Source organism: Vigna unguiculata, chromosome 5 (genome assembly GCF_037176805.1).
Source record: "Vigna unguiculata cultivar grain cowpea cultivar isolate G323 ecotype 2 chromosome 5, ASM3717680v1, whole genome shotgun sequence".
Taxonomy (NCBI): Eukaryota; Viridiplantae; Streptophyta; class Magnoliopsida; order Fabales; family Fabaceae; genus Vigna; species Vigna unguiculata.
Genome location: NC_140796.1, coordinates 4,164,785 through 4,308,963, shown reverse-complemented (window position 1 = coordinate 4,308,963; position 144,179 = coordinate 4,164,785). Strand labels below are relative to the sequence as shown.

General features: G+C 30.8%; 9 protein-coding genes, 4 long non-coding RNA genes and 1 other non-coding gene across 16 annotated transcripts in view; 7 read left to right on the top strand and 7 right to left on the bottom strand.

Annotated features, from left to right (window-relative positions):
* LOC114185099 (subtilisin-like protease Glyma18g48580) overlaps positions 1 to 4,505 on the bottom strand; it is a 4,550-nt gene extending 45 nt beyond the window's left edge. Inside the window, exons 1-11 of the mRNA XM_028072609.2 lie at positions 4,366 to 4,505; positions 4,105 to 4,214; positions 2,966 to 3,063; positions 2,724 to 2,879; positions 2,523 to 2,646; positions 1,874 to 2,420; positions 1,700 to 1,794; positions 1,358 to 1,606; positions 1,121 to 1,250; positions 818 to 1,034; positions 1 to 726 (exon numbers count right to left, since the gene is read on the bottom strand). The exon at positions 1 to 726 is cut by the window's left edge and continues 45 nt beyond it. Of these exons, the coding sequence (XP_027928410.1) occupies positions 185 to 726; positions 818 to 1,034; positions 1,121 to 1,250; positions 1,358 to 1,606; positions 1,700 to 1,794; positions 1,874 to 2,420; positions 2,523 to 2,646; positions 2,724 to 2,879; positions 2,966 to 3,063; positions 4,105 to 4,214; positions 4,366 to 4,455 (2,358 nt within the window). The 5' untranslated portion in view covers positions 4,456 to 4,505 and the 3' untranslated portion in view covers positions 1 to 184. The remainder of the gene's footprint in view (positions 727 to 817; positions 1,035 to 1,120; positions 1,251 to 1,357; positions 1,607 to 1,699; positions 1,795 to 1,873; positions 2,421 to 2,522; positions 2,647 to 2,723; positions 2,880 to 2,965; positions 3,064 to 4,104; positions 4,215 to 4,365) is intronic.
* Positions 4,506 to 6,274: 1,769 nt separating this feature from the next.
* LOC114185098 (subtilisin-like protease Glyma18g48580) lies at positions 6,275 to 12,973 on the bottom strand. The gene is made up of 11 exons (XM_028072608.2): positions 12,820 to 12,973; positions 12,562 to 12,671; positions 11,625 to 11,722; positions 11,382 to 11,537; positions 11,180 to 11,303; positions 10,244 to 10,790; positions 7,987 to 8,081; positions 7,638 to 7,886; positions 7,423 to 7,552; positions 7,120 to 7,336; positions 6,275 to 7,029 (listed from the first exon to the last, which is right to left on the bottom strand). Exons 1-11 carry the CDS (start codon positions 12,958 to 12,960, stop codon positions 6,488 to 6,490), a joined length of 2,409 nt encoding a protein of 802 aa, XP_027928409.2. The 5' UTR covers positions 12,961 to 12,973; the 3' UTR covers positions 6,275 to 6,487.
* Positions 12,974 to 27,702: 14,729 nt separating this feature from the next.
* LOC114185103 (uncharacterized) lies at positions 27,703 to 28,531 on the bottom strand. The gene is made up of 3 exons (XR_003604748.2): positions 28,365 to 28,531; positions 28,198 to 28,273; positions 27,703 to 27,931 (listed from the first exon to the last, which is right to left on the bottom strand). It is a non-coding gene; the product is annotated as an uncharacterized LOC114185103 (long non-coding RNA).
* Positions 28,532 to 28,582: 51 nt separating this feature from the next.
* Positions 28,583 to 31,297, bottom strand: LOC146885997 (uncharacterized). Its single transcript, XR_014995180.1, has 3 exons — positions 30,603 to 31,297; positions 28,832 to 29,335; positions 28,583 to 28,721 (listed from the first exon to the last, which is right to left on the bottom strand). It is a non-coding gene; the product is annotated as an uncharacterized LOC146885997 (long non-coding RNA).
* Positions 31,298 to 37,551: 6,254 nt separating this feature from the next.
* On the top strand, positions 37,552 to 41,348 carry LOC114185094 (uncharacterized). Its single transcript, XM_028072603.2, has 2 exons — positions 37,552 to 40,575; positions 40,680 to 41,348. The coding sequence occupies exons 1-2, from the start codon at positions 37,650 to 37,652 to the stop codon at positions 41,045 to 41,047; spliced, it is 3,294 nt and encodes a 1,097-aa protein (XP_027928404.1). The 5' UTR covers positions 37,552 to 37,649; the 3' UTR covers positions 41,048 to 41,348.
* A 1,341-nt stretch (positions 41,349 to 42,689) lies between these two features.
* On the bottom strand, positions 42,690 to 47,904 carry LOC114185096 (subtilisin-like protease Glyma18g48580). The gene is made up of 11 exons (XM_028072607.2): positions 47,774 to 47,904; positions 47,525 to 47,634; positions 46,007 to 46,104; positions 45,764 to 45,919; positions 45,564 to 45,687; positions 44,700 to 45,246; positions 44,486 to 44,580; positions 44,120 to 44,395; positions 43,827 to 43,959; positions 43,512 to 43,728; positions 42,690 to 43,397 (listed from the first exon to the last, which is right to left on the bottom strand). The coding sequence occupies exons 1-11, from the start codon at positions 47,861 to 47,863 to the stop codon at positions 42,853 to 42,855; spliced, it is 2,391 nt and encodes a 796-aa protein (XP_027928408.2). The 5' UTR covers positions 47,864 to 47,904; the 3' UTR covers positions 42,690 to 42,852.
* An 8,906-nt stretch (positions 47,905 to 56,810) lies between these two features.
* Positions 56,811 to 60,637, top strand: LOC114185095 (uncharacterized). 2 transcript variants are annotated; one of them, XM_028072606.2, is made up of 3 exons: positions 56,817 to 57,267; positions 58,240 to 59,868; positions 60,015 to 60,634. In XM_028072606.2, exons 1-3 carry the CDS (start codon positions 56,991 to 56,993, stop codon positions 60,368 to 60,370), a joined length of 2,262 nt encoding a protein of 753 aa, XP_027928407.1. In that variant the 5' UTR covers positions 56,817 to 56,990; the 3' UTR covers positions 60,371 to 60,634. The 2 variants fall into 2 exon arrangements, with proteins under 2 accessions (XP_027928406.1, XP_027928407.1); XM_028072605.2 differs by having other exon boundaries at positions 56,811 to 59,868; positions 60,015 to 60,637.
* Positions 60,638 to 62,648: 2,011 nt separating this feature from the next.
* LOC114185102 (uncharacterized) lies at positions 62,649 to 65,035 on the bottom strand. Its single transcript, XR_003604747.2, has 2 exons — positions 64,972 to 65,035; positions 62,649 to 64,312 (listed from the first exon to the last, which is right to left on the bottom strand). It is a non-coding gene; the product is annotated as an uncharacterized LOC114185102 (long non-coding RNA).
* LOC146885996 (flavanone 3-dioxygenase 3-like) lies at positions 63,122 to 64,541 on the top strand. The gene is made up of 3 exons (XM_085673012.1): positions 63,122 to 63,361; positions 63,445 to 63,692; positions 63,797 to 64,541. The coding sequence occupies exons 1-3, from the start codon at positions 63,122 to 63,124 to the stop codon at positions 64,368 to 64,370; spliced, it is 1,062 nt and encodes a 353-aa protein (XP_085529138.1). The 3' UTR covers positions 64,371 to 64,541.
* Positions 65,036 to 71,634: 6,599 nt separating the features above from the next.
* LOC146885995 (uncharacterized) lies at positions 71,635 to 76,867 on the top strand. 2 transcript variants are annotated; one of them, XR_014995181.1, is made up of 2 exons: positions 71,635 to 72,211; positions 73,370 to 76,867. It is a non-coding gene; the product is annotated as an uncharacterized LOC146885995 (long non-coding RNA). The 2 variants fall into 2 exon arrangements; XR_014995182.1 differs by having other exon boundaries at positions 73,352 to 76,867.
* A 6,234-nt stretch (positions 76,868 to 83,101) lies between these two features.
* Positions 83,102 to 87,347, top strand: LOC114185101 (ras-related protein RABD2a). Its single transcript, XM_028072612.2, has 8 exons — positions 83,102 to 83,392; positions 84,205 to 84,277; positions 85,182 to 85,229; positions 85,330 to 85,377; positions 85,566 to 85,637; positions 85,732 to 85,887; positions 86,034 to 86,137; positions 87,051 to 87,347. Exons 1-8 carry the CDS (start codon positions 83,379 to 83,381, stop codon positions 87,142 to 87,144), a joined length of 609 nt encoding a protein of 202 aa, XP_027928413.1. The 5' UTR covers positions 83,102 to 83,378; the 3' UTR covers positions 87,145 to 87,347.
* Positions 87,348 to 89,918: 2,571 nt separating this feature from the next.
* On the bottom strand, positions 89,919 to 94,763 carry LOC114185100 (RGG repeats nuclear RNA binding protein A-like). Its single transcript, XM_028072610.2, has 7 exons — positions 94,322 to 94,763; positions 92,842 to 93,160; positions 92,702 to 92,767; positions 92,456 to 92,582; positions 91,696 to 91,851; positions 91,544 to 91,600; positions 89,919 to 90,410 (listed from the first exon to the last, which is right to left on the bottom strand). The coding sequence occupies exons 1-7, from the start codon at positions 94,506 to 94,508 to the stop codon at positions 90,231 to 90,233; spliced, it is 1,092 nt and encodes a 363-aa protein (XP_027928411.2). The 5' UTR covers positions 94,509 to 94,763; the 3' UTR covers positions 89,919 to 90,230.
* Positions 94,764 to 109,859: 15,096 nt separating this feature from the next.
* LOC114186286 (phospholipase A(1) DAD1, chloroplastic-like) lies at positions 109,860 to 111,715 on the top strand. The gene has a single exon (XM_028074344.2). The coding sequence runs from the start codon at positions 110,210 to 110,212 to the stop codon at positions 111,515 to 111,517; it is 1,308 nt and encodes a 435-aa protein (XP_027930145.2). The 5' UTR covers positions 109,860 to 110,209; the 3' UTR covers positions 111,518 to 111,715.
* A 12,331-nt stretch (positions 111,716 to 124,046) lies between these two features.
* On the top strand, positions 124,047 to 124,118 carry TRNAK-UUU (transfer RNA lysine (anticodon UUU)). The gene has a single exon. It is a non-coding gene; the product is annotated as a tRNA-Lys (tRNA).
* The last annotated feature ends 20,061 nt before the right edge of the window (positions 124,119 to 144,179 follow it).

Genomic DNA, 144,179 nt, shown 5'->3' with positions numbered 1-144,179 from the left:
CATCACACAGCGGATAGAGAAAAAACCAAAAACGTAGACAATATCCCAAAAAAAAAGGAAACACAATCATACCATAACATGAGATGAGATCCTAGCTGTAGTCAAACTTGCATATGCTTATGCACGCATGCAATTATTATGATGAGTAAGAATCCCAACACAACCAACTTCATTGAAGAGGCTTTCATCTGCGCTTTACAGTAATAGGACTTCTTACTATATGTTTTCCATCTGTCCATCGCAATTCTCCAAATTCATAAGTTCTCCGCTTAGTTGCACTACTTGCCTGCACAGTAACCTTGAATGTCTTCTTTTCACCAATTTTATTGAATGTCAAGGAATTTGGCACAACGGTAATGTTATATCCAGGTAATTGGGCACTTGCAGTGTATGTGCTTGGTGTTCCTACATTTGTTAGCGTGCGAGTAATGGTTACGGCTTTTAAGCCTAGATTTGGCAACGTGATCGAAGGGTAGTTCAAATCTGTTACACTGTGAGTGCCTGAACAAATGAAAGTTCTGTTGAAGTTGAGAGAAGAAACGAGTTGTTGGTCGTATCCAGAAGCGCATAAGAAGTTCAAGTAATCAGTGAGGCCTAGATCGTAAACGAGGCCGGGATCAATGGCAAGGTCAGGTTTAACATGTCCTGAACCATAAGCAAAAGGAGTTGCCAATGTTTTAGCAAATGCATCCTGTATTGGCCTGTTTGTGTTGTCAAGTGTGGTTGCTGCAAAGGTATATATACTCAATCATGTTACAATTTGTCCAACTTGGTAAAAAAACAAAACTAAAGAAATTATGAAATTAGAGATTCACACCTGTGGTCATGATTGCTGATTTTATAGCAGCAGGACTCCAACTAGGATAACGTGTTTTGAGAAGTCCAGCGATGCCAGCAACATGAGGGCAAGACATAGATGTTCCTTGCAATACGTTGAATTTAAACCCACGACGATTGTCTGTTGGCAAGGTTGATGCACTTGCAAATTCTGAGTAGGCAGCAAGTATGTTCACACCAGGTGCAGTCACATCAGGCTGAAACCAAAATGAAACAAGAGTTTAATGAAAAAACACAAACACACACAATTATATACTAATTAACTGATGTGGATGTATTGCACCTTGAGTATAGATGGCTGAATGTTATTGGGTCCTCTAGATGAGAATGAAGCCATAACTGGAGCTGGCTTTCTTCCAAATAACGTCCTTGCTGGGGTCATTCTTATGGTAGTAACTGATTTTATAGTGTCCCTGAAAAAATTGCATGCGTGCATGTATAAAAAATGGAGCAACTGTTTCGTAGCACGTCGTTGAAAAGTGTTAAATAATTTTGAAGTGCATGAAGGATATATAATTACGTTGCAGTTAAGTAAAAATCAGGTTGTCCCCCTGCATGGTCCCCATTTGTGCCTACAGTAGACAGAACATGAGGCTCGCCAAAAGTCGTTTTCCCATTTCGCTTTTGATTGCGCAAAATCATTCCCTGTGCGCCTGAAGAAAGAGCTTCATTACCCTCAGCAACTGATTTTATTTTTCCTCCTCGAACACAACGCACTATTTTGCCCTTTACTTTTTCAGGATCAAGTGTTCCACGCTTACAAAGTTCACTGCACCAATATATACATTCATGTCAACAATAAGAAGAATGTAAGAAACATTGATATTCTAAGCAAGTTAAGTCTCTGATGTGTTGTACTTACGCATCTCGAAATGTTGCATTAGGAAGTTTAGCATCGGTGGAGAGGATTAAAGAAAAGGCCTGATTCGGTGGCAAGTTTACAAAAAGACTCGATCCCTGCAAATATGTAATACAAACTTAACAATTATATACAACACTAAGCTATCGTAGAGATTTTAATTAGAGAGGATGGTACCTCGATTACTTCATTGTCGTTAATGATTAAATTACTGCTGAAATGTCTGTCTAAGGTGCTAGCAGCAATGGTGAAGACCCAAGGAGCCACATTCACCACAGAACCAGGAGTTGGTCCATCGTTCCCTGCAGAAGCAACTAAAAGTACGTTTCTTGAAATAGCATGAAAGGCGCCAATGGAGACTTCGTCGGTGAATATCCCTTCGGGGGTTGCCACGTAACTGCCACCAGCTGAAAGATTGATGACATCCACGCCGTCGTCGATGGCTTGGTCGATAGCAGCCAACACGTCGGCGCCGTAACAACCGGCTGGGTCCGTCAGAGACCAGCACACTTTGTACGCCGCAACTCGTGCTCTCGGGGACCCACCCTTTACGGTGCCATTACCCACCGCAAATACGCTTGCGCCTCCGACGAAATTGCCTCCAGCGGTTGATAGAGTGTGGGTTCCATGCCCCATGAAGTCACGCGCTGTTTGCATCGAGGGAACAAGTTCGCCATTGTAAACCTCGAAAGCTTTGTTGAAGAATCTTGCTCCTATCAGCTTTCTGTTCATGGTGCACAAATAAATAGGAACGAGTATATCGTAAACAATATCTAAAATAAAAACAGATAATAAATTGTTAATAAAAATATCTATGAAGAGGAACCTGTTGCATAGATTTTTCTTGGTGCTTGGAAGTTTGGTAATTTGACAGACATTACCCCCACGCCATTTGGAGGGAACGGGACCATATCCTTCATCACCGAAGCTCTCTGACTCTGGCCAAACACCTATCCGATGCAAATTCACGATTAAAGAAAGCACTTCATTATTCCCATGCACATAATTAATAAATAATTAAGCTTACCAGTGTCGATGTTTGCAATTATTGTATTTTCACCAAAGCTTCCCTCTTGCCATGCAGAGTTCTTACCACTTCTGTGTAGTCCAAGAAACTCCCATGAGCGGGTAGTGTGCAGTTTATGTTTTTTGCTCAAGAACACAGACACCACGTTAGGGTTCTCTGCCTCATTCCAAACACTGTGTCACAAACTATAATTTCATCAAAACAAAATGAAAAAGAATGAATGGAAGCTATTGCATGCTCACTGCCAATATCTGCTGCTTCTTCCTCTTCCAGCAGTGCTGCAAACCCATTTATGTGTTTGTTGTATGAGTAAATAATCGCTTCTTTCGCTTTCTCTTCACTGTCAAACCATCAAATTACCTATATTATATATTGTTCATTGCTGACAAAAAAAAAAAAAAATTATTACCTTTGATGTATTCATCCTACTTATTATCTGTTGATTTCTTTATATGGCAACCGTTATATGATTGTTTGTTTGTGTTCTATGCATTCTTTAGTCAATTCTAATAAATATGTTTGATTACATTTTGACACTTCAATTTTTCTCTTATACTCAATTTACAGTTACATAAATTATTATTTTCTATAGTATTTTATTAATATTTATTTAAACAGAATCAATTATTTAAAGTAGTCAATCTTCAAAAAGATTTGTTCCAATGACTTTTGCTGTGTAGTTATATTATACTGGTGAAATAACCATTGATTTTATAAATAATTAATATTCATATATAGCTATTTTAATATTTTTTCGATTAATGTACCTATATATATATATATATATATATATATATATATATATATATATATATTCCTTATTTTTATTTTTATGTTTTTTCTAACATCTCTTTTATTCCTAAACTTATACGATTAAGTAAAAGTTGTACCCCAAACATGTGGGTTATCGACGTAGGATATTAAATACATCTGAGTAATGGAAATAGACAGTTTCATTTGTTTATTAATGAGACAAGGGCAGTACAGTATTATGCTATCCAATCAAAATATATACATATCTACGGTCTTTTGTTACCCATTTTTATTTAAAATTTCTCTGTCAATATATAAATAAATTTATTAACAAGAAAAATATTAAAATTAAAAATATTATATTTTTATTTTATAAATTTATAGTTTCTATTTAGATTTATGAAATTCAAATTATTTTTAGAGACATTAATTTTATTCAAACTTATACTCTATGGATAGAAAGACACCCAACAGATAAAAAAGAAATTAATCAGAAGGAATAACTACTGAATAAACACAATATGAGACTTCAATTGTAACAATATATAATTGGATCTTTGAAAATAGAATGTATAATAGGACAAAAATTAATGAAAACAAAATTACACAACAAACACCAGTTTAATACCTTCCGAGGATTGAAGCTAGTAAACTGTAATGAGAATAAGTAGCAATTTGTAGGTCAACAGAAGTAGGGTTGGAAGCATGAGAGTGTGTTCCCAAGTATACGATGTAACACTGCAAACAAAATCAAACATTTGTGAAATATAACCAATGATCAATGATGGAAACTCAACAATATCATAACCAAATCATCATCATCATCATAATTTTGTGCTACAATTTTAGTGTCAGATGAATGAGCAATAAGCAAAAGCAGTTTACTTGCCTTTTTGCTGCCATAAACAGCTTCAAGCAAGAAAGTGAAAACAAGAAACGAAGAAACTATAAGACGGAGAAGAAAAATGGAGTAGCCCATTCTCAAGCGATCTTTGGGAAATGTTTGCGATGAATATCAGATAGGAAATGCATATTTATAACACATCTTTGTTCTAAGGAAAAGGTAAAAAGGAAAAGAAAAGAAAGAATGGAAAATGTGATTATCCAAGTAGAAGAAAAAAAAAATGAAAAGTTGATTGATAATATATTCTATATTTAAAAATAAACTTGTAAAATAAATATTGAAATTAATTCATTGTAAAAATAGTTTTAAAAATATAAATAAAAATAAATCTTGTTTCAAAATTTAACAAATAAAAATATATTTTATTTATTATTTTTAGCATTTCTATTTTAATTATTTATTTAAAAAATAAAAATTATTAAAATATATATACTATATAATGATTATATAGTTTATTCATAAAGAATCAATAATATACTTTCCTACAAATGTATACAAATGTTGGAGAGAAAGTTTATTCCATCTTGTTTTATGCCTTTCTTCTATAATATTTTAGGGTTGATATTCATTTCCTTCTGTATAAGCAAATGCAATCTAAACCGCCTTCCTTTTTTTGTCTTTGGGAATTGTGTTTGTCATAGCTTTTGCTTTTCACTAATCTTTGTACAACTTTTGTAGCTTATTTATTTTCTTATAGGTTGCCTTATAAGGACTAATTACTACGTTTCCAATTATAGTTATAAAATTTAAATCTTGTGAAATATTCTGTTAAAATATGTTAATATAGCATACATTGCGGTTAACTTTAACACCGTGTGTTTTGAATAAGATTTGAATTATACAAATAAATTTACTTTTCATCTTATAAAAGTGTAAAAGAAAAAATTGTCAAAGTGCAAGTCTTACAAAGATTTTATATTAAAAAATTATAAGAAAATCTAAAAAAATAATGACAATATAAAGTCTAAAAAAGTTTTAAAAAGAATAATATGGTATAACTTTTAAGGTAACTTTAATTCCAACATATCGATCTTTCATTTTTAACTATATAATCTCTTTTATAAGTAACCATTTGATGTAAATCCAATGGCTAAGATCACTATACTGAAGTGAATGTTGGAGTGATATATAGATTCTAAGTCATGTATTCTAAAAGACAAAAAATCATTGTAATAAATGATTGTTTTCATCTCTGAAACTGTTAGAGGTAGTGATTTTTAATAAATTTGTTGAATTGTAAAATTAGAATTTGGATTTTAGTTACTTACATGTACAATTTATTGTGATTATAGTTTTTAACTGCAGGGTTATTTCTGGAGTTTTATTCTTCCTTAAAAGAACTAGTCTTCATTACACAAAAAACACTTTAATAGCTGATGTGCCTAAAGTCCGTTATTAAATATTTGATTTTAACAATAAAAGTAATAAACCTTTTTAACTGAAAATATTCATTTAAATAATTTATACAATATTTTCAATTTAATATGTTAGAAGAAAAATACATTTATTTTTTACAAGAGATACATGTATTACAAGGCAAGTAAAATTGCTCTCTTATTTTAAAATATATAATTTAAACTATTTAACATAAAATGGTTAAAAAAATCATTAAGATGAAATATTTTGTCTTCAACGAAATGGAGGTGTTAGAGATCCTAATTAATTCGTTATATATATAGCTAAAAAAAAATATATAAGATTGATTTAAAATTGGATTACTCTTCATTATGATGAGATAAACCCAAATTCTGAGATTACTTCTTCAAGAGTGATCTAGAATACTGAATTAATGTCTAAATTCTTGACATTTCAGGGAGAAATTTCTAAATACACAATGTTAAGATTAGAAAGTTAATACAGGCTTTAGATTTCAAGCATCTCCATTTGACCCACATTTGAGAAAAAAGTTGGCATGTGTTGCGGACTTGCCAGCACCTCCATTATTAATGTTCTTATTATACATAAAACACACATACATCACACAATAGAGAAAAAACCAAAAACGTAGACATTATCCCAGAAAAACAAAACAACACAACCGTTCCCATAACATGAGATGAGAACCTAGCCGGAGTCAAACGTACATCTGATTATCCATTGGGAAATTTCATCTGCGTTTTACAGTGATAGGACTTCTTACTATATGTTTTCCATCTGTCCATCGCAATTCTCCAAATTCATAAGTTCTCCTCTTAGTTGCACTACTTGCCTTCACAGTCACCTTAAATGTCTTCTTTTCACCAACTTTACTGAAAGTCAAGGAATTTGGCACAACGGTAATGTTATATCCAGGTAATTGGGCACTTGCAGTGTATGTGCTTGGTGTTCCAACATTTGTTAGCGTGCGAGTAATGGTTACGGCTTTTAAGCCTAGATTTGGCAACGTGATCGAAGGGTAGTTCAAATCTGTTACACTGTGAGTGCCTGAACAAATGAAAGTTCTGTTGAAGTTGAGAGAAGAAACGAGTTGTTGGTCGTATCCAGAAGCGCATAAGAAGTTCAAGTAATCAGTGAGGCCTAGATCGTAAACGAGGCCAGGATCAATGGCAAGGTCAGGTTGAACATGTCCTGAGCCATAAGCAAAGGGAGTTGCCAGTGTTTTAGCAAACGCATCCTGTATTGGCCTGTTTGTGTTGTCAAGTGTGGTTGCTGCAAAGGTATATATACTCAATCATGTTACAATTTGTACAACTTGGTAAAAAACAAAACTAAAGAAATTATGAAATTAGAGATTCACACCTGTGGTCATGATTGCTGATTTTATAGCAGCAGGACTCCAACTAGGATAACGTGTTCTGAGAAGTCCAGCGATGCCAGCAACATGAGGGCAAGACATAGATGTTCCTTGCAATACGTTAAATTTAAACCCACGACGATTGTCTGTTAGCAAGGTTGATGCACTTGCGAATTCTGAGTAGGCAGCAAGTATGTTCACACCAGGTGCAGTCACATCAGGCTGTAAGAAAAAGTTATCAAAAAATCATTTTCTTTATAACAACTGAATCAAATATATACTAATTAACTAATGTGGATGGGCTGCACCTTGAGTATCGATGGTTGAATCTTATTGGGTCCTCTAGATGAGAATGAAGCCATAACTGGAGCTGGCTTTCTTCCAAACAACGTCCTTGCTGGGGACATTCTTATGGTAGCACCTGATTTTATAGGGTCCCTGCAAAAAATGGAGCTATTGTTTTGTAGCACGTCGTTTGAAAACTGCTAAAGAATTTTGAAGTGCATGAAGGATATGTAGTTACGTTGCAGTTAAGAAAAAATCAGACTGTCCCCCTGCATGGTCCTTGTTTGTGCCCACAGTGGACAGAACATGAGGCTCGCCAAAAGTTGTTTTACCATTTTGCTTTTGATTGCCCAAAATCATTCCCTGTGCGCCTGAAGAAAGAGCTTCATTACCCTCAGCAACTGATTTTATCTTTCCATCTCGAATACAACGCACTATTTTGCCCTTTACTTTTGCAGGATCAAGTGTTCCACGCCTACATAGTTCACTGCACCAATATATATACATACATGTCAACGAGAAACATTGATATTCTAATAAAAAAAGGTTGTTTGAAGCAAATTAAGCTTGTGAGATTTTGCACTTACGCGTCTCGAAATGTTGCATTCGCAAGTTTAGCATCGGTGGAAAGGATCAGAGAAAAGGCCTTGTTCGGTGGCAAGTTTACAAAAAGACTCGCTCCCTGCAAGTTTATAATACAAACTTTATAAATTATATACCACACTAAACCAACGTTATGATGTCAGAAATTAAAAATAAAAAGAAATAAAAGAAGCAAAATTAATGAAAACTGAAAACGAATGCAAAAAGTGAATTTTCAATTGGTTGTACTTTAAAATTTCAAAAAAGACAAATCAGATCCAAAAGTTCAACCGAGTTATTCTAAATTCATGATCCATCCAAGGGATTTGGATTCTTTGTCGAGTTTTTTTCTATTCCTCTATTGTCTCTTCACAATATATTGATTATCACTAATTATGACGTTTTAAAATATATTAAAAAAATATTTAAAATATTAATACAGTGTATTTTTAATGTTTAGCAAAAGACAATAAAATAAAAAAACAGTAGAAAATTTGGACTCCAATCCAAATTAATTTTGGTCAAGTTCAACTCAAGTTAGTCTAGGTCTACTCTGGTCAACTTTCTATCCAAGGTAACTAAGGTTAACCCTTAATCCAGATTGAAATTACATTTATGGGTTAATAAATTCAGTAATGAGACAAAATTCATTTTAACCCTGATCTATTTTATAAAAGATATTTGGAAACGAAACTATTTGAGACCCCTCATTTTTATTTTCAATATATCTCTGCTAGATTTCCAAATAGAACGACTCATGGTTCGGGTTATCTTGGACAACCCATGTGAAGTTCTTGTTGTACTGATGGTAACTTCAACCAATCATATTTCACCTCAAGGAAAATGAAAAGGTATATTTATAGTTTCACATTAAAACTATATATGCAATTTTTTCTACATTATTGATTCTATATTTTAGTTTTATCCATAGTTTCACACATGTTTTAATCGCATGTAGAATTCAAAAGAGATAATTGAGAATTAAATAATGAAAACATATTTAATTAGAACCAATCAACTGGATATAAATTGCACTCATTCAGCATTAAGTAAATTAAAAAATACTACTTCTAAAATAGTAAAATAAAATCACGACTTTTACAATTTTTTAAAATAATAAATCATATTTTTAAACACAATTCAGTATAAAAATTTAAAATTTATCCTTTCTTATAAATTTATATGTTTTCACTCTACAGCAACACCAATTGTACGTGTACATGCATCCATCACGGTCTTACATACACTCCAATCCTGTGTATACCAATCACATCAGGACTTCAATGTCAATTCGCCATTTGATTATATGGATATTAAAATAAGAAAAATGATATTTTTATCTTTTTTTCTTATTTTTAATTTATTATTTTAATTATTTTTTAATTATTTATTTTAATATTTTTAGTAATGTAATATGATAATTGAAAAGTGATTAGAATTATAGATTAAAAATGAATTAAAATATAATTATCTTTAAAATAAATTATGGAATAGAAAATGAAAAACCAAAAAATCGCATATTCATTAAATGTGTACGTTAAACTCTTTTCCTAAAAAATGTTCTATTTAATTGTCGTTTTGCCTTTGCCTTTCGAAATAATCATCATTTGGTTTGCTTTGTCAACCACTAACCAAGTTGTATTTTTAGTGTCTGAACAGTTTTTTAAAAGAACTTTAAAGATATTAAATAAATTAACTTATTCATCACTACTTACTTTATAAACAAGTATGTTGACGTATTTTTCAACACTATTCAGTTTAATTTAACAAAATTATGATATTAATATTCTAGTTTCCGTTTTGAAAATTGGTATAAGATCAGTAACAAAATTTATAGCGATGGATAAAATATTAAACGACAACAATTGTCGGTGACCATAGTTATGTAAATTTTGCCGTGCATATATTATTGAAAACTCTCGTGGATTCTTTAGACTTATGAAGTGGCCACGTGATGAAGAAAGTGTTTCCACATGTGGAGCCCATTAATTTTGTTCTTTCCTTTTCTTTTCCTACATCTCAAACAAAAGAAAATTACACTTTTACTTTAAAAATCTTACTTTCACAAAATTTGTGATGTTATTATATTTATCACTTTCTTGATACATTTTTTTTCATGTCTATTACATTCTTAAATCTATGTTAAAGTGTTGACCTTGACCATACAAAATTATGTTTTATATTATTTCTTATATGTATATATGCATGGGTAGGTTAGAATAAGAAAATAGACGTAGATGTTTTAACTAGAGACAATGGTACCTCGATTTGCTGATTGTTGTTAATGGTTAAATTGCTACTGAAATCTCTGTCTATGGTGCTAGCGGCGATGGTGAAGACCCAAGGAGCCACATTCACCGCAGAGCCAGGTGTTGGTCCATTATTTCCAGCAGAGGCAACTACCACTATGTTTCTAGAAATGGCATGGAAGGCCCCGATGGAAACTTCGTCGGTGAATATTCCTTCGGGGGTCACAACGTAACTGCCACCAACTGAAAGATTGATGACATCCACGCCGTCGTCGATGGCTTGGTCGATAGCAGCCAACACGTCGGCACCGTAACAACCGGCTGGGTCCGTCAGAGACCAACACACTTTGTACGCCGCCACTCGTGCTCTCGGGGACCCACCCTTTGCGGTGCCGTTACCCACCGCAAATACGCTTGCGCCTCCCACAAAATTGCCCCCAGCGGTTGATAGAGTGTGAGTGCCGTGTCCCATGAAGTCACGCGCTGTTTGCAGCGAGGGAACAAGTTCGCCATTGTAAGCCTCGAAAGCTTTGTTGAAGAATCTTGCTCCTATCAACTTTCTGTTCATACGCACGACTATATTATTAACAATATTTAAAAAAACAGATAATAAATGGTTTTGAATATGATATCTATGTATATAAATTGAATAATGTAAGAAACTCTGGACAAAGTAAAAAGGTAGATGAAAAAGAAAAGGAGAAAGAGAAAGGTGGTGGACTTGTAAAGTACTTTAGGGCATAGGAGAAGGGACACGAAATCGAACATTAAAAAATAAATCAATGATGGATTATGTCTTCCAAGGATATAAACAATTTGTAAAAGATCCCACGACATTAATTTCTTATTTCTTCTCCAATAATTGTCATTTCCTTTTGAAGTGAGTCCTTACTATTTCAGAATTTGTAAATTAAATATTGAAGAAAAAGAAAGGGTAAAAGAGAAGAACCTGTTGCATAGATTTGTCTGAGAGCGTGGAAGTTTGTTAATCTGACAAACATTACCCCCACGCCATTTGGAGGGAACAGGACCATATCCTTTATCACTGAAGCTCTCTGACTCTGGCCAAACACCTATCCAATGCTAAATTCACGATTAAAGAAAGCACTTCATTATTCCCATGCACATAATTAATAAATAATTAAGCTTACCAGTGTCGATGTTTGCGATTATTGTATTTTCACCAAAGCTTCCCTTTTGCCATGCAGAGTTCTTCCCATTTCTGTGTAGTCCAAGAAATTCCCATGAGCGGGTAGTATGCAGTTCATGTTTTTTGCTCAAGAACACAGACAACACGTTAGGGTTTTCTGCCTCATTCCAAAAACTGTGTCACAAACTATAATTTCAAACAAAACAAAATGAAAAAGAATGAATGGAAGCTATTGCATGCTCACTGCCAATATCTGCTGCTTCTTCCTCTTCCAGCAGTGCTGCAAACCCATTTATGTGTCTGTTGTATGAGTAAATAATCGCTTCTTTCGCTTTCTCCTCACTGTCAAACAATTAACTACACGTTAATTTCTTTATCTCACACTTAAGAACCTATTATGTTTGTTAGTTGTGTACTATGCATTCTAATCAAGTAAGTTTAATTTCAACACAGTATATATACCTACTTATTTTAGATGCTTGAACTGTAAAAGGCTATGTGAGAAGGACACACTAAGTGAAAATATAATCAATTATTTCAAGCGGTCAATCTCCAAAAAGATTCTTTCCAATGATTTTTGTCGCGTAGTTATATTACTAGGGTAAATATTCATTAACTTTATCAATCATTATTACTAATTTAATGGTTTTTCGATTATTCATATCATCATTGGTACCGATATATATTTAATGGGATTTTTTCTTTCTTTCTAACATTGTCTTTTTATTCTTAAAGATAATAATATCAGTAAATAATAAAAGTTTTACCCCCAAACATGTGGGTAGTGGATTTATACAGTTTAATTAGTTTATTAATGGGACAAGGAGTTACTCATTCTTATTTAAATTTTCTTTGTGAATAAATAAAGTTATTAACAAGAAAACATTAATAATTAAAATAATTATTATTTAGAGCTATGAAATTAAAATTATTTTTAGAGACATTAATTTTATTTAAACTTATATATATATATATATATATATATATATATATATATATATATATAGAGCGACACGTAACATGATAAAAAAGAAATTAGTCAGAACAAATAACTACTGAATAAACAGAATATGAGACTTTAATTATAACAATATATGATTGGGTCCTTGAAAAATGCATATATAATAGGACAATAATTGATGAAAACAAAATTACACGAGAAGCCATGATTTGATATATACCTTCGGAGGGTTGAAGCTAGTAAATGATAATGAGAATACGTAGCAGTTTGTAGGTCAAGAGAAGTAGGGTTGGAAGCATGAGAGTGTGTTCCCAAGTATACGATGTAACACTGCAAACAAAATCAAACATTTGTGAAATATAACACCAATGATGATGATGGGAAACTCAGCAACATCACAAACAAAATCATCATCATAATTTTGTGCTACTATTTTAGTATCAGATGAATGAGTAATAAGCAAAAGCAGTTTGCTTGCCTTTTTGGTGCCATGAACAGCTTCGAGGAAGAAAGTGAAAAGAAGAAAGAAGGAAAGTATAAGGCGGAGGAGAAAAATGGAGGTGCCCATGTTTTTGAAAGGATCTATTTGCTTGTGATGCCTACCAGCTATGAAGTGCATATTTATAGGACATCTTTGTTCTCTACCCTTAAATTTTCTTTTTGGTCTTTGGGAAATGTGCATGACATGGCTTTTGCTTTTAACACGTAATAAGGAGACAACTAAACTTTTTCTTTTCTTCATCCATCTCTGTAAAACCTTTTTTCTTTTTTTTTTCTCATCTATTTTATTTACAAGAATATATTAGATTATAAAAGTACGAATAAATTTCAGTTTTAGTTTATTAGGATAGAATTAAATGTAAATTTTTTATTTTAATATGATATAAGAATTATAAAATTAGAATTATTATTATTTATTGTTGATATTTATTATGAGCATGTGTTTATTTTTATGTTTTAGATGAGAACACGTTAAATACGTTCGCATTCATCGGAGATAAGATTAAATTACAATATATTAAAAAAATTAAATTTTATCTTAATAAATCAATATTTTAAAATGAAATTAAATTTAAATTCATAATTTTAATAAATATTAATTACTACATATTTTTCATTGTAATTGGATGTCAAATTTAAAAATTTATAAAATATCCAATTAAAAATCACATTAATATGCATAAAGTGCACTTAAATTTAATATCATTTGTAGGTGTACTGTACCTAGCCAAGCCCAATCAAGTAAATAAGTACACACGTTAAAACCACATACCATCCAGCATCCGGACACAACCAGCACTAGCCATCTAGACAGGTAGCCGGCCAAAACCGACTACTTGCCTAGAAGGCTAACCCATTTCAATACACCTCTGGAAACTGCTTTAGGACCAGGCCCACTCATGGCCCAAGCTGGGGCCCAAGCTAGAGCCCAAGTCAAGGCCCAGCCCATGAAATGGTCGAACGTCATTAATGTCTATAAATACACGTGGACCCCATCATTTAAAGGTACGCATTCATTAATTGCTGATTTGACTCTTGAGAGCTTTGACTTACTTGAGCTTCGGAGATTCTTCTGCAGGTAACCCCTCCTGGGTTCAAGCCGGCATGTATCGAATGGGAAGAGGCCAACTAAGGAGATAGCGGACTACATAGTAAGGTGACGCTCGTGCCTAACTTATCTTATTTGTCCCTCTGTAGGAACAATTGGCGCCCACCGTGGGACCGAGATGAACACCCTTAGTACCCGCTTTTCTCTGAAGATGGTTTCTACCCGCAACAAAGCTGGAGCTAGCAAGCAAGTTGACGCTGGTCCCTCTGGACCCTCTGGCATCACCCCTGATTTGGCCGCCATCCTAGACGGCCAGATGAAGATGCAAGAGGAACTTGCAAACCTCAAGAAACGCAACGCTGAAGAGATGGAAGCGCTCAGACAAGAGAACTCCCGCCTCAGGAGGAAGATCGAGGCAGATGCCGACCTGAAAGGAAAAGCCAAAGAGACCTCTGAAGCTGTAAAGTCTCCGGCTTTCCAACCTACAGAGGAAGAAAGTGAATACAACCCCACCCCCCACACCTTCACCTCCACCCAACAAACCCCTCTCACTACCACACACCCCCAACACTTCCCACCAGGTCACCCAGGACCCACCGTACCCTCAACAACCCACGTTCCCCACAACATACCCACTACGCTCCACACCGCGTATATCCCACCCTACAACCCCCCATATCTTCCCACAACCCACATCCCCCCTCATAACATCACCTCCACCTTCCCTACCATGATCAACCACCCACTCCCATCCCACATTCTCCCCTCCCACCAGCCCAGACGCCGCCACCCATTCACAAACTTTATCGCTAACACCCCTCTCCCAACCCAGTGGGAACCATTCAACCTCGATCGCTACACTGGCGAAACCGATCCCGATGAACACCTGAAAGTTTACATCACGCATGTTGCTCTGTATACGTCCCATGACGCAGTCTTTTGCAAAGCCTTCCCCACAACACTAAAAGGCCCCGCCCTAGAGTGGTTCACTACCCTCCCACCCTACTCCATTGATAATTTCGACACCCTTTCCCACATGTTTTCCACACATTTCGCCGGCAACCGCCCCCACCAAACCACCACCATGTCCTTACTGGGCATCAGACAGGAGCCTAATGAACCTCTCAGAACATTCATCGACCGCTTCAGTAAAGCAACCCTTCGCACACCACACCTCAACCAGGAAATGATACTCCAATGCATGACTCTCACCCTGCAACCCGGACCCTTCACTAACAACGTCTATCTTCACCCACCCACCTCCATGCACGAACTCAAGCTGCGTGTCGCTGACTACGTTCGCATGGAAGAAATGCAAACCCTTCACACTAAATTCTGCAACGACTATGCCGCCAACACCACCACCCCCAATCCCAACCCCGTACTCAATCCCACCCCACACCCTCACCCGCGCCCCGATACCCGTCCACGTGAACCCCGCCAACCACGTTTTACCAGATACGCCCCACTCACAGTAGCCCGCTCCCGCATCCTTGACGAAGCCCTCCAAGCTGACCTCCTCCCCCCCCCACGCAAAACGACCACCCCTCCTAACGCAGACATGACCAAGTACTGTCGATACCACCGCAATCACGGTCATACTACAGAAGAGTGCAAAGCGCTACAGGATAAGATCGAAGAACTGGTACGCGCCGGCCACTTTCGCCGCTTCATCCGCAGAGATGACCACACCTCCTCTCGAACCCACCACCCCCCACGACACGACCACAGACGACAACCAAGTGACGCTAACCACAATAACCAACCCGCCCAACCCAATGACCAACATTCACAACCCGCCCACACCAACATCACCCCTGCCAACCCCCCTTGCGAGGCACTATTAACACAATCTCTGGTGGCTTCGCAAGCGGAGGCTCCACCTCATCTGCCAGAAAGAAACACCTCCGCCACATACAATCTATCAACCACATCACCCAAACCCATCACATACGACGTATGCCCCCCCATCGTTTTCACTGATGATGACTTTCACGGCCTCGACCACCAACAAGACGACCCCATGGTCATCACAGTTGAAATCGAAAACTATGCCGTTAAAAAAGTACTGGTAGATCAAGGCAGCTCAGTTGACATCCTCTACTGGGCCACTTACCAAAAATTGCAAATCCCTGACACCGCTATGATCCCATATGACGAGCCCATATACGGCTTTTCTGGCGAACAAGTCTCTACCCGGGGCTATATAGACCTCCATACCGTCTTTCGAGAAGGAACCCAAACAAAAACAATCCCAATCCGCTTCCTAATAGTCGACGCACCCACATCCTATAACATACTCTTGGGCCGTCCTTCCCTCAACACCCTCGGAGCAGTCGTCTCCACCCCCCATTTGGCCATGAAGTTCCCGGCACCATCCGGTGATATCCTAACCATCCACTGCGACCAACGTTTAGCACGCGAATGCTACATGGCAAGCTTAAGGCCCCAACTCCCAATCCAACAAACAAACCACATCCAACGACCACCTAATTCACGCATAGCCTTATCCGGCGAAGACCTAGATCCCAAAATAGGCCGAGATGCCCGCCTCGAACCAGTCGAGGACACAACCCCCCTGGAACTCCCCAACGGCCATTCTATCAACTTGGGCACTGGTTTAAGTCTTGACGAGCGTGCCACAATTACACCCATCCTTATAAACAACACGGATCTCTTCGCTTGGTCAGCCGCCGACCTCCCAGGGGTAGACCCCAACGTTGCGTCTCACAAGCTCTCGGTATATAAAGAAGCCCGCTACGTATCTCAGAAAAAACGCAAACTTGGTGAAGAACGCAGACAGGCAGCCAAAGTAGAAGCCGAGAAGTTGCTGAGCGCAGGATTCATTGATGAAGCGCATTACACCACCTGGCTCTCTAATGTTGTCTTGGTGAAGAAGGCCAATGGTAAATGGCGGATGTGCGTGGACTACACAGATCTAAACAAGGCATGTCCTCGCGACGCTTACCCCCTACCCAACATTGACCGCCTTGTAGACGGCGCGGCAGGAAATAAAGTACTTAGCTTTCTGGACGCATACTCAGGATATAACCAAATACCCATGGCCACAGCAGACATGCACAAGACCGCCTTCATCACAGATGATGCCAACTACTTCTACAGAGTCATGCCCTTCGGCCTAAAGAATGCTGGAGCAACCTACCAGCGGCTAATGGACAAAGTCTTCAGCCACCTTGCGGGACACTGTGTCGAAGTCTACGTTGATGACATGGTCGTCAAATCCCCAAGCCATCACCAACACGCTACAGATTTGGAGGCGGTCTTCTCCGCACTGCGCCAGTACAACCTCCGCCTAAACCCAGAGAAATGCGTATTCGGCGTGGACCGGGGTAAATTCCTCGGCTTCATGTTAACCCAGCGAGGCATAGAGGTTAACCCCGAAAAATGCAAGGCTATCATCGAGATGCGTAACCCCACCACCATCAAGGAAGTACAGCGACTAATTGGCCGCCTCACAGCTATATCCCGTTTCCTACCAAAACTAGCAGAACAAACTCAACCCATAATCCAGCTCCTCAAGAAATCCGCCCGGTTCACATGGACCGAAGACTGTGAACAAATCTTCCTTAAGCTCAAAGCATCCCTAACCTGACACTAGCCAACCCCTGCTAGTATACATCACGGCCACCGATCACACCGTCAGTGCTGCCCTTGTCCAGGAAGCAGAAGGCACCCAGCACCCTGTCTACTTTGTAAGCAGGACATTCCAAGACCCTGAAACCAGATACCAAATGGTAGAAAAACTAGCCTTATCCTTGGTCCACGCCGCACGCCGTTTGCGCTCATATTTCCAAAACCACACCATAACCGTCAAGATCGATTATCCAATTCAGAAAATATTGCAAAAACCAGACTTAGCCGGGCGCATGTCGTCATGGGCCGTGGAGCTCTCCGAATTTAGCATCCGCTATGAACCACACGGCCCCATCAAAGCCCAATGTCTCTTGGACTTCGTCAATGACCTACAACAAACACCCACCGAGGACCAATGGACGCTTCATGTAGATGGCTCCTCGAACCCAAGAGGTGCAGGTGCCGGCATCGTACTAGAAGGCCCCAACGATATCCTCATCGAGAAATCCCTTCATTTCGCTTTCAAAACATCAAATAATCAAGCCGAATACGAAGCTATACTAGCCGGTCTCTCCCTAGCCCGTGAAGTAGGCGTCAAAAAGCTAATATGTAAAATCGATTCCAAACTCACAGTAGGTCATTTGAACGACGAGTTCCAAATCAAAGACCCCATCCTCCAACAATATTACCATTTAGTCCGCGCAATCATCCAATCCGCCTTCGAACTAGTCCGCGTCGAACACATACCCAGAACCGACAACGTCAGAGCCGACATCCTTTCCAAATTAGCCAGCACCAAACTCAAAAACCGCAACCGATCCTTGCTACAGCAAACACTATCCACACCCTCCGTCACACACACTTGCCAAACGTTAACCCACACCCCATCAGACAATCTCACCCCTACCCAAAGCCCAAACTGGACCACCCCTTACATTCAGTACCTCAAAACTGGCAACCCCCCGCCCGACGCGGACAAAACTTGCATGGCCAAGGCCGCCAGGTACACTATGGTAGGCGACGACCTCTACAAACGCGGATATGGCCAACCCTTACTCAAATGTGTCACACCAGAGCAAGCCCAGTACGTCATCAAGGAGCTACACGAGGGGATCTGCGGTTATCACTCAGGAGCGCGCACCATGGCCACAAGAGTTCTCAGAGCCGGGTACTTTTGGCCTACAATAGAAGCGGACTGCCAAGAATACGTCAAAAAGTGCAAACCGTGTCAAAAGTACGGTAACCTCATACATCAAAAACAAGAACAGCTACACCACATATTGTCCCCCTGGCCATTCGCTAAGTGGGGAATGGACATCCTAGGCCCATTCACACCCGGCAAAGGACAGGTTAAGTTCCTCATCGTAGCCGTGGACTACTTCACCAAGTGGATTGAAGCCAAACCATTAACCACTATAACGGCCTAGCAAGTCCAGCAGTTTGTGTGGAAGGACATCATATGTAGATATGGTATACCGCATACCATCATAACAGATAACGGCCGACAATTCATTGACAAGGAACTAGCAAAATTCTACACCGGTTTGGACATCAAACATATCACAAGTTCTGTAGAACACCCACAGACCAACGGGCAAGCGGAAGCAGCAAACAAAGTTATCCTCGTGGAACTGCGTAAAAGATTGGATACCGCCAAGGGCCGATGGCCAGAGGAGTTAATTGAAGTACTATGGGCCTACAGATGCACCCCACAATCGTCAACTAACGAATCCCCCTTCAGCCTAGTATACGGCGCAGACGCCATGATACCAGTAGAAATTGGCGAACCTTCCCTGCGCCGAGAACTATACGACCCAGCTCACAACCACCAAAACATGGCCTTGCATCTCAACCTCCTTCCCGAACTCAGAGAAAAAGCCCAAATACGCAATCTCGTCGCCAAACAACGAGCCGCCAGGAAATATAACGCAAACCTGCACCCGAGATCGTTTGTCATAGGAGACCTAGTATGGAGAATGGCCAGCAGTGCTAGAAAGAAGGATGGCAAGTTCTCCGCCAATTGGGACGGCCCATACCGCATACGAGAAGACACAGGAGGTGGGGCTTATCGCCTAGAACAACTATCCGGGGAAGAAATCCCCAACACATGGAATGTATCCCACCTCAAGTTTTATTTCAGTTGAACATACACCATACTTGTAACCACGGGTGTACTCTTTTTCCTCACTTGGTCTTTTTTCCCTAAGGAGGGTTTTGGCCAAGGAGGTTTTAACGAGGCACCCCCATTTCAATCAATAAAATGAGTGGTTCCCTACTCTATGACTCTATGATACTTGTGTTTAAATCGTTTATGTTCCCCACCCTTACCACAAGTAAGCGGCCTGGGTCGAACACCCTCTACTTGTGTTTAAATCGTTTAAGTTCCCCACCCTTACCACAAGAAAGCGGCCTGGGTCGAACACCATCTACTTGTGTTTAAATCGTTTATGTTCCCCACCCTTACCACAAGTAAGCGGCCTGGGTCGAACACCCTCTACTTGTGTTTAAATCGTTTATGTTCCCCACCCTTACCACAAGTAAGCGGCCTGGATCGAACACCCTCTACTTGTGTTTAAATCGTTTATATTCCTCACCCTTACCACAAGTAAGCGGCCTGGGTCGAACACCCTCTACTTGTGTTTAAATCGTTTATGTTCCCCACCCTTACCACAAGTAAGCGGCCTGGGTCGAACACCCTCTACTTGTGTTTAAATCGTTTAAGTTCCCCACCCTTACCACAAGTAAGCGGCCTGGGTCGAACACCCTCTACTTATGTTTAAATCGTTTATGTTCCCCACCCTTACCACAAGTAAGCGGCCTGGGTCGAACACCCTCTACTTGTGTTTTAATTCGCAAAACGCCAACAACGTTCCCTTATTTAAATACACATACAACATATCTCATATTCCTATCACATGCTATCATCAACAACCACAAAACATGTATATATCCACAACATGCATCATATTAAAAACAAATCAAAATATTGTACGAGTTATTACAGACTTAGGATTCATTGCGAAATCAAACAATATAAAAACTACATCCTAAGCTGCTTGGTTACCATCACCCTCCACGGTCACATCCGCTTCCTTCTCTGCCTCGGGCGCCTCACTCCCAACCCCTTCCTCAACTTCTTCATCCTCCCCTACCAGCTTTCCACCGACCACATCTTTATCTACATCAAACCTTGAATCCAGTGCATCCACATCGTTATAGAAGAAGGTCGCCTGCCGCAACCCCTTCTCAAAGCCGTTTATATGCTCCTGAATAACATTGTTCTTTAGGTCATCCAATTCACCGACAGCCCCATCATACTTATCCTTTAGATCCTCATAGTCCTCCTCCATCTCCCCTATCCGCTTATTCAACTTCTCCTCAGAATCTAGACAACGAACCTTCCACGACACCAACCTTTTTCTCTCAGCTTCCCATCCTTCCTTCTCCTTCTCCAACGCCGCCTTCTCCTCCGCCAACTTGTCCAACTTACCCTGCAGCTCCCCCACCTCCTTCACTTCCCTTCTGTAAAGGGACCCCACACGTCTACCCAACACCAATGCCTTACTCCCAAATTCAACCATGGTCCTCACAATATGATCAACCTCCATATTGTCGATGGAGTTCACAACAGTATCAGGCAAGTTTATCGAGATATCCTTCCTCACGGATATCTCCGGCAACTCGATTAGCCCGGCCTCCGGCGCCTTCTCCCCGCTGGCCGATCCCGCCCCATCACCTGACCCAAGGATAGCGGCTCTTATCTTCTTTACATCCTTACCCTTCCCAGGTCGAGCCGGAAGCTCAGCCCTCCTCTTCGTGCCGCCATGTACATGCACTTCCACCACGGACTCCTGCAGATTGGGAACACCAGCTTTCCCAGCCTCCTTGGCCTTGGCGGCCATCTCTTTCCTCAGTGCTTGAAAGAGCGCCAAGTTCTTCTTGCCAGACTGCGCCATATGTCCTGCAATAACATATCACAACTCGGATCAAAACAACTTAGCATCATTAACACAGATTAAGTAATAAACAGATACCTTCAATATCTATAATCGGATGCACCGAATTATAAACCCTAACTAAGCCCTTAGTGGGCAACTTATCCACAAATCTTAACAACATCCCCACCACCTCCTTATCTCCGGACGACAACTCCTCCATCCCCATATCCTTGTAACGCGAAGGGTTATTGGTCCAACTGAAAGGGAACTTTGTACTCCCATCCGCATTCAGGAAATGCTGCTCACCTCCTTCCTTCACCACAACCTTGAAGTATCCATCCTTGAAGTGCTTGAAAGACTGGGAGAATGCATCCAACCTGCTAATGCTGGGACGACTTATCAATGACAACCATGTAGCCGGCCTCCGGGTCTGGTATCATAGAAATACAAAAACGCATAAGGTGAAGGCTCCAAGTACAGCGACTCGCACAGAATGCGGAAAGCCTGTAAGTAAGCCCAGCTGTTAGGGTGTAGTTGAGAAGGCGCCACATTCAAAGCCCGCAACACGCCCATGGTAAAGTCGTCGAAAGGTAGACGTATATGCAGTTGAGAAAAATGGCACATATACATGTAAAAGAACTTCTCGGTAGCCCCTTCTTGCCCATGGCATACCCGGTCTATGGCGCTCACTCTTTCCAATGAAACAATGTCTCCACTGACCCCTCTAGAGATGACGGGTGTACAGTTTAGCCAGGAATTCAGCAGACGAGACCACCTGAACAGGGATGACTGCTCACGAACATCAGATGCAACCCACGCATAACCACCCTTAGCCGGCCAGTTGCTTTCCTCCAGTTCTTCAGGGGGATCTTCTCGGATCTCCCTCACTACTTCCATTGGCACCCCGGTTGTGCCAACTCCAACATTCACACCCTCTCCACGGAGCCGGTCACCTCTACTCCTATCCGACTCAGTACTCTGACTACTACTAGACGTAGATAACGATGAACTATCGCTACTGGACATACCTGTTTGATTTTTTACGGAAAGATGTCGGCGGAATTTGGGAACTAGTCGAACAAGATGTCGCGCACAAGATCTCTGATTTCGAAACTCGCAAATGAACCAAGTAAACCATCAGCTGCGTTCAAAGCTGTATTTATAGTCCACGATCCCAAACGACTTATACTCTTCCCGCCAAAATGGAATCCCAGACCAAGCGACACCATCATTATGAAATGTATGACACATAAAAAACGACGGCGCCAAAAGTTTAACGATGTGACCACCTGACACCTTTTCACCTACCTTCTGACACTTCATAGCCTTAACACTGTTCATCACACTTAAAGGCTGGGGGACTGGTGTATCACACCTAGCCGGTTTTGCTAGTTCACCAACACATGTTATCCTTGACCGACAACCCATATCGGACAAGGCTGGGGGACTGGTGTACTGTACCTAGCCAAGCCCAATCAAGTAAATAAGTACACACGTTAAAACCACATACCATCCAGCATCCGGACACAACCAGCACTAGCCATCTAGACAGGTAGCCGGCCAAAACCGACTACTTGCCTAGAAGGCTAACCCATTTCAATACACCTCTGGAAACTGCTTTAGGACCAGGCCCACTCATGGCCCAAGCTGGGGCCCAAGCTAGAGCCCAAGTCAAGGCCCAGCCCATGAAATGGTCGAACGTCATTAATGTCTATAAATACACGTGGACCCCATCATTTAAAGGTACGCATTCATTAATTGCTGATTTGACTCTTGAGAGCTTTGACTTACTTGAGCTTCGGAGATTCTTCTGCAGGTAACCCCTCCTGGGTTCAAGCCGGCATGTATCGAATGGGAAGAGGCCAACTAAGGAGATAGCGGACTACATAGTAAGGTGACGCTCGTGCCTAACTTATCTTATTTGTCCCTCTGCAGGAACAGTAGGTAATGTTAATGGGTGGGTAGGATAAGGTAATAGTTCATATCTATCTTATCTGTCTAATAAATATTTGTTCTCGTCATTTTTGTATATGTGCGGATATTCATTTTATATATATATATATATATATATATATATATATATATATATTTAAAAACATATTTTAATTATAAATTTAAATAAAAATTTAATACATAAATTTCAAATAAAATTTAAATAAGTCATCTAAATATTGTTGAATGATAATTTATAAAGAAATAGAGATTTTTTAAAACCAATTAATAAAAAATAACATATTCAAAATCAATATGTTAATGTTTTAATCATGTTTTTTATTGTTTTTAATTTAAATTAGAGTATATAATATGGATACTATAATACCCATATCCGTTCCATTAAAGTGTGGGTATAAAAAATATTCATACCCGTTGTCCGGGTATCCATCTAGAATATTCATTTCCTACTCATTACATGTTTTATTCATGAATATAGATGGGTACAATATTTTACATCCGTAACCGTGTGTTTTAACTAAATTTCTGAATTGTAGAAGTAAAAATTTACCTTTCTATTGTAATTATATCATTATTGTATGTGATATTAATTATTATGTGATAAGTGTAAGTAGGTTGAGTTACCATCGAATTGGAACATTTAAGTTTACGCTCTTAAATAAAAAGAGGTACTTCCATAACTAACAAATATAATTTTTAACTTAATAATAAATGTTCAATCTAACACATTAAATTTACATAAAAAAATATAAAATTATGTCTTAAAAAATTTGCATATTAAACTAATATTTGAAAGAAAAATCTAAAAAAGTAATATGATATAAAGTCTAAGAAAGTAAAAAAGTAAAAATAAAAAATCATGCGCTACATTTAAGAAGATAATTTTAACTTTCTAAATGTAAATCCCGTGGCTAGGATGAGAGAGAGTCCAAGGAAAAGTTGAAGTGATAAATTTTGTGCCATCAATACATTGTTGTTTTGTCTCTTAAACTATTGTAGGTTATAATTTTTAAAATTAAAAGTAGAAAATAAAAAATTAATTTTTTTTGTCATTATAGTTTTTAACTGTAGGGTTATTTATGGAATTTCATTCTTCCTTAAAAGAACCGGTCCATCATTACACAAGGACACACTTTAATCACTAATATGCATAATGTTCGTAAATAAATATTTGCTTTCAATAATAAAAGTGATAAACCTTTTTGAACTAAGTATTATATTGATATCTTCTATTATATATTTAATTTAATATCGTTGAACGAAAATTTGTTTCTCTTTTATAAGAGATACATGAATTACAATTTCTTTCTTATACTGGAACGTAAAATAAAATATGTTTTCTTCAAAGATATTTTTATTGAAAACTTGGTCAATATATCATGGAAAACATTATTCTTTATTAAACGCTGATTTTAAAAAACTAAATTAAAATTTAGTTTTTCAACTTCAAACATCTAAAATTCAAAACAAAAGGTCCTTTGTACCATTCCACAAATAAAAAACTAATGTAACAGTGCTACCTCTCATGTTATTTTATTTCGAAAAAAGTGATTTTTTGTTCTCTCACGTACTATTCATAAACCTTGTAGTAGTAAACAAACAATAATGTTTCAAAAAATTCATTTTCATTCAATACTTTTATTTAATGAATGAAGATATATTGTTCTTTTCATAAAGGTGAATGGTAGGTACACATGAGTAGTTCAACTTTTTTTATATTAAAACTCCATTTTGTAAAAGAGAAAGAAAAGGGGAAAGAAAAAAAAGGCAAAAAATAAATTAAAAGATAAATTATTTTGGTAAAAAAATGACAAAAATATTTTTATTTACTTTTCATAATGTTATTTAGTATGAAAAATTTTAGTTAATATATTAATACTGATGTTAGTTTAATTAAAGATAATATTAACATAGGTAAAAAAGTTACTTTTTTACACAATATAAGTAATTACATTGTGTTGAAAACACACATCAAATACCTTTTCATGACTATTTACAATTTTTTTTTTCTCGAAGAACATGTTTTCACATAACACTTCAGTCAAACCAGCTTTGTAATATTTTGTGTACCTTCCAAACGAAGGGTAAGGTAATTTTGTATGCATAAAAATATTTTGGCTTAAGTAGTCTTTTGGTATAATTTTAGTTTAATTTGGTTTTAAATTTTAAAAATATCATTCAATTAAATCTTTTTATAATGTTAAAATTGTTAACAGAACAATATATATGTGTCACTCTCCTACTGACGTTACTGACATGGTGTTCTGTATTGTAACGTGATCGTTTATTTACTGTGATAGAATGACATGATTGATGGAGTGAGACGTTCGTATCGTCAAACAATGCGACGATACGAACACCTTACATCACCAATCTTCTCTAATTGAAAAAGAAAGTCCAATGCACACAATGATCTTTGTCCCCAACAATGATCTCTACCCAAATTTTCTCCTAGCAGCAAACCCTAACCTAATCCCAATTTCCTCAATTCATAAACCTAATCTTATCCTCCTCAATTAAACACCATGACATTATGTCATAGTAAATAAATAGTCATGTCACTGTACAGTGCACCAGATCAGTGAAAGAATGACATGTATACACCATTCTATTAACTATTTGAACGATATTAAATAAAAAAATTAATTGAATAATATTTTTAAAATTTAGAACAAATTGAACAAAATCCTAAATAAGACTAAATTAAAAAAAATAAAAAATTAGAATCAAATAAATATTTAAGCCAAAATATTTTTATTTTTATAGTTTTTGGTCCACACTTGTTTTTGTAAAGGAGAAAAAGAAAGGTGAGTGCACCAAAAACGATGTTTCTCGTATTAGGTTAGTGCGCCCGAAAGTTGAATATTTAATGCTAGGTAAAGCCACTTATATGCTTCAAATTTATGAATGAAATGGTGGTCCCTGCCATAGATCATACTCAAAACAAAAATAATTATATCTATCGACCTAGTAAATAAAAAAAAATATTAATAATGATTAAAGTTATGCAACAAAAAAGATAATAAAGTACAAACACATGGTAACATGTTTCTGTAGGAGGAATGTGGTCCATAAATGTGAGAGACATTAAATTTTGGATATAGAATCAATGATCATAGATTATGTGGTGGGGTTTTGAGATTACTTGAGAGATTCTCTCATTGTGTATAGATTTTTTAGGATGTATTTAAATGTACAAAATAAAGGAACTATAATAAGAGAGTTGGTTTGGCGGAATGTTAATAAATGAGAATGGTGTGGAGTGGATAAAAGTATTGTTTTAGTGAAAAAAATTACATATATCAACTTTAATGTAAGAATTAGAACAAAAATCTCTAAATATAATAAGAGATGATAAATGAAAGTGTTGTATGTGGAGGAGATATCTACACACTAAGATCAACTTATAAAAAGTTGTAAAACAACTAATAAGAGAATGATATTACTTTCTTTAAATATTTTTGCAAAGTTAAATAATTTATACATTAGTGTTAAAAATAGTATTATTTGAAAATATATGTGAATAACAATTATTGGAGATATTTAAAAAACAAAATTATCCTTTAAAATGTTAGAGTTTTAAAAAAGAAAATATTTAATTAAATTTTAAGTTCGATAAATTTAGATATTATTAATTTTTTGTCGTCCATTAAATATTAAAAAAGTTTACTTTTTTTTTAATTGGGAATTCTTATTATTCAATGACCTTACCTTATTATCGGTATATGTAATTTTATAGACCTACTTAAAACGTAAATTTTTTTGTAATATTCAATAAATGATAAAGAGTACTAAAAAATTTAATAAAGACAAAATTGACAATATATAAATTTAATATAAACCTAAAATTTAATTAAGTATTTTTTTAAACTAATGTTAAATATGTTGACATGTGAGCTTGACCAATATTTTTAAAATCCATCAGTCCTATGCGATCACCTGAAAATAACCTTTATAAAAAGGAAAAATAAAAAGAAAAAGCATGAGAAACACTACTATAGCAATTTCTATTAATAACGACTATCGGAAGTCTATGAAAATAGCTTAAAAATTGTCATTGATAAGACCGTCGTTAAAAGTAACTCGTAATAATGACAGTCTTAAAATACCGTCGTCATTGTGACATTATTCAACGACATTTTAAAAGTCATCGTGGAAATGGATTTTTCTTTAAAGCAGAATGAGATCTCCTTGCCAATAACAATGATGGTCTTGGTATTAGTCGTCGTGGAAGTTTCAAAATTAACGACGATCTTGGTAAGAACCGTTGTTAATTTCGTTTTTTTTTAAGGCAGACTTGTTTTATTTCTTAACACCAACTTGGAAGTAAAAAAAACATTCAACACAATTGCAATACAAACAAATAGTGCCAACACAGTTCCAATCCAGACAGTTTTAACAAAGTTACAAATAACTTATCATATGATAAAATAAGTCTAAACTTCTAAGTCTCCCTAAACCTAACTTTCACTAACTTTAGATAGAAAGTATTTCGCCCAAGTTTGTTGAACATAAGCTATTGCTCCTGAATCCATCTGACTTTGGTCATTGAATTTCTGCAAAAGTGTAGGAGAATTATGAGCAATACATATATAAATTAGTTCTACTTAAAATTGGTACATGAAATATGTTAGTATATTATCTCATCCCAACCACTTTCATAATTGCCTTGAATAATAATGGCTACCATCCATTGCATCACATAATAGTCACACTCAAAGCTTCCAGTTTGTTTGCTACACTACACTTATAGTAATTATACTTAATTATAAATACACATGACAATACTAAAGTAAATGAATGACATATAACATATAAGTACCCGGAGGAAAATTCAAGTGACCCTTTTAGTATTGGTAGTCGATCTACCACTCAATATACTTTGTCCATTAAAAGCACTAAAGTTAAAATTATCAATGTTAGAAAACATGACATTATATATATTCAAGATTAAATTGTAAATGAAGGCATTTATTGAAAAAGACTTACGTATCAATTATGCTCTTCATATAGGGGAGAAGGTCTATGACAAGAGCAAAACCATAAAGCAGTACGCTCTAGCACCTGATACAACAAGCAGTTGCCAATGACAACTGCAATGAAAAATAATGTAAATACATCAAAATTTATTACTACAAAATTTAGACCTTATGAAATTAAAGATAAGGATATAGATACTTATCTATATATGGAGCAATAAAAATCTTTTTATTTCGCTGCATTATGGAATTTTGGATGTACGGTTTTGTTCCAGGGTTTTTGTTACCCATTGGAGTCATGAAATGAGGGTCTATAAACCCATATATGTCATCCTTTTCCGCTTCCACACTCAAACCATGCAAGTACCTAATTTGACAAGGAAAACACATAATTAATATCTAAGAAGGAAATGATTTATAAATGATTCACGTACATCATCCATAATTGCACAATAGACACGTTTAAGTTCCTCGTGCCTGATATGATCTCCATCAAATCAGTTTTATATATGTAGAACGGCAACTCGCTTTCTCTGCCAAAAACAGTGGCATTCCAAGGAATCAAAATTGCATCTGTAGTCATGCTTACAATATATTCCACTAATGTCGTTATTGGATCCTCATAATTTTTTTACACATGCAACTCTGGTTCATCTTGTTACACACAAAAACAAGCATAATATTAGTTAGGATAATATATATATATAGTACATATGTAAAAATATTACTGCACATACAAACCAATTCAATGTGTGGTGTTATCCTCACGAGATGTTTTGGCCAAGTGATGAAAGTTCCAACTGCTTGTGATACAATACCAACCTCTGAAAGTTCCAACAATTGACACATGGACACCTCATCTCTCCTCTATTTTTAGCACTATCAACATGACATTGAGCAAATTCTTTAAACTCATCGACCCCTCTCTCATAATCATCACGTATACGTGATAGATTAATCTAGCTACGATCCATCATTATTCTGTAATAAGAAATAATTCCAACTAAATACAAAAATTAATTGTCGAGGGTTGGACTACCCCAGACTCAATACCAACATGTTCATCAAAACACATATTCATAATATTGACAATTCTAACACTAATTATAGATAATAATTGCCGAAGGTCGGACACCACCAGACTCAATACCAACATATTCATAATATTGACAATTCCAACAATAACTATAGATAATAATTGTCGGGGGTCGAATACCCTTGACTCAATACCAACACGTTTAACAAGAAACTTATTCATAATATTAAATAATTAAAAATAGGGTTAATTATGTTTTTCGTCCCTCAAGTATGGGTAATTTTTGGTTTTAGTCCCCCACGTAACGTTTGGTCATATTCAGTCCTCCATGTTTTAAATATAATGGAATTGGTCCCCAATTTTAAACTCCGTTAATTTTAATTCACACGTGTCTAACGAATGATCACGTAAGGATCCGTTTTCAGCTGAGAGGAAACGGTGCTCCACCCCATTCAGAATTTCATCAAATACTGTCATAAGTGAACATGGATTTCACCCCCCACATACTTCAATCCCCTATTTCGTTCAAACCTACCCATGTGATGGAACGCAATCGCGAACCCCATTTCCAGCCCTACATTTGAAATCGCATCACAAACCAACCCAATCCAACATTTAACCACATAAACAGTGAAGAGAAAAATGAACATTAAACCAAAGAAATTCAAAATGCATAAACGACTAACTTCACTTCTTCGTCCACCAAATGCGAGCAGTTACCACCACCTTCTTCGTCGTTCAAAGCTTGCTTCGTCGTGCCTAGGGACTGTCTTCTTCGTCGTGCCTAGGGTTCTTCCAAATCTCCTTAGCTAAGATTTTTTACAAATGAATACAGCTTAATCACTTTCTAACATAACCCCCATTTAGCAGCTAAGTTGGTTTAGTGAAGTTAATGACATTTTAATGCTAACAAAAACCTCAGCTAAGTTCTTTTAATCACATTAATGACATGTGCCTTATTAATGAGTAACTAAAACGTGCAAAAAAAATCCTCTCAGCTGAAAACGGGATCCTTACGTGGCCATCCGTTAGACACGTGTGAATTAAAATTAACGGAGTTTAAAATTGGGGACCAATTCCATTAGATTTAAAACGTGGAGGACTGAATATGACCAAACGTTACGTGGGGGACTAAAACCAAAAATTACCCATACTTGAGGGACGAAAAACATAATTTACCCTTAAAAATATTACTAAGTTAAAAAAACTTACCTGTAGAAATGGAGCAATGGAGCAGCAATGGAGCTCAAATAAATGAGGGAGGGAGGAGCAATAAACCAGAAACAGTGGTGGTTGTAGCTTCGCACAAGAAGAGGTGGCGATTCGAGCAACGACGATGGGCTTCACACAAGCAGCGGCAGCGGTGGACCTCGCGCAAGCAACTGCAGTGGTAGATACTGGAGCAGAGTTGGGGCGCGAGTAGAGGAGCAGTGGTGGCAGCTTCGTCGGTGGCAGCGCCTCAGCCAGCAGACCTTCGACGGTGGCAGCGCCTCAACCAGTGACAACTTCGACGATGGCACGACAAACCCAATGACAATGTTCAACGACGGAAGCCACTCACCCAGCGACAACGTTCAACGGTGGTAGAGAGAACCTTCGACGGTGACGGCGCGTAGAGGATGGCAAAGAAAATTGTTTAACGGTGGCGAAGGAAACTTTGAAAAACGCAAAGTAAAAACAGGAAAAGGTGAAACTATTTTTTTAATCCTCGACGCATTTCCATGACGGTTCTCAATATAACTATCGACATTACTACGAAAATAACGACGACTTTACTAATAGTCGTCGTTGATACCTCAACCATTCAAATTGTAGACGATTAAATGTAAAACTGTCATCAATTTTGATCATATTATTTATGAATCTATCACCGCTTTCCTTTGGAGTACGCCTGCCTGACAACTGTCGTACAACAATGTTTTTCACTGGTGGAACGAAATTAGAATTCATGACAAACAACATAAAAAACAAATTTCCTTTAATCAGATTAAACAAAACAAAAAGTTCAGATGCCTATTTAAATAATATATATATATATATATATATATATATATATATATATATATTTATATCAAACCACGGAAATTGAATTCTATTCCCAAAATAAAATAAATATAGTTCAGTCTATTTTTTTAATTAATACATAATTAACTGAACTTGTTAATTGTTTATTTCAACTCATTATTAACATTAACTAATAGTGTAGTTCTCTTTCTTAGAACTAATGTATTAACATAAGTTATATTTTTAATTTATGAGTATCGATGGTGAAATGAATGTGAACGTGTAGGATGTTGGAAAGTGAAAAGGGAATCTCGTGATGGTGTACTAGAAGATAATAATGTGGTGGTGCCTGGTGCATAATTAAGTTGTAAATCCATATTAAAAAAAAAATACAGTATTTTAAACTCAAAATCTTTAAATTATAAATTTACGGATTTTTCTCCTTTTATGCTATTTACCGTGCTCATCAATATTATCAGCATCTTACAGCTAAGAGCAATACCCTAAGCCTTATACCAACAAAAAATTGTGAAGTGGGGACCTAATAATGCAAACTTTGGAAAAAGATGTCTTCACTAAAGTCCAGTTTATAAATGGGTGTTTCTTTCAGCAAAACATTCAAAAGTGTACTCATAAACATTTCACAACTACATCTATCTAACAAGTAGAAATGTCAAAAAAAACTGTATTTGTGAGTATCTGCATATAAAACCCGCAATGGGTAGGAAATGAATATTATAAATAGATACTCACGAATAACGGGTACGAGTATTTTTAATACACGCATATTAACAGGACGGGTATGAGTATCATAGTATCCGTACCCATGGATACCCGTACCCGCTATACTCTAATTTAAATTAAAATATATATATATATAATTAAAATATTAACATATGATTTTGAATGAATTATTTTTTTATCAATTAGTTTAAAAAAATCATTTCTTTGTGAACTGTCATTCAACACTATTTAAATAGGTTATTTGGACTTTGTTTAAAATTTATGAATCTTATGTATTGTATTTTATTTGAATTTATGATTAAAATATGTTGTTAAATATTTATTTTTTATTTTTTTGTAAATACCCGCGAATACCCGTAAATATCCGTGAATATTAAAAAATTATGTAGATAACCGCATAACGGATATCTGACGGATATAGATATCGATACTGAACGAATATTTATCCAATGGATATGATACAGAAAAGATACTACATGTATCCTACCCATCCTGTTGACATCCCTCTTTACAAGATCATCACCACAATAATTGCACAATATAATAATTAATGGTCTTAATGCTTTTAACTATTTCTGATTATTCACTTTCCATTTGTGATATCTTTTTAAAACTCTCGATCTTAATGGATTTTTAGATGATACTTTCAATCCTAATAATTATGGGTTGAATTAATCTGGCTAAAATGCTTTGAATGAATTCCTGTGTTTGATTTGTCTCGTCATACATGCCTGATTTAATTTATAGTTTTACAGTACTTTTTATTTTATTTTGAAGTGGTATGATAAAAAATAATCTGGGAAAAGCGCAAATTGTCTCAAGTATTATAAGATTGGCTACCGAACTCTATGAAGAAATTATTTGAACTAGATTGAAGTGAAAGAATTTAAAATTAACTTGTAATGGTTAAAAATTACATATATAAACATTTTTTTTGTATTACTGTTGGGCACATCATTCTTAAAGATTTAAGTGGCGACTTAGTTCATATTGAAAAGAAGTGTTCGTTTTAGAAAGGAGAAAGTTGAATAAAGTTTAAAGCACTTTTAGTAGAAAAAATTGTAAAACAATTTAAGTAAACAGTACTAGGGATTTGTTTACTGGTTTGGAAAACAATTTCAAAATATTTTCATAAAACTAAAAATGAAAGAAAAGGACGATTAGTAAATGTTTAATAGAAGAAACAAACACTTGATTTTTTATATTAGTTAAGTTCATTTAGTTAAGCTATATTGAGATATCTTTTAAGAAATTCTTAACAAGTTTTATTATAAAATTAAATATTACACAACTTTTTTTTCTATCCGTTTTTATTTGCAATAAATATGTCTCGCGGAATCAAGGTCCTTTCATTTCAAACTTTGAGTAATTTTTCTTTTAAGCTTCTTCAATTCATTTTTATAATGGTTGATTATAATTTTGTGTTTGGAGAGAGATTTTAACAAATTTAAGAAATTAAAATATTTAGTAATTAAATTACTTGTAATTAAATTCTCTTTATTTTTAAATAATTAGTTTGGATTAATTAATTGAAATATTTTACATTTCAATTTTCTTATTTAGATAAAGAAAAATCAATTTCTATTTCACTATAAACTCAATTCTACCTTTAAGTCTAACTTAGCTCGATCTCAGCTAGTTCGATCTAGGTTGATTCAAATTGATTCGACCTCGACACAATTTGAATCTATTGAACTTGAGTCGATTCAAATTGATTCTGCTCGAGTTGACTCGACTTAACCTTCAACTATAGTAGATTGGTTTAAACCTTATGTATCACAAATTCAACTCGACCTTCAGTCTAGGCTGGCCTGACTCAAACTTCCGCCAGGGCCAACTCAGCTTATAACCATCTTGTCTAGACCTTTGGCCTGGACCGACTCGGCTAAGACTTTAGCCTGGGTTGACTCGACACGATCTTTACTGACTTGGCTTGAACTGCATAATAGGCGACTAGGCTGAACGTCCGACCTACACCGACTCGATTCAGAGCCACCATGTCTCAACATTCAATCAAAGGCCAACTCGGCTTAACATTTGCCAAGGCTGACCAAGCTCGACCTTCGGTCCGAGTCAATTCGGCTCAAAGCCACCTCGGCTCGACCTTCAGCCTCGACCGACTCTTCTCGACCTTTGACTAGTCCTTCGACTTAAGCGGGCTCAACTCGACCTTCAGCTCGAACCGAGTCACCTCGACCTTCTGTCCAACCCAACTCAACTTTTTTGACTTGTGGACTTTTTTTTCCCTAAGCAATGAGCAATTTCACAACTTGGAGAATTTCAATGTCTTTCTTTTTTGAGTGAATTTCAAATTCTACTATTTTAATTATTTAAAATACCTTCTTAAAATACCTCAATTTCAATTTTCTTTTAATTTCCTTATCTAAACACACGTCATTGTTTGAATTTCAAATTCTCAAAATAAATGAATTATTCTATTAAATTACCTCATTCAAATACATCATAAGTATGTCATCTACTTATAAAAGTTAGAACATTACAAACTCTTCTTCTCTTTTAATGATGTAGACGTAACTATCATAACCGCTACTCTCAAACCTCGCTTGTTTAAGGAAGTTATTAAATATATTGTACCATTACATTAGACTTTGTTTCAAGCCATAGAATTCAAGATACAATCCACATTCTTGAGTATTCATCTATGATGGTGAGAAAATAAAACCGTCCACCATGAGTCTAAGCTCGCATTAGATCCCACATGCTTGCATGAGCATACTCAAACATAAATATAACTACTCTTAATACTAGATGATTTTCCGCTCCCTTCATCGAATGATCTAACTATTTAACTAAACTTTTAAGTAAATAAACTATTACACAATTTATAATCGATTATAAATGAAAATAAGAGAGAACTTGTAGAATTGTAAGTATATATGATTTGTTCATACATATATAAGTTCTACTTGTTCGTTTTGAAAGAATAAATGAGCACTTGAATATCACATTTAAAGTATTTTTTAATTACATTGTTTTTTAATGGAAGTCTGAGTTCCTATCCTTTTTTATAGTCTTTCTTTATGGTCTCTTTTTGTTAATTTCTATTTTACTGTTTGGCTGAAATAAAGTCCCTTTTAGTTAAGACTCGACTCACTAATCTTTTTTTCTAAAGGAAACATGTTTTCTTCGGAGCAATAGAAATGTGAACATTAGCTTTGTTGGTGAAGCATGTCTCATTTCCCTGCATTTAGTAAACTTTTATCATTTAGTTTTTTATTTTAAATATTGTTTTTTGTTATCAAATAATTAAATTAAAAAACACATGAAATTTAATTAGATGAATATAACACACCTCGAAATATGAATGACAATGCAGACAGACTCATCCCATTTTGGCTCGCTCGCATTTGGTTTGCAAAAAGTGGATTAGTCCGTTCCATTCCGCTCCATCTGCATAAGAAATGTGGGTTAATTTCTTTGATCCGCTTTACATAATGTTTGGCTCGGAGGTTAGCAGGTCAACCACCGACTTGCATAAAAATTTTAATAATTTTAGTTTTATTTAATTAAATTAGTAGAAATAATAATTTATATAAACTCATTTCTTAAAATAAGTAATATTCATAATTTTATAATTTATAATTTTTAAGTACAAATCCATTGAAACTTTGAAGTGAACTGAAATAAGAGAAGAAATGTGAATGAGTAAGCTACCTAGGGATACACAAATGAACGAGCTACCTTTGGATGGACTAGAGAAAAAAGTGAATGAGTAAATTACTTAAAAGAAACGCATATAACGTGTTATGCTAGAGTTACTAGATTTTAGGAATTTAAGTAATGTGGGCTATGCAGGCCAAATGTGGGTCAACCCATCATTGTCTCGCATGAGCTGCGAATTATACAGGACGAATCTATACAGGACGAATCTAAATAGACCACAGACTAAAATACTCAGTCCATCCCACTCTTTTTCTTGTAGGCCTGCTCACATAACTTGTCCTGCATTATCATCCTTACCTCAAAGTGATTAATAATTTCAACAGGAATCAAACAAATTATTCAATTGGATAAAATATCTTGAGCTAGTTTTAATCACAAAGTAAAATTATTTACTAAAATATCACCCCAACATTGTTTTCGTACCTACCATTTTTTTCCTATCTAAAATTGGCTAAAGGGGTTGAGAGGCTTAAAAAAATTAAAAATAAGACATTTTTGTTTATTAATAAAACAATTTATGTTAAAAAATGTATCATAATTTTAAGAAGTCTAAAACAAATTTAATAATGAATTCTTTTTACTTATAAAAAATTTATTATAAAAGTTAATAATCACTTATAATAATTTAAATTTTATTTTCAAAAATAATTTTACAATTAATTTTATAAAGATATATTAATATTAAAAAAAATGGAAACTTTTTTATCTAGGAAACCCACGTAAGAGATTTACCGGCTTGGGTCTTAAGCCGCCTAGAGCTACCCTTGTATTATGTTTTTCTCTTTTACCATAAGGAACTTTTTTCTTTCTAATGTTTTTGCATGTTATAGATTTTAAAAATGATTAACATAATTATTTTATGAATTTCAAGTATAATAGAAGTTTAATTTGTATAAAAAATTGTATTTGAGATTAAATATACATTGAAATTAATTGGAATAAATATTTCATGTCTTACAACACATAAAATTAAACAATAAAGTTTAGTTAAATAATGAAAATAACCAGTTTTATTTAAAACCAATCTTAATTAATAGAACTAATAATGACTATCATTGTAATTAAAATTATGATTAATTTAAATAATCATTTCAATCATTGAAAAGAACTATGGTAACGAAAATCAATTTAAGGAACTTGTAGACTATTTCTGTTAATTACATTTAATCAGCATAACTAATGAAAGAAAGTATTGGGTTTGCCTTGATATTTCTCAATGGCTCAAGACACGAAACAGATACCTCTGTTATATCATCAAATTGTCATAAATTTTTGTCAGACATGTCAAGTGAAAAATACCAATACTTTTTCATGTTGGGCTTTCTGGAGAATCTCAAAAAGAAGAAATGTCCAATGGCAAAGGCTGCGGAAGGATCTTTGGTTGTTACCATCTTAACATTATCAATATGCCAACATCATTACTTGAGTCAAAGTTATGATGATAGATACCATTCTTAAAACACACTTTATGAGGTTCTGCTACCATTCTAATCTGCTAAATCTGTATCCTTTTGTCAGAATGCAACTCTACACTTCCAGGTGTATCCATCATCATAGCCACATTTGACAAGGTAGGAATCTTTTCTGTTCTTGACAATACCATTTATGATTACTTCTTTTTGTGCAGACAGAAAAATCATGTTGGAGATTGGTACTTGCGTAAATAACTTTTATTATTGAAACAAAAAATGTCAAACATCTTTATTGGCTTGGTGTAGTCATGTCACAAGTGCCACCTCGTGCCACATTATAACCACAAGTTTCCCTTACAAGAATATGCCGCCTTTAAATGTGTTCTTCATCCCAAAATCCAGTTATACTTGAACCATGGAATCCATCACGATTCTAGCCTTATGGAGGATTCTCTCTTACTTTCATTTGGCCATTCTAACACACTCTTCACCCCAATTTGCTTGGTTTTCCAAAACAGTAGTTTTGGCCTCTGCTGCCAGCACAAGAACTGTCGGTGATCAAGCTGCAACTCATAACAGTGAGGCAAATGCATTGTTAAAGTGGAAACACAGCTTTGATAATAACAGCCAAGATCTCTTATCAACTTGGACAGGTTCTACTTCCTGCAAATGGCAAGGAATTCAGTGTGACAAGTCCATGTTCGTCTCCAGCATAAATCTTGCAAATTATGGACTGACAGGTACACTTTCCACCCTCAACTTCTCTGCTTTTCCCAACCTCCTCATCCTAAACATCTTCAACAACTCCTTTTATGGGACAATTCCACCACAAATTGGTAACATGTCCACACTAAATGTTTTGAATCTTTCTACAAATTACTTCAATGGTTCCATCCCTCAACAGGTGTGGACACTAAGGAGTTTACAAGGCCTTGATCTATTCCAATGTGAACTAAGTGGAGAGATTCCTAATTCCATAGCAAACTTGTCCAACTTGACATATCTAGATTTAGGCATAAACAGTTTTTCTGGCCACATTCCACCAGAGATTGGAAAGTTGCACAAGTTAGAGTATCTATCTATTACAACTAATCAAATTTTCGGTTCCATTCCTCAAGAAATTGGAATGTTGACAAACCTTAGGAATATTGATTTGTCAACAAATTCTCTCTCTGGTACAATCCCTGAAACAATAGGCAACATGTCTAGTTTAAATGAACTTCGACTTTCCAATAACTCCCTTTTATCTGGGCCAATCCCATCCTCCTTATGGACCATGTCTAACTTGACCCTGCTCTTTCTTGATAACAATAATCTTTCTGGATCAATCCCTGCTTCCATAGAAAACTTGGTCAATTTAGATAGACTTGGACTTGATTACAACCACCTTTCTGGACCTATTCCTTCCACAATTGGAAACCTGACCAAGCTTACCAAGTTGTTTTTACGCTCTAACAATCTTTCTGGACCAATCCCTCCCTCTATAGGAAATTTGATCAATTTGGAAGTACTTAGTCTCCAAATCAACAATCTCTCCGGAACAATTCCTGCCACAATTGGAAATTTGAAAAACCTCACCATTTTAGAACTATCCTTCAACAAACTTAATGGCAGTGTTTCACAAGTCTTGAATAACATTCGGAACTGGTCTTTGGTATTACTTGCTGAGAATGATTTCACAGGCCATTTACCACCTCAAATTTGCTCTGCTGGGTCCCTAAGCTCTCTTAGTGCTCACCACAACCGTTTCACCGGTCCAATTCCAATAAGCTTAAAGAACTGTGCTAGTATTACTAGACTCAGGTTGGAAGGGAACCAATTGGAAGGAGATATATCACAAGATTTTGGTGTATATCCAAATTTGGAATACATTGATTTGAGCGATAACAAGTTGTACGGCGAAATTTCACCAAACTGGGGGAAGTGTCCTAATCTTGGTACCTTAAAGATATCCAACAATAACATTTCTGGTGGTATACCAGTCGAACTTCCTGAGGCAACCAAACTTGGCAAGCTTCACCTTTCTTCTAACCACTTGAAGGGATCAATTCCAAAGGAAATAGGGAATATGAAATCGTTAATTGAACTCAAGATTAGCGACAACCATCTTTCCGGTGACATTCCCAAAGAAATCGGATCACTGGAGATTCTTGAAGAATTGGATCTTGGAGATAACCAGTTGAGTGGAACAATACCGAGAGAAGTTGTAGAATTGCGCAACTTACGAAACTTGACTTTGAGCAATAATAAAATATACGGAAATATTCCCTTGGAGTTTCGGAAATTTCAGCCTCTTGAATATCTTGATCTTAGTGGGAATTTGTTGACTGGAACAATACCAAAACAGCTTGGAGAGGTGATGAAGCTGCAGTTGCTGAATCTCTCTCACAACAATCTTTCTGGAAATATTCCATCCAGTTTTGATGGCCTTTCAGGTTTGGTTTCTGTCAACATATCATACAACCAGTTAGAAGGGCCACTTCCAAATAATGAAGCCTTTCTTAATGCTTCAATTGAATCATTGAAAAATAACAGAGGCTTGTGTGGCAACGTCTCTGGCTTAATCCTTTGCCCAACCAACCACAGTCGGAAGAGGCACAAGGGTATTCAACTAGCATTATTTATTTTCTTGGGTGCTCTTGTTCTAGTGTTATGTGGGGTCTCAGTTTCAATGTATATTCTCTGTCGAAAAGCAAGAAAGGAAGATTTAAATGCTAAAGAAAATGTGCATTCTGGAAAGAAACCGTCTGGAGAAGTGTTTTCCATATGGAGTCACGATGGAAAAATTATATTCGAAAACATCATTGAAGCAACCGATAATTTCAACGAAAAATATCTGATTGGACTTGGAGGGCAAGGCTCTGTTTACAAAGCTGAGATGCCTACAGGCCAGGTTTTTGCGGTGAAGAAACTTCACATGGAAACAGATGAAGAGAAGCCTAATTTTAAAGCTTTTGAAAATGAAATCCAAGCTTTGACAGAAATCAGGCACCGTAACATTGTAAAGCTATGTGGATTTTGCTCACATTCAAGGTTCTCCTTTTTGGTCTACGAGTTCTTGGAAGGGGGTAGCTTGGACCAAATACTAATCAATGAAAAGAAAGCAGCTTCATTTTACTGGGAAGAGAGGGTAAATGTCGTTAAAGGTGTGGCCCATGCTTTATCTTATATGCATCACGATTGCTCACCACCAATAATTCATCGAGACATATCCAGCAAGAATATTCTTTTAGATTCACAAAAAGAACCTCATGTCTCTGATTTTGGGACAGCTAAGATTCTAAAACCTGGTTCAAGCACTTGGACCACATTTGCAGGCACCTTTGGATATGCAGCTCCAGGTTGGATCCTCTTTCCTCATATTTAGTATTATGAACTTGTAGCACGTACAGAAAAAATCTGTGGTTTTGTTTTTGAGTAACTTGAAAAATTTTGTTTATTGTAGAGTTTGCCCAGACTATGGAAGTGACTGAGAAATGTGATGTGTTCAGTTTTGGAGTGCTTTGTCTAGAAATCATCATGGGGAAACATCCGGGGGATCTCATTTCTTCGTTGTTATCTTCATCTTCAGCAGTAATAACTCATAACTTGCTACTAATTGATGTGATAGACCAAAGACCTCGTCATCCTCTTAAATCGGTTGTTGGGGATGTCATTTTGGTTGCAATCTTAGCATTTTCTTGCTTGAGTGAAAATCCATGTTCTCGCCCAACAATGGAACAAGTGTCCAAAAAGCTTATGATGGGTAAATCACCTTTAGCAGATGAGTTCCCTAATATCAGACTTGCGCAACTCCTCCAAAGCAATATTTAACTACATACAACTACTTAAGCTTTTCTTGTGTTGTTCACCATTATCCTTTTTGTATTATGCTGTAAGCTTGTCACTCTAATAAATCATGTATAAGAAACTAGAGCAACTAGGTTTTCTGGTTCAAATAATAGGGGGGTTTGGTGTTACTCATCCTAACACTGTTATAGATGTTACAATACTCTCAAGCTTTTGGTATATGCATGTCGCAACAATCACTTTATTTTTGGCTTATGCGTGTTGCAACAAACACATGCTTTTGGCACATGCATACGTTGCAGGAATCACTTGTTCATCACTTCAATCATCTCTTCACAAGTAAAGTGTATTCTTGCATCTGCGTTAGGTGGAATTCCATTATGCAGCGTCACCCTGCAGCCATCATAATATGTATACTTGTCGTGTGGTGTTATAAAACAGTTAGTGACAAGTGAAACAAAGCAAAATGTGATATATCAGTATCTGGTCTTTTTTATAAAATTTTAATGATAATTTTATTCCATCCCTTTATATTGTTTATAGTTATTACACATACTGAATATTTAATTCTTAAAGGACTAAATTTATAACTATTATGTCTTATAGTTAACCATTATGAAAAACAATTCTAATCATTATTATATATGAAGGTGTAAATTAATATAAACAAATGTTACCTACATAATTTGAAAATACTTCATTTATTATTTTTATACTGATGTAATTGATTTAGTGACTTATAAAAAAAAAAAAGTAGAACTCAAGTAGAGATATATATTATTTCTTAAAAACCATAGAACTAAAGTATAACTCAACTATTTAATTTTTCATTAAAATTTAATTATGAAACATAGTTGCGGCTGTTAAATTAATCTCATCCTACTATTAATCAGTTTAAACTTGAAAATCCAACTTTTAGTATATTGTGAAGTCACCTTTTCTTATACGTTTACATAGGAAAAATGATTTTTTGATTACTAAATTTTTATAACTTTCTCTTATAATCTTAAGTGTTATTTTTTAAGTAATTTTCTATTTTTTCATTTTCTTATTTTCAATATTCAAAAATCACTTAGAAAATGAGTGTAAAAAAAAATTGTCAAAATTTAATAATCAAAATATCATTGTCTTTTAGATCGTCAAACAACTATATCATGAAAATCAACAAGATGATATCCAACCAATAGCACTGATTGTTTTTGCTTTGTATTACATTAATTGCTTAACGTGTCGTTTCTCTGATCTAACTTCCTACTGGTGATTACATCCACTTGGAAAGTATAGCAGGATAATAAATTAATAATCAAGCTCAATAATCATATATTTTTAATCAATTTGGCTCAAATAATAGGCCTAAAAAGTCTCTTGTTATATTATGTTGCAGGGATGCTTAGAAATAGGTAGCTTATTAACATAATCTAATCAATTTCTAAACAACTTTAATCTTATCAATTTTGGAATTTTTGGTTTGTTTTTAACGTCGCATATGCACATTTATCTGTGAGAAAAGTAAGGAAATCTGAGGATAAATTAAAACTTAACCTTCTTAGGTTATTAATTAGAATATCACGATACTGTACAATTGTTAACATTTTCACTGAAATTTTTTAAACTGCAACACCAAGATTAGAACGTTTATTCGCTTTAGATTAAAACACGCAATACATTACACAGACTAACGGTGATATATACCATAAAAGCCCAAAACGGCTTAAAAGAAAAAGAAACACACAGGCATTTATTATTATTTACACGAGATCCTTAAATTTAAACAAACAGTACTATGATAACTAAGAATCCCAACACAACCAACTCCATTGAAGAGGTTTTCATCTGCGCCGCTTTACTGTAATAGGACTCCTTACTATATGTTTTCCATCAGTCCATCGCAATTCCCCAAATTCATAAGTTCTCCGCTTTGTTTCACTGCGTGCCTGCACAGTAACCTTGAATGTCTTCTTTTCACCAATTTTGCTGAAAGTCAAGGAACTTGGCACAACGGTAATGTTATATCCAAGCAATTGGAAAGTGGCAGTGTACGTGCCTGGTGGCCCAACATTTGTTACCGTGCGAGCAATGGTTACGGCTTTTAAGCTTAGATTTGGCAATGTGATTGAGGGGTAGTTCAAATCTGTTACACTGTGAGTGCCTGAACAAATGAAAGTTCTGTTGAAATTGAGAGCAGAAATGAGTTGCTGGTTGTATCCAGAAGCGCACAAGAAGTTCAAGTAATCAGTGAGGCCTAGATCGTAAACGAGGCCGGGGTCTATGGCAAGGTCAGGTTGAACATGTCCTGAACCATAAGCAAAGGGAGTTGCGGTTGTTTCAACAAACCCGTCATGTATTGGTCTATTAGTGTTGTCGCGTGTGGTTGCTGCAATATGCACGACGGTGAAACTCACAGTTCATAGTTTTTCCATTGAGAGAAGGATTTAATGAATAAAAGTTCATTTCATGGACAACTATATTAATAAGAGTTAGAGGGCACCTGTGGTCATGATTGCTGATTTAATAGCTGCAGGACTCCAATTAGGGTGAAGTGTTTTGATAAGTCCAGCAATGCCTGTAACATGAGGGCAAGACATAGAAGTTCCTTGCATTACGTTGAATTTAAACCCTCGACGGTTGTCTGTTAGCAAGGTTGATGCACTTGCGAATTCTGAGTAGGCAGCAAGAATGTTCACACCAGGCGCAGTCACATCAGGCTGAAATAAAGAATCACATTCGGTGTGTATAATATATATAGTTGATGACAACAGTTAATGAAATGATAATAATTAATTGGTGTGGATGTGCACGTCACCTTGAGAATTGCTGGCTGCAACTTATTGGGTCCCCTTGATGAGAATGAAGCCATAACTGGAGCTGGCTTTCTTCCAAATAATGTTCTTGCTGGGGACATTCTAATGGTAGCACCTGTTTTAAAAGGATCCTCCCTGCGAAATGTAGTGTGTGCACGTATGAAAAATGGAGCACTTGTTTCTTGTTTTGTATATATTGAGAAACATGAGTGTATCGAACCAACGAGGATAAGATATTAATAGTGTTGTTTTGTAAATTAAGAAAATGTTGTTTCTGAGGATATATTATACTCACGCGTCAACTATTTGAAACTCTGTAGCAAGAGGGGGAGGAGGAGTAGCATCTGTTTTAGGAGGGGGATGACGGTTAGGTCTGCCCACAGCGGAGAAAACATGTGGCTCAGCTTCATTTGTAGTTCCCTGTTGCGGTTGATTGCTCACAATCATTCCCTTTGCACCTGCAGAGAGAGCTTCCTGACCCTCCGCAACAGATTTTATGTTTTCGCGACTGCATGACACTATTTTCCCATTCACTTGTCTGGGATCCAGTGTTCCTGCTCTACACAGTTGACTGCACCAATATTTGCATACATGTAAGCAACAACAATAACTAATGCAAGTACAAACACTCATTTCTGTAATAGTAAGGTTTTGTTCTTACGCGTCTCGAAATGTGGCATTAGGAAGCTTAGCATCGGTGGAGAGGATCAGCGAAAAGGCCTGATTCGGTGGCAAATTTACAAAAAGACTGGCTCCCTGTGCGTATAATACAAGTTTAATTGTTTTTTTTTTTTATCTTAACCCCGAAATGTTGATTAAAGAGAATGGACAAGTCCGTCCAAATGTTAAAGCGGTAGTTGAGGTGTTAAAGGTACCTCGATTTGTTGATTGTTGTTGATTGTTAAGGTACTGCTGAAGTCTCTGTCTATGGTGCTAGCAGCAATGGTAAAGACCCAAGGTGCCACGTTCACAACAGAACCAGGTATGGGTCCATCGTTTCCTGCAGAAGCAACTAAAAGTATGTTTCTAGAAATCGCATGGAAGGCTCCAATGGAAACCTCGTCGGTGAGTATTCCTTCGGGGCTCACATCGTGATATCCACCGACTGAAAGATTGATGAGATCGACACCGTCGTCGATGGCATGGTCGATAGCATCCAAAATATCCGCGCCGTAACAATCGGCTGCGTCCGTCAAAGCCCAACACACTTTGTATGCTGCAACTCGTGCTCTCGGAGACCCACCCTTTGCGGTGCCATTACCCACCGCAAATACACTCGCGCTTCCGACGAAATTGCCCCCAGCTGTTGATAGAGTGTGAGTCCCATGTCCCATGAAGTCACGCGCTGTTTGCAGCGGGGGAACAAGTTGGCCATTGTAAGCCTCAAAAGCTTTGTTGAAGAATCTTGCTCCTATCAGCTTTCTGTTCATACGCACAAACAACGTTCACTTGTTAAACAATCTTCCTCCTATTATCAACATAACAAAACCGCACTAATAAATGTTTCATATGATGCAAACAACTGTCTTTCTTCGTCAACTAATGGACCCAGAAATCCATGTTACTGGAACATCAACAGGCACAAGATAAAAAGAAAACAAACCGTAATAGGTCCCACGAAATTAATTTCTTATTTCTTCTACAATTATTGTCATTTCTTCCCAAGTTAGTCCTTACTATTTAAGAACTTGTAAAGTATATATTGAAGGCTGAAAGGGTAACAGAGAAGAGAAAAAAACCTGTTGCATAGATTTTTCTTAGTGCTTGGAAGTTTGGTAATTTGACAGACATTACCCCCACGCCATCTGGAGGGAACGGGACCATATCCTTTGTCACTGAAGCTATCTGACTCAGGCCAAACACCTATCCAACGCCAAATCCAGAATTAAAGAATGAACACAAATTCCCATGCACATAATTAATAAATAATTAAGCTTACCAGTGTCGATGTTTGCAATTATTGTATTTTCACCAAAGCTTCCCTTTTGCCATGCAGAGTTCTTACCATTTCTGTGTAGTCCAAGAAACTCCCAAGAGCGGGTAGTGTGCAGTTTATGTTTTTTGCTCAAGAACACAGACACCACGTTAGGGTTCTCTGCCTCATTCCAAACACTGTGTCACAAACTATAATTTCATACAAAACAAAATGAAAAAGAATGAATGGAAGCTATTGCATGCTCACTGCCAATGTCTGCTGCTTCTTCCTCTTCCAGCAGTGCTGCAAACCCATTTATGTGTTTGTTGTATGAGTAAATAATCGCTTCTTTCGCTTTCTCTTCACTGTCAAACAATTAACTACACGTCATGTATTCACCCTCCTGTTATATGTTCATTTCTTTATCTCTTAGACTTAAAATATATTACTAAATTTTTACAACTTTTTCTTATAATATGCTATGTCATCTTTTAAATGATTTTAAAACATTTAGAATGAAAAAAATAAAAAATAAAAAATCATTTAAAAAATTGAGTACTCAAAAAATCATTTTTCTTAATTAATATCCTTTTATGATTCTTAATTTGTGTACTATGCATTCTTTAACAACCTGATACATACATAACCACGTGGTTGTGTGAAAGGAGAAAGGAAAATGAGTTTTAAACAATTAATTTTGACAACTTTATTATTTTAAATGATTTTTTATTTTTTATTTTTTTAAATTTTAAAATCACTTAAAAAAATATAAAAATATGTCATCTCAAATCATAAGTTATCAAAATATCATTATCAAATAAATATTCAAGAAATAAAAATAGAGATATAAGAGATGTTGAAAGAAGTGATGATTCGTCATTATATATATAAGGTCCATTCTTTGTAATGAATTAGAGTACCCATAAATATTTTTTAATTATTTATTCTTTGTTGACATGAAAAAAAGGAGTGAAATCCATAACGATTAAATAAAATTAACTAGTTCAACAAATAAGAAAAAACTCACATATAATGTTTTTTATATTTTTATCAAGTGCAGACAGAATTTAGTAAATTACATCAAGTCTGTTTTAATTTTAACACTACTCTTAATTTGTATATGTTGTGAGATTTTACAAAATTTAAAGAATTGTAGAAAGCTCATTTCAAACTCCCACAAAATATAACAAAATTTTAGCATATTGTTATCATGAAATACTTGAATTTCTCCTTTCAAAGTATTATTCTAAACCTTGTTAAGTAAGATGAGACTAAAATAATGTTTTTTAAGTTATTTTTAGGATTTAGAGTTTAGTATACCGTGGCTTACAATATATTATTTTATTTTTTAAAATTGAATAAGAAAAAATATCAAAGAAAACTAGTTTTTAGTTTTTAGTACGTGTTTTAAAAGGAAGTTTGTTTATTTTTTATAATTTAATTAGGAATTTCAAATCTAATTTAATTTCATAAATAAAGTTTACGTCCACTTACGTATTATACTTTAACATTATATTTATAATCAGTGTGGAATCTTCTATAAATTATTATAAAACAACAAAAAATTTTAACTTCAGCTGGAGGACAGCATGTTAAAGAAAGTACCATATAAAATAAATTATTTAAAATAGTCATCTCCAACTTTTTTGGTTATATATATATTATTGATTATATTGGCAAAAAAAGTTCACACATGTATAATGGGTAATGAAAATTAATATTTAATCGGATAACATTAATGGAAAAAGATTACACGATAAAAAAAAAAAAAAAAATGATCTATACCTTCCCATGATAGAACCCAAAAGATTGTAATGAGAATCGGTGGCAATTTGGAGATCAACGGAAGTAGGGTTGACACCATGAGAATGAGCTCCCAAATATACAATGTAACACTGTAAACAGAATCAGAGAGATGATGAAGAAGCAAATTGGTGATGGAAAATTCAGTAACATCACAAGCAAATCATCATCTCATAATTTCATGTTATAAATTATTGTTAAAAAAAGGAGTAATGAGCAAAGTAATTTTGCCTTTTTGGTGCCACGAACAGGTTCCAGGAAGAAAGTGGAAAGGAGAAATGAGGAAAGTATAAGATGAAGGAGAAAAACGGATGTGCCCATTTTTTTTGAAGAGTATTTAGGAATTGCGTGTTAAACACATTTCCGATATAATGCATATATAGGGCCTCTTTTTTATTTTTTTTATTTCAGTACCCCTTAAACATTCTTATTTTTGTTCTCGGCATATGTGCCTCGCATACCTTTTGCTTTTCAAGACATTCCAAAGGAAACCACTCAACTTTTTTCTTTTTGTTTTGCTATCTTTCTACTTATTAAATTACTCTGCCTCTCCATAACAGTAGTAATAAATTACTATTATTATTAGTATTATAAAAATATGACTATTGACCACTATAATGTTTCAGTCACTTTTTCATTTATAAAGATTTGATCAAGACATTATTGGGGTGTGTTTCAATAGGAATATAATTTGAGGAGAGTTGATGGATAAATTTAATGGGATGTGGAAATAATTGTAGTATTGGTCGTTAAGGAATAGAGGAAGAGATTTAAAAAAAAAAGTTTGTGAATAATTTAATAGGTGTGATAGAAAAAATTATTTTAATAGATTAAAATATGAGATTATTCTTTTGTATGTACAGTTAAAATGAATAGGAAATAAAGTTTATGTTATTTTTGTATTAATATTATTTTTAAGGTTAAAATATTTTTTTATTCCATTTTTTGTTAAAATTTGTTAAATCAGTCATAATTTTATTTTTGTGTTCAAATAGATCCCAATAATTTTGTTAAATTTATTCTTTTTTGTTAATACCGTTTAAATTATTAATCGTCAAGAATCGTGATTACCACGTGTCACATGACTACAACATGTCATTTTGTGGTTTTTTTAGATTTTTTTCTAATTTTTAATTTTTTTTTTAAATTTTTTGTTAAATGTCCATGTGTCAACCCAATCAGGTGTCGTATGCTAGATTCAATGTTTTATAATTTGGTCATATATTCATTATTTTTGTTCAATTTAGTCTCAATTTTTTTAAACATGAATCAATTTTTTTCCTTTTCAGATTAAGAACAAATTTAATTTTCATATTAAAATTCATATTTTTTATTAGTTTTTTTTATTAAATATATTAAAATTCACATCATTATAACCTTTATATGAAAATTAAATTTGGTCCAAATTTTGAGAAGGACAAAATTGTTCAATTTTAAACAAAATTGAGACTAAATTGAACAAAAATAATAAATATAAGAACTAAATGTAATATAAAACATCGACTCTGACACGTGACAAAATGTTGGGTTGACACGTGGACCTTAAAAAAATTTTTAAAAAAATTAAAAAAAAAAACATAAAGTGACACGTGACAATACATGGTCGATAATGATTTAAACAATATTAACAAAAAATGACTAAATTGAACAAAATTGACGAAAATTAGAATAAAAAGATATTTTAACCTATTTTTAAAATGTTTATATTTGATTACTATTATTATTATAACTATTAATTGTATAAATAAAGTTGCAATATCTAATCTTAGTCTTTGAATAGAGTTGTTTGTTGCATGTGATCGAAAGCATCGATAGAAGACTACTTCTGACTTCCATCACTCAAATCTAAAACATAGGTCAGTGAAGACAATATATTAAGAGAATAAATTTATATGATTAAGAAGACAAAATATTTTTTTTATATACTTATTAATAATTTTAACAAAACTAAGAGGTGTACTTGTGCACCATCATATACATGTCCGTTAGTGCTTGCAGCTCGAAAATTCTTTGAAACAAACATGCAACTTATTTGCACTTTCGTCTTGAAAAATATTACATTTGCTTAAACAAAACGATGCTTATGTAAAAAATGTAAACCTAGTTTTACTTATGTCAAAAGGATCGTAAAATTTAGTGATAGGAATACTTATGGTGATTCCGCAAGTGGTAATTGAAAAAAATTATATCAGTGAGGCTAAGATTTAATTTTAGTTTTTTCAATTTATAATTTTTTGGTACCTCTACTTTTACAATACATATATTTAGTTAGTTTATTTTTTAAAATTAGTTTATATAGTTTAATATACCAAATTAAGACACTGGCTCTTAAAATATTAACATCGATTTATTCGTCAACCAGTTAAGTGATATATTTTTAAAACTACATTTTATTTAAAGGTGATTAAAAAATCTTTAGCATTGAATTTTACACAATTGTAACATTTTTCTTTGATTTTTATGACCACAAATTAGACAGAATAATTTAAGTAGCACAAATTAAATGTGTAAGTCAATATTATCTTATGAGTCAATGTTTTCATTTTGATGGTTGGATTAAATTTTTTGAAAAAAAAAAGGAGCGAATTGGATTAGAATTGTAATAAACTATTTTGATGTAAAAATAAAAATCGTGTTTTAAAAGACAGTATATGAATATTTTCTTAAAATATTTTTATGATTAAGGTTTCATAGTTTAGATTTTAATGAACTTATGTTGTAAAAAGTTAAAAGATTTAAATAACTATAAATTTATAATATTTGAAAAAAAAAATACTGCTTTTTAAAAAAGAATAAAGAATCAGTGAATCTTTTTTTTTTTTGAATTATAAGATTTGGAAAATAAGAAAGTAAGTTCAACTCAATGTATCGATCTTTTAATAATTAATTGGTTCTAACTTCATATTCTCATATCCTAATTATTTATGCATTAACACTTCTTACTTTTCGTCAAACTTGACCAACTTATTTAATATTATAAATAAATTAATATATATATATATATATATATATATTATTCTTAGTAAAAAAAGAAAATATTTTTGTTTTCATTCCTATTAAACAATTAAAAAATCATAACTTTTTTGCTTCTCCAAATCATATATAGCGCAAGTTAGTGGCAAATCCTTTGGACCGACACATTTTATCTAATTTGTACATAAAAGTTATTTTAAAATTTTAAAATATTCTTTCAAGTCTTTAAGTCTGTGTAATAATAAATAAATAATAAAATATTCTAACTTTCTTTCTTACTTTTGCTTTTATCGTATTATTGTTTAGAAAATCATAAAAGTGATGGTAGGTATGACTGACTATTATAAGGATAATTTAACTTTTGTTTTCAATAAAGCATGATTTCAATTATTATTTTTTTATGTATTCATTCACTAATTATAAATTACATAGCTTTTCTCAGTGCTGTATCTTATTTAATTTGCACTTAGACAATACTTTCCGAGTTTGAAATATTCTCTATAGTACTTGAAATAATAAATAATAAAATATTTTAACTTTTTATTTTTCTTCTAATGCATGAAGATAAATTATTGTTTTGATTTCTTTATAAAAGTGATATCCGGCCCAAAACATGATTCACGTGTATCGGATCAAAATCCACGAGATATTAATATTGTAGTTATTCAAATAACTCAAAAACATTAAAAAAAGAAAAATATGTATCAAGGTTATAAAGAAAACTTATAATATAACTCGATAATATCATTCAAAATCTGATTAAATATTACAATATTAATACCTTTAATTCAATCACCTATATATATATATATATATATATATATATATATATATATATATGATAATAATAGATTAAATAATAAATATTCAATATAAATTATATTTTTTGTTTATTTTATATGTTTCAATCGAGGTTTAAAAAGATATATAAATACAATATATAGTATTAACTTAATTTTCTATTTACTATTATACTTGTATACTCTATAATATCCTCAATTTTTACTCGAAAACTCTTCTCTGTTTCTCTGCAAAAACTTAAAAACTTTTTTATTAAACTACAACAACTTGATTTTTGAAAACTTCAGTCCACCTTGAAGGTGCTTCGTACAAATACAGTAAAACAGATGAGAATACACACGAGTCACTATTATGTAAAGATAATTTAACTTCTTTTCAATAAAGGGTGATTTTTTGATAAATATTAAAAAAAATTCTAAATTATTTTAAACGTATTTTTCTATTAATTATAAAATATTAGAAATTATAACTTCTTTAAATGTCGTATCATATTTTTTTTACATAAACAATACATTAGATTTTAAAATGTTCTCTTGAGTTTTTACAGTAATGATAAAAATTAAAAATGTTCTCACATTTCGTTTTTATATTTTTCATTTCATAAACAATATATATCATGTTTTGAATTCATAAAAGTGATGTGAATGACTGACTATTGCTTAAGGATAGGTTAACTATTTTTCACTAAAGGTGATTTTTTCGAAAAATGTTAAGAAATTATTTTAACACATTTCTTTCATTGATTGAAAATTACGAATTTTGGTCGTTACTATCTTATTTAATTGTATAATTATATAATTTTTAAATAAATTTCAGTTAATAAAATGCGTGCTAAAAGAAATAGATTAAAAAAAATTGCTAGTTCAATGTTTCTTTTGTGACTGATTTTAAGAAAGGGTTCGGTGTAGTGCACGAAAACCATACGTTAACAAAAAAAATAATAATAAAATTTGACAAACTACTAAATAAAGTAAAAAAGTACTATTTTTATTACTTCATTTTTATTAAAAAATAAAAAAAATTAATCTATTTAATCATATTTAAAGAAAGTTTGTCAAAATTTATCAAAAATCTTTTGTCAAAAACTCATTTTTCAATTCTTATTAAGCAAGCGCGCCTAAGAACTAGATAACAAAGTAAAGCCACGAGCTACAAAACCAAATGTGCCAATAAAGTGAGGGGCCCAACTTTACGTAATCACCAAAAGCATATTCTCGGGTATTAAGTTCACAAAAATACTTGGGTCTGCTGATATTTGCGAATAAAATTCATTATAGATAGTTAGTATTCGTGGATAACAAATAATTATTACCTGTGTGTAGCGAGTATTTTAATACTTGCTTATAAATGGGTTAAGTGCGATATCATACTATCCGTACCTGTGAGTATATGTTATCCGCAAAAAATTAAAATTAAAATTTAACTTATATTTTAGGGTTAAATATGTTTTTGGTTTATTAATTTTCAGTAAATTTTGGAATTAGTTCATTTTGAAACTTTGGACCAATTTAGTCATTCATCTCTCCAATTTAGTCATTTTAATCAAATTTTGTTAGGTTTATTTCATGTTTCGTACGTATTTTAGGATTGTATTTGAGTTGTTTATATTGTTTAACACATTTATGCTTTAATGTTAAGTCAAATACTATTATGAAATATGCTTGAAATGTCAAATAAACTTATCAAAATTTGATTAAAAAGACTAAATCTATGTATTTCGAAAGATGAAGAACTAAATTGATTCAAAGTTTCGAAATGGACTAATTTCAAAATTCACTGAAAGTTAAGAGACAAAAAGATATTTAACCCAAATATCTATAATCTAATAACGTGACAGAACATGTAAGACCCGTTCCCACGAACAACATTTTATCGAACAAAATGAATATTCATCTCAATATGTTTAGTACGTTGATGTTGGACCGAATTTCCAAAGAGATACATTGCACTAACATTATCACAATACACTATTGTAGTTGTATGAATAGGACAATGAAACTCGATAAAAAGACTCTGTAGCTAACAAGATTCGAAAACAACATTAGCGATGTCTTTGTATTCTGCCTCTACACTAGAGTGAGACAAAGTAGGTTGTCGTTTGGCAAACCAAGAGATTAAATTATCACCAAGAATTACACCGTAACTAGATGTAGAGCGTCGAATATTTGAACATCCACCCTAATCAACATGTATAAATATATCTCTTATTAGAATTAATCTATTCTTAGTATTAACTCAATCGAGCTATATTTTTTGTATTTTGGTTTAAAAGTATTTTTCAATAAATTAATTTGCATATGAGCACGTAGATAATAATTACTTATACAAACAGAAAACATAAAAAGAAATAAAATAATTGAATAAGGACTTATATTGAAATCAGAAAGTCATATAAGTTTGGTTATAATTAGGCTTAAATATACATTTGGTCCCTATTTTCATTTTGTGTTCAATTAGGTCTTTATTTTTGTCAAATTATGGTCAATTTGGTCATTTTTACTAACGGTGTTTAAATAGTTAACGTTTTTGAACATTGCACGCCACATGTCAGCTCCTGGTTTTTTTAAATTTTTTAAATATTTTTAAAATTTATTTTTATTTATTTTAATTTTAAAAAATTTGTCCATGTGTCAAGTCACAATTGTACCACGTGTCAATGCTAGTGTCAATGCTAGTGTCACGTGTCAGTTTGTGGTAGTATTATTTTTTTTGTTCAATTTAGTCCCTATATTTGTTATTTTTGTTTAATTTAGTCTTATTTTTTGTTAAATAAATCAATTTTGTCCCTTTCAAATTGACACTAAATTTAATATCTTTTATACAAATTATATTAATATTTTTTCTAAAATTGACATTTGAATTTATTATTTTTTAAATTCAATTATAAATTATTAAATTTAATATTTAATTGATATATAAAAATATTTTAAATATTCAAAATATTTTAGAAAAGTAAACTAATATTTGTAAAATTAACATTTAAATATAAAATATTTTAGATTTCAATATCTAAAATGCAATAAAAATATTAAATATTTAAAATGTAAATGTGAATTTTAAAAATGTTAATATATATTTTTAAAATTTTAATAATTACATTTTAATAATATTTTAATAATTATTCTTTTTAAGAAATAAATCTAAGAATTATATTCAATTTATAATTAAATATAATAATATATAATTGAATTTAAAAAATAACTAATAATATTGTCAATTTTAAAAATTAAATGGTTCTATTGTAACAAAATTTGGGATTAAATTAAACAAAAATAACGAATATAGGGAATTGAACAAAAATAAGGAATATCGGGACTAAAATGAACAAAGAGAAATAATACAACCACAAACTGATACATGGTGCTAGCATTGACACGTGGTACAATTGTGACTCGACACGTGAACAATTTTTTTGAAATTATAAAAAATTAAAAAAAAATTAAAAAAAATTAAAAAATTTAAAAAATTTAAAAAGAATAAAAAAACCAGGAACTGACACATGGTATGTAGTATTCAAAAACGTTAACTATTTAAATACCGTTAATGAAAAGGACCAAATTAAAATGAACACCTAATTGAACACAAAACAAAAATATGGACTAAATTGAATAAAAACAAAAAAAAAATAGAGACCAAATATATATTTAAGTTATATCAGGCCTAGTAATGAACTCAATAATGAAGGAATAAAATTAATAGTTGGTAGTTATCTTACAGAAGTAATCATTGAGGAGAATTGTCCAGAAGATACACTTTCCAGTTGTTGCTCAATATTTCTTTTCATGCTAGACTATTAATTTTGGTCACTAATTAAAAGCAAGTTGCTTAAGCAAAAGTTTAATATCTAATCATCTTTTTACCATTGTTAAATTAATCAGACAAATAAGCTCAATGCTTCACTTTAAGTTGATTTTTCGTTTCACCAAAAAGTTGCTTTTTGACTTTGCTGGCATAAGGAAGCAGTATATTCCCTATTTAAATGAGCTTCAATGGCTTCAAAACTCACTATTTCTTAACTTAAGTTGGTAAAATATATTGGCATATATTAAGGGGTTAAATATGTTTTTGATTCCTCAAATTTCTGTGAAATTTAGAATTGATTTTTTTTTTAATTTTTTACCAATTTAGTCTTTTATCTTTAAAAATTTATAAATTTAGTCATTTTAACTAGATTTTGTTAAGTTTATCTAATGATTCAAGTGTATTTCATGATAGTATTTGAATTGTTTACACCGTTTGATCCATTTTCGCTTAAATGTTAATTCAAATATTATCATGAAACACGTTTGAAACTTCAAATAAACTTAACAAAATTTGATTAAAATGATTAAATCCACACATTTCTAAAATAAATGACTAAATTTATCAAAATTTTTGATAAGAAACTAATATAAAAAACTTAAAGAAAAAAACATATTTAACCTTATCATAAGTGACCATATGTTCCCGATCTTTTGTATAATAAACATTCATGAAAACAAAGAAGTTGAAGATTATCAAATTTCTATATTCAAATCACTACTTTATTAACTTTATAGTCATTTAAGGTCTAAAAGCATAAAAGATGTTCCATAGTATATCCAATAATCATTCATTATCTGTATTGTAATTATTGAACTCTCCAAACAGAGAGAGATTAGGTAGACGACGGTGTGGATTTCAAAGTCTATCTCTGTTGCCTTTTCTGATTCCACTACTTTACCTCCTTTTATCATTTTATAAGTACCAATCTAGATTGATTATTGCTCTAAAGTCTTGCTAGAATATCATATGTTGGAGCGGTTACATGTCAAATTTTATATTATCTTCAGGTTAGAAATTTAAAGTGAGTTAAAATTTATATATAATAAAATAAATAAGATTAATTTTATTAAGAATTTAAAATAAATTCAAGGTTTTATATTAGATAAAAATGAATACGATAAATAAGATATAAATAAATGTTACATTAGAAGTGAGAGTTAAGAGTTGTGTCTGATCATAAATATTTTCGATCGGTTTATACAACAAAGCTATTTGCCTTCGCTGGTGGATGATTTTGGAGGTGGATGATTATAATAGAAATCATGAATCATAGCAGAAGGAGAGGAGACAAATGAACAAATACAAATAATCATGCAGGGAAAAATGTTATTATCATATATTGAAAAGTTACAACACAGTGTTTGGACCTTTTCCTATGATTGCTAAGGTTGGATAAATTGGAGTACAAATTACAATGGTCTCAGGAGTAAAAGATTCATCCTGAATTTTATGTATGTCAGCAAAATGATGTCTCAACAGAAAATGGCGAAATGGTGGTAGCTAAGGATCACGAACTGTGATAAATGACTTCACTTTTATGTAAAAAAGTTTGGTGTTGTTCTTGTCGTTATGTTGCAATTCTCTACATGGTATACCTCTGTAACAAGAAATACTCACTAATTAATAAGATGAAGCAACAACACAACTTTTGGATAAACTTTGTTGCCTTTAAGAAAGCCCCTTCATAAATTTTCAATGGTTCAGTGCTAGACTTTTGAAAATCTAGTCAAGTGACAAGTGCACACTACTTCCTAACTCTCCTTTATAACCATGTACTAGCTCCAACCTTTATCCTCACCACAATACACCTTTCTCTTACAAGAATATACATATTCTCTTATTCTCTTCTTAATCCTAAAACTCCTGAACCATGGTATCCATAAAGATTCTATCACAACTTGCTTGTTTCTGCCAAATCCTTTATTTGGCCTCTACTGCCACCTCAGTCACTATTGTTGATGAAACTGTAGATGTAGCTGAGAACAGTGAAGCCAATGCACTGTTAAAGTGGAAACAAAGCCTTGACACAACCAGCCAAGATATCTTGTCAACATGGAAAGTTGTTACACCATGCAAATGGGAAGGAATTCATTGTAACAACTCCAACTCCATCTCCACCATAGATCTTGCAAATTATGGTCTCATAGGTACCCTTCACACCCTCAACTTCTCAGCTTTCCCTAACCTACTCATCCTAAATATCTATAACAACTCCTTTTATGGGACCATTCCACCACAAATTGGTAACATGTCCACACTAAATGTTTTGAATCTTTCTACAAATTACTTCAATGGTTCCATCCCTCAGCAAGTGTGGACACTAAGGAGTTTACAAGGCCTTGATCTATTTCAATGTGAACTAAGTGGAGAGATTCCTAATTCCATAGCAAACTTGTCCAACTTGTCATATCTAGATTTAGGCTTCAACAGTTTTTCTGGCCACATTCCATCAGAGATTGGAAAGTTGCACAAGTTAGAGTATCTAGCTATTACAAATAATCAAATTTTCGGTTCCATTCCTCAAGAAATTGGAATGTTGACAAACCTTGGGTTCATGGATTTGTCAGAAAACTCTCTCTCTGGTACTATCCCTGAAACAATAGGTAACATGAGCAATTTAAGTCAACTTTACATTTCTAACAACTCCCACCTACATGGGCCAATCCCATCCTCCTTATGGAACATGTCCAAGTTGACAGTACTCAACCTTTATGGCAATAACCATTCTGGATCAATCCCTGCTTCCATAGAAAATTTGGCCAATTTAGATGAACTTGGACTTGATTACAACCAACTTTCCGGTCCCATTCCTTCCACGATTGGAAAGCTGACAAAGCTTACCTATTTGCTTTTAAGCTTCAACAATTTTTCTGGATCAATTCCTCCCTCTATAGGAAATTTGATCAATTTGGAAATGCTTGGTCTCGAAAGCAACAATCTCTCAGGAACAATCCCTGCCACAATTGGAAATTTGAAAAGGCTAACCTACTTAGCATTGTCCGTCAATAAACTTAATGGCAGTATTTCACAAATCTTGAATAACAATAATAAATGGTATTTCGTGTTACTTGCTGAGAATGATTTCACAGGCCATTTACCACCTCAAATTTGCTCTGCAGGGTCCCTAAGCTCCCTTAGTGCTCACCACAACCGTTTCACCGGTCCAGTTCCAATAAGCTTGAAGAACTGTGCTAGTCTTAGTAGACTCAGGTTGGAAGGGAACCAATTGGAAGGAGATATATCACAAGATTTTGGTGTATATCCAAATTTGGAATACATTGATTTGAGCGACAACAAGTTTTACGGCCAAATTTCACCAAACTGGGGGAAGTGTCCTGATCTTGATACCTTAAAGATATCCAACAATAACATTTCTGGTGGTATACCAGTCGAACTTGCTGAGGCAACCAAACTTGGCAAGCTTCACCTTTCTTCTAACCACTTGAAGGGAAACATTCCAAAGGAATTAGGGAATACGAAATCGCTAATTGAACTCAAGATTAGCCACAACCATCTTTCAGGAGACATTCCCAAAGAAATTGGGTCACTGCAAATTCTTGAACAATTGGATCTTGGAGATAACCAGTTGAGTGGAACAATACCAGTAGAAGTTGTAGAGTTGCCTAAGTTACGAAACTTGACTTTGAGCAATAATAAAATAAACGGAAATATCCCGTTGGAGTTTCGACAACTTCAGCCTCTTGAATATCTTGATCTTAGTGGGAATTTGTTGACTGGAACAATACCAAGACAACTTGGAGCGGTGATTAAACTGAACTGTTTGAATCTCTCTCGCAACAATCTTTCTGGAAGTATTCCGTCCAGTTTTGACGGCATGTCAAATTTGGTTTCTGTCAACATATCATACAATCGGTTAGAAGGGCCACTTCCCAAAAATCGAGCCTTTCTTAGGTCTTCCATTGAATCATTGAAAAATAACACAGGTTTGTGTGGGAACGTCACTGGGTTGATGCTTTGCCCAACCAACCGCAATGAAAAGAAGCGCAAGGGCGTTGTTCTGATATTAATTCTCATGTTGGGTGCACTTGCGTTAGTATTGTGTGGGGTGGGTGTTTCAATGTATATTCTTTGTCGAAAAGCAAGGAAGAAAGAAGCCGAAGCTAAAAGGAAAGAAGCATCAGAAAATGCACTGTCTGAAGAAGTGTTTTCCGTTTGGAGTCGTGATGGAAAAATTATGTTTGAAACTATCATTGAAGCTACGAACAATTTTAATGACAAATATCTCATAGGGGTCGGAGGTCAGGCAAATGTTTACAGGGTTGAGTTCCCCTCAGGTGAGGTCTATGCGGTGAAGAAACTTCATCTAGAAGCAGACGGAGAGAAGCCTAATTTTAAAGCTTTTGAGAATGAAATTCAAGCTTTGACCGAAATCAGGCACCGTAATATTGTAAAGCTCTGCGGGTTTTGCTCACATCCACGATTCACATTCTTGGTTTACAAGTTCATGGAAGGGGGTAGCTTGGATCAAATGCTAAGCAATGAGAAAAAAGCATTTGCATTTGATTGGGAAAAGAGGGTGAATGTGGTTAAAGGTGTGGCCAATGCTTTGTCCTACATGCATCATGATTGCTCACCTCCAATAATCCATCGTGACATATCGAGCAAGAATGTTCTTCTGGATTCACAGTACGAGGAAGCTCGTGTCACTGATTTTGGAACAGCTAAGATTCTAAAGCCTGGTTGCTCTTGGACAACGTTTGAAGGCACCTTAGGGTATGCAGCTCCAGGTGAGACACCACCTTTCCTCGTTCTTAGAAATATTGATAGAAACTTTCATATTTCAATTAATTTACAATATCTTATGTGAACTTGCAGCTTATAAAAAATCTTATGCATCTGTTTATGTTTAACTCAAGATTTTCATTCATTGTAGAGTTTGCCCAAACTATGGAAGTGACTGAGAAATGTGATGTGTTCAGTTTTGGAGTGCTTTGTCTAGAAATCATCATGGGGAAACACCCGGGGGATCTGATTTCTTCGTTGTTATCTTCATCTTCAGCAGCAATAACTCATAATTTGCTACTAGTTGATGTGATAGACCAAAGACCTTCTCATCCTCATGAATCAGTTGTCGGGGATGTCATTTTAGTTTCAAACTTGGCATTTTCTTGCTTGAGTGAGAATCCAAGTTCTCGCCCAACAATGGATCAAGTGTCCAAAACGCTGATGATGGGGAAATCTTCATTACCAGCTGAGTTACCCATGATTAGACTTGGACAACTCCTCTAAAGCAATATTGAACAGCAACAAATTTCTGCTTTTCTTGTTTTCTTCGTTGTACACCATTTGTCCTTTATCTTATGTTGTAAGATCAGTTTGTTTTGTCATCGAAATAAGTCATGTATAAAGTTACTAGAAAAGCTAGATTTTCTGGTTCATATATATAATAAGGGGTTAGAAAATGATTTGCAGTGATCACCTTGTCACAAAACTTTATGCGATATGGTTGGTGAAACCGATCGTGCATTTGTACAACTTATTGGTTTGAATAAAAATTAATCTCTGAATTAACTGACTATTTTTTTTCCACTAGATATTTTATGGATATTTTGACTTTTAGATAACATGGGGCTAAGAAGATTGAGCACTAGTAATTCACTATACTTGTAGTCCCTTTTTTTATCTCCTATTTTTAGGTAAGCCTCTTTTAATTAATGCCTTCAACTTTTTCAATATATAAAAAACATCATGAATTTAAGCTTCTTATCGATGTTCATTAATAGAAAGAGAGAAATCAATGATAACTTATTACGAGAGAGGTATAATTCATTTATCATAATAAATTGTCCTATTAACCATGAAATTTTTATAATAAAAATAATAGTTATTATCACTAGTAAAAGAGAACATGTCTTATTAAATATAAAGAGAAAACTTATTAGATAAATAAAAATTAGAACATTTTATTTAACTATTTTTTAAATAAATTCATCTAAATATATTTTATAAATAAATGCCTAATTAAAATATCTAAACTTATAAAAATTAAAAATACAAAAAAAAACATATACTTTTTCAAAGAAATCAACAAAAATAATTAAAAAATATAAAAAAATTGAAGAAAAAAATATGTTACCAACCACAATTTAAAACAAAAAACAAAAAAAAAAAATAAAAACATGTTTCGTAGCAAAAAAAAATTGAAAAATAAATAAATAAAATAACATGCCTCCTTATTTTTCTTTTGTATATTTCTGTTATCTTTTATGAAAAGTTTCGATGTCTCACTTTCTCATTTTTATATGTATTTTCCACTCTTTCATTTAATCCAAGCCGCAATATCTGAAGCTCTTTTCACGCTATTTTTTTCTTCTAACATCAACTTTAAACGGAGGTAAAGAAATTAATGTCACTTGCTAAAGAACATTGATGTTTCCTTATTCCATTTTCGACCATTCCCTTCCTGTATACTACATGTTCAAGAAAAATATTACGCTAATTAAGAAGAACAATAAAATTTAAAAAATTTAAAAAAAAAAAGGAGAAAATTTGTTAGCAACGATACTTAAAAAAGAGAACAATTGCACAAAACTTACACCCCTCATAGAAATTTAAACCCATTGAGTCCGAAACAAAAGCACAATTAGATAGTTCAGATCTTATCCTATGAAACCTTTAAAGTATTCAGTTCAGAATATTAAACTATCGATTTGGGAAAAATGTTGTATTTTGTAGCATAGAGTTTTAGTCTTATATACGTCACAATTTAATGGCAGGTGATGTCACTCTTCTCCACTCAGTGTGGATGGTAGAATTTTCAGTTTTGAAAAAATGGGTTGAGCGACTGTTTTTCTTTTCTTGAAAAAAAAATATACAGTGGCTGTGGAAAGAGAGATCTCAATGTGTAGTTTCTTTCAAAAATAAAAGTGAACAAGGTTAAATAAAACATGAAAAAATATGGTAAGTATGTTATAATTGCAGCTTATTTTTAGTAATATTCTATATAAAGTTATAAAAGTAATATTTTGTTTTTTAGTAATTGAAAATTGGTCATTATCTTACAAAAAAGTATACATAAAATAGAAAAAATGAGAGTTAACATGTAAAAGAAATTAAGTCCTTTAGTAAAGTACTAGTTGAGATAAAATAAAAAATAAAAAAGTACAAATTCTTAAATATGGTGAGACAATATATACCATTAATGGATGAGTTCGTAATTAGAAATATATACCATTAATGCAATATTTGGATTTGAAATTGAAATTAAAATATGAGAATGTTGATGAAATTAACTTAAAATAAATAAATATTTATTCTATGAAAATTACTAGCAGCATATGTATTAAACTTAGCAGAAAAGAATAGTACCAAACCAACAAATTCATGCACCTGAGAAAAATGAAAACAATATTGAAAACAGCCGCAACAACAAATTGTTATTTTAGTCCCACGTTGTTCCTAGTTGTAGCATTAGATACGTTGTTCATGACCAGTTTCTTATCCAAATGGGGGAAGGAACTGTGAAGAATGATCGGTGCTTCGATAATTTCGAGGACATATACGTATATATGAGGAACGCATTCATAATCAAATAAACTATTGATTATAGCTACACGCACACGTGGCAGCTGCTGAACTGCTGAATATAACCAAAGTCAAAACAATCTCCATGCAAAAAGTCCCAAAAATTTATCCAACAAAAAAAAGACCAAATAGGCCAAGCCACCTTTTTTTTTTCCACCAGCATTAACTCCATAAAAATTCCTTCATCACTTTGCTCTCTTTTTTTCTTTCCTTTTGACTTCAACTCTCATCGTCACTCAAATCTAGGGCTTACTACCATTAAATCCACACTCACTTCCGAACGAAAAACAATTTTTTGTACTTTCTTGCATGTACAATGTAAGTGAACAACCTAAAGAAATACAGATAGAGGACGATCATGAATGCGACATATGCACTAGGACGCTTATAAATATATTTGTGACTGGCTCTGTCTCAAATCAACACCATCGAAGGTAACATTTGGGAAGAGAAACAATGGAGCAACGGGGAAATGGTGCTTCTTCATTTACCAGTGCTGTTAGTCTTGACCAGCTTGGAGTGTCTTCTATACCTCAACGTTATGTTCTTCCACCTTCACAACGACCTAGCCCTCATCTTCCAATATCCACCACTCTTCCCATTATAGATTTGTCTACTTTGCGTGATCAATCTCTTGTTTCTAAATCAACCATCAATGAAATTCGAATTGCCTGCAAAGAGATAGGATGCTTCCAGGTATATATATGTATATATAGCACCTGCTCAAACACACATTTATGTTATACTATGTTATGTATTTACATGAGACTTTTTTGTAGGTTATTAACCATGGGATTGATCAATCAGTGATGGATGAAGCCCTAAAAGTCTCAACAGAGTTCTTCAACCTTCCTAGTGATGAAAAGATGCGTTTGTTTTCTGAAGATGTTCACAAACCTGTGAGGTACGGAACAAGCCTTAATCAAGCTAGGGATGAAGTTTACTGCTGGAGAGATTTCATCAAACACTACTCTCATCCAATATCAGATTGGATTCACATGTGGCCTTCAAATCCCTCAAATTACAGGTATTACTATAACGAAGTTTCGAAATCTCCGTGACAATTTTACTAGCCATAATGAAAGCTTCTCTGCAAGCATATATAAAATATACACGCAACTTGTGTTGCAGGGAGAGCATGGGAAAGTACGTGAAAGCTGTGCAGATTCTACAAAATCAACTGCTGGAAATGATTTTTGAAAGCCTAGGATTAAACCGCAGTTACTTACATGAAGAAATCAATGGAGGGTCGCAAACACTTGCAGTGAATTGCTACCCTGCATGTCCGGAACCTGGACTCACCTTAGGCATCCACCCTCACTCTGATTACGGGTCCATAACTGTGCTGCTCCAAACCCGTTCAGGCCTAGAAATCAAGGACAAAAACAACAACTGGATGGCCGTGCCTTTCGTTGAAGGAGCGCTTGTGGTGCAGTTGGGTGACCAAATGGAAGTTATGAGCAATGGACAATACAAGAGTGTGATTCACCGAGCAACGGTTAATGGGGATGAGAAGAGGTTTTCCATTGTGAGTCTTCACAGTTTTGCAATGGACACAAAGATGGGTCCTGCAATGGAACTTGTTGATGACCAGCATCCTAAGTCCTACAAAGAGTTCTGCTTCAGGGAATTTCTGGACTTCATTTCCTGCAATGATATCACAAAGGGTAGGTTTGTTGACACTTTAAAGCTGAACAAATCTTAGAGATACTTAGAGGGTCTAAAACCTATCAATAGCAAGCTGTTAGTGATGGTGTAAGCAATAGGCATATATAAGTAGTATATGTGTTTTTTCCCTTCTTCAGTGTGTGGCTAGCTATGGATCTCAAATGGTGTGTACTTGGAATAAAGAAACCAATAAATAAAATTATTCTAATAGTGTGTTTCTATTGCTGCTCACACTTTTAGTTTAATATATTCTAATATAACTGAGAAAATTGGTGAACTCAATGAACCAAATTACAAACACGTAACATGAAAGTATGTTCTACGTTTCGTCTTATTGATCGTCTGGCCATAATTGAGAGATTTTGTTATAGGCTAAGAGCATGAATTATTCTTATTCTAGTCATAAGACAGCATACAAACATAATCACCAATACTATTTGAACCCAAAAAAAAAAAAAACTGAGTTTCAATGGCTTATAAAAATTGTGACAGAAAAATAAATTGAATCCTCTACGCTTGTGTAATTTAAAGAACTTGGATTGCCATAATATCGAAGTCCTCAATCTACATTCTAACCATTTTCTCTTCGTAATATGTAAAATTGAGCATTAAAGAAGAAACGATACTTGAAACTTTACCCGGATTTTGCTTTGGTTTCTCTCTTCTTTTGTTGATTGCAGAAAGCCCTTGTGTGGCAGGCTTGTAAGATGAATAGTATCTTTAAGCCTAATATATATAGCATTCTTCCATAGTTTACACGTGGACAAGATGCACATCGTGGAGGCTCCTCTGCTCGACGCGTAGAGACCATGTTTCGGTTCCTTTTTTTTCCTTTCTCGTGGAGACTCCTCAGCTCAACACGTAAATGCACCAATTCATAGTTTATTTGTTTTAGAAACAGTGCTCCTGTTCTCTTACATTCAAGTTCATCACTTTTAGAAACAGCTTTGCTAAGTAACTTCAAGTTCCTCACTTTTTCATTAAAAAAATCTTTGTAATTAACATTAATAATTGATTTAAAAACTAATATTTAGTTATTATAAGACTAATTATAAATATTTGAAACTATCTAATTATCAATAATTTATAATTTGTAAATTAATTTTTAAATTGATAACTATAATAAGTAATTATTTTTTATTATTAAATCAATTATTATTCGAATATTTGTTTGTAGTATTTTTTTACTTGTATAGTTTAATCAGTGTTTTTATTTATTATAATATATATATATATATATATATATATATATATATATATATATATATATTATGAGTATGTAAATTTTTTTTTATTCAATGTAAAATTTAAATTACACTTGGATTCGAACCATTATGAGTAAGTGGTACAAGATACCAAATCGGTATATACATACAAAGATCGAAAAATCACTAGATAGAACCATATCAGGTGCAACACTAAGTCAGAAACTTGGGTTTGCATAGAAAAGACATCATTTTTCTTTTAATCATTTGACATTAAAAAGAAATAGAAAAACTAATCCTACTGGAGGTGTTAGAAGATTCTTCATAAGAATATTGTTACTAAAAGGAGTGAACAAAGCACCAGAATCGAAAGAGTTAGTCCATTGAACTTGCTAGGTTCGTTAAAGTCTGTTTTGCATAGCTTGCGGTCCACACGGGTTGCCCGCTCGCCAGCAGTAAAAAAATAAAAAATTTATATTTATATATATCAAACATCAATAAGATTTAAGTTCAACTACATAAGACATAGACATCATTTTTAACCCAAAACCAAACCTTAATTAATAAGTTGATGGGTCTTTATTCTTATATAGTGTTCTACTTTTTCATTTCTAGCCAATGTGTGACTTAGACTCATACTTGAATTCCTAATACATCCAACTCTCCAAAATTTTTACTTAATTTTATGAATTTATTAAAGTTTCTCAATTTATTGAATATTAAAAATTTTATCATAAAAATTAAAAAAAAAAAAACAAGTTGGCCCATACACTCATATTTATGCGGGACGAATCAAACTTGTTTAGCATTGAAAATACGAGATAGGTCAATTCGACTCGTATTTTACAGACAAAATACAGATCAGATCTAAATTAATCGGATCGACCTACATTATCACCCATCATCTTTGCAATCACATGCTAGTCCTAAATCTTTTATCATGTTTCCTTACACTGTCAAGTGCTCAAAAGCTATTGGTCCGATAAAATATTATCTCACTTAATTGTAATTTTACTCGCTGTATTTTTAAAAGTCCATAATTTTGGGAACTAAAACTAATACTAGCGCTTACACTTTGTGTGTCATATATATGGAATTGAATTGTATAGTTACAAAGGATAACTTAGGGAAGAAATAAATTATCTTCCAACTTATGTGTGATCCAACTTTTAAAGGTTAAACCCCATTAATTTCGTAAGTTTTTTTTCTCATCATAGGTAAAGTTGCGTTTTTAATTACCGTAATAAACAGATTTTAAAAAAATTACGAAAGTAGGTAAATTATGATGACCCCACACGTTTTTTATGAAAAAATCGTCTACCCTGATGACGTTTTTTTATTTTATTTTAGAGATGAAGGAATCGTATTGGAACACACGTTTTTAGACTTAAAATCATGTAGAAAGATTATGTTTTTGCTTTGTAATCAATTATAATGTATTGTAATCGATTACTGATATGTATTTGTGATTTTGGCTTCTGTAATCGATCATACCTATTTAATAATCGATTACAACAAATAAGAATTGACATTTTTTTTTATTGAAATGGTGTAATTTCTTAACAAAAATATTGATATAGGCATTTTAAAAAGAAAAAATCTAAATAGGTGAAGCTGTGCTCATTGAACCCATATATTTTCTTTCAAATTTATTTTATAAACTTATGTTGTAATCATAAAGTATTTTTCTAAAATATTTTTCAAAAAAAGTATATTTTCTTAAAATTTTATAGTGATCATATATTTCTTTTATAGATTTTTTACTTTGAAATATTTGTTAATAAACTATAAATAATATTTTTGATTTCCTATATGAATATATTTTGAAACTTTTAGTTCAGTTTATTACTAAAAATTATTTATTTAAATAAATAAATATGTATATTTTAATTTTAATGTACTTATCAAATTATTAAGTAAATAGTATTATATGATTTTAATAATAATTTTTTTATTTAATTTTATTAATATATTAAAAATAAAAATACATATTTTTTTTTTGTTAAAAAAATAAATTTAGTAAACATTTAAAATAAAATTATCTTAAAATTTCAAAATAAAAACTATTTTCACATAAAATTAAAAAAAATAACAAATTTTTTTAAATACTATAGAAGAAATTAAAAACATTATTTTTAATTCTTTAATTAAATTATTAACAAATATTTCAAAGTAAAAAATCTATAAAAAAAAATAAAAACTGTTTATACTGGTGTGAAAAATATTTAACTACATCCACCCTGATACGAGATCATGTTATCCCATGATTAGAGCATAACATAAGATACTAAAAATAGCAGATAAACAACTTAATAATAGAAAGAGAATAAAAACTATATTAGTTAAAGAATAAAATTACACTCATTTCGCACATACTTTTTTACCATTTTTTCATCATTTTTCACCTTATATTAGGGAGTAGTTCCTTGTAATCGATTACTAAATATGTGTAATCGATTACAAGAACCCAGAATCGCAAAATACATATCAGTAATCGATTACAACACATTGTAATTGATTACAAAACAAAAATGTCTTCTCCCCACACTATTTCAGGTCTAAAAACGTATACTTCCAACACGATTTCTTCATTTGAGCGTTTGACTCTCTAAAATTAAGAAAAATGTCATGACGATAAATGATTTTTTCATAAAAAAACATGTGAAACAACACGATTTGTCTAATTTCGTATTTTTTTTTAAATCTGTTTATTACCGTAATTAAAGACACAAATTTGCCGATGATGGAAAAAAAAACCCGTAACTCCTTTTACCATTCTCATACTTATGGAAAGTGTAACAATGTGTGTGAATCCAAAACATTTTGCAAATATATATATATATATATATATATATATATATATATATATATATTTTGCATAATTTAGAATTCAAAAATATGTTTTAAGGATATCATTTAAGATTTTACTATCTAAAAATCCAAAACATGGAGAATTTAGATTTTTGTTTTCAATGCTTCATAAGATGCATGAAGAAATCATCGGGTAGAGAAAAAATAGAAAGACAAGACAAAAGTTTTAAAATTTTAAAGCTTGAAAAGCCCATTCAATTTTTTTTAACCCTTTTGTTAAAATAAAACGTGAAGTAAAAGGCACGCAAGAAAAAAAAAAGGCTAATACGTACAACAATTTGAGAAGAAAAGAGTTTTCTTCGGTGGTAGAAGCAAACAATGAATAAAACTCACTATTTTATTTTTTAATGTTGATATATTTCATTGGTAGTTTTACCCTCTCTATCGTCTGTTGTATATATCTGCCGTCAGGTTTGCATGTTTTTTGCACTAACATAGGCGGTACTAGGAGAAAAAATTTAGGGGTGTCAAATTAAATTTGTTATATATAAATTTTTGTAGTTAGATTTTTTTTTTCATTTCTTCTGCTTAAAACAAACACGCATAATAGTATAATTCAAAAAAATATGACTATTATTTGTTATTATATCATGTTATTATATCATGATACTAACCATGAATATCATTTTAGATCAACCCTTTGTATCTTATCAATTTGATTTGATGGGTATTGTCAAATTTGAAGACGTTTTTTCCGGACCGCGTTCTAATGAATTTTTAAATTCATTATATATAACTCTAGGAACTTTAGAGATTTGATTTTCATTATCTTAAATTCTTGGTTCTCATGAAAAGTTTAGTTAACATATATGCAGTTTTTTCATCTTTATCACAAACCTCTTTTTTTAAAAAAGAATTAATTTTTTTACTCTTTATCATAATTTTTCTAATATAAATTTATCACATCTCACCTATTTAGAAAAAAATAAAATTTATATTCAAAAGTCACAGTTATCACAATGCAAGACATAACAAAACTTATACCACTTTAATTAAATAAGCAACAAGGTATAAATTTAAAACTTAAAAAAAAATTACCATAGGCAGCCGAAAACACAAAATCCATAAATTTCATAATTAAGGGTTATAATAATTTAGGAAAAAGTATAATTAGGATTCATACCAATTTCATAAAAGAATCCCTAAAATCATAATTAAGTTTATACTAATTTGAGATAAACTTAATTTGGAGAAACATCCTAAAAAGATTCATAAATTCAAGGTACATAAATCATAATAAAATACTAAACTTGATGTGTGAGAGATCATACGAGAATTACTTCATCTCAATCTATATGTTCCCTAATCTCTTTTTTTTCAATCTATCTCTTTATATTTATTTCTCCTCACACATTTTCATGATAATTTACACGGTGAAAAAATGCTATAGCCAAAAAAAATTCTAATATCTTTTATAAATTAATGTCTCCATTAAATTTTTTATTTTATCTTTTATTATAATTTCCATAATATAAATTTAATATAAATAATATATAAATATAATTTAAAAAAATAAATAAATAAATATATATATATATATATATATATATAAAATAAATTCTAAAAAAAATGGGGGAGCCGTGGCTCCCCTCTGTCAATACATAAGTCCGTCACTGTGCACTAATCCCCGATTCTTATTCTTTCATGTTAAGGAAAATTTTCTATAATCAAGGAAAGTTTTCTGCATTAAAATTTGAAGTATCTATGTTTGGGATTAGAGATAGGAAATAAATTCGTGTAACGGTATTGTTTGAACTTATTCCTGTTTTGATAAGGAATTTTAGTATTCATTAGATGTGGGAATTTCTGACTTTTTTTAATTGGATATGGGGATGTATATATTTGTCTCATCTTCATACCCGTCATAATATTTGTCATCGTCATATCTTTATTTCTGTTTAAATTATTAATATATATATATATATATATATATATATATATATATATATATATATATATATATTACTATAAACTTTCTATCTTTTATATCTTCTAATCATTTGGTTTGTCATGAAATGCATTTGTATTTCCAATATATTTTTCATCTTATCATAACCTTTATGCAATATTATGTTCAAATGATGTATATCAATTTAATATTTTTTATGTCTCACATTTGAATATTTTTATACTTTTTTAATATTTTTACGTATTGTATATTTTCTTTTTACATGAGAATATTTAACACTCTCAATTTAACTGTTAAATAGCATAAACATTTCATTTATCAGGTAATATAAAAAAATATTATCTTTTTCATTCTTTTATTATTAATTTTTGTTTTATTTAAAAAACTCTTGTTTCGCTAAAACAATTTTCATTATTTTTCAATCATTGACTACGTTGATATTTGAAAATTTATTTAGATTTCTAAGGTATTTTTCATCTTATCATATTCTTAATCATACATTTGTTTTTCTTTGTGTGATTTCATTTAATAGTCTCTCAAATTATTTCTAAAACACAAATTTAATAAATTTTTTAATATTTTTATTTGTTTATTTTTATCATGTAGAATACTATTTTGATATATTTTATATAATTATTTTTTATTTTCTAACTCGTTATTATACTGTAATTTTGTCACTATAATTGTATAAATAAAATTTATTTACTATAATATACTTTTTTTTTATAAAAGAATTTGTTGTCTCTGTAGGTCTCTAGTCTGACACGTAACACTATTAATGCCACTTGGCAAGATAATGCCACATGTCAGTGTTAGTGGCAAATGTCATTATCTTGATCTTAATTTAGTTTCTCTATCAATTTTGAAAAGAATGACATTTGACAATTAGACGTAAGAGTATTCTGTCACGTAGCACAAATAGTACCACATGTCACTTGTAAGTGTAATAATACCTAAATAAATTATAAATTATGTTGGACAAATAACAGAAGATTGGGAAAATAAACTATATATACCATTTGAAAAAGATCTTTTTCTATTATTGGAAAATTATATATATATATATATATATATATATATATAAATTATCTAATATTTAGGTTTTATAGTAGAAAAATCAACTTCTAATTATTTCATTTTGTAGACATTTAGATTTAGCAACTATAAAAAGCATATTTTGGAGAGGGTTGTATGATAATATTTTAGAATTCCTAAAGAAAAAAAAAAGTAATAGAAAATGAGAGTGGAAGAGGCACATGAATAGGCGTGGTGGGTGTGGGAATCTAAAAGGTATTACTTCCTAAACTAAAGGAGTAATAGCGTGAGAATGTAGAGATACGTAATAAGTAGTTGTACGTGCGTCTCCACCCACCACATATCTTATCGGTGGATGAATGGTTGTTGAAGTGAGTAAAAACTCATCCAGGACACAATAATTGTACTATTACGCCACCGAATCTAAATTCAAATCTCATCTTTCATTCAATCCATCTATAAATAGTGCAGTGCAGAGCTATCACAAGCCACAGCCACTAATTCAATATCATTAGATATGCCTTTATTTCTATGCCTTTCAGTCTCTGCACAATCATGTGATACGCCATGGTGATCCATTCTAGTGTATCAAACCACTCTCACATAGGTTTTGGTTTCTTATTTTCATGTTTTTCATGACAGTTCTTCTTGTTCGCTCTGTCAGAATCCATCTATTTTATTGATTTATGTTGTATCTGTGACAAACTTAAGACAGTATCTGTAACACCAAACACTGGTAATGGATGATTTGATACATTAGTATGGATCACTTTTGCGAGCCACATCAGAACAAGTATGGTGTTATCCAATGTTCTTGGAGAGATCCAGAAAAAAACAAGAAATGCTGCTTCTGCACAGGTATATATCATTCAGAAATAATGTCTTCTTACGTACATATATATTGATGCATGAGAGGGAGGAAGATAAAAACTGAATCTAATACAATAAACTAAAACACTCTGCAACTTTGTTTCAGGCTAACACATAAAGATGTAGTTGTTGCAATATGTCAAGTATCTAAACTAACAATGCGTTAGTCTTGTTTCTAAGGAAATATCTAACATCTAACAGATATTTTTATGATGCGTCTTGACAGAATTATTAGATATTTTTGTTTTTATTTTTTATAATTATTTTATAAAAGTAAGAAATATATTTCGTTCTATTAGAATGAATTATGTGTAAATTATAAAAATTAAAAATGTAATAGAAAATATAATGATTATGTTATTCAAATTAAAGAATATATAAATATATATAATTAAAATTATTAAAGTTTGATGGTACATCATATCAAGATTACGATTTTTTTTCTCTTAATTTTTACTATATTAGAATTAGTTTTTTTTTTAATTTTCATCTAATTTAATTCTCTAATTATAAAAATGCATAAATTTTATAATAATATTTAAATTATTTACATCATTTTATATATTTTCATTTTTATATTAAATATAAAACATATTTAAAATGATAAATAATATTAACAAATTTAATTAAAAAAGTAAATCTACAAGTTTTTAAAAATTAAAGACTAAATTGATTTAAAATTTTAAAACTAAACTAATTATAATTTTATTAAAAATTAAGTGACCAAATTTATATTTAATTCTAAAGATTAATAATCTATAACAATATATAAAGGAGATTCCCCTTTTTGTGTCCACATTTCAAAATACCCATTTTAACCTTTAAATATAATAATTTATTAAATTTTTAAAAATTGACCGTTATTTTTACAAGATTTTTATAAAATCGGATGTCTTTGCTCCTTCTCTTCGTCTTTATTTATTAATAATTATTCTTTCATATGTTATTATATATTTCACTTCATTTCTAATAAATATAATTTTAATTTATATATCAACTTAATAACATTACAATATTATCACCTACTAATATAACAACACGCATAATTAAAAAGTGCATATACAGAAGCGCGATAATGCCTGTGTTTATACTAGTAATAATAATAATTATACTCATAATTTTATACAGTTTGAAAATTTATTGCAGAAACTGATATTTTTCATGCTGATTATAACCACCCAATGAAAATATCTGCTGCTGCAAAACTATAACTCAACCATCAATGGCGACATGTTCGTCTGCATCCAATGACAAATCTACTAAGAGGTACTAAAGATTGAACTAAATCAAACTTTTTTTTTATCAAAAAACTATGTAAATTATTTTCTAACTTTTTAAAACTTCGATAGTTTTACATTAACTGTGTGCATTCCAGGAAAGGGAAGGACCACTCCGTATTGCATTTGGATAATGTTGAAGCAGTAAAACGGCTAAAAATGGAACATAGTACTTTTGTATATTTTTGTTGCGGTGTTTTAGCTATAAATGAAAAACTTAATGGTTTGAGGAAAGTGTCATATTCAGGTAATAGGATAAAGTTTTGAGAAGATATTTGGATTGTAAATAGGTCACTCAAGGAGATGTACCCTAGATTATACTCAAATACAGTTATAAAACAGGGAATACAATATGGAAAGTGAAAGGATAATAATTGGGGGTGGGAACTACTTTGGAGGAGAGAATGGTTTGAACAGGAAAACCTACAAGTAATGACTTTTTTTGTAGGATATTGAAAGGATCTCATTAGACAAGGAAAAAGAGGATACATGGGTATGGGTACATGAAGAGGATAAAAAGTATACGATGAAATCTGTATACAAAAAATTGGAGGGTAATTGGAATACTGATTATGAATATATGTTCAAGAAATTGTGGCAGGTTAAAGCTACCCCCTCTGCGCAAGTTTGTGCCTGGCGAGTTATGGTAGAGAGTTTGGTCACAAAGAATAAACTAAAATGTAAGGGAATAATACTTGGAAATGACATGTGCCCTATGTGTGGTGAGAAGGAGGAAACAATTAGGCATTTATTCTTTATGTGTGTAAAGTGGCGCTAAAAGTGTGGAACGTGTATGATAGATGGGTAGGGATCATGAATGTACATCAGAACCAGACTAGTGAACACTTTCAACATTTCCACCTAATGGAACTTAACCACAAAGAGAACATGATTTGGTGCGGGGTTTGGATAGCTTTAATTTGGAGCCTATGGAAGCATAGGAATGTAGTGTTTAGGGATGCAAAGGTTAATGCTGAAGAAATCTTTTGCATGACTCAATTGAGAGTATGGGTGTGGCTAAAATGTAAAAGCTCACATATGAATTTTTCATACTCTGATTGGTGCCTATGTCATGTCCAATGTATAAGAACGTTGTTAAAGTAATATAGTCGGGATGAGCCAAAGATTAGTACCTTAGGTGAGAGGACCATAAAAGGTGTACAATAGCAAACATAAAAAAGGTTATGACTATTATAGAGCAGGGTTATGAAAATTATATAGTTTTGGAAATATCTAACCTTTTCTCAAACTCTTTAGTCTAGAGTGGTTATGCTCTTATGCAGGTATGGATGTTGGAGTGCTTAGTATCAAAATTCTATCTCAACAAAATAAAGACCTTGGTGATGATGATTGATGGAGAAATGGAGAGGCATAACATATTACAATCTATATGGTAGAGGTTGTTGCACACTACCATAAACCCAAACATCTGGATAAACTAGGATGATTTTCATGAAGGCTTACACCATTGTAATCCTACAATGCACACAATGCACACAGTGGGCTCTTTACTCTCGATTTCCATTCTATACATTGTGTTCTGTAATACATGGATGACAATCTATGCATGGGAGGGACGGGAGAAGTATTGGTTGAGGGGCTGGAGGATGGCATAATTGATAGATACTCACAGCAAAAACTTGTATTCACAGCAGAGACGAAGTGATTTATGTATTTTGTTCAATTGCAACTTGTAGCCATTGCTAGTGAAGTAGGAATATTAGGATAGCTATTTAGAATATGACTTTCGTTTTTTTTTTCAGGAGTTGCTGTTATGACTTTGGCAAGTGTACCAAGTCGCGCAAGTAGTAACCGGTAAGACCGAAATATCGTTTCCCAAGAGACTCGTGTATACTAAATAATTGTGTAATTAGTGATTAATTTAAACTAATGAATATATTCAAGATTTGGGTTTTTATATGCAAGAAAGTTAATATTTCATAAACAATTAAAATTGAACTTGGATATTTGAAGACTCTAGAAAATGGTAAAGGCTAGAAATGCAATGGATTGATATTGTTGGAGTTAGACTTCACCTACTTCACTCTCATGTAAATTAAGCAATAAAACTCTTCTCCATTAATTACTAATGTCAACCCACAAGTTTACTCAAACTCTAATCCCTTAGTTGAATGAGCCTAGGTTTCCTTATTTAGAGTCAATTCCTTGAATCTCTAAATAAACAAACCCGCTTTACAAATTAGGGTTTAAGACAACTAATGAGTCAAGTTCCATTCCTAGATACAAGTTCCATTAGGTATCTTGTTCCAATTCAAGGTTTCAAGAGATATTTTCCAATACCTAATGACCCAAATATCATGCAATGAATGGGTATAACAAAGCAAGCTTTAAATGCATAAACAAAGATACTAGAAATCAATGGAAGAAGCATATATATATTCAAACCATTCGAAAATACATAAGAGTTCAGTGGCTACATCTAACCCCAACAAAAATGGGTTTAGCTCTCCATTGTCATGGAGAGCTCAAGCTTACAAAATGGAAATGGAAGAGGGAGGAGACACAAAGAGGAAGATGGAGCTGTTCCCACAAGCCCTAGCAGACCTCCAAGCGCTCCAAGACGTGTTGTTCGAGCTCCAAAATGTCCAAGATAAGTTTCCTTCCGCGAAAACAGAAGAAAAAGGGTCACTTGACACATCAGCGAAAACAGGCGCCTGGCGGAAGGGTCTCACCGCCAGGCGCAAGCCACCAAACAGGGGGCAAGTCTTGCCGCTACCGCCCGGCGGTGTCCAGTTACCGCCAGGCGGTTCGTAACAGAGGCGCCTGTCTGGCGCTTGGTTGGCGCTTGACTGGCGGTCTGTTCCGCCTGGCGCTTGCTTCGTGTCGCCAGGCGCTTCCTGTTGACATTTTCCTTCTTCTCCTTGCTATTTCGGGTCACTCATTAATCTGGATTTTTGGACAAAGCTTCCCATCTACAAAAAGGACACAAAAAATGGGGATTAGTGGTATATTTAGATAAATGTAACCCAAAATGTATTTATTTACAAAGGTAAGTTAAAATTGAGGATTAAGTAGGTTAAAAGCTTTGGAAGAGATGATTTTGCTAATGAAATATAGCTTGGATAATGGTAAAAATTAACATTATCAGTTGCTAGGTGTAAAGAGAGGGATATTTGCTTTCCTTCTCTTGGTGCTCTACATATATTGTTCCCTGCTTAATCTGATACTAGAAAATTGATTGACGGGGACCTGATTTTGTAGGTAGTCTCTGTTTTAGCTTTGGTGATCTATGTGTCTAACTAGTGCATCAACTTGTATAGGGTTGATTTTTGTATAAGGGTTAGAGTAACCCTTTAAATTTAATTTCATTCTTTGCTGATGAAAAAAAACAGATAAAGTAATGGTATATGTTTATTTTTTCTCATTACATAAAAGTAGAGTTATAAGTAGGTACAAACAAAAACATATATAAGATATATTATAATTAAAATATTTTTATGACCGCTTAAACTCAATTTTAATGTTAATTTCTAATTAAATGTTGAAATATTTAATACTAATTAATAACCCCTACAGTACAAGGAAAAAGAAAGGTGATTTTCATAATTGATATACTCTGGCATACATTTTATAGTTCCAAAAAAGTATGCTTCTTTACGTCTACCACAATTAGAAAAGGTAATCAACAAGAGTTGGTTAAGAATTTAATAGAAATCTAAATAGAGGTCACATAAAAGTTCATCCCAAAGCAATCCAAATTTCATCGAAGCATATTTAGAAAATGAAGGTAAAGGAAATAATTTACTTACTGGGTTTTCTTGACAAGGTCGTGTGATGGAGGTCGTGATTTCGAATATATTCTATGTACAATTCAAATACCCTTCCATAAAAGTGCCAAACTTGGATCCTTGCTCGCAAGGACAAATTTCATGTTAGATGCATCTCATCATATTTGAGTTTGTGTAACCCATCGGAGTAGATTTATCATCTCCAAAATAAAACCTTAAATCATTAATATTATGAAGATATTTCTAAATCAATTTCACAACATTATAATGCTCTTTATCTAGATTGATAGAAATCAACTGATTGTACTAACAATGTGCAATATATGGTCTTGTATATACCATTGTATAGATCAAACTACCAATTACAAATGCATAAGGAACTCTACTTATATCTTTTATCATATGAGATATCTCTCTCAAAAGTCTTTCTTGTACCTCTCATGTCTTTCATGACAAATAACTTGTCCAATGTCTTCTTTAACTTTTCAATTCTGGAAATCTCAATATTAAATATGTCATCAACAAGGTCAACTCAATACTAAAACAAGTAAAACATTACTTTTAGACCTCTAAAAGAAGAAGACCTAAAAAAATTAGTATTGATATACCTCTATTAAACTAATTATAAATATGTTTAAGAAGGAAAAGGCCTAAAAAAAATTAATACTAATATACCTCTATTAAATTAATTATAATATTATGTTCAAGAAAAACAATGTCTCAAAATATTTTGTAGTACTAATATACCACTATTAAATAAATTATAAAATTATGTTTAAGAGAAACAAAACCTACAAAAAATGTTATGTTTGAAAATAAAATTTAATTACATTATTATTAATTTTTATTAGTATTAAAAATAATATTTAATGAGTTCAATCCTTTATTTAGTAAATTATAATTTTGTTTTGCAAAAGGAATTATTAACTATCTTTATTTTCTTATAATCAATTTTAATTCTATTTTTGTTCTGTTATCTATTTGAGCCTTCTATTACATCTCCTTGATTTCTTCTATTTTAGAGCTAAAATTCTTTTTTTAAGGTTCACAAATTTTAGTTTTTGAATCTTATGTTATATGTGTATCAATATACTATAAGAAAAATGGTAATTATCTATGTCAAATGTTTCTGCCATAGTGCTTGTTTCTTTTATATTTCCCCACTTCTCTTAAACCCTGCATTAAAATTAAATTGCTACTATGATTAACATTGGAAAAGTGGAAGATCCAATAAAATTGTCCAAAAAAATGTAAAATCTAAAACCCTAAACCATTCACTTACTTGGAAAAAACCCCAATTTCTTCTTTCTGAAAAAAAAAACCCACTCCGTAAACCTTGTTCGCATAGTCTCGAATTGGGTTTGACCTCTACTTTCCTCATGAAAAATGGCATTCGAACTCGCGAGTTGGGTTGAGATATAAAGTGTGAGCGTCAGCTTGGGAACGTGAGCGTGAGCATGAGCGTGAGCGTCAATTGTTCACACTACTGTCGTTCGCACAAGTGTGAGCATCAGCCTGGGACGAATATCACAGTGAGTGTCTGATAAACAACTTGCAGTGATGTTCGGTGAGTAGGATTAACAAGAACGTGCATTAGTGAGGGATAAACTTGAACAGCGAGCATTAGTGAGCAATGAGAGAGATATTGAACAACGAGCATTAAACGAAAGAGATGAACAAGGTGAGGGGATGAACGACTTAACGTTGTTTTACAATAAACTATATACTAAAAACATATTTTTAATAAAAAAATAAATTATATAAGATTACATACGAAATTATCCTGTAAATAACATTTTCTTAAATAATTTTTATGTTTTTTAAATGATATTTATTTTCTATGCTAAATGTCGTAGGTAATACTTCATATGAAAAGTTTCTGTCATGTTTACTTATGAAAATGTCGTAGATAATGTATTTTATCGTGATCTAGGAAACTTTCGTCGATAATGTATTTTATTTTCGTAGATAAAATAAAATTATCTACGAACTATATTTCATAGATAAATTTTCGTAGATAATAAGCATTTTTCTTGTAGTGATATTTTTATCCTCATTTCTGTTTAATATGTTTTTTTCTTTTTCGTTGTGGTGTTGTTGTTTTTATTATATTTCTTGGATTTGTATTAGGATTATAAAAGCATTTTTTTGTTTTATTTTTTGGTACTTTTTGTATTATGATTTTGAGAGTTTTTCTCCATATATTTTGATGAGAAACTATAACCTTTTTTACATAATTACTAATTAGGTTATGATTTAGCTTTTTGAATGAAAACGGGTAGAATAGAGTATAAGAATTAACAAATCACAAACGTGACACGAAAATAATTTGTTGGGTAATGAATTTGATTTATTTTCAAAATTAAATATCACATGAGAAATTATGGGTTTAGAAAATGATAAATCAATAGATATTCTTAATTATATAAAAAAGAATACATTCTTTTTTAAATGTATATATAGCTTATAACTTATAAAATAATGTTAACAATTGATGTATCAATTCTATAAGTTGAAAGGAGTTTTTTAAAGTTTTTTGAAATTAAAGATAATAAAAATTTATTTAAGTTCAACAATGTCTTAAAAAATTAAACAGATTAGCCTTATTATTTATTAAAAAATAAATATTAAATAAAATTTGTTTTGACAATTTAATAAATAATTTTACATAAAAAAACTAAAAAACAAATAAATAAAAAACTTGGTTTTTACCTTTGTTTCATGCTTCCAAAATTATTGATTCACCGTAATATAATAAGATAACAAGTCATAATCATCAAATGATATTCATAGATTTGCTAGAAAAACAAGAAAGAGCATTTTAATAAACTAGTGTAAACACAGGCGCTATCGCGCCTGTGTGTACGCATTTTTTGAATTATATTAAGAATTGATGATATTGTAATGTTATTAATTTAATAAACAAAATAAAAGTATATTTATAAAAAATAAAATAAAATGTACGAAGAAAATAAGAGAAAAATAACTATTGATGAATAGTAAGAGAAAAAAAGAAAAAAAAGATAAGTAAATAATTTTATAAAAACTTATAAAAATAACCGTTAATTTTTAAAAATTTAATAAATAATTAAATTATAAAGGGTAAAGTTGGAATTATGAAATGTGGACACAAAAGAGGGAATCCCCTTTATATATAGTTATAGATTAAAATGACGATTTAATAGATCACTTAAAAAGTCCAAATTTGTTAAGCTAACTTTGTTTTGATCCATTAAAACAACTTTTTAAATGATTAAAAATATTAAAAACTCAAGTTTTGTTTTGTTGGTTTTGTTTTAATATGTTAGAATGACGAGTTACTGGATTGATTCCACTACTAAGTGAAATTAATATATTAAAATGCAGTTTTAATGCATTAAACTAAAATATTTAAATTATTTATAACTATCCCATTTTAAAACCACTTAAAGATGAAATCAATTCCTTTTTGATGAAAATATTTTTCTGAGATTAAAAAAATACTGCTTGAAGCCCCTTTTACCTTCATCTTTGATTCAAATCCTTATTTTTTTTTAAGAAGTTTACATTGTGATCACATTTATATCTTTTCTTCTTAGTTTGTGCTTATATTTTCCAGGTGAACTTGTTCTTTTTTTTTTTTGTTATTTTATCTTATATATTTGATTTTGACTAAGATTGTTAAAAGTGTTGCTTCTAATAGGATTCTAGAGGGGGTGATGGAATATATCTTGTAAAGGTCAATAACATATTCTAGGTAATATTATTTTTCTTGTTTTATTGACATGTTCTTGTGAAACTTACAAATATAATGCTCTTATTTAACCATAGTATTAGGCAAAAATGTAAATTTTGTGATGAAGATATAATGAGTACAAATATTGGTGTATCTTTCACTCACACTTATTATATTGTATATTATATTTATCATATATCTTCCATATTCAAAAATCTTTGAAGTTATCTTTAATTCAACACTAAATCTAATTCATTACATCTTAATGGAACTTTACATTGTTTCGGGTCAAAGAATTAAAAAATTAGGTAAATTAAGTGATTTATTTTCATTTATTTGGTTGGATGAAAAAATAAAAATAAAAATTAAAAAATATCTAAGAGAATTTTCAATACAGAATTAAATTTAATTTTAAATTATTCATAATTTTAAACTAATAATCTAAGGAAACATGAAAGATAACACACATTGTGGAATATTATATATTGATGTCCCTTATATGTATAACTATTTTATGTTTAATTAAAATCATTTACTAAATATTTACAGGTCATTCTTATGGAATTGTTTCATCTATCATATAACTGTTTAGTTCGTGTTAGTTTATATGATCACAATAATGTAAATTATTTAGTATTATTTATGGGAGCAAATCTTTTATTTGTAAATACATATTCTTCACCAATATAAATAAAACTATTTTTAATCCAAAATTTATTTAAGATCATATATTTATATATTATATTTTCTCTCAACTCATCATAAAATTGTCACCGTGTTAGTTTCTATATGGTTATAAATCTATTAGTATAGAAAGTTTTATCATATTTATAATTTTATCATCATAATAATTGTTATATCAAGTGGATTGTAACCTGTATAAAAAGTGATTTTTGTATTATGGAATATGAGTACTTTAGTTGTGACTATACACTTTTCTGAAATACAAGATTTTTTATACAATAACCTTAACTTTAAGATTTTTTATCTACCTTATTCATCTAAGTCATTAACAAAATGAATCATAGATTCTGATACTGTTATTAAATAATAAACTTTAAACCTAATTCAATCTTACGAAATTAACTTAAAATAAAATTTAAACTCATTTAAATAATATAAATTATTCTTATTTCTCATCAATTTTATATTTCCAACATATATATAAAAGAGGTAAAATGTATTAATAATTAATCATTTATATACAAAGACACCTTTTGACCCGAAACCGTCTCAAACCGTCCATTGTTCAGGCTTGATAGGAATAATAGTCTTGAATTGAATAACCTCGAACAAAATTTAGATGGAAATTTTGACTTTCCCAACATGCATAAAATATTCTATTTTCCTTAAAAGAATTAAGAGTGTTTAGTATGAGAAAACATTTTCATATACAAAAATTATAATTCCTAAAAATTATGAATATTGAAATTATGATCTTTCCTATATGACAAAATTCTAATTAGCTTTTAAAATAATAAATAATAACGTGTTGTTTAAGTAAAAGATATCCATTACCACACTAAAGTGTTAATACGAATAGCGTAATTGGTGACTCTTTCATTTTAATTTGAAAACGCTGATTTTCAATTTTTTTTGTGAAAATGTTTTGAGAAAAAGTTTATCTAAAACAGTTAAAAGAATATGTTTTTTTTTAATATTATTCTCAGAAGATCAATCAAATTAAATATGTTGTTCATCGTTGTTATTTTTTATGGGTTGAAGGTTACAAATGCAGTGAAGTTATGTTAGTTAGTATATCTTTTTTAAAAATGTAACTCCATTTTGAATACGAAGAAAGAAAGAATTTAAAAGTTCCTTCTCTGACCTATATAATTTAAAATTAATGTCATAATCTTCGGTGACTTGTATAATTAATTGTGTAGACACTGAAATTCAATATCTAAATGTTAGTTAATGGAATATAAAATTCATTTTCCTTTATTTGTTTGTCAAGAAAACACATGTGCATGTTTCCTAGTATCTCACTCCTTCCCAGTTAATTTGCTATTAATCTTTTCTTAAATTTCACTCATTATCAATTAATTAAAATAATTTCAGCATTTTACTTTAATTTTGTTTTTCGTTTCAGTTAGTCGGTTTTATTTCACTGCATAAGAAAGGCCAAATAAATAGGTTATAGGTGGGTCAATCTAATTAATTGATTCTTCTAGGCGAAACGAACCATCACCAAATACAAATACGTCACCGTATTTGTCACGTTACCACGAGATTTTCATTCAAAAGAAAACAAGTACAAGCAAGCCAAACCAGCGAGGTTGTCTTTAGATTTCGATTCCGTTTTGCGTCCGATTCTTCTGAAATTCCGAGGAGAAGCATCCACCCAGGACCTGTCTCCGGCGAAATCTCCCCGATCTCCGGCGAATCTCCGGTCCCCACCTTCTTCCCTCGAAATGAATCCCGAATAGTACGTACATCTGTTACCTTTTCCCTCGAATCGTGTATGATTGGGTGAAATTCGTTACTTTTTCGGGATGGCTGTAAAATTGGAGAATATTGGTTTGGTTCTGTTAGCATCAAATATTGTTGCCGTGAAACCCTAGATTCATGTGTTTTTATGAATTTTGATCCGCTTGGTATTTTTATCCTTTTTCTTTTTGGGGATTTTTTTTCAATCATCGCTTCCATTTGATTTTTGTGATCGCTGTTTTTGTATCTTTATGATTGATTTTGAAGTGCAGAGATACAAAAAAGGTCTTGTTCTCTGTTGATTTCAAAGAGTCATTTGAGTTTGTATGGTTCCATCTTTCCTTTGCCCTGATCAATACTTGTCATCACAAACTGAATTGAAAATTGAACTTCGCATACTGTTTGGTAGTTGGATTTGTGTTTTGTATGATTTGAGTAACAGCTCATTTGGGGAATTATCAAATTGTGTTAAACATGTGAGATAGAGGGAAAGTGGGAGGTTGTCTGCAAGGTTGTCAGTTGTTAGATTAATATGGCAGTTGACTTCTCACAGCGGAAGTATGGGATTTGGATTGTTGCTTATATGGTGTTGGGCTATTCCACTTATTAGATAAGTTAATAAGAGAAAAAGAAAACTACGCCTTGTGTTATATTGGTTTACAGATCTTAATGAATCGAGACATTAGATTGGTTTTGAATTTAAACTGTTATCTAAATGTTTGTGTTTGAAAGAGAAATGGTTGCTTCTGTGTATGATGCACAGTCTATTATAGGAGACAAAAATTAATATGACGTGGTTATTGTTTGCAGTGATTATCTGTTCAAGCTCCTTCTTATTGGAGACTCTGGTGTTGGAAAATCATGTCTTCTTCTGAGATTTGCTGTAAGCTCTTAACCTTTTTTATACCAGTTAATTATTGTTACTGCTACTATCTTGGTTACATCTCTTGTCCTAAAGAATAATACCATCCTTTGCGTTTGCTGTAATTAAATATGGTAATTGGTAACTACAACATCTTTCTAAAGGATAGATGATTCCTTCTTTGAGGTTTTAGTTCTGTTGGAGTTCTACAATATTTAAAAGAAAAGGTGAAAAAATGAATTAGTGGAGTAGCCTTTACTTCTATATGTGTAAGAACGTATGTTTTCCCAATATATAGAATGGTTACAAAAATTATGGTTTATAATTTAGCTTATCCATACATGGCTTTAGGAAAGTAAATAGTACCTTTTTACTGGGTACTTTGATGGGAATTTGATAACTGAATAGAAAAATAGGGAGATCAAACTCCTTGTAAGCAGAGTAGCCCTCTATTATTGAGACCGAAAGTGCAGAAAAAAAGAATAAAGAAGAATACTAAGTAATTCAACACTGTGCAGATGCACTGAATACCCTTTACCTAAAAAGTATTTCGTGTTGGATTATGCTGAAAGTAATGCAGCCTCCTTATGTTGGTTTTGGTATGATTTGAACAAGTGAATTTGACTTTTGGAGAATGTCTAATTAAAAAGAAAACCGTGGAAAACAGAATTACTAACCTGTTTTGGTTCATTAAAAGGTTATGTGGATTTCACTAAACTGGTAGTAAATAACAAAGCATACAGCCAATGTCATGAAACATTTCTGTCATTTAGTCTACTTTTTTGAGCGTTTGATACTCATCTCACTTTCTAACTTAAGTAGCTTCATACTGCATGATGGTTGGCCTTGGTTCTTAAAGAAGGTACATTTAGCTTAATGGAGTTATTTGGATTAACTATATAATAATTTCTACATTATGCTACAGGATGATTCATACATAGAGAGCTACATCAGCACCATTGGAGTTGATTTTGTGAGTACAAATACAAATTTTTAGCTAGCAGTGTATACATTTTTGGCCAGAACTGTTTGAAGCATTGTCTAAACTAATTATTTCATGTCAAATTTTGTAGAAAATACGTACAGTTGAGCAGGATGGAAAGACCATCAAACTCCAAATTGTATGTATCTGATTGGCTTTGTCCTTTATCTATTGATCTTCAGTGAGCTTGACCTATCTTTTTTAACCATTTTATTGGACAAATAGTTTTGCCTTAAGTCCTCATGCTTCAGTACCATGTGGATCACCAAAATTCGTAGTTGTATTGACATATATTCTGCCTTGATTTATGATCTGTTTTATACGTAGTGGGACACAGCTGGGCAAGAACGATTTAGGACAATCACCAGTAGCTACTACCGTGGAGCCCATGGGATCATTGTGGGTGATGATTTTCTTGCCATGTGCATTTGGATGTTGATTTCCCTTTTATTGGTCTATCCTTGCATGCTTTACTGACAGGTTCCTCTGGCAGATTGTTTATGACGTGACAGATGAAGACAGTTTCAACAATGTGAAGCAGTGGCTCAGTGAAATTGACCGCTATGCAAGTGATAGTGTTAACAAGCTTTTGGTTGGCAACAAGTGCGATCTGGCAGATAATAGAGCTGTGTCATATGATACAGCTAAAGTATGAATTTGATGCACATTCTTTTAATTTTTTTCAGATTAAGCTTCAACATTCTGTTCTCACATAGTGCTGTCGCTGAGTTATTAACTTTATATTGCTTTTTCAGCTACCCTTACGCTACCTTTCTATACTTTTATCTTTTGCAGGCATTTGCAGATGAAATAGGCATACCTTTTATGGAAACAAGTGCCAAAGATGCTACAAACGTTGAACAAGCTTTCATGGCAATGTCTGCATCAATCAAGAATAGGTATACATTCCTGACTGTTTCTAACTTAATGGATATTCAAGAAAATTCTAAAATTTTGGTGCAACTTGATGGCCTTAGAAGGAAGCCCAGGAAATAGTTTTAACGAATAATTACACTGTTGCTCATAGTCTTTGCATTAGAATACAAGAAAAAACATATGGGTACTTGGATGTTTTTATGTCTATTGATTTATGAAATCATCTGTCAAACACGAAAGATTTTTCAAAATAAATATAACTATGCGATGCAAATCTCCAGAGTCAAAACTTGTGTTGTAGTTTGCTGAAAGGCTGTAATTTGCTCATAAGTGAATAAGCTATGGGAGAGACAAAAGGATATAGTTCTCCAATTTCACAAGATATCGTTGGTGGAAATCCTACAGGGTCATCAGGGTCATCTTTGGGCTAAGAGTAACATTACTATGTTGGTACCGTAACCATTCCAAGTTAACCCATACCTTTACTTACTCTGACCGAATAACTTGCTGTTATAAGTAGGTTTTGACTAAGTCGGGTAAAAAGCCATCGCCACCTGATTCTGATGAACTAATTTTGAAATCCTAAATTCCATTGCTCTTTCCTTTTCTGTCTCCGGAACAGCTTGCAGCTAATAGTATTTTCTCCTTTAAAATTTTCTATGCAAATGTCTCGTAAGTTTCTCTCTTCCCAACGAAAGAGTCAATGTGCTAGTTTGAAGTAAGATTAACCCCAAGGGTATAAAATACAATGCACAAGTTATGGATATAAAACTATATATATATATATTAACTTTATGCTTCACTTCCCACTAATTTCCTAATGATGATTTAAGTATAAACACAAACATAGATCAAATTCATAGAATTTTTCTTGTCTGGCAAACTATTCTGTCTAAAGCTGATCTGATGGTAATTTTCTTTCTTGTGTGAACGTAGAATGGCAAGCCAACCCGCAAATAACGCAAGGCCTCCAACAGTGCAGATCAGGGGACAGCCAGTTGCACAGAAAGGTGGATGCTGCTCTTCCTAACCAATAATTCAGATCCATTATATTTTAGTCACCTTTCGTGTAAGATTTTTTTTTTTTAATTTCACTAAATAGTGGACTAATGTCAGAATTTGTTTGTTGGTTTGAAACTGACCTAGACGATCCCATTCTTTGAATATACTTAATGATGTGGCTTGTGCAAAGTATATATTTTCGTACTTCTAAATATATATTTCTATTCTCAATCATTTGGCTACTAGTTTATTCTGTGTGTGCTCAGAACTGCATGAATAATTTCTCATCATTTATTTGATTCGGCTATGTTAAGCTCCACGATGCTTTCGTGAAAAAAGTTAAAATATTACTATCGTGTTTCGTTTGAAAGTGAAGAATACAACTTAAATTGAATTTTCGTGAAAAAAAAAGTTAAAACAACACTATCTTGTTTTTCGTTTGAAAGTGTATAAAACTTAAATTGAGATTTATAGGAGTGGTTTGAAATAATACTATTTACGATCTATTTTTATTGGATGTTTTTATTAGAGATTATTTAAATAAAAATAAAAGTCAAGTTTTCTTCTCACCTCCATTTGAACATCGATATATAATTGATTTTTATAATAATTATTTTAATATATATTAAATGTGGATTTTATGACAATGTATAATAAATAAAATTAATATATTGCAATAGATAAATGTCTTTTCTTTTCTTGATATATTAAGTGGTGAGGAGTGCGTTTGCAAGAAGAATTGATGGGTCTGCACAATCTGGAGCATGTGGTTTAATTCGGTACAAAGCGAAGAACCTTACTAGGTATAGGTGCCATAAGATAAGATGTTGATTTTTTTTAGGTTGGAGTATTGTAATTACATGTTCTTATCTCGCTATAATTCCTTCCTCAAAAAAGTAAATCCACTTGAGGGCTTTCTTTCTACTTAATTAATATAGGTGCATATCATTTACATTTCAAATTAGTTTTTCTTCCTCTGCATTGCTCTGAATCATGAAATTCTTTCCTTTTTAGGTTACTTGCACAAAAGTATGATCTAATAATAGACTATTAGCTTTTTTTCTCCGCTTGAGTCATGGAATTGTTTCTTTTTATTTAAGTGATAGCTGATTAGGTTACTTGCATAAAAGTATGATCTAATTATAAACTTAGTTTTTTCCTTCGCATTAAGTATGAATCATGAAATTGTTTTTTTTTATTCAAGTGAAAGTTGTTTAGGTTACTTGCACAAATTGATTTACAAAAAAAATATTAAATAAAATTTTAAATGGATTTACAATGAAACAACAAAACTAAGCAAAATAAATAAATTTTATCTTCTTTGTCATATATACTTAAAATGTTCTTATTGTAGATTAAAATTTTCTTTCTCAAATACTTAATCATATTTGCCATATTAAATGAAACATACTCTTGCATTCTTGCATTTATATCCATATTTTATTACATTATAATATAATTTTGAAAGTAATACATCAGTATTAAAAGAATAAGAAATTATGATGTGATTACTTCTAAGTATATAAATTGTGCACTATTTCCTACTAAAGGTGGTATATTTTCTGAAATAATTTTTTTAACGAGTTCAAACAAAAGTGTTTGATAAGAAAAAAAGCTGAAATAAATAGTTAAGTATTTTTTTTTACAAAGATAAGATTAAAGATGATGATAAGTTAAAAAATAAATAAAAACCTTTATATTTATTTTAAACTAATAATAATGATAGTTGCACATGTGACTTGTGATGTATTTATTAATATATGAAAATGATTTCAAAATCGAAATAGGATGATAAAAAATAAATAAACGATAATTAAAAAAAAAAACAGAACTTAAAACAATTTATAGCCTTTTGGTAATTATAGATGAAACAATTTATTCGCAAATGTCTGTCGCTTCCATTTTTTACCACAAGCAAAATCTATTTATGCTGGATACCATAATAATAGCCAAATAATTATAATGTCTAATTGAAAATACATACAATTTATATATATATATATATATATATATATATATATATATATATATATCATTTATACTATACGCTTTTACACCTGTTAGTTTTAATCTAATTAAATCAAGTTTTGTCTTATTAAAAAATCACATACGATTGTAGAAACAACAAAAAAAAGTTACAAAGCTACTTCTTTTTTACCATATGATTTAAACCCTTTCACAAGACCACAATAAACTACCAAAATTTACACAACTATTATGCTACTTTTCAACAAGTACAGCACACCAAAGACCTCCTACATAAATGCACAGAATATTTAAAAACAACTCAACAAATAAGTGAAAAAAATATTCTTTTAAATCACCACTTGACTTGACTTCGAAACTTCATTAGTTTTTGCACATAGACGGGTAAAAATAATATTCTTCCAAAATTTTTGAATTAACACAAGGGAATTGTTATTAAGTACAAAAACGATAATAGGTGTGTTTTACATTAGACAAATCCATAATTTGAAGAGAAATTTTAATAATATATTACCGATTCAAATTAGTGGTATAAAATACAATGGTGTGTGAGTTCTTAAAAAGTTTGGTTGGATTGTTTGTTTAATACGTATTTAAGAAAGCATCACACAGATTACAAAATGTAACATTCCACCCAAAGATCACCGAATAGAATAGTCCAATTATGTTCTAACTCATTATGTAATTTAGGTAGCGGTAAGCACTGGCACCAGGCAGAGAACGAGCCCTGGTAGAAAAAAAAAACCAAGGACGCCTTCAACTTATGTTCTAACTTATTATTGTTTGACTGGGATAGAAAGATGAGAAACCAAAATCTGAAGCAAAACTGAGTTGTCTATCTATGAAAAGAAAAGGAAACTCAACAACACTTATGTCTCTTACCACCTTCCCCCACCATATACCCCAACATGTCAAACGCAGAGAAAGCAAAGCATATGGGGAAACAGGCTACAAGGGATACAGGACCGTATGAAGAACAACCTAAATTTACATGTTAAGACATAAAATTAAATGACCCTTCTGAACCAGGAAAAATCCAATAACCCAAGTTCTTTTCCTGCATAAGTTCAAATGAGAACCCAAAAATGAAAATATGACAAGGATATGTCAAAAGGGTTCTGGGAAACCTCACTTGCCACCCAAGGTTGGGAAATGCCCAGGATCTTCGATGGATGGGGCAGGTGCACTGTTGGTAACACCTCCACGGAAACCACCACGCGTGCCACGGCCACGGCCCCTACCACGTCCACCAGGGCTGTAATAAGTTTCCCCTTCAGCAGGCTTCAGGAATTCGGTGATGCTAACAGACTAAGAATATGATAAATGAAACAAGATTTAGTCAGAAAAGCAAAAGACTATTCACTACACACTGGAAAAGAAAAATACATTGACTTTCCCAAACATCCCGCCTAAAATGTTTATAAAACGGGAAAAAGAAAATGTTGTGGATATATAAAAACCAAGCAAGACTATTTGACCATGCAGAAATAAGAAAAACATGGCACCTAGTTCAGATAATAAAATCGGGAACTGAGTACGCAAAAAATTTACAGACAACGATTTTGAAATCACTATTACCATGTCTTTCAATATAGTTATAGCAGAGGTAAAAAAAATTACCATACACGATGATAGTGAGAACTCCTTTATGTACAAGTTATTTACAGTTGAAAAGTAAAAATTATCCTTCTTAATGTAAAAAGGAAAGTCAATTAATAAATAACTAATTCCAAATTTTAAAATAATCACAGTCATCACAAAATTAATATCGCTGGTGAGAAAAATCTTTGTTAACCAATTAACAATACAGAACATTTCAGCTTACATAATCATAGTCTCTCATACCCGATATATTCCTAAGGCAGGTCATTAATAGTAAAGCATAGAATGGAACATGTACAACACCCACAAAAAAGGCTTATTCTGCTGTTTATTATAATAAAGAATAGAATTACTTAGTTGGATCCTCTTCCCTCCCACAAAAATGACAAGTGACCATAATTTCACAATGCAATTAGAAGCCTAAGCCAGCCAAATTTGATAAAAAGAAAAGTTAGACTACTGAAAATAGAAGCAATCAGTTACCCATATATTATAAATTAAGTTCACAATCTTGAAAACTAGTTAGCCACATATTTGACCAGATTGCCTTAATTGTCTTAGCTATTAGTTATACACAAATTTCACCACTAAACATGAAATCAAATCAGATAAAATAATAAGTATTGAAATGGTATTCTATTAATTAAATTACTTTTAAAATACTAACCAATTAATTTTAACATCAGTTATAAATTTTCTTATAATTCCCAAATAAACCATGAAATGTCTGATAGTGATACTTGCTTTGTAATCTTTCATTATAACGAGTTAATTAAGAAAATGACAATCTAGGCAAAATAAATTCACAGCTAAGACAAGCAAATTAAATAAACTCAAACCTTCTTGGATTTTTCTTCCTTCTCAAAAGCCTCCTTTCTCTTATCTTTTTCAGATCCCTAGGAAAAAGACAAATATGTCAAAACATGTTAGCAGGTATTACCAACGTATGAACAGAAGATAGATCGAAGACGGTGGTGAAAAATGTATTCACCAGTTTAATGAATATGTCATGATTGTCCTTTTTGCTTGATAAGGGTTGCATGGATTCAAACTCTTTAGTGTCCACCTTTCTCCCTTCAGTCTTGAGTGCTTGGAAGGCCTTCCTTCTCTCTTCCAGAACTTTCTCGTATTCCTCCAGAGTCATCTCCTAGCGAATGAACACAACACCAACAGATCAATAAATTTGAAATAAAAAACACATCGTAGGTAGTTAACCACCAGTGAAGGTGAACATAGAAAACTGCAGGTGGAAACATAAAATGAGAAAAGCAAGAGAGTATATATACAGACAAATCCATACATTATTATCAATGAGGCTATATGACAACATAAAATGTTGACATTCAATTAGATGATATCATCATAAGTTAGTCCTTATGGACCCTGAGGAGACCAAAGAAATGGGATGTGGGGATCAAGCCATCACAAAATCACATACCCATATAGTTAGCAATTACAGATATACTAGAGCCATGTACTGCACTTATTAATTAATGAAATCAAATACACATGAAAACTAACACACACTTGCAGAAAGCTGACCAACATTCAGGGAAAAAGCAAGGAATAATAAATCAACTAACAAATAAAATAAATAGTTCAATCAATTTAGTGTACTGCTATCAACAGACACCACAAGATGGAACAAAACTTCCATCAGTTTTTCTATTATCAAACTACAGACAAGTAGGGAATGGCAGCAACTATTTATGGTATGGAAATTAAAAGCATGGAATAGGGTTGACATTCACCTTATCTTCAGGCTCTTTCTCTTCAGTATCATTAACATTGTCCTTGTTTCCATCAGCTACTTCTTCAGCAGCAGGCTTCTCATCTCCCAAATTCTTTTCAGTTTCATTCACAACTTCCTCCGTTGCCCTAATATAACATGAAAAAAAATATAAACAGCAATAATTAAAAACAGAATTTCCTTGAGACAATGTAAATAATATTACTATTCAAGTAATAGAATACAAAATTTTGAGAAGAATGCTGACTGAGTAATTTCATCATCTTGTGTTCCCCAGTTACCACGTCCAGCACCATCACGTTTAAATTCATTTCTGCAAATAGACCAAAGGACATCAGTACTTACAAAACATAAAATTAAACAGAATTATTATCAAAATAGCATTACCCTCGGCCCGTCCCACTGCGACGATCAAATGTTCTTCGAGGACGTCCTTCTTCACCTTCACCAACTTCCCCGTTGCTAAAACCTCCACGACGACCACCACGGTAAGGAGCTCGGGGTCCACCATAACCACGTCTTTCAGAAGACTTTCCAGCATCTCCTTCCTCAAAAGAACCCGAATTGTAAGGAGCTCCAGTGGCGGGAAATGAGTTCTCATCATTGGAAGAGTCCCGACCAAACCCACGACCACGTCCAAACCCACGAGCACCACCTCGTCCACCTCCACGGCCTCCACGAACCGGCTCATTTCTGGACTCCCTAACTGTCAACAGACAGGAGCAGAAAATGTGAATACAAAAGAACAATAAGGATTGTCAATAAACTTGTAGAACTACAGGACAACTTCCAACAGAAAATCAACTGACTAAAATAACTTAAAAACGAATCAATTCATTATCGCAATGTCAAACCCAAATTCCTAAGTAAATATCAGAGTTTGAAATGGAACAGAGAAATGTAACACATTGTAATGTAATTTGCTCGAGTTATTTCAAAGCAATTTCAACAAAAATTCAAAATCAGATTACCCTTACCACAACAAACAATGCATTATGTATCACGACAAAACTTAGAGAAAAACACATAATACCTTCCAACATACATACACAATCCACTTTCATACACAACTTACAAAATAAAAACGGTTCTAAATAAGAAATGTAATCTATTGCAATGAAATTTGTTAATGACCTATTACAAAGTAATTTCAACAAAAATTCAAATCAGATTACCCTCACCACAACTAACAATGCATTATATATCTGGTACAAATATCGCAAGAAAACTTAGAGAAAACCACGTAATACATTCCAACATATATACACAACCAACTTCATACACACCTACCTGTTTGCAATATTTGTTATAAATGAAGTTGATTTGGAAGTAGTGCAACATAGGTTTTTATGAATTTAATCTAACACTAAAATTGTAAAACTCAATGCTTTTATCTAGTGCAAAAAGCTAGTTAAAGTTTTTTAAACTCAAAGTCAAACTAGCACCAAAATCAATTCCACAACATGAAACCAGACATATGAACATTTACCAAAAATACATCAGTTAGCATTTTATCGTGACTTTAGATCACCTGCCCAAATCCAAACACGACAAGCAGGCTAAAACAAAACCCTGACAATGAATAAATGTATCAAACACATACAACAAGAAGATCATGATCAACGACAAATGTAAATAAATCGCTCACAAAAACTAACATATAAGGAGAACAAAAACACACAACACAACTTACTCAATTAAACCCATTGAACCAAATAACTTACCCATTGACAACAAAAACAATCCAGAAACAGACAGATATCTCAACACAATCATCAAACAAACTCGATAAACACTCTTTCAGTCCACCAACCAAAAAAAAACCAGAAAATCCAAAAAGAATACTTCGATTAGTTGAAAATCTCACCGGCTTGAGCAGGAGGAGGAGGCTTGGTGGGCAGCTGAGCCGGCTTGTTTTGCTGAACAGGCGCCTTCTTGGGAGCCGCCGCGGCCGCCGCAGCCGCTGTCGCTGCCTTGAGTTGCTCCGCTGCGATGAGCTGAGAAGGGTCCTCTGCGTCGTCACCCAACAAATCAAATGGGTTCATGGTTGCCATATCTTAGAATCTGTTTTTCCGAATCCCAAAACAACACCGTACGTTCCCAAACACAAAGCCTCGACCACTTTTCTTGGTACTAAGCTAACAGAGTTTCCATTTTGAACAAAACTGAAACGCAAGGGAGATTAAAGAGAAGTAGACGATTGAAGGAAATGCGAGGGTGAAGGCCTAAAACCCTAGCCGCAAAGGAGAGAGAATGAGATTGTGCGAAAGAGAGTGTGAGAGAATAGAATAGACAGCACAACCTAATCTCTTCAAAGTCACTTATTTATTTCAGACCTAGGAATAGGAATGTATGTATCTGCTCCATGTAATCCTCTCCCTTACTTTTTACATTACACCACATTATTACTTTTTTTAATTTTAAAAAAACTGATTGTTTAATTTATATTCCTTCACAATTTTTTTCAAAACTGTTAAATTATTTTTTGAATTATTTAATTATTTCCATATTTTTATTATGTCTATTGATCCTCTAATTTCTCAATCCTGCATATGTCTTTTATGTTGCTCATTTTCTGTAAGGATGAACTTGAAAAAAAATTAGGTTAAGATGGATTTAGAGAAATTTCAAGATAAACAATTGAAAGTATTAATAATGATTTAGTTGTTGATAAATTCCAATTAAATTCTTAATAAATTTTTATGATTTATAGAGTTTTTTAGTTAATAAATTATTTTTTCAATTAAGTTATTATGACAGTGTTATTATCTTATAATATCATCTCGTTATTACTCAATGTAATTCTATTATTTTATAATTTTAAAATTTATTATTTTATAAATATTGTCTATTTTCATTCCATGATTAAACTTAAGACACTATGCTAGATTAAATATAAGTACATATTTCTAACAGGAAATCCAAACTCTCTGGAGTATGAAAATAACCAATTGAGATTTTGAACACCTACTCATAACCAGAGAGATGTTATGTTATTTTGGTCCAGAAAGCTTTTGGGCTTATAGGTGCACAAAGAAATAGCTATAATCACAAACCTTTTCTTACTGCACCCCTTCTAAATTAGAAAATCCCAACTTTACTCTTTCAGTCAAAGTCAAAACCCTAATACTACTTTCCCATTCCCATTTGCACCTCCTCGTCTCGTGCATGTGTTCCTCCACTTTGCGTCCGTGAGTTGGAATGTCAATAGGTGATGGGGTAGTACAAACATAACAATTGAGGTATCTAACATTATTCTAATGAACAACAACTTGGAGATATAATCATCTATGAAGCTTGCACATGTGTGTCTTGTGTGCAACATATATTGAAAGATATTTTTGGTTTTTAACATGATTTTAACATGATTTCAATACGGCGTTAATAACCACAGATCCAATAATTTTTTAAAAAATCTGAACTTAAATTTTTTTTACATAAACTTCTATTTTAATTTTAAAAATAAGGAACAAATCTTATATAATCATTACTTTTTGTTTTTCAAATAGAAAATATATTAATTAGAATAAATTTTGTATTAATGGATAATGTGTTAGTTGACAATTTAAAATTAATATATATATACACATCATGTAATGTGTCATATATATTTTTAATTTAACTACGTTTATATGTTGTAATGTGTTTGTATTTGTATTTAGGCTTCGTATATAATCATTGTTATTGATCTTTTAAATAAAACTTTTTATTATATATGTCTAAACTAATTTTGGGCTTTGTGTTATAACATCATAGTCATCCCGATTACAACGAGCATCATTTACTCTTCCACTAGATTTCATTTATCACCATAGATTGTTAGAGCTGCAATGGTTACCTCTTTTGATAATGCAGTTTGCTCATTCCTCTTGTTAAAGAATGACAAGAGACCTTCGAAGCTAAATAACATGGAGATAAATGGTATAAAGTAGTTTAGTCGTATACGAGATGAAAAGAGTTATGGTGAGAGTTTGAAGATGGTGATAAATGCCGACAACTAAGGAAGAGGAAGAATCGGAAGATTAATGGTCTTAGCCACTACACGTATTAAAGACAGCCTAATGGTAAATGTTCGGAAGTGATGGTTGTGAGAAATGAATTAAAAAGATGAAGATATAAAGGTAGGATTTAAATCTTTTGAAATTGGCATTTTAGAAAGTATAGAAGTATCTTTTGAAATATTTAATCTAAAAAATAATTTTATATTTTAGATCAAATGTTTTGAAAGATATTTTCATATTTCAAAATTTCTTTGAAAACACCTAATTTAAAATAATTTTTTATGTCTTTTGAATTAAGTATTTTGGAATATATTATAAGATCTGAAAAATAAATTTCGAAATCATGAATCTAGAAAATATTTTTATATTTTTGATTGGGATTCCATAAGATATTTTTAAATTTGAAAATACTTTCCGAAACTTCTAATTCAGAATAAATTTTTATATATTTTGAACTAAAGATTCCAAGATAAGCAAAAATACCTTTTGAAACATACATAAGTTTTTTATTATAATTTTAATGAGGAATAGTTGTGAATTGCATGTTTTATGAAGGTGCAGAAAGATAAAAAGGTAGCTGCATGAAAAAAACCTTGATTGCATAACACACAAGCTCAATCCAGATCCCCAAGTTAGAAAGCCCAAATAATATTAAGTGCGTCCATCTTTTATCCCCTAAGATGCTTACAGCTAACACAAATTCAAACGTTGAGTTGTTTTATCTATTATTTTATCTTTAAAACTCAAATTATAAAACTTTGTAAAAATCTGATTTTCCAAAACACTAGAAAAACCAATCAAAATTTTCATAAGTAAATTTTCAATAGTAATTAAAGAACAAAAAGTCAATTGTACTTGTAAAAATGCACTCAATTTTTTTCTTTTCTCCGGTCACCTTACATTTCTAGTAAATTTGACTCAAATGATTCATATTGACCGTTAAACAATACAAATATTTTTATAAAAAAACACTAATTAAATTATTTTTGAAAGAAATATATACAAACTTAAAATTCTCATGTTACTCATGTCTTTGACGAAAAACTTAAACCTCTAAAAAACAAACTTAAGTATTATAGTGAAATTTATGTGTTAATCATTCGAAAAAACTCATATTTTCTTAAAAATCTTAGGTGAAATGTAAGAATCATCCTAACCAATTAGAATGTTCAACATAGTAAGTTCATCTTTTTGTTATATTTTTGAGTCATTTTTAGTTGGTTTGTGATCATCAAGATGTGTTCATATCATTGATATAAGTTTTTAATACATATAAAATATCCTACCAGAAATAAAGTCGGAAAAACTTGATTGAGATAAAATCTAAAGTTCAAGTAAGGGGCTCAAACTTATTTTACACTATATTGCAAAATGAATGTTTTGAAGTGTTTGAATGTTACAAATTTTGCATGAATTATTTGTTCAGTGTTTATAAAGTGTGGTGGTTGTTCTTGAAATTCTTGGTGAAAGGTATATTGATTTGGATTGGTCTAAGTGTTTGAAAAACAAATTTAAGTTATATATGTGTATCTGTGTATCTATATATTAATTGGTTAAATTGGCTCTTAGTGTTATATTTTAGAACTGAGTCAAACATGTGTAACTCATTTGAGAGATTAAAAAACACCAAATGGAGCCAAAAAATCAATTTTATATGTCTACCAACATTTTTGTGTTATGTGTACTTGTTTGACAAAAATATAAAAAATGAGATTCTAAAGAGCTATGGACAATACATTTGTTGTATTAGTCGGTTCGTTACTAAGCGAGAGCAAACAAATTGAAATTTTATAGTTTCAGATGATACACTTGTTTGGCAAATCTAATGGAAATGACTCTAGTGGGTTTAGGTAGTCAAGTAAATGCTATTATTGTTGGGCAAAAATATTTCATACAACCTCAAAGAGCATAGTGTGGTTGGGTCGTTGGACGAGTGATGGTCTCGACGAGTGAAATTGTTAGATTTTTGCTCTAGTATTTGGTTGTTAGGCGAGTTAATTTTCTTGTTGGGTGAAAATAGATTTGTAAGAATCCAAAGAACTCAAATAGAATTATTCATTGAGCGAGACAAGTATTTGCTAAGTAAACTCACCTCCATAGGTGACTCATTAGGCCAATGATATGGGTTGTTGGATAAGTGAGTGTGTGTGTGTGTGTGATGTGAATGTAGTCATTTCCAAGAAGAAGAGACTATGGTATATGATTATATGATATATATTGAATTGTGATTATGACTGGGATTATCATTAGATTACTAATTATCAGACTCACATGAAGGAAGATATTTAGGTGGTGAGAGTCGATGGAGGTTCTTATGACCTATAACTTGCGGTATGAAAAAGGATTGTGTTTCATATGTCATAAGCAATTTACCTTGTCACATGAGTGGAGAACTTAGTTCCAAAGATGTGAGGTCAAGTAGACTCAAGGCTTAGACCATAATGTATTGAAAGTTCGGATGACAAGTGTAAAATTTATGAGTCTAATTTAACACATGAGTCTTTCATAAGTAGAATATGTTGTCAATGGTGATTAATATTTTGTTGAATGATTTGTGTGGTTGATATGAATATGATGTGAAAGGATATGTGATTCTTAAATATTTTATTTTAGCAATGATGTTTTAATAAGCTAGCTTATCCTACTTTGTGGATGTGATTTTCGCATATGACCGTGTATTACACGAGAATAGACAATGTTAACGGTGTGGGGCCAAGGGAGGTTATTTGATCTAGGTATTTTATATATGTAAATTTTATTTTGAAGAAATTTATTTTATACACTATATGCTAATCTGGTATGATAAATAAAGCAATTAATGATAATGTAACTTTGAAATGATTAATAATGCAATTAATGATAGTAACTCTAAAGTACCATATAAAAAAATAGAGAACTTGATTAATTTGATATCCTTTATACATTTGAAGTATTTAATATCTTTTGTCTTACTTTTTTTTTATAAATTTCTTTCAATCTCTAGTTAAAATTTAGCCTAATTAATAATTTGCTTCTTGTATTTTGAGTTCTTATTTTTGTAAAAAATACTTAATGTGTTCTTTTGTGTTAAATTGACGTTAACATCATTTCGAAGTGTTATATATAAAAATCTGGGTCTACCACATGTCAAAATCCGGATCTACCACATGTCAAAAATTTGAGACATCTAAGGTGTCATATATCAAAATCAGAAGAGTTTCAAATTAGGAGATAATCCAGATTTTGATACATGACAAACCCATATTTTAACATGTGACATGTTTTAACTATGTTAACGTCAATTTAATGGGAAAAACCATATTAATCTTTCTACAAAATTATTGTTTCAATTGAATAAAATATAAATATATAAAAAAAAAACTTAAACATAGTCACATGATTACTGGTTAAATCTTAAAATTTTGACAAAACTTAGTATTTGAATTCTTTCTTCATTAATATTTTTTCTTTGTATATTAGGTATCAAAATTAATTGACTGTATAATATCAATATTAGGTGGATGAGTTTGATGGAGAGAGAGTGGATGAGTCTGAGTGAATTTGAGAGTGAATTGTGTGTTTTTTTTAAGGAATTTATAGGTGATAGTAAGTAGATTTAGAAGTAAAGTTTGTAAAAGTTTGTGAATGATTTGATTGATGTGATATATTAAAAAAATATTTTAATAAATATAAAATTAAGGTGGTCAAAATGCCCTTCATGTAAACAACACCATAAGTAAACTGGAACGGGTTCAAGAACGTCCAAAATTCCAATGCATGCAACATGGAAGTGTATGGATCGATTCCACCAAAATTGGGACCAGATCCACTCTTCAACAGACCAGATACAAAGCTTATGAATGAGACCCGCCTCTCCCACATATTCTTATGGATCAATTCCAACATGTTGGGATAAGATCCATCTTCATGTTAGTGTCCTGGATTGGTTCTACCTCATTAGATCCTTTGTTCTCCATCAACAAATGAGTTCTTTGCATCTTTGACTATGAACCACGACCTCCATGGATGATCCTCCATTCTTCACCATCATCTTGTTGTGCCAGGAATCTCACATAGGTTGCTGAATAACAAACCACCACTCTTAAATACGTGCAAAAGCAACATGCATGTAAAGTTATTTGAGGATAAAATGGTACTTACATAAGACATACCCTCAAATCATCTAAATGAATGCTATTAAAAAATCATCTCATCTCAAAAATCACCTTTCATCGCTCTTATATCCACTAAATCGAACAGACATCTTACTTCCTAATCCATCTTTGTCATTCTTTAAGAAAAATAAATGCATATCAAACCAATAGAACCTTAATAAAATACCAATAATAAAGAGATCTTTCAAATAATTTAAAAGTCTAATAGAACATTTATTTGTAACTCTTTCTTGCAAAATGTGTTTTTGGTATTTTCATATTACTTTATTCTGTTAAGCTAATTGATTAGTCAAAGACAAAACCTTCGGCCATCAATTCATACGAAAATATTAAAGATGAAACCATAAAAAATTTAATTCAAGCCAGACATATCCTTCTTCCTGCACTTATTTTTATGCAGCTTAAAAGTTTCATTAAAGAGGTTCCTTCTCAGGAAGCAATAAAAATCTCCATCACCTAAATGCTTTGTTTCTTATTTTGCACGTATATTAATTGCTATTTTAGACTTTATTGTAATACGGCCAAAGAAGTATGGCCAAAAGCATATTTTAGTAAATACTTTGGATCATACAAAATTCGTAAACATATAATAATAAATATTTATTAAACCATTCTTAGATTTGACACTGCATCATAAAATTAAAATATAAATTTTATAAGATATTTCTAGTAAAGCACGTTGATATAATGTTGAAAGTCTCACATCAATTATAAATAAGACAATTTCATAATATTTAAGTACATATAAGTGAAGTGCAATCGGGTTGAGTTAGACTTAAAATTCACTTCTAACATGGTATCAAATCATTGTTTAAAAAAAAAAGTTTATCCTAACTTGTGAGAAGGTGTGTTCAAGATATATATATCTCGATGTGTTAGACATCTCACATTCAATCCTCGTCTTATAAATCTTAAATAAAATCAAAGATCTTAAATTAGAAAAATAAAAAATTGTATCCGATTAGAAATGTGTGTATATGATAAATTTGTTAATTTTATGGTAAACCTATTAAAAATTATATTTGTCATAATATTAAATTATTGATAATTTATGTCGTGTGAAAAATATTCTATTAATTAATGATAAAAAATATTGATATTATTGATAACAACGGTATAATTTCTATTGCGTCGTGCAATAAATTTAGGGAAATACAAAACCATACATGAAGTTAATTCGTCCCATGTGCAATTATCAATTTATACTTTTATTTTTATTATGAATTACTACTGAAAACACATACATTATTTTTATTTGTTTTATAATAACAAAAAATAATAAAATCATTATAATTATAATTTTGAAAAAAAAAATTAAATGATTTTCAAAATTTTATTATAGGTAATATTTAGTTTTTTTAGATAATTTTATATTATAAATAGTTATTCTAATTTAAAAGAATAGTTAAAATTTAAAAAACAAAAGTGGTTAAATAAAAGAAAGTCACTTAAATAGTAAAATTAATAAAATAATTATTTCGATTTAAAAATACTTAAAGGATAAAATTGAAACAATGCACACCAAAATAGATAATCGTTCTTATATAATATTATAAATTTTCATATCATAGTTATGTAAGACGAGAGAAAATATGCAGTTAATAGTTTAATTTTATTTATTGCAACACTTCAAAATAAAATTAAGAGTTTGAATCTGAGCATCATTTCTGATGAATATAATTAAGGATAATTTAGGAAACGTGATTCATTTTTGCACGAAATAACACAATTAATTTGTTCTTTTAACAAGACTTATTTATTTTGTTAATCAGTATACAATAAGGTATTTTATTTTTTTTTCAAGTATTTGATTCCAATACATGTAACTAGATAACTAATTTAAATATGGTCATTTTTAATACTCCTTAATAAAATATCCCCACTTGTAAATAACTGTACTTTTGACTTTAAATGCTTAATTATGTGTCTTTGTCCTTACACTTACAATTATTGGTGTATCTTTCTCTCACTATTTAAAGTTTTGAATTTGAACAATGTTCTCAAAATATATTTTGATTTCTATGACTTCATCTGTGGTTCAAATCAAGCTACGTTTCACTTTCTTTACCAAATTCTTTACCTTTTTTTCTTCTAAAGTATATCACAGCCCAACTCAACTTTGTGGCTGCCAAAGGTGCAAACTTGCATAGGTAAAATCAAACTCTAAACAGTGAAAATTTATTTGTTGTTTCATTTAAAATTTTCAATTTGTATTAAAGATGTCAAAAGTGGACTATTAAAGAAATTCTTTAAAAAAGGTCATGCTAATTTTATTTGCTGTAAGAAAGTTCTTTTATGATATATAAACAATTTTAAATAAAAAATAGGTTTAATTATTTTTGAATCCATGATAAAATTGAAAACTTTCTGTTGAGTCTTGATAAATTGTTGTGATTTATTGAATTCTTATATAAAGTCTTATAATTGAATATTGCTGGTAATTTTGTGATATGATAATTATGTTATACTTTTACCTCCTATCAATCTGGTCACATAATATTATTTTGTTATAAGAGATGTGACAAGAAGATTTTTCTCAAATATTAAATGTATTTAACGAAAATTGTATTTAAATTTAATTAAAAATATAAAATAAAAAATAAAAAAGTATAAAACATGCAATTGTGTAAAATTATAAAAACAAAATTAAAATATTAAAAATTAAAAAAATACAAAATATTAAATTACAAAAAATTAACAAATTATAAACTTATAAAATATGTAATTTCATAATTACAAAATTATATATAGTTATATATTTAACATTTTTATAATTTATATTTTTTATTTTGAAATTTATTATTTTAATTACCATGTTTATTTTTTTAAAAAATTATATTCTCCAAAAACAATTATTTTTAAAACAGTGATCTTGAATAATTATAATTTCTTATTTTAATTTAAAATTGTATAATTATTAAATCATGATTTTATCATTTGAATAAAAGTTGAAAATATGCCACAATTTTATATTTTACAAAATCACGAGTTTATAATAATATTATTTTAAATTAAAATAATAAAATTATAAGATTATAAGTTATAAGATTATAAGAATTATAAGATTATAAAGATCATAAGATTATAAGATTTATAAAGTTATAAGATTATAAATTATAAGATTATTAAATTACAAAATTATAATATTATAAAATTATGAAATTGAGACTATGAAATTTAAGAGATTATGAGATTATATAAGATTATAAGATCATGAGATTATAAGATTATGAAATTATAAGATTATAAAATTATAAGAGTATAAATTATAAAACTATAAAATTATAAAATTATAAAATTGAGACAAATTAAGAAATATAGAGACTAAATTAAAATTTTTCACATCAATAATGATATATGACATTATTATTACCACGTCACATTGTCTCTGCCACATATCAAGACCGTAATTTGACATGTGACATTTTTTTAAATAAAAAAAAGCTACAAGTCAACACTCACATTAATTAACATCATTAGTACTGTAGTGACGTAAATAACCAAATTGCAACACATTTTAAAAAATGGATCCAATTGAAATAATTTAAATATGAGGATCCAATCGAGATATATGAGAGTTTTAACCTAAATAAAAATATTTTTTAGTTAAGAGAATGTATAATGTGGAAAAAAAATATACTCAATAAATGATTGTTGAACGTTCAAATATAAATTAGAATTTAACATTGAATAAAAATAAATGTTGCAAAATATATAAGTGAGAATGAATTTTACCTTTAAAGTTTTTAACTAAATGTAGTATAATAGTAATTGATAGATTTTACATGCTTGAAATTTGGGATTTCATATTCTAAGTAAAAGGATAGAATATTTGAATTTTGAGTAAAATGTCAACTTTTTCTATCGATAAATCATGATGTAACCACATGAATGAATTTGATAAATCTAAAATTTCAACATTTTTTTTCTTACATATTACTTAACTTTTCTATTTTTAAACAACTCAAAACTTCACCTTATTTTCAAAATATAATATTTTTAAATTACTAATAAAGTCAATACATAGAAAACTAATTCATTTATAAATACGCGTTGATATGTTTCTACATTAAAAACATATAAGTTGAAGATTCTTCTTATTGTACCAAGATAATTCCACAAGATCACCGAATCTTATTTGCCACTTTCAAAATGTCTTCCTCTCACTAGCAACTAGTATCTTCCTTATTAGTTAACTTGCAACTAGAATCAAATATTTAAGTCAATATTTTTCTTAATTAATTTTTGGACAGATAATTTATATGTGCTGAAAGCTAAACTTTTACCTTAACAACCATTCCTATTTGTAGAGATAGTTAACGGGTCTTAATCATTTGTATTATGCGTTTTATTATTAACTGTATTCTCATTTATATGTTCTATCCTTTGTCTAGTGATCTTTGTTTTTCAGTTTCTCTATCCAATGAAGACCCAGAGCCTTTCAAGAATTTTCGAGACGAGTTGTCTTTAACGTGTCATGCTCGCCTTGTCTATGAGATTGATACAAAATCGACCTATTATACTTAAATTCTTGAAGACTAAGTTTGTCGAAAAGCTAAGTACTTGGATGATGGTTCACAAAGAGTTGAGTGTTTAAATGATTTAAAGATATTAAGAACCTTTAATATATAAATATATATATACACGTGTGTCTTTTAACTCAGGAAGTTAACTCACTTAAAATTAAATTGATTTTTTTTTTTTTAAATTCGATCCGTTTGTTAACTTTATCAGCCTGATGAAAAGCGAGAAAGGTGGTTATGGAATAGTAAAATAACATGAGTTTCTATCTACATGGACTATATGGTGGACAACATGGGTCCAAAAGGTAGAACCAAATTGTATTATGATTTGCGAAATTGTTGAAGGAAGTTCCATCTCTATGTTTCTTCAAAAGACAAATATTAACAGATAAGATGTGAAAAGCCCAAATTTGAATTGAATGAAATGAAATCTCATAAAGCACCTATTATAAGTCCAAAATAAGAAAATTACATACACTACATGTTTTCATATATTTCTATCTATCTATTTATTTATTTATTTATATATATATAAATATATATTACGAAATGTAAGACTTTCAACAAGTTAAACATAGAATAATGTTAATGGAAGCTTTTGTTGAAAATAATAACATGGAGGGTTGGAGCCAAATCCAAGACTTGGAGAAAGAAAAAGATCAAACTTAAAAGCACTACAAATGTGTTAAACAAAAAAAATAATCAAATAATGTTATTTCAAGATACTAGGTTTTGTTTAGTTGCTTACTTCATAACATCTCAGCAGTGACAGTGCAAGATATTTGGGATATGCTTTGCATCAGTCACTACACTACACTGAACCATTTTTAAGAGTAGAAATGCAACTATACCTAATCAGTATTCAAGGCAACACAAACTTATATCTATAACTATATATAAAGGAGTTTCTTCTTTTGTGTCCACATTTTATAATTTCAATTTTATCCTTTACAATTTAATTATTTATTAAATTTTTAAAAATTAGCGGTTACTTTTATAAATTTTTATAAAACTATTTACTTAACTCATTCTTCTTTTTTTTTCTACTATTCATCAACAATTATTTTTCTCATATTTTCTCCATACATTTCACTTTAATTTTTATAAATATACTTTTATTTTGTTTATTAACTTAATAACATTAATAACATTACAATATCATCAATTATTAATATAATTCAAAAAATACGTATATACAGACGCTATCGTACTTGTTTTACGCTAGTATATATATATATATATATATATATATATATATATATATATATATATATATATATATATATATATATATATATATATATATAAACAATGTAGTCCTAATTTTTCTCTTCAGCATTATTTGAAGATTGATTAAAGGCGTGATTTGTTAGTACATTTTTCTGATTAGACATTTAAAACATTACAAAACACATAATGAGTAACAAATTGTATTTTAATATTTATACAGTTAATTCAAATTTAAAATGTACTATAGTAAAACTTAAAACAATATCATATAATTTTTTTTAATAATTCTTTATAAAAGAACTTCATGATTTCTTTCAATACTTTTATTATTTTACTATTAGAATTATTTAATTGATGGTTGATACTTTAGTAACGTATATCTAAGTGTCAAATCTGGCATTAAAAAAATAAAAAAATCAATGTTATTTAATATCTTTAATATGAAATTATATATATATATATATATATATATATTATTTAATGTTTATGTTACCTTTTTATTTTATATTAAATTAAATTTTATTATTATTATTATTATTATTATTATTTCCTTTTAAGATAAAATTTAACTTTATCTTAAATATCTTCTTACTAATATATACAAAGTAAGCACTCTTCGTTGACTAAACCATTATAACTCGAAAAAATCACGTCCCTCACAACATCTAATAAGTTGAGTTGCATCTTCTTGTATTATATTAAAAAGAACTCCTGTAGTTTTTGGTATATTTTTATTATCTCTGATATAAACTTTTACTTTTCCGACCTTTCTCCAATATTATATGCCTTACCTACATAATTTGGGACACAAACCTAAACTCTAAATCTTAATTATTTGATCCAATATTAATTTTTTCAGCTTAATGTGCACTCAAACTTTGCTTAATATATTTCAGACTCAAGTTCCAAGAAATCTGTCTTTGATATCTAAAGAAAATCATCAATTATAACAAATATATCATAACTAATGTGATTATTAACAACTTTACACTTAGGGTGTGTTACTTTATAAGGATGGATTTGGGATGACTGTAAAAATGAATTTGTGTGGATTTGAGTAGATGGATATGTGTATTTTTTTGAGCAAATTTAGAAGGTAAAATGAGTGAACTTGGAGATGAATTTTGTGAAAGTTAGTGAGTAATTTGAGTGATATGATAAATTAAAAAAAAATTAATAGATAGAATTTGAATATATGAAATAGTTTTTTGTTTAGTTAAAAATATTATTTAATAAATTTTAATAATTTTTTTAAAAAAACATAAATTACATTAAATTATTATTATTTTTTATAATAATTAATATTATTTTAACCATTATTAATAATTAATATTATTATTAATTATTATATATGTTATTATTTATTTTAATATTTAATTACTATATATATATATTATTTATTATTATTATTATTATTTAATTATATATATATATATATATCAATATTTTATATTTAATTATTATACATACATATATATATATATATATTTATTATTATTAAGTATTATATATATAAATATAAATATAAATAAGTATTATTACACACACTACACAACACATTCACAACACTCGTTACGTAACCAGTGTCACACACACATCACCACATCGGTTATGTAACCGGTGTGCAAACACTCACAAACAAGCACCAGTGTGCTCTCACTCACACACCACCCACTCTTCCCACCCCACACTGCTTCACTCACACACATAAACATCTTTCATTCTTCACACACACAGTGCTTCACTCACACATAAGCCAAACATGTTGCAGGGTTAATTTGGTAAAATATCCTGTATCACTCTCAAATCTTCGCATATCAGCAAAGATGGGATATCGAAGCCATCCCGCAAATCTACACTTCCAAATTACTACACATCCACTAAAAAGAAAAAGCTTCACTCTACAAATCTGTCGGTGCAAATGACTACAAATAGTGCAATCCATGCAAACAAACACTACGTTAATATAAACTTTTCAATCATTTATAACTATTTTAATATTAGAATATGTGATATGTCTTCTTATAATAATAAATTATTTTCAATATTTAAATTCACTATAATCCATTAGATTGTGTCCTACGATCAAATTGTCCTAAATTAAATCTAGGACAATGATACTATGACTTCCATTTGTTGACTCTCATATTTTACTTTCTGACGTGACTTAGTGTGGACCATTGATTAATGTACTACTATCTTTTATTTTGAAAGAGTCAATGACTCACACTAAACTACATTAAGGAATAAAAGATGAAAGTCAAAAAATCAGAATTATAGTATAATTTTTCTTAAATCTATCTTTACAGTTATCTTAACAATAAGTATTATTATTAATACATACTCAAATTTGTATTATTGGATTCATTACCTTTTTAATAGAAAATTGTAAAGAAAACAGGTTGCACTAATGAAAGAAAGGGTGAATTGGTGTTTAAAATAACTTTTAATTTGACTAATAAAATTTGAAAACAAAACATCTTGAAACACTTAATTAAAAGACTAGAATAAAGAAGTTAATATCACTTTCTTCTCAAGAAAATATAAAAAACGCAAAAAAAAAAGAAGAAGAGAAAAAATGGAGAAAGAATGACACAAAACTTGTACTTCTGTTTACGTAGAGTGTTTTTCTTTTATCTCTCTAATTCGGCCTTATAAGAAAACTTTTGTTTCTGGATTAATACCCAATGTCCAAATAATACTTTGCTCATAAAAAAAAAAATCATGTACATTAATATTAACATCTAATATATGTATATATGGTTAAAGAGAACAAAAATGATAAATTTATAAATTGTATGACATGATAAAAATAAAGATAAATAAAATATATAATAAATATAAATAAAATTATGAATGTATGTGTATTATTGTTCCAATGTAAGTATGATTTGGGTTGATAATAACAAAGGTAAATGACAATATGGCACTTTTGGCTTCATGCGTTCTCATACTTTCTTTGGTGGCTTTTTCGTGGCCATGGCGTTAGGCATTTTAAAAACTTTTACTATGCTTCTCTTGCACGAGTCAAAACTTGTAAAAGTTAAAAAAAGAAAAAGTGCATATGAGATGGCCAAATAACACTAACTTTTTATATTTACACTAAGGACACAAAAGGGTCCCAAAGAAATATCACAGCTGTATGATTGGCTAAATCACTCAAGATGTTGGTCCCATCTCATTTATCTTCACAAGACAAGGTCATAAAATGGGACCAAAGAGAGATGAAAAAAACTTCAATGATTGGTTCACCCAAGAAACCAACTTAAGCTCTGCTACCAAAGTTTCTTTTTTCATGAAAATTTATTCTATGTAAATGACATTAACCTAGCAATTAGTGTGCCCAAAATCTGAACCTCAATTTTCAAAAGTCAATCATAACCACTTAATTAAACATTTCTATAAATTATTACAGTACAAAGTCATCTCAGTGAACAGGATTCAAGAATCTTTTCCGCCAAAACTTGACACTGTTTCCAAATATCCTTTTCTCTCTCCGAGACATTGGTCATTAATTTCCTCGGCACAACAAAGCTGGAGGTTTTGCAAACGTGTTCGTACCCAAATGGCTCTACGTAACCAAGATCTATAAGGTTTTCTAGATATGATAAAAAAATACCAAAAGAACTAAAAGAAAAAAAAAACCATTCAACTTATACGATAATACGACACACACAAACACTTCTATCTCGACGAAAACTTGCACTCATAAAGGCGACCCACTCTATACGGTAAATGCACCATTCCCATTCTCAACCTTTCTTTCACCTATAAATTTCCCCTCAAAACCACACCAACACAACGCACAAAACTCTCTTTCCCTCATTCTCACTCAGTAGTGTCACTGATGAGAACTCTTCACCACGCTCCAACCCTCCTTAGACCACACTGCACAACCCAACTTCAATCAACCCAAACCGTACAAAAGATGGACAAAATGATGAACGCCAACATGCCTCAGTTACGATCATCGTCGTCCGTGTCACCACCATTGACGTCATTGACCAACAAGGTTGGAAAGAGATGGAAGGAATACCAAGGAGTGAACAATTGGAACGGTTTGTTAGACCCCTTGGACGAGAACCTTCGCGCCGAGATTCTCCGCTATGGCCACTTCGTTGAGGCCGCGTATAAGTCCTTCCAATTCGACCCTTCTTCCCCTAACTACGCCACATGCAAGTTCCCAAAAACCACACACCTGGAAAGGTGCGGGTTACACAAAACAGGTTACAAGGTAACCAAACACCTACGTGCAACCTCGGGGATCAAACTACCTAGCTGGGTGGACAAAGCACCGAGTTGGGTGGCAACACAGTCAAGCTACATTGGGTACGTAGCAGTTTGTCACAACAAAGAAGAGATCAAACGACTGGGTCGAAGAGACATTGTTGTCGCATTCAGAGGTACCACCACGTGTCTTGAGTGGCTCGAAAATCTTCGAGCTACTCTGACAAACGTGGTTCCATCTACCGCAACTGGGATCGCGGCAGCAGAGCCATGCAGTGTGGAAGAAAATGGAGCCATGGTCGAAAGTGGGTTCCTGAGTTTGTACACGTCAAAGGTGAGTGACGACCCTTCGTTAATGAGCTTGCAAGATATGGTGAGAAAAGAGATTGCTCGGATCCTTAAAACTTACGAAGGAGAAAACTTGAGTTTGACCATTACTGGGCATAGTTTGGGGGCGGCACTGGCGACTCTAGCGGCGTATGATATAAGAAAAAGTTTTCTGCGGCCACCGCATGTGACGGTGATATCCTTCGGCGGCCCCCGCGTTGGCAACCGGAGCTTTCGGCGGCGGCTGGAGGAGCAGGGGACTAAGGTGTTGCGGATAGTGAACTCGGATGATGTTATAACCAAGATACCGGGATTTGTGTTTGACGAGGTGGAGAAAAAGGAAGGTGACGTGGAGGGCAATGGAGGTGAACACGTGGCTAGTTTTCAGAGATGGATGCGGAAGCGCGTGGAAGAGGTACAGTGGCTGCTGTACTCGGAGATTGGGGAGGAGCTTCGGCTTTGCAGCAGGGATTCTCCGTACCTGAGGGGAATTAACATTGCTACGTGTCATGATTTGAACATCTATCTGCATCTTGTTGACGGCTTTGTCAGTTCCACATGTCCCTTTAGAGCCACTGCCAAGAGATTTCTCCACCATTAACTCTTTTACACATTTTTCTCTAAGAACGAGTCTGTAAATACCAGAGATTGAAAATGAAAATTTGAGAAAAACTAAATTGGTGACGCGTGGACATGAGTGTTTGATCAGATAGTTTTGGTATTCCAGTGCAGGGCTTTATTTTTGGGAATGTACGATTCAATGACTAATAACTGATTTTATTATACATATTCTTATGGTTTTGTCCTTTATATCGTAGTGACCGAAGTGACGATAGGAAGAATGCAGTTATATATAGTTTGGTGCCGTAGAAGGGCAAAGGGTAATTTGCAGATAATTTGAAGATAGAAGAAAAATATGAAAAGAGTGGTGCGGAAGGAATTGGGTGAAAAAAGAAAAGCAGAAATGGGGAAGTAATATAATAGTTTTACGAAAAGAAAGTTGTGAGTGAGCACATAAAGGGTAAGGAAAGGACCCATTAGATGGCCCCAATCGGTGTATTTTTGAGTTCTAAGTAGAGAGCATGCGTGCTTTCCACCATTGAGGTTCGCAATGTCCACTTCAAGTTGCTACCGAAAGCTACTTCCAATACGTGAAGGTTAATAATGCCAACATGTTTCCGTGTAAGTAATACATTTGAATAATCTTGGATGAGAGAAAAACAAGTGCTCTTACCTATAAGGAAACCGAGCGAACAAGAAACATTCCCCAAGTTTTTACAACATTATCTATTTTTCGTTCCAGATTCATATTTTTGAGTTAGATCGATTTACCTATGTAGGATTTTTTTCATCCCAATATCTCTGTGCATCATCACGCCATTGCCACCCTTAGTACCCGTCTCAATCATATCCAGGAACATGGAAAAAAAAGGTGTTGCCAATCAATAGTTTTCAATCGTTTTTCTCCAAAGGTAGTACGCATCAACTGAAAGCATCACTAGAATCCTAGCTTCACCAATATATATGCATAATGCTAAGTCAATGATCACATACATTGCATATAATAGAAACCCGGAGTCAAAAAGTGCTTGAAAATTTAGTTACAAAGGAACGGTAGTTTTCATTGGTTAACAACGGATGGATTCGTCGGTCCCTTTCCTTCTGATAGTAACTTGTCAAACTTATATTAGGTTAGTGTGAAAAGATATAATTGTAATGTGTAATGTAATATATTTAAAAATAAAATAAAATAGAAAATCTTAAGTTTGAACGTACACAAGTGTTAGGCTCTTACGCACAACGATATATATAAATAATAATTTTAACAAAGTCTTGGTACACATATCTTATCATTATTTCTTTTCTATGACGTCGTTCCTTCATAGCTCTTGAAGCAATGACGAGGAATCCCTTTTCTATTTGGCCATTGTCAAGTGATATATTTCTTCTTAATAGGATAATATTTTTATTTCATCTATTGCTTACATGTAAATGAAAAGTTGAACTATGTAGAAACCGATTACATTCAAAAAGTAATTGAAATTAAGCATGTGTTCCTATCACATACCGAACCAATTGGAGATTTTTTATTTATTTTTTGAAAGGGGAAATAGAATATTTTTTATGGTGATACTAAGTTTATCCAAAAAAAGTTCTATATCTTCTACAAAGGTTACTCGATTAAATGTAATGTAACATGAAAATAGGTTATAACGAAAAAAAAAAAATCCACCTTACCTGATAGACGTTTTCCAAATGTTTCTTTCTCACTGTAAGCCACGCATATCCTTCCCATAAGTTTTATTCCACTATGTTAAAAGAAAAGTTCGTTTTTTTTTTATTTTTTTATTTTTTTATATCAGCCACGAGTGTTTAGAACTGACATCATATGTTATCGACCACATTCAAGAATGGTGTAGGTTTAATACCTCTTATATCACTTACACCTAGTTAGGTATTAATAAAAAAAGGTTTGATGCAAAATGTCACTATAAGAACTTCATTGCAAAATGTAAAATTTAGTATACAGTATATTAAATTTCTCCTTCTTCTGGAGCAAATGTTGTATGTAGAGTGCTCTCACAGAATTTGGTAGAACAGTTGATAAGTCCGTCTAATAATAAATCATATATATCATATGTCAACAACGATCATGCAAAAAAAAAAAAAAATCCATCGTGTCATCCTTTGAGCTACAAAAAGTTACATACCAATGTCTGGTCATGTAACGCAAGTTTCCTTTTCTTTTTATCAGTATAATCCAACTTAATCAAATTGGATCATGTATAAGTTTTTTTTCTTTCTAAAATTGATAATTTTAAAACGTTGTTTTGTTCTTGTTGAGAATTTAAATATGAATTTAAATCATTAAAAAAAAATAAAAAAATTGAACAACATATAAGATAAAAAATTTATAAATTTACTGTCTTCATATATTTTTAATTAAAGGTTGTGTTAATCATTTATATAAATTTAGTTAGGTGTTCTTAATAAATTCTCCTTTGTTGATAGATATCTCAGTTAGAAATTTTAAAATACTTTTTTGTTAATAAACTATAATATTTAATATTTTAAAAAACACATTTAGTTAATAAAGAAATAATTATATTATAACTAATTTTATTAATAATTTTAGTTAGGTTTGGTTCGTCTTGAGTTTAATGTAAAAATATTTGTTCCATCATTTCACATTGAAATAGATTAAATTGAGTTTGACTAAAAATAGAGAAAGCTTGTAAGATGTTACGAATTGATACCTTACGGCTATAGGTCAGTCACATTTTAGTCTATGTAAGTTATTAAATAATAAAAGATAATGATATTTTGACTACTAAATTTTGATAATTTTTTGTTATAACATGATGTCTCATCTTTTAAGTAGTTTTAGAATATTGAAAATGAGAAAAATAAAAAATAAAAAACCACTTAAAAGATGACACCTAAGGTTGTAAGAGAAAGTTGTCAAAATTAAGTAGTCAAAAAATCATTTTTCTTAAATAAACGGTCAAATACTGTTGTAAGATGTACTATACAGTAGCGACTTTATCTAAAAGTAATTTTATAAAAGAAAAATAGAAAGAAACAATGAAATAACATTTTATAAGTTAAAGTTAATTTATGCATAAATTAAAAAAACATTAAATAAAAAGATAGTATGAACTCCTACAGATGAATTTATATCTAAACTAAGTACTTATAAATAAAATTCTTCCATTTTTTTCACTTAAAAATCTTTGTGAAAATTGTTTGACTAAATGAACTTTTATACGTAAGCTAGTTTTAACTTGCTAAAATTGATTTCAAAATTGATTTATTTTTTTTCTTCTAAAAGCACTTATAAGAAAGTTTCTCTAAACAAATTTATATTTACAACTCTTGAAATTTAATAAAACGACCCTACATATTTATAAATACATATGATACCTTTGGATTGATACAATCACATGAAAGAAAAAAAAAATCTATATCAACAACAACAAAGACAAACATAAAAAAAATTATTATTTTAACACCATCTTGACATTTTTGGAAATATATAATTGCATATAAAACCCAAAGTTGTCCACATTTAAAGAAGAAATATTAGAGTCATGTTCTTCTCAAAGTGTATCAATTGAAATTAATGTGTGTAAATGAACATATTATTGAGTAAATTTTACGTTTTTTGTTTTTCCATGAACCGAGATACTCTTTACGTGTATTTATATTGTCTAGTAACCAATGGACTTTGGAATACAATTATATATGAGTTTATTATTGTGAAATTTGTCTAATGATATTTTTACCTTTTATTGTGTTAAGTTTAACTTTATTTTTGTGACATATAAGAGATGTGTTCATGGAAAAAATAATAAAATTTTAAAAATGGGTTTTAATAGAGTTTTAAGACTTTTGTTTTTTCATATTGTTAGATCATCAATGTGATAATTTTGGAATGGTTCACCTACTCCATTTGAATTATATTTAGCTTTTATTTTTAAGTCAAAGCATAAGAGATTACTACAAAAAGAACCATATCTTAGATTAGATAAAGGATATGCGATAACTTATTATTTTTATGAAAGATAGGTATAAGGCATTATTCAACAAGGTTGGATAATATATTTGTTAATGAGTTAAAATTATAATTGATATTTGAAAATTAAACTCGTCACCTTGATCTCGATATACTTAACACTAGAATGAAAGTTATAGGTGATAAATATATATATATATATATATATATATATATATATATATATATATATATATATATATATATATATATATATATATATATATATATATATATATATATATATTTTAGATCATGATAATTAAATATTAACATTTGTGTTTGTTTGGAATTTGATTCATTTGATCTCCATAGTTAGACAATGATACCAGTAATAGGTTATATTTGAAACAATCAATATTTTCATGATAAATAATTCAATATTTTTCAACATGTATTAAACTCTTCACACAATAATATAAACTTTTATTATATTTCACTCAAGAAGATTTACTCTTATAATAATTTAACAGTATGTAAACTTTATCAATTTCTTATATTTCATGAAATTTCGATAATATTTTATATTTGTTGGTATAAAATGGAAATATTGACACAAATCTCTACAATCAAATATGTTCTCAGAGACCAACAAAAAATGCAATAAATTAAAATTAAGTAAAATTTATGAAATACCAATTATAAGTTATGATTAATCAACTAATATGAAAGTTAATACTTTTCTTAAACAGTTCCATGAGACAATTCGATGTACTGGTATAAATTGTACTCGTTTTTATATAAAGGAACACTTTTAAGATTTAAAAAGTATTAGACAAATTATTGTATTAAATCTCAAACAAAGAACTAAATCTCTCAATAAACAAATCTAACAAAAATTGAGTTGCATAACTTAAAATATGAAATAATCAAAATCTAACATTATTTGTTTGTTGGGACTCGGACATCCAAAACTTAATACCAACACATTCACCAAATCAATATTCCTAATTATTCACAATATATTCTATATTAACAAACATAAAAGAATTTAACCTTAAATCCTATGTAATTAAATGTTAATAAAATTAAGAAGGAAGGAATGTGAAGGCGATGGAGATATGAACAATTAAATATAGGGTTAAATATGTTTTTGGTCCCTCAAGTTTCAGTAATTTTTGGAATTAGTCCCTCATCAAAATTTTATACCAATTTAGTCATTCATCTTTCAAAATGCGTGAATTTAGTCCTTTTAACCAAATTTTGTTAAGTTTATCTGACCTTTCAAGCATATTTCATAATAGTATTTGAGTTAACATTGAAGCAAAAATGTGTCAAACAGTGTAAATAATTTAAATACTATCATGAAATGCGTTAACTTAACAAAATTTGGTTTAAATGACTAAATTCACGTATTTTGAAAGATGAAAGACTAAATTGGTCAAAAATTTTGATGAGGAACTAATTTCAAATTTCGCTGAAACTTGAGGGACCAAAAACATATTTAACTCTTAAATATACAGAGGTGGCTTAATGTGGTGGCTGTACGAAGGTAAGTGTAGTTGGACGGCATGACTAGTCAACTATGACGATAGAGCGGCGCAGTGAGATAGGAAAATGGAGAAAATAATTGTGGAAGAGAAAAAGTACACTTTTTGAGTTATAGCAGAAGAAACGACAACAATTTTTTAAATAATCTTCATATATATATATATATATATATATATATATATATATATATATATATATATATATATATGGTTTTAATGATAATTATGTAATAAAACTGTTATTTTTCTCTCTGATTTTTAACTTTTAAGGACAATTCTTAACTAATCATCGTAAAATTTTTATCGTAATTACAAAATATTCACGACGTCTGTTTTGATGATAAGAGCTCCTCAGTCGTCATAACAATATTATGTATTATGTTTGAAGGTGTTTCTTTTCAACTTTCACTAGTTCTCTATACTTGCTTAGGTTTTTATAAACATAGTTTAATATTACGTTTGGTGTTGATTTTTTTTTCTTTATTGATACATTGAAAAAAAAATGTACTTTATTTTCATTTGACCTTAAGGGACATTTATTTTAAGTGTTAGTATCAAGTATTTAATGATATATATGTAAGGTGAGGTGTGCATCCATTTATATATTATCAAATTGTTTTATCTATAGTTCAGGTATATACATTTTATGTGTGAAACTAAATATTAATAAATTGATGGTGAGATAACGAAACGATAGCGAATGAAACTATATGTCCAAGAAATACAAATCTCGCTACGAGAAGTTTTAACTATTACGGGTGGAACTATATTTTTTATTAACAATTAACTTAGATAAATTTTAGGTTATTTACAAATTATCAAATTTTATATTGTTTAGTAGAAGAATAGTATATTAAAAAAAATTAAAAATCAGAGAATCTAAATTGCTCGTGACGGTACTCACCTGTATTTCTTATAGGACTCATGTATCATGTGTTTCTTAAGTTGACATATGTGCCATAGGGTTTAGAATGTAGAAAAAGTATATATATTAACTCCTATGTGTAAAACATACATTAAAAAAAACAATTTATTAACGTGTCTCAAAACAAAAGTGACTCAACTGAAACTTACTTAAAATGTTATGATCGAAATTTTTTTTTCTATTTTTGTGTTTAAAAAGTTGTTTTTGTGATAAATTGTGTGGATCACAATTAATATATATGACAGTGTATGGTGGATTTGGATGGCCAGGGTTTGTTTCTGCTTTGGAGAATGTGCTTGTCATGCACTTTTACCATGAGAGAAATTTATGGTTGTGTTGCAGGGGCCAAAACTAAGAAAAAGATAAAAAAAATTTGCATATGAGATGGTGGAATAACACTGATTTGTGTATCTAAAAGACAGAAGAGGGTCCCAAAGAGTATGATTGGGTAAATGAGTGAAGAAATTGGTCCCATCTCATTCATCTCCAGAAGATAAAGCCATAAAATGTGAGCATGAAAGATGAAAAAACTTTTATGATTGGCTAAATCTCCTAAGTAAGTGAGACCCATCTCTTATATCTTCACTAGACAATTCGCACGAGACAATTTGTCAGCAAGTTAAACGTGAAACGGCCTAATTTGAAGTGAGTGAAGTGTAGTCTTGTGTTTAGCTCCTACATAACTTGATAAAAGGGAAATTTCATGCAATTCATGTTTTCCATGCACCATCCCCAACTTTACTTACTATTTTCACAAATAAAATATAGGATATTACTTCTACACTTTTCCATCTCTAATTATTACTAACCTTTCTTTCTTTTTAATATACACCATCTAATTAAGTAGTGTATTAGATTAAGATTAATTATGTTTTCTATTCTTGTTGGAAGTCACACGTCGACTAAAAATAAGACAATTTTATAATATATAGATGAGGTGCAAACTTCACTTTAGAAGTTGATTATGTGAGATTGGGTTAAGCTTAAGTCTATTTCTTACCAATTTTATAATTATAGTAAGAAATCATATTTTGTTTCTAAAGTAGAAGTATATAATCTATTTGGTTCTGAATTTCATACATATGAAAGGTATACTATAGTGTTTAGTTGAACTTCATTTCCACATGTCATTTTGTTGAAATGATATTTTACATTATTTTTATAAAACTTAGAGGTGAAATAATTTATAACTTGGTTTAAAGATAAAATACAATTTTTTTATAATAGTTACCAATGAAAAATATATTTAACTACTTAAATTTTATATATATATATATATATATATTTATATATCAAATGTGAATATACACATAATAACATGTTTTAGGAAAAAAATAGTTAACATAGAAGACCCTATAAATTCCCTAATAGAAATTAGTTAACGAAAATTAAGCAATAAATATGTCTCATTATTTATAATATGGTAGTCAAAAACAAGTTTAAATATGGTTTTTTTTTTCCTAAAAGTAAATGTTGACTCAAATAATCTAAAGTTCTATTTGTCTTGAGATTCATGTGAAACACGTGAAAGCTTCAACATTTCTATTTTTTTCCCAAGCAAATAAACACGTGACTTTAATTGTAACCAAGTGAATAACCTCTTTGTATATATATTTATGCTTGACTCATTAGATTGAAAGACATCGATCTAATGTGTTATATGTTTGTCTTGTACATGTTAAATAAGGTAGTGTTCGGGTCATGAGCATATTTTTTATGCTTAAAAGATGGTAGTTAATTACAGAAATATTAATCTGTCTTCTACAAAGATAAATTATTTTTGGTTCAGTTTTCAAAAACTGAACTTTAGAAATAATGGATTCAGTGTAATCTATTATGAGAATAAAAAAAAAAATCAACAACCCTTATAGGAAATAAACACCCATTTAGGAGAGGGAGGAAAAGAATAATTTTTTTCAGGAAAATGACATTTGACCTAAAAGGAGAGAGGATAAAAGCACATTCGGAAGGAGTAGTATTCATCTTTATTCTTATTCTAATATTCAGAATGTTAAGGAGTAGTAACTCTCTTATCTATCATAATGTATTCTTAACTCTATGTGAATTTCACTATTCATTATAATTCTTTTTCATCACTCTTGTGTTTTATTCTTGTTTTAATTGCATATGCTAGATTGATTGCATATGTGAAGGTAACTGCTGATTGAGAGATAATTTGATAAATCTTACTAAGATAGAACAAGTAATAGATTTCACATTTTAGACATAGATGTTGAACATTTAGTCATTCATAACATCAAAATCTTGATATTAATGCAAACTTATAATAAACATTGGTAGACATATGATTTTTATGATTCACATTTAGACTTGTCGGTAAGACATTACTTGTTACAAATGGTGTGAATTCTAGAGAAAGAATTAGAAATATATTATTTGATGTTTTTGCTTTGAATTGAATCATGAAACACAATCTCAGTGAAGCCTTTATCATATATTGTTGTACACCACATGTTTGATAAAAATACAAAAAGAATTTTATTTTTGTTTTCATGAAATTTGTTTGTCTAATTGAGTTATGAATTGCAATAGTTTTCACTTGTTGCACAAGTATCTTGGAAACCGATACTTGGACTTTTCACTTTATTACTTGTACGATTTGGTACATTTGCCAATCTCGTAACAAGTTTTTAGTGCCAACTCCAATCGATGGTCAGTTGAATTAGCCCCAATCGACGATCACCCGAGTTGCTCGTAGCTGAAGTTCGGCCAAGTTAGCCTCAACCAAAGCTTGAACGAAGTTTGACCGAGTTGGATCGACTGAAGATCAGTCTGAATCGACCTTAACCAAAGGTCAGACAGAGTTGATTCTAGCCGAAGGTCGAGGAGGACCTATGGTTGAGCCGAGATGACCTAAGAAGAAAGGTTGAGTCTACTCGGCCCAACCCATATCTAATAGACCTAATAGTCAGATTCATTAGATTGATCTCTTGAATTTAACGTGGATTCATTGTTGTTTTAATCAAATTTAAATTAGGTTGAAAAAATGTAAATCTAGAGCAAATAGATATCCTATAAAATTCGTAAAGGGTTAAAGCAGATGATATTATCTTTCTTGCCCATACATCATATTGGGCTCTTCTGCTTTCATCTACAGTCCAATGAGCAAGGGTTTAATTTCATGAACATCATCGACAATTATCACAGGAATAAAAGAACCATTTAAAACTGCATCCCAAAATCCTGATTAAGAAATCCGAGAAAAAATTGCATTCTTACTTTCCAAAAGACATAATTTTCACTCACAAAAAAGTGAAGGTCTTTTAATAGAGGCACTCTCAGCAAAGGTTTAGTTTTGTCCAACCATTTTCGAATCAATGGACAACCATTAATTCACGTATGGACAAAAACCAAAGGGGGGTGAATTGGTTTATCAATAAAAATTAAGACTTTATTTTTTTTCCAAAAATTTTCTATTTTAAGTGAAAGATTCAGTTCATTTAAAGCAAGTGCGGTTTAATAAATAGAGTAGGGAAGAAGATGAACTAAAGTATTGATACTGGTTCATATCAAAAAGACTCTACGTCTAGTTTTTAATATCTCAAATAAGGAGATTAACTAAATCATTAAAACAAACACGGTACAACCATATAAAAGAGAGTAATTAGATAACACATCTCACACAAGAGATGAAAACACTTCCTCTGAAACACACAGAGGATGACCAACTTTCCTAGCAGCAACAACAACAGTCAATTCCCCAAGAACCCACTTGGTAAAAGTTATTGCTCTATCCGCATTAGTTTTTTCAAAGGTCCTTTCTTAAAAATCACTTAGGCAGTTCTTTAGCAATCACAATACTAAAATTCTGATTCTCAGAAACGTGTTTTTGAAAGTTGTTATGAGCTCTATAAATAGCGTTTTAAAAATTAGGTCAAGAAACTGAAAAAACAAGTTCCAACTGCCAAAGATAATTGATTATCGCTTATGATAATCGATTATTTCAGAGTAGTTTCTAAAAACAATATTTTTCGCTAATAATCGATTATCCACTAAGATAATCAATTATTTTAGTGGCATTTTTGAAAACTGAAGAAAACTTAGGATAATTGATTATCATAGTACATTTTGCAAAAATAAAAACGTTACAGAAATATTAAGTGTCTGCCACAATTTTATGAAATTCTAAGCTAACTTAAACAACTACATACAATAAGAACTTATTACAAGAGGCTTTAAACAATAACTAAATAGTTTTCCAATAATCTTCCAATATTTGGTTCGTGGTTCCTCGTAATTGTCATCGTCAAAATCTTTACGATTCAACTCTTCTTGTACCTCATAATTTATTGTAGCATTACCCATTACTTTCTGGTTTTGTTTGATTATCAACATTACTCATGCTGATAAAACAATAACCAACATTATCCATAAATATGTCTCTGGTTAGTTCAAATTACCCGTGCCTAAAAATGTGTGGGAAAAGAATATGCATGTTTAAATCATTTTAGTGTTTTGATTTTATCCTAATGAGAATGCATACCTTAAAACACAACCAAATCCAACACCACTTTTATCGATGACTTATCACAATGCATAAAAGATATCTATGTATGAAGAGTCATTTGGGTTATATGAATTTTGTGTCACAAATTACTTCAATTGGTCATATATATATATATATATATATATATATATATATATATATATATATATATATATATATATATATATATATATTTATACTATAAGCAGGTAAGGTAGAATAATTGTAGTGCAACCTTTACATTATGTTGAAAGGAGGTAGGGATAATATTGTCTTAGTGATCTTTGATACCTTATTTTGGCTGTTCTTGTTCACACCTCGTGTTAATACCAAACTTAGTAAAATTCAAATTCTGCCTTTGAAAAAAAAAAATGTGGAAGTTAAAAAGATTACTTCATTTGGATTGGATAATAAAATAATACAAAATTAAGTATTTACAAAAGAACGTGTTTTGGTAACCAAATTTGAAGATACTTTCAAAAGTTTGCGGGGTTAGCTGTAGGCATGCATTACATCGTTCACCTTAAAACTCGATGCTAAGAAAATCAAAGAATTTTATAATGTCTGGAAAAATTCACAATTTCTTTGGCATAGCTGTTACATCATTGTTGTGTTTGCTTAAGTGTTTTTTAGTTCACCTAAAACATAATTAGACATTAGATTATATCATTTCTCTTTGTGAAAATAATATAAATAATATGTACAAATTCTTTTAATAAAAAAATGGGCTTTAATTTCTGACATTAATGTTAATTGGTCTAAGAAAACATTCAATGCATCTTGTGGCAACGATGAAGCCTTTGAACAACCAGAAAAAAATTGAGTTCACTGTTTTCAAAGGCATTTTCAGAATAAAATATTCAAAACGTAAAAAGTGCACTTTGAAAAAATCAGTTTCCAATATAAAAATATATATATCAAAATGACTATTCGGAATGTCGGATGCAAATTTCACAGTTCGAAAACAATAGTATAATACTTTCAAACATGTTTTACATGTGTACAAATCACAATACAGATTTTATAATTCAAAATACATTAACAAATAACAAAAAAAATGCGAAAGAGAAAATTATTAGAAGCAAACGTGTCCTATTTAATTTCTCATGGCCTTAAATATGTAAAATGGGCTGTTACATTAATTTTCGGCCCAAATCATTGGATACAACAGTAAGACTTTTTCTTCGTACACCCATTTCTTCCTCCATCACCAATATGTTTTTGTCTTTTATTTTTCTATTTTTAACTTATCTACAATAGTGAAAACATCTTTATATAATTATATAAAGATGTTAACTGATATTAACAAAGCCCTAATTTATGAAATGTGTATTAGTGAATTTGTTAATGTATAATGTCTATTGGGAAAATTTAGACAATGACCTTTAATGAGCCTTCCATATTTAATCATGATTCGAACATGAAAATCGAATTTAATATCACTTGGATTAATGACATGTTGGTTTAGAATATGCTTAATCTTACTTCAAAACATGTAGTCTATAATGTGTTTTTATATTTGCTTATTTCAAATTTCCTCTCACCTCCTTTTCTGTTTTCTTGAGACGTATAATCTGAAAATTTAGATAATATTTTTTGGAACGTATGAGTACAATAAATACATTATATATATTTGTTTTAACTATCAGCAAAGCCGTCTTAGCTCAGCGGTAGAGCGCGTGGCTTTTAACCACGTGGTCGTGGGTTCGATCCCCACAGACGGCGTAAAACTTTATATTTTTAAAAAAATACCTAAATTAACATTTTTCGTCATTCAGTTCTCTAAACTCTAAAAAAACTTCATTTGTACCGGTAGAAAAAGAACACACAGAATAACTTGTGACTTAATATTTAAATAATTAATTACTTAAAAAAATTGAAAGTTAGGATTTTATCAGTATCAAGTATCTCTTGTAAAATATGATTTTTTTTATCAACAATAACAATAACAAATATGTATTGAAAATAGATATCAAATTTTCTGAAACATAATATAAAAACAGGAAAAAAGAAGTAAAGAGAAAAAGAACATGGAATTGTCACGTTATGGACATCTTTCCTTACAAGATTAAAGAAAAAGCAATTAACATACCACAATAAATTGTTAAGAATATACATCCTTATAAGACACATCAAAAAATTTCTTGACTACCCCAAAAACATGAATTTACATAATTAACAATCTAATTTTCACATCATATCTTCATCATTGTTCATCTTTGTTGATCTTCATCTAGTATGTCTTTGTTTCCACTTTGAACAATGGTAAAAAGTGTTGTTTTTTAGCGGTCCTTAAATATTAATCAAACCACAAAGAATAAGTCGCTAAGATCGTGATTCACCAAACTATAAGATTAAAGAGCAAGGTTGATTCATCCTAAACTTAGTTTTTACCTGATTTAAACTAAAAGTAGACATGTACTGAGACATTAACACTAGTCAGAGTAAGAAAATATTATAAAATATTTATGTATGATCAGGCTCATGCTCTAGTCTATGCTAACATAAAAACTTCCTCTACGTCTATTGTTGCATTTCTAAAAATAACTCCATTTTTTATGAGTTCAAATATCACAAATGATAGTCAACCACATACTTTGTCACATATAATTACATTTGTTACTAAATCTTATGAGTTCAAATTGGCTAAAATGTATTTTTGCACTATTATGATAAATAAAAGTTCTTTCTATCCAAAAGTCACAAATTTGTCATATTTGTGTTGTCACTTTATAGCTAAAACAAAATAAATGACTTACATTTTTATTTGTGGTTCCACACATAACACACGTGTTACTTTTTTAATTATATATCCCTACTACATAAATTATCTCGTGTGACTAGTTTATTAATAAGTACTCTCATATCAAAAATTGAGTTGATACAATGCTTCAATTTTTCAAATAGGTCACATCTAAACTCTTCCTAAACACTATTCTCATAATTTAATATTTTATAAGTCAAATTGACTATATATTTTTGTGCAAATTATGACTTATTGATTTGTTGTTATGTGATAGCCTATCATGTTTTTTCTTTCGATGATATTGAATCTCACTTAAAAGGAAAAACAGGCAAAATTAACATGTAGCAATAAAGTAAATTACAAAGAATCATATAAATTAAAACGAAATATTAGGCTCCCCATAAAATTGAATGGAAGGAATCACAAGATCCTTCTTTCCTACCTGTGAATCATGTTTATGTTGTTCATTTACACGTTAAAAGATGATGAAAAATCTTATTGTGACTTTGTGATGCAACAAATGCAAACAGTCTAGTGTGGACGAAAGAGCGGAAGATGGTGATGGTGTGTGTGCCGCCATAAATGGAAATGATAATAACGGTGTTGATTTTGGTTTTGGTGTAATCCAAGTCAAAGTATTTCTTTTCAATTAAAGCTTACGTTTTGTTTTTGTTTTTTTGTTTTACAAAAATATTAAAGCTTACGTTGAAGTTTTCCGAGTATGATTTATCGAAGAAAAGCGTTTATCCCCAAATGAAATTTTTGAAAAACACTTGAACCTCATTATTTGACATCAATTCAAACGCATGTGAGGTTAAACTCATGCTTTTGAGATGCAAAATAGGGTAGCCGAAATTTGAACTTGAGCTTTGGTTAACATTTAAATCCTTTGTTAGGAAAAATCAAAGTCAGAAAGTTTAATTCAATTGGCCAAATATGTGGTCCATAAAACGAATACGGCACCGATTACGTAGAAATCATTCTAAACTGAAATTTAAATTGTCGAATGTTAGAAATACACAATTCTTGCCAATAATATTTTCTGCATATGATAAGAGACATTTTTGTGTATGCTAAATATATATTAATAAGAGACATTTTTGTTTTCTTTCTTTTACTATATTGCAATGATATATTGCGTTGACCCAGTTTATTAAATTCCATTCGACCAATATTCTCTATGAAGACTAATCCCACATCATTTTCTTAGTTCAGAGTACTACATAATATTGATATATTATATAGGCTTAATTATATCTTTAATTCCTATACTTTGTAAAACTTATAGTTTTGGTTTCTAAATATTTTTCTCTCGCAATTTTAGTTCATTAATTTTTAATCATACGTAACTTTAGTTTATTAAATTTATACGTAATTTTTCTCACCAACTTTTAGTTATTTGATTTTGTTTTTCAATTTTCAATTTAATTATTCATAACTTTATTTTATTACTCTGGACTTAGTCAGGGAGAAGTTAAGATGCTTTTTCCAAATATTTTTTTTATTAGTCAAAAGAATTTAAAGATTTAAAAATACTTGAAATAAATCCATTTACAAGCAAATATATTATACGAAAATAATTTAAATATACTATAAGTATCTTTAGCCTAATGTGATTAGTTATAAGGTAGGAGGATGAGAGCAATTAGAGTTTAATTATTGAAAGCCTGGTCCCCATTTTAGTTTGGCCTAATTAAGTAATTAGATAAACGAAACCAACATTTTAACCTTATTAGGTAAAGATAATAGTATTTTGACATATTTTTTTTTAGTACCATTTGATATTACTTTTTATAACTATTTATTTTCTCTTTTCTATAAAAATATAAAAATTAATTTTTATTAAGACTATTTTACTTTTATACAAGTTATCAAATGATGTGAAATAACCTTTTTTCATTAGGTAATGCTTCACTCTCTTGTGCTACCCACGCTCTCAAGTGGATCTGTCACCTGAAAAACACAACATGCCGGAAAATGAAAATCATGCTGATGAAAAACCATGCATGCAAAATATTTGCCCGTAAGACTATTGAACATATCCTTATATTAGAACAACCTGGTCCAAATTCATTGCATAATTAATTCAGACACCGTCGCTTAAACAGTTGAACAACCTAGGATTTTTGCTGACTGAAGACAAAAACACACGTTTATCATTGTGTTCAGCGAGTCGTGAATCGATTCTGCATGCAAATAACATGATAAACAATTAAATAACATTACAATAAAAAAAAATTATATATATATATATATGTGAAAATTTCATATAGAAGTTTAAACCTTTTCTAATATCTTAAATCAATCAATTTATCAATAAGTTATGAGTCAATTTAATTGTATGTTATTTATTTTAATTAGATATAAAACTTTTAACTCACATTAATTTTTTTAACAAAATACGTGTTTTTGTTCACATACTTTTAATAATTCAATTAGGTCTTTATATTTTTATAAATATAATTTTGGATTTTAAATTACGAAAATGTAAGCTCTCTTTTTTCACACTTTGCCGGTTATAAAAGTTAGAGATACAACCTAAAGTACTGTAAGACTTGAGGATAGGATTTACGAATAAGAAAATGTAAAAACTTGAGGACATGATACTATAAAATTGTATGATATAAATACATATTTTTGGTAAATATAGGCCTAATATCAAACTTGGTATGACGCATTATTCTTCCTAAATTAGTTAAATCTAATTATAATTTTTGAAAATCGTTCGGGTAACTTTTTTGAGAGAAAAAAAATTAAAAGAAACTTTAGCTAAAATAATTTTAAGATGAAATACATTTTTTAAAATCTCTAAAACAACATATTTTTGTTCTTGATATTAAGAAGTAAACTTGTACTATCATTCAGGGATCTCACACGCTATTTTTTTTTATTGGCAAATCAACGTTATATTAATAATAAAGCACTTAGGGGTTATTTAACTCTTTTACACATAAAAAAACTAGTTCATCAATTACAAACTAACAAGTATAGCCTATAGTTTTAACTATCAAGATCATTTTCATCTGTTTGTAAATTTTCACAAAGAGTTATGAATATTATCCTATACATATAGGTAAGGTGAGTATTAGAGGTATTCTTTTTACTAATTTATGTTATACTCAGTCCTCAAGCACAAAATATCGACTTGTTACAAGTTACAACCACTCCTCTTGCATATTTAGCATGCAAATAAAGATAGTGGTTCCAATGAATTCCCACGTAAACCTCTCCCTATACCTACTCTGTAAAGAGCTCATCCAAACATATAATAGATTTTGATTAATCCATAGATAGAAAGTTGAAGACCATCTCTACAAAAAAAAAGCAAGCATTTTAGATCGTAAAGTCTAGGTTATAAGTTAGAAAACCTATACAGGTAACCTATTATTGCACCTAGCAAAGTAAAGCGAAAAGGATAAAGGGTTTCTAAGTTATGAACCTTAAACACAGAACAGGACATAAACACTAATCAGAAAATGAAAAATTAACATTTGTCATTTTATTTTTCAACCATGTCCATACCCTCACTTGGATCAAACTAAAAATTTCTTTTGGGTCTGGGTTTGGTACACCACTCCTAAAAAAATATTATTCCTATGATTCCGTAAAGTCCACACTATAGCAATCCACACCCCCTTCCATAACATACCACCTTTGAGGTTTAGCTCTAAAAGATGAAAATGTTCAAAATGTACTTAAATTTGATTATGGCTTACCCTCAAGTTCCGAGTTCATTTGTTACATATATTTCATATTTTGGTAATCACTTTACAGCGGTAAGTAAAAGATAATTTATGGTCTCGTCCTGCTCATAAGACACGATTCTCACTTTGAATAGAAGAGTATCAGTTGAATGCTCTGATTTGTATGAACTGATAGATCCGAAACCTATAGTAAAGTTAATTTTAATCTCTCTTGTCGGGTTGTTTATGGAATAGATATAACTTGTTGCTATTAATAAAACATTAGCTATGTGCAAACTCCACCATGCATAACACGTTATTTTTCACAAAGTTTGATCCAATAAGCTTTCACCCTCGTTTATATCCCGAACCACACATATACCTAACTCTCAAAGCAATGAAGATAAACATAGGAAAAGTTTAAGGTGAAGATATACAGAGGTTGGAATGCCATACATATATCACAATGATTGAGACAGAACATAGAACAAGGACGGTGTGGCCTTCAGTCGCAACCACATGGTTTTATGAACACAAAGGTGGACGGTGCTGTTCTAACCAAAACATTATTTTTCACTTCCTACTGTTTATTCATCCTATAGTGTTCATATTTGTCTTCAATTATTCACATTAAAATCTCATCTTTTCATCACAATATTTACTTTTCTTCTCTCTCGATCCTATATGCCACCTCACGATGAACAAACAAGAGAGGTTGTAATGATTTGGACGGAAAAATAGTTTATACATATAATTGTTAAGTATACTCCAAGCATTCATTTTCCTGTTTTTCTTGCACCAGATTTTAGAAAAGTTAATGGAGGAGGATTACATGCATGATATGATAGTGACAACGTTGAAAGAGTCTATTAATATTGACACGGTTTTTTTGTTTTTTAGTCTCACACAACTTGTCTCCTTTTCCTCATTCAATGTAGAACTAGTGCACGCTTGAAACATATAGACACACGAGTTGGAGTTTACTTATTTGTTTTTAGTTTGTATACCTTTTGAAGGTGAAAGTATTTCATCTTTCATTATCATGATTTATAAAACGTCTTGTGAAACTATCTACTATGATTTACAAAGCATGGCAACTACTTAAATCATGATGCTACACTCTTCACTTACGTTCTTAACTCATTTACATAATTTTACAATGTTAACAATTTTTTATTCTGATTATAAAATCATTTAAAAATTAAAATAGATGTAACACCTTAATTATCTCTTTTTGTAGATACTTTTTATTTGTATACTCTCTAATTGCATGTTTGGTTTTGAAAGAAATAAAATCAGATGAAAAGATAAAAAGAAAGTTGCGTAAAAGTGTCTTGAAAAAAACTGTATATAGAGAGTTTGTCAGTGCAGAAAGTAATATGAATAACAATTATAATCTAATAATAATAAAATTAATATTAATAAAATTGTTGTTCTTATATTAGTAAAATTGTTATTATTAACAATTTTTGTTATTTCTTATTATAATAATATAATAATAGTAATAATTATAACTAATATTATTATAATAAAATTTAAATAAAGAAAGATCACTTGAATAATATTATGATTCTTTTTTTTTTATGTTACGTGTTTGTAAAAAGCTTGAGTCACACATAATAGGTAAATCAAGAAAAGAACAAATAAATGAAAAAAAAAATAAAGAGTAGAAAGGACATTTTTCTTAAAAGATACAATAAAAATATAAAAAAAACATTATCATAATACCCTATATCAAATGTTATAATATGAGTGATTTCTACCACAATACACATGTTACTCACAGCATAAATAATATTCACAAATTATCATTATATATATATATATATATATATATATATATATATATATATATATATATAATATTCCAATAATATGCAATCACATTAAATTTAAGACTATAACTACAAGAAAATGCTTCATTAGTAACCAATTTTAGTAACAAAAAATTGTTAGTTATTATAATTACTAATTTAGATACAAGTTTACAAAGTAAAAAGTTATTGGTTACTAAAATAGTTATTATTATGAATAAAAAATTATAATTGATCACTAAATTAATTTTTAAAATTAGTTACCATAGTTTTGGCTACCAAAGAAAATTGGTCACTAAAAATTAGCCACCTAAGTTTTGGCTACCAAAATAACTTAGTTACTAAATTGCTCTCTAATTAATTAGTGACAAATCTAGTGACCAATTATAATTTTTTATTTATATTAGTGACTATTTTAATAACCAATAAATTTTAATTTTGTAAATTGGTATCTAAATTGGTCACTATAGTGACTAACAACTTTTAGTCACTAAAATTGGTTACTAATAAGACATTTTCTTGTAGTGATATGGGTTTAACTGTTTTACTCTGCATTAAAAGTTTTGGTTGAAAAATTATTTCAAAATGTTTTGACGATAATATTTTCAAAAAATATAGTGAAATTGACTTTTGGAGAGCTAAAATGCTAAATCTAAATATAGAATTACTCTTAACACTTTTGGCCAACCCAATTTTGTATTAATAAATGATAAGTTTAGAAATCTACCTCTCCCAAAACCTAATTTCCTGGAATCACACGAATCACATTTTATTTAAGGAGTGCAACCACAACTATCATCATATTTTCTCGTATTTTTCAGACCACATATTTCTTTTAACTACTTAATTAGTCATGGTTGTACAATAATGGAGTGAAAGGTCATCACTTTTGGTGTTAAGAGTGGACAAGCTCCATTAAATCTTGGGTGGTACGAAGTGGATTGTAGTGTATTACGTATCTTCATTTGTGGGTTGAACAATTTGCAACTATTAAGGAATACTTTTGTAAATAAGTAATCCTAATACATTATATATAGAAAGTATTATATTGTAAAACTCTAAATGTTATATCTTTTTCCCGTAATATCTTCTACGATTTTAAAATTGTAAGTCTAACTCAATAATTATGGTAAAATATTATTCACAACCTGTTAAATTAGAAGATTTGGACTTTAAACATTTTTCTATTATTATATTACTATTTTATGAAAGAGAAGCTATATTGATACATTATAATAAAAATGTCGTCCTGTGTCATCTTTTAATATTATGATGTATTTTTAGGAAGGAAACCTAGCTAGTATTATTATATATCACTTTCAACTTTTATAGAGGAACACAGAAAAATACATCATCATATGAATATATAAGACATTAATATTATTTTAACTCAAAATCTTAAAATAATTAATTTATGAATTTTTTTATCTTTACGTATGGTGCTAAATTTTTATTTTTATTTAACGTAAAACTTAAACTCATATTTAAATTTTTAAATATTTTTAAATTCTTATTTTCATATAATTAACATATTTTAGTTAAGTTTGTTAGAAATATTTTCTTCCAAGTACTTCTTTTCATTAATAAAACTCAAATGTAATACAGGAATCAAATTTTAAGAGTACTATTTATTTATTTATTTAAAGCATGAGATTAGGAGTAAAGATATGGTCATATGAAGACGAAGGATCACGACAAACCAAAGATTGGTGACATTATTTAACTTTTTGGAACTCTCTCTAACTAGATAATACATATTTATAAATGTCATAACTATCCTTGTGATTAGATGTGATATCAAACTAAACTATAAACCTTAAAATTTTTAAGTTTCAAGCGTTTTACACTTCTTTGTGGCCATCCTTCCTCATTCAAAGCAATGACTACACTCCACTGTATGAATTTTGGGCATTTTATATTGTTAGAAATTTATAAAAAAAAATATAATATAAAAATAAGTGTAAATTTTATTTTATAAATCAATTTTATGGAGTTGAATTAGATATAATATAATTATAAATCTAATTTAACAAAGTTTGATATATGCTAAATTTATTATTTTATTCACCATTAAATCGTTATCAAGTCACTATAAATATAAATTTTATGTTTTATAAATTAGTTTTACATATATAAGATTTAATGTTAAAGTCTACTACGGAGAGAAATGCACCAGAGATGGATAAATTTTTAATTTAAAGAGATTCCACTTTGTTTAGGCTTTAAAATAAATAATAATAATTTAAGAACTAAAACACAAATTATAAATTAGAACAATAAATATATCGTGTATCAGTTACGTACAAACATTTGTTGTCCTACTCAGAGACCTTTTCAAAACAAAGACAAAAAGGAAAAAAAGCAATACTACCAAACTTAAAAAAAAAGGTTGAAGCCTATATTAGCGGTCACTACAATTACATTGATTATAAATAATATAAACTAATATAACTTATTTTTATGTGATTTTTAATTTTTAAAATTTTAAATCAATGGTGTTGATCTTTATTTTATTTTCAAAATTATATTTTTAATTTTAAATCAATTTTAATTTTAAATTAAAAATATTTAATAAAAATGTGAATTTTAATTAGAATATTCGTACAAATTCTATATAAAAGTTAAATTTGGTCTCAATTTAAAAAGAGATAAAATTGTTCAATCTAAAAAAAAATTGGAACCAAATTGAATGAGAATAATTAATATCATGATCAAATTGAATACCGACTCTATGATATGATATTGGCTTGGTACCTAGATATTTAATATTTTTTTAAATTAAAAAATTAAAAAGATTAAAAATAGGATGAAATAATACGTGGCAATCGATGATACACCGATACTTCAATTTGGATAATGTATTCGTGTCCTACACGTATACTTTAGGATACTTTATCCATACTTAGCAGTAAAACATCTAATTTATAAAGTCGTAGTACACTACAAAAAATTATTTGAATAATAACCAATTTTAGTGATAAAAAATAATTAGTTATTATATAGTGACTAATATAGGTACCAATTTAAAAACTAAAAATTATTTACAACTAAAATAATTTCAAAAAATTATAATTGGTCTCTAAGTTGGTAATTAAAATAGTTTTTATTATGAATTAATTTCAAAATTGGTCACTAACATTAGCTATCAAGGTTTCGACTACCAAAATAATTGGTCTCTAAATTTGTCTTTAATTAGGGAATTGGTCTCTAACGTATTTTTGGTTATTAAAAATGGTCATTATTTAAGAGTTTTCTTGTAGTGATAATTTTATGTGACAATAATTTTTTTTTTTTGAATTCACACAATAACAATCATATATTTATTATGTTTTTAAGAATTATTGTACATATTTAAATATTCATATATCACGTATCGTATTCTATTATTTTCAAAATAAACGTATCGACATATCAGATATGTGTCCGATACATGTATCATATCCGTGTATCATAGGTGACAATCAATGTTCGCAATTCGTTAACTAAATAGTAGAAAAAAGATCAAATATTAAACAAAATTGATGAATGATGAATGTTAAAATAAATTGAAAAAAATAATAATATTAAAATCAAATTGAGAAAACTAACGAATATCAAAATCAAATCGTATTTAAATCATATTTGATTTAGACGATAAAAATATAATTGATTGACTTCCGAACTATCATCTTATCTTAATTTCGTGAAAAAAAAAATTGTGTATGAAAACAATAGCTTAAAAAATAATTATGTTTGACAAGTTGCCTAATAAGATTATTCGTTAAAAGAATATAAAAATATTTATGGCCTTTGGATCTTCGCTAACAAAACAACTTATTAGTAAATATTGTGAGTTTATAGCTAAAACTGATATATATTGGGAGCAAATTAAATGTTAATTAGCGTAATATGTATTATACTGCAAACTTAAAATCACAATTATAAAATTTTATTAAACAGAAGATTATGTTAAAAGAAACAATTTTAATACTGACAATTTATAATTTTTAATAATTAATTACTAAAAAAAAATACTTAAACAGTAACTAGTTTTATAAACAAAAAATAATTAATAATTATAGTTATTAATTTAAATAATAATTTATAAATTAAAAATTATTAGTATTTAAAATAGATTGAATTGTAAAGTGATCACTAAATTAGTCTTTAATATTTTACTAATATTTTGGCTACAAAAAAGAATTAAAATATAAATTTGTCATTGATTAAATTATAGATCATTTAGATTCTAATATTTTTTTGTACGGTATTTTTTTTTTTTTTTGTATTTGTTAACTTTGTGCATGAGACTGTGATTCTTAAAAGTTTTACTGCAGCCTATAATCAAACCTCTCAGGTACTGTAATTTTTTTTTTTTTTTTTGAGATTTTAATCATAATCCTCTCGTTGTGCAGTATTACCGATAGCTTGTGTAATTATGATGTAAATGAGACATCATCTTTGAAATGTTTAGAGAAATAAATGAATGTTTTTTCCATGGAATATAGGGTAGCCGTTTTTTGCTTTGAGCTATATGATGAAAGTCAAAGAGTTGAATTCAATAGGGAAAAAGCAATAATATAGAGTGAACGAATACGGCTCCAATTATATGGGAAAAAGATGTAGGCGCGTATCTTTGAACCGGAAAGAAAACATTCTGAAAAATATGAGAATGTTGCTGAGGATAAATTTGCCCACAACCCTACTATCATATCAAAAAGCTCTGTCCAAATTCATTGCATAATTAACAGAAACACAATCGCTTATGCAGTTGAAAAACCTAGGATTCATGCTGTCTGAAGACAAAAAAAGTGTGTTTCTCATCGTGTTGAGTGAGCCTTAACAAATTTCAGCCTCTCAAAGCTATCATCTTTTCTTATAGAGTATTTTAAATAAGAATCTAAATACTAAATAGTCTCACATTGTATTTTGATGAAACATTTCAACAATACTGAAAAATTAAAATGTATTGTATTTGAATTGGTTACAATTAATTTTTTTTCATTTTTTAGATAACTTGTTTGGATAAAGAAATTAAAATACCTTACATTTCAAATTTTTTTTTGGATAAAATAATTAAATTTCTTGTGAGATAAAATTTCATTTTAAAACTATTTATTTTAGGTTTAATTATGTTTTGATTTCATGATTAATTTGGAAACGGGCTCGACGACCCAGATGGGTCGAGCCGACTCGACGACTCAGTCGGGAAACCCAAACAGGCTAGGTTAGGTCGGCTCGATTATCCATACAAGCCTGATCAGCCTGGCAGTCCATACAGTCATGCCCGTCAAGTTCGTCAACCCAGTCCGACCCAACCCATCTAGGTTGTTGCCCGACTTAGACCCACTAGATCATCGAGTTCGTCGACCCATCTGGGTTGTCGGGCCTGTTTGTGTCAATGGGCACACCCGACAAGTCTGTGTCATTGGACCGACTAAGGTCGTTGGACCGGTAGGTATCGCCCGGGTCATCAGACCAGTCAAACCCGTCTAGGTTGTCAGGTCAGTCAGGACCGACTAGGTCATCGAGTCAGTCAGGCTTGTCGGGTCAATGGGTCGGTTGGGTCATTGGGCCTGTCCAACACGTTTGGGTCGTTAGGCACGCCCAACACCTTTAGGTTGTCTAGCCCGCCAAACCTGTGTGGGTCATCGGGATTGCCTGTCCTGCTTGGGCCATCGAACCCACCGACCTGTTCGAGTTGTCAAGCCCGCCTGACTCGTTTGTATCATCAGGTCACCTCGGTCTGTTTGGGTCGTCGGGCCTTCTTGACCCGCTTGTATTATCAAGTCAGTCTGATCCGTCTGGAGTATTTGGCCAACCCAGCCTGTCATGGTTCTTGGGTTTGGCAGGTCCGTTTGGGGTTGAGTCTAGAGTGTGAGGTTAAGTGAGAAGAATTTTAAATTTCACATTCTTGTAGGGTATTTAAATTCCTTCTAATTTAGCTAATTGAAATACTTCAAAAAAATGCATGTTTTTTAAATGCTTTTTAATTTCTCTATCCAAACAAAACATTTCATTACAAAAAATTTCAAATTCTCCAAATAAATGAATCATCCTCTTGATTGGTTTCATCCAAACTCACCATCAAGCTATATGATTTCAACTTTTGCATGAATATCGTTTTTAGTTGACATAATTTCATTTTAGTTAAAGTTACGACTGTTATGAATTAATGATTGTCCATTGATTTGATACATTTATTGATATGATTCATTACTCTTTATAGTAAATATTTGTATTAACTAAGTTGATTTGTTTCCTTTATGGATTACATATTGTATCTATAAATAGGACTCTTCCTATCAATAATAATACACAGATGAGTTGCTCCCTATTATCTCATTCTCTATTCTTTCTTCTATTGTCTATTTTTCTCTCTTCTCCCTATTACGCTTTATTTCATAACACGTTATCAGCACGATGCTCCAATTGAGGTGGAAGTTTTTTATCTCCAAGGATAGTGTTCTGCGTGTCTCAATCCAGGCTCTTTCTAATCCTTTCTCAATTTATAATTTTACCTTTATACTCTCCCTCTTGTGATAAGAATTGTTTGACCTTATCAATTTTCATCTCCGTCTTATTATTTATTTTTATTATGACGATGATTATTATTAATATTATTATTTTGATGATGATGATTATTATTAATATTATTATTTTATGTGTTAGTTCTAAACACGCGAAACGTTGCAAAATTTGGATTTGTGACCCTTGATATTGTAAGGAAGAATTCCTTATATTGGATTTTAAATGTTGAAATATATTTAGATGCAATGGATATTGGGATACCATTAAACAAAGAAATAAAGCATCTAAGCAACTAATTTGCTCATAACAAAAATATTGTGAAAAGAGATTTCACAAATATTGTGAATTTATTTCATGCCTATGTATGGCTGGCTGGACAAAGCAATAAAGCTTTTGATGAAAAATCATGAGATCCGCCTAATCTGCTCCATTCCCAGAAGTGAATGGAGCAATCAATATTATGAATTTATTTCGTGCCTTTGTATGGCTGAACAAAGCAATGAGCTTTTGATAAAAAAATCATGAAACCTGTCCAAATTGGGTCTGTTCCATTCCCAGAAGTGAATGCAGCAACATTTTATTTATATTTTCATGATCGATCATGATCTTGATTTTGGACATGGTTATAAAGAAAATTTCAAAGACACATTTTGTCACCAGAAGTGGCACGATAATGTGAAAAAAAAAAGGAAAATGTGAAAATATTGACAAAAAGATGAAGGTATATATTATCATTACGATGGTAAAGGTCATTTGAGTTGTACTTATTATACACCAGAGCATCTTACAAATAACGAGAAGAACATAGAAACACACTTTGCTTATGAAGATGGTGATTCTGATTATGGCCATATGGATGCTACTCATCTTGATATTGTTATTTTCTTTGCTAAAGCAAATGAAAGCATTGATCACCTAATTGATTATGAGAGTGTTGAAAAAGAAAACTCTCATATTGATATTTACGTTTATATGAAAAACGAATGTTTTGCACTAGTACCAAAAGATATGTGTCTTATTGATTGTACAACAACTTATACAATTCTCAAGAGTAATAAATTTTTCTCTTGTTTGATGATGTGAGACATCGATGTTAGTATTATTTATAGTACTACAAATATATTTGAAGACTCTAGAAGAGCTATTATACTTCTACCAAGAAGTTGAATAGAAACTTATTAAGTTTCAATGATATTTGTCTAAATGGATATTATATTGAGACAAACAATGAAAAAGATATGAAATATCTTTATATCTCTATGATTGAGTTGAAAAAGAAAGTGTATTGGAGAAATTATCAACATTCTCTTATAGTTTGTACTACAAGTTTATTAGTACAATTGAAATGCATGTCATGGTAAACCAGAAATTTACAAATCAAAATGATGCCTTGTTTGACATGATCAATTATGATGCGAAAAAAAAAGGGTTGAAAAACTCATGTGAACACGTTTCAAGCGTGGTAGATATGTTGGTTCCAAAGATAAAAACTCTTGAATGAGAAAGGGAGCTAATATGCAAAATGACCTAATCGAAAAGGTTGAAATCCCAAAAAGATTCATTTGACATAATTAATGGTTCGGTTCCAGAAGAACCTCAGGTACCTGAAATTGTTGAAAATGATGAGATCTCAATAAATTATGTCATGAATCATATAATATGGAACCAAAATGAAGTCAACATTGATGAAACTTTTACATATAATATAGCGATGAATGCTATGAATGACAATGAGGATCAATAGCCAATGATCGTTGAAGATTTTCGACAAAGACATGATTGGCCAAAATGAAAATATGCAAAGAAGCATAATTATATTTGCTTGCTAAACGAAAGGTTGTTGGACGTATAGTTCGCACACTTAAAGTTGTGAAACCTGTTGGGTACAAATGGATTTTTGCGCAAAAATCAAATTAAAAATGATAAAATTGTTAGATACAAAGCATAATTGGTTGCTCAAGGTTATTCACAAAACCTTGTATTGATTAGTGAAAAAACATGTTCACTAGTATTTGATGCAACAACATTGCAATATTCGATTATCCTAGTTACACAACAAGATTTGCATTTACATCTAATGGATGATGTTACAACCTATTCGTACGATCCTTTTGAGAATCATATTTATATGAAAATCCCTGAAGGATTTTATTTGCCCAACAAGACAAATTCTAAAGAGGGTTATTCAATAAAATTGAACATGCTCTTTTATTGATTAAAGCAAGGATGTGTGTGGTATAATCATCTTATTGAGTTCTTATTAAAATAAGGATATGGAAATGATCCTTTTTGTCCTTGTATTTATATGAAAATATTAGAAAATCAATTTTTCATAATTATTGTTTATGTAGATGACATAAACATCGTTGAAACTACTAATGAGCTCACAAGGCAATTGAAAGAATTTGAGATGAATGATCTTTGAAGGGCAAAGTCTTGTTTGAAATTAGAAATTGAGTATTTAAATAAAAGTATTTTTATACATCAAGAGGCTTATATGATTAAGGTGCTTAAAATGTTCTAAATGGACAAGTCATGTCCATTATGCACTTCAATAGTTGTGAGGTCGTTAGATGTTGATAAAGACTCTTCTTAGACCTCAAGAAAATGATGAAGATCTTCTTGGTCTAGAAGCACCATATCTTAGTGTCATAGAAACACTAATGTATCTTGCGAATTATACTCGATCTAATATTGCATTTGCTATAAATTTGTTAAGCAAGATATAGTTCTTCAACTACAAGAAGAAAATGGTTTGGAGTAAAACATATACTTCGTTACTTTAAGGGTACTACGAATATGAGCTTATTCCATCCAAATGATTCAGATTCAGATTCAGACCAATGGGTTATGGATATGCATGTTATTTTACATATTCTTACAATGTCACAATGGTTGATCACAAACAAGATGTTTGTTCACATGTGGTAGCACAATGATTTCATGAAGGTATATGAAACAAACCATAGTAGCAACATCGTCTAATCATACAAATTACGAGGAAAGTTATGAATATGTTTGGTTAAGGTTTATAATTCAACATGTGCAAGAAACTTGTGACTATCCCCGAGAAAGATGGAATCAACAACCATATATGAAGACAATAGTGTGTTGTTCAATTGAAAGGATGATATAGATATCCAAAAATTCGTTCATCTGAAAATATGACAAGTCTATTTGTAAAGTTTTTGCCAAGAAAAACTTTTGAGCAAATGACTCACAAATTCGGACTCACCTTAATGATGTAAGTTTACATGAGGGGGAGAAATAGAATATGTGAGGAACAATATTGTATTAAAGAATACAGAATGTTGTACTCTTTTTCCTTCACTAGGTTTTTTATCCCAAAGGGTTTTTCCTAGTAAGGTTTTAACGAGGCACATTCTTTATCAATGGACACTCAAGGGGGAGTGTTATGAATTAATGATTGTCCATTGATTTGATACATTTATTGATATGATTCATTACTCTTTATAGTAAATATTTGTATTAACTAAGTTGATTTGTTTCCTTTATGGATTACATATTGTATCTATAAATAGGACTCTTCCTATCAATAATAATACACAGATGAGTTGCTCCCTATTATCTCATTCTCTATTCTTTCTTCTATTGTCTATTTTTCTCTCTTCTCCCTATTACGCTTTATTTCATAACAACGACTTCTTTAAATTCAATTTTATTTTTTAAAATTGCCTTATTATAGTAACTTAAGAATGAAATTACACCAAAATAATAAAATAACATCTATATATTATAAACCTCTTTCAAATACCAGTTTGTACGAAATTAGGACTATCCTATTAAATTTCACGCAGGCTTTCGAAACTATTTAAAAAATTGAATATGAAAAAAATGTAAATGTAAAATGCACATGTTCTATTCTCTTGCTATTACTAACACGAAAGCAGACAAAACATATAGTAGAAAAAATCATCAATTTTAAATTGACTATAAATATATATATTCTTTTAATTTATTGTCATTTTATTATAACCACCACTAAATAATGGTCATTAAAAATTATTCTTCTACTAGTGAATATAGATTAATAGTGTGTATCCTATTAACAACTCAACTTTTGTTTTATGGGATACCAACTCCATATGTGTTGTTTCTTATCCTTAAATTATGCAAATTAGTAACAAACCCTAGGCTAGGACCATTGACAATATTGGCTCATGCCTCTCAACAATCACTCAATAAAATTCTAACCATTAAAATTATTGTTATACATTTGATGATAAATAAATTTATATGTCGCTAAAAGTGTTTGAAGCCTTGTAATTGAGAATATTGACACTAGGTTTCTCGGTCAATAAGCATGCCCTCCACTTCAAATCCCAAAACAAAAACGTACATCTATTTTGGCTTCATGTTTGATTGCATGCGCATGAATAAAAATTTTGGCAATAAAAACAAAATTGGAAAATAATAAATAACAAATATAATAAATAAAGTGCTTTTAGTATACACATTTTTTAAAAATGAATGATAGTATAAATTAGTATGTGCTAATAGTATATTTTTATTAAGTTAATATATAAAGTAAATTTATATTTATTAAAAATAAAGTAAAATGTTAAACATCAAGTAAAATGAATAAAAAACTTAATTATTGATGAATAAAAAAATAATTTTATAAAAAATAGATAAAAATAATCATCAAAATTTTAAAAAATTTAATAAATAATTATATTATAAAAAATAGAGTTGATATTACGAAATATGGAGAAATAATATATAAAGGAAAGTATCTGACACATATACTTAACTCTCACCGTAGACTTTCTTGTCCAACTTTATATAATAATTTATCTTCCATAGATAACTATTATGATTACCTCTTATATATCTAAGCTACAGTTATCTGTTGTCATGGTACGAATGAAGTTGAAAAGGTGAACCTGGATTGGTCCAACCTACTATTTTCTATATAAATAAAAGCTGTTTGGATCGTAGTCAATGTGGCATTCAAATGGTAGCACAAATCTCAGTGAGTTCATGATATGGAAAAAATAAAAATAAAAACACATTTTATCTTACTGATTTAGTTTAAATTTAAATACTGATTAAATTAACGTATTTAAGGTTATTGATGAGAAGGTAACATATGAATAAATAAGAATAATAATATAACAGGAAGATGTAGGAAGAAGGTCATTAACATTAAGTTCACATATGCAAATTGTTACGAACCAATGATAAAATGACTCATTAATATTAGACATTATTTTTAACTTTGACACATAAGTTATTTTGATACCTCAAAACCTATAAATTATTTATCATTATATAAAAATTTATTAAAATGTAAAAATAAAATAAAGAATACAAAACAGTGAAAGATCGCACAAAACATATTATAAAATTTATACCTCAAGATATAAGGACAAAAAATCTATATTATGAAAAAAATTTAAATAAATACATGGAGATAAAACATTAAACCACTTACATGGTTCTTTAGTAATAAAAGTTAAATTAATTAATTTAACACGGTGATTTACTTTATGAAAAATATGAGAAACTTTAAATTATATATTTACAGAAAAGTAAAGATGAATGTCATCTCCCTTCAAGACTTCAAAGAACCACTCATTGATCTAAAAATCTATAACATAATGAAGAATCATTTTTCAACCTAAGTATTTGAAAGTTCTCCCTCCAAGTATGTTCCAAATCATAAATAACCCTTATAAACTCAATGTTAATAGAAGTTTGTAATCTAAAAACAAAAAACTAAAAAACTACCCACATTTTACTAGCACATGAAGTCAAACAAAGATAATCCTTAAGCGCACCATCAATATTCAACTTATGTTAATTAACAGATGGAATTTGTGAAATTAAGTTCGTAAATGAAATCACTCAATCCCTCTTTAGTTTGAGTATTGAAAAATTCTAACACAAAAATATTAGAGACAATATTACTCATATACTTAATATTACTCGTATACTTCTTAAATTTATTCTTAGCCATACTCTTTAATTATATATAATTGATACATTTTACTTGTTTTTTTTACTCTATATTTAGGTTAAAATATGCAGGTTATCCTTTTGAAAACTAACAATATAGGCACACACAACAATTAACATTAATTATATGTATAAGTGTTTTATTTTTTGATTATATATAAACTTTGTTTTATTATTTTCTGTTTTTGGCTTCAAATGTTTAATTTTTACTTTTTTTAATGGTTGAACATTAATATTCAGAAATATTTTTTTATCGTTTTCTACAAGTGGGTACCTGATATAGGCTTATTCTTTGAAAAAGTGTTGTAATTTGTGGTCCTATAAGCACGGTTTCTCAATCTTTAGGTCCAAAATTTAATGGCATGAGAAAATGCAGTACTTTAAAAAACTAAATATCAGTCAAAATTATGGCTATTGAAATCGTTTTAGGTCCCACGATATTTTTTTTTCCAGCTTTGTGTAAATTGCTTAAGGTAAACTAGTTAGATGCTTAATGTAATAAGCATCATCTTAAACATGTGCATGACTTAGGTGGATGTATACGAAAAATAAGGTGGAAATCCATCGTGATCAGTAATTTTCCAAAAAATAAAATAAAATAAAAATAATTTTACTAAATGCATAATATTTCAGATATCATTTTTCAGCAAAGTGATATTAATTTTCATCTTTTTTTACTAGTGAAAACATAAACATGTTATTTTTTTATATAATAAATATAATTTTCATAATTTTATTATAAATAATTTTTATTTATTTTGTAAGTAGTTTTATAATAAAAAAAACAATTAAATTTAAAAAATGTTAAATTGAAAACTTAAACTTAAAAATAATAATTACTCAAAAATAAAATTAATAGAACAATTATTTTCTTTAAAAATGAATATTTAAAAGATTAAATTAAAAGATAAATATGATAAAATAAATAATCATACTTTTATATATATATATATATATATATATATATATATATATATATATATATATATATATGTATGTATGTGTATATATATATATATATATATATATATATATATATATATATATATAT

Excerpts from the sequence above, each read along its gene's own strand:
- LOC114185095 (XM_028072605.2), top strand. The coding sequence starts at position 56,991 with ATGGTATCCATAAAGATTCTATCACAACTTGCTTGTTTCTGCCAAATC. Across the intron at positions 59,869-60,014 it reads CTTAGGGTATGCAGCTCCAG|AGTTTGCCCAAACTATGGAA; the intron begins GTGAGACACCAC and ends CATTCATTGTAG.
- LOC114185094 (XM_028072603.2), top strand. The coding sequence starts at position 37,650 with ATGGAATCCATCACGATTCTAGCCTTATGGAGGATTCTCTCTTACTTT. Across the intron at positions 40,576-40,679 it reads CTTTGGATATGCAGCTCCAG|AGTTTGCCCAGACTATGGAA; the intron begins GTTGGATCCTCT and ends TGTTTATTGTAG.
- LOC114185096 (XM_028072607.2), bottom strand. The coding sequence starts at position 47,863 with ATGGGCACATCCGTTTTTCTCCTTCATCTTATACTTTCCTCATTTCTC. Across the intron at positions 47,635-47,773 it reads CTGTTCGTGGCACCAAAAAG|TGTTACATTGTATATTTGGG; the intron begins GCAAAATTACTT and ends TTCTGTTTACAG. Across the intron at positions 44,396-44,485 it reads AATGCCACATTTCGAGACGC|TCAACTGTGTAGAGCAGGAA; the intron begins GTAAGAACAAAA and ends ATATTGGTGCAG.
- LOC114185101 (XM_028072612.2), top strand. Across the intron at positions 85,378-85,565 it reads AGACCATCAAACTCCAAATT|TGGGACACAGCTGGGCAAGA; the intron begins GTATGTATCTGA and ends TTTTATACGTAG. Across the intron at positions 85,888-86,033 it reads TGTCATATGATACAGCTAAA|GCATTTGCAGATGAAATAGG; the intron begins GTATGAATTTGA and ends TATCTTTTGCAG.
- LOC114186286 (XM_028074344.2), top strand. The coding sequence starts at position 110,210 with ATGAGAACTCTTCACCACGCTCCAACCCTCCTTAGACCACACTGCACA.
- LOC114185100 (XM_028072610.2), bottom strand. The coding sequence starts at position 94,508 with ATGGCAACCATGAACCCATTTGATTTGTTGGGTGACGACGCAGAGGAC. Across the intron at positions 92,583-92,701 it reads CAAGATGATGAAATTACTCA|GGCAACGGAGGAAGTTGTGA; the intron begins GTCAGCATTCTT and ends ATGTTATATTAG. Across the intron at positions 91,601-91,695 it reads ATGACATATTCATTAAACTG|GGATCTGAAAAAGATAAGAG; the intron begins GTGAATACATTT and ends TCTTTTTCCTAG.
- LOC146885996 (XM_085673012.1), top strand. The coding sequence starts at position 63,122 with ATGGAGCAACGGGGAAATGGTGCTTCTTCATTTACCAGTGCTGTTAGT. Across the intron at positions 63,362-63,444 it reads AAGAGATAGGATGCTTCCAG|GTTATTAACCATGGGATTGA; the intron begins GTATATATATGT and ends ACTTTTTTGTAG. Across the intron at positions 63,693-63,796 it reads TCAAATCCCTCAAATTACAG|GGAGAGCATGGGAAAGTACG; the intron begins GTATTACTATAA and ends CTTGTGTTGCAG.
- LOC114185098 (XM_028072608.2), bottom strand. The coding sequence starts at position 12,960 with ATGCACTTCATAGCTGGTAGGCATCACAAGCAAATAGATCCTTTCAAA. Across the intron at positions 7,887-7,986 it reads AATGCAACATTTCGAGACGC|TGAACTATGTAGGCGTGGAA; the intron begins GTAAGTGCAAAA and ends ATATTGGTGCAG. Across the intron at positions 7,337-7,422 it reads TTCAACCATCGATACTCAAG|CCTGATGTGACTGCACCTGG; the intron begins GTGCAGCCCATC and ends TTTTTCTTACAG.